The sequence below is a fragment of the Haliotis rubra genome, unplaced genomic scaffold, assembly GCF_003918875.1.
Source record: "Haliotis rubra isolate DU_JTF1 unplaced genomic scaffold, ASM391887v1 Scf131, whole genome shotgun sequence".
NCBI classification, from domain to species: domain Eukaryota; kingdom Metazoa; phylum Mollusca; class Gastropoda; order Lepetellida; family Haliotidae; genus Haliotis; species Haliotis rubra.
Window position 1 is genome coordinate 1263596 of NW_025765237.1, and position 142314 is coordinate 1405909.

The 142314-nt window shown below is 42.2% G+C and overlaps 5 protein-coding genes across 6 annotated transcripts; 4 read left to right on the forward strand and 1 right to left on the reverse strand.

The window, feature by feature from the left end:
* Window positions 1-1522: 1522 nt before the first annotated feature.
* Window positions 1523-38697, reverse strand: LOC124267424 (receptor-type tyrosine-protein phosphatase kappa-like). The gene is made up of 15 exons (XM_046702341.1): window positions 38241-38697; window positions 37618-37846; window positions 20381-20464; window positions 20048-20143; window positions 17527-17667; window positions 16964-17101; window positions 16548-16668; window positions 14983-15194; window positions 11776-11823; window positions 10756-11076; window positions 9552-9836; window positions 6851-7068; window positions 6462-6638; window positions 3732-6224; window positions 1523-3435 (listed from the first exon to the last, which is right to left on the reverse strand). The coding sequence occupies exons 2-15, from the start codon at window positions 37682-37684 to the stop codon at window positions 3277-3279; spliced, it is 4560 nt and encodes a 1519-aa protein (XP_046558297.1). The 5' UTR covers window positions 37685-37846; window positions 38241-38697; the 3' UTR covers window positions 1523-3276.
* Window positions 38698-38717: 20 nt separating this feature from the next.
* On the forward strand, window positions 38718-64554 carry LOC124267425 (deleted in malignant brain tumors 1 protein-like). The gene is made up of 9 exons (XM_046702342.1): window positions 38718-39009; window positions 52617-52776; window positions 53033-53289; window positions 53708-53858; window positions 54322-54521; window positions 58925-59109; window positions 59447-59838; window positions 60148-60449; window positions 60977-64554. Exons 1-9 carry the CDS (start codon window positions 38955-38957, stop codon window positions 61600-61602), a joined length of 2328 nt encoding a protein of 775 aa, XP_046558298.1. The 5' UTR covers window positions 38718-38954; the 3' UTR covers window positions 61603-64554.
* Window positions 64555-67578: 3024 nt separating this feature from the next.
* Window positions 67579-76794, forward strand: LOC124267426 (echinoidin-like). Its single transcript, XM_046702343.1, has 5 exons — window positions 67579-67732; window positions 69377-69465; window positions 71784-71874; window positions 75015-75234; window positions 76723-76794. The coding sequence occupies exons 1-5, from the start codon at window positions 67675-67677 to the stop codon at window positions 76748-76750; spliced, it is 486 nt and encodes a 161-aa protein (XP_046558299.1). The 5' UTR covers window positions 67579-67674; the 3' UTR covers window positions 76751-76794.
* Window positions 76795-90126: 13332 nt separating this feature from the next.
* Window positions 90127-94042, forward strand: LOC124267452 (neuronal acetylcholine receptor subunit alpha-5-like). Its single transcript, XM_046702374.1, has 3 exons — window positions 90127-90209; window positions 91748-92304; window positions 93792-94042. Exons 1-3 carry the CDS (start codon window positions 90127-90129, stop codon window positions 94040-94042), a joined length of 891 nt encoding a protein of 296 aa, XP_046558330.1.
* An 18525-nt stretch (window positions 94043-112567) lies between these two features.
* On the forward strand, window positions 112568-138469 carry LOC124267428 (multiple epidermal growth factor-like domains protein 10). 2 transcript variants are annotated; one of them, XM_046702344.1, is made up of 19 exons: window positions 112568-112680; window positions 118401-118489; window positions 118723-118779; window positions 119496-119625; window positions 120212-120315; window positions 122436-122495; window positions 124717-125056; window positions 125357-125413; window positions 126597-126688; window positions 128190-128246; window positions 129897-130026; window positions 130344-130447; window positions 130965-131024; window positions 131363-131636; window positions 132593-132742; window positions 134176-134229; window positions 137002-137105; window positions 137877-137933; window positions 138336-138469. In XM_046702344.1, the coding sequence occupies exons 1-19, from the start codon at window positions 112638-112640 to the stop codon at window positions 138405-138407; spliced, it is 2034 nt and encodes a 677-aa protein (XP_046558300.1). In that variant the 5' UTR covers window positions 112568-112637; the 3' UTR covers window positions 138408-138469. The 2 variants fall into 2 exon arrangements, with proteins under 2 accessions (XP_046558300.1, XP_046558301.1); XM_046702345.1 differs by having other exon boundaries at window positions 125360-125413.
* The last annotated feature ends 3845 nt before the right edge of the window (window positions 138470-142314 follow it).

The window sequence follows — 142314 nt, forward strand, 5'->3', positions numbered from 1 at the left end:
TGAATATAGAAGATGTCGTTTACTGCAAAATTAATGGATCAATTTAGAACTGTGTAGATACTTATACAAAATTGTTGATTGATTTAGAAATGTACAGAGACGTATTTATAAATGTATAGAATGTAAAGTAATAGCAGTGTATACATAGAAATTATGCTTTATACATGGGAACATTGACGAGGGTAGGGTATTTTCTAAGATGCCTAGCGGTTAGAACAATCGAAAAAAAAAATACATTATCAGACAATAAAGGTATAGTTTTTTGATGACGTAACAATTAAATGACGTTATCCCGTCACTGCGCTATTCTAGTGTGCCCCCTCGTAATCGAACCATTTTACATTACGTCACAATGTAAGCGACGTCACGATGCATGTCAGTTGTCATCGCCTCGTACGGCCTCCTACAGTAAACTACACCGTTGCATCCAGTTTCTTGGTTTGCTGTTGCTTCATGCAGCTAACATCACTGGTGGAAACATTACGTTTATGTTTTACGACGGTTAAAATGTGTCATTTCGACTCACAAGTTTTCAGCGACACGTTAACGTTCGTAAAGTTTACATTCCCACAATGCAATTGTGGAATGTCGCTTGACTACTCAACTTCCTCTGGATGTACTGATCTAAACTTACGCTGGTAGTAGAAATGCAACGTTCATATTGCCCCATATGGTTTACGTTAATGACAGATGTAATTAAAATAATTCAGAGAAGATATTTAATCCGAACGTAAACCGTCATCAAACTGTTATCATTTGTTTTTTTCTGGTAACGTTCGTCTTAACGTAGGGGGCAGACACATCAATAGAACAGCGCGCCAGTTAGCCCTGTGCGAGGATTCTTAATTTAGGTCACCGACACCGTCGTTTGTTTTCTGCCTTAAATTAATCGTAATTATCTTTAGAAAGTATTAAATTTGGCATCTTAGAAAAGAAATACACTTCGCCCTACCACCATGTATAGTGTAATAAAACACACTTTTGCCCTGAGCGTCCTCGTGCTTTAACTATAATAGTTCAGGGCAAAAGTGTGTTTTATTACACTATACATGATGGTAGAGCGAAGTGTATTTCTTCAGTCTTATTGTTTTATGTACCATGCATTTGGGAGTCTGCATATATATGGGAGCATGGTATCGATTGACCACATGCATTGCGTCATCATAGCATTGTGACGTCATAAGCATTGTGACGTCACGGCCAGAGTTAACAGTTACTGTTCAGGTTTACCTGATGATGGGGCCAGAACAAGCCCTGAAACGTTGTACTCGAGAATAAAAAGAAGATGTAACCCAGAAAAAATCTCTATGTTCATCAAATATCATCTTCTAAAATGCCAATCAAGCATATGTATGGGTGTTTTTATGATCTTATGTACATGTATCTTTTACTGTATTGTATGTTTTCAATGATAACCGTGTACAACAAATGTCCTTTGAGATAATAAAGCATCATGTTATCTTATCCTAAAAGGTGAAAAGAATCTTATCTTATCCTAAAAGGTGAAAAGAAAGACCAGAAACAGAAGAGATATATTTATTTCAACAAAACGAGCTGAGAAAAATATAACGCATGTACGTATAAGATTTCGTGACGTCAGCTGAACAGGACGGAGATAAACAGTATATATCACACATGGAAGGTAAATATGACCAATATACATCACGATGGAGCACCTACGTCTGTAAGACATCATCAATCAAGCAGAATAAAAACTACCATATTAACTCTAGTTCATGAATACTGAGAGGGTTTGGCAATAACGTATGTTGGTACAAATATCCGGAATATCACTACTACTACTCAGTCTGTGTGTATCACAGAACAAAATATACGACTTGTAGTTTCTGTTCTGGGTGGAATCGTTGAAGGATATTTACAGAATGAGGTAACAAGAAGCGGCCAGTTATAACATGATCGAGGCAAGCCATGATAACGACCTGATTTATCCCATGTGAGGGATGTTTAAAGTTCAATGTAGAGATGCATTTACAAGATGTAGCCTTAACCCTGTGATACAATGGAATGTTTATTCATGTAGAATCAATACTATAAGCTATATATGTAAACAAATGCAAGCTACGTATACTGTATATATACATAACCACATGCATACAAGATATGTATATTAAATCACATGAGATTTAGATGTTTGTTAACAAATCTCCACATTTGAAATATCTGACTGGCAAGTCATGCAGTCAGACTACAACACCCTTCAAATGGCTTCAGTGCAACACGCCTGAGTACTATCAGTTCATACATACATGCATCAGATTGTTGGTAATTATGTTAGCATATTTGGAATGATATTTCGTAGTGATTTTACCCCCAACATATGGTTACCGCTGGTTTCCATGGCAATGTATGGCAGATACAGATGGGACATGGGACCATTGGACAGACTCATCCATCAGAGGACAGACTCGTCCATCAGAGGACAGACTCGGTCAGACTCGTCCATCAGAGGACATACTCGGACAGACTCGTCCATTAGAGGACTGACTCGGACAGACTCGTCCATCAGAGGACATACTCCATCAGAGGACAGACTCGTCCATTAGAGGACAGTGTATGAGACACACGACCATTCTGTGTACCTTCCATCCGAGGACGCTACATAGCCTTTATATTTTACATATTCTAATGGATAAGATTGTACGGAGACACTATTCAGGTGGAGTGGACGTCTCAAGGTGTCTCGTTCCCCCACCATATCACCTCTCTACCTCTATCACCTTGTATTTACAGACTGTGGTCACAATTATAACCATCTGATTATAAAACTAGCTCACAGGTTCAAATCAACAACCAATCACATTGCCCAACACTTTCAAGCGATCTCTCGAATACAGAATTGGAAGACTGTTAATATACACGTTCAGTTGGTTCTGAAAGCGAAACGGTGAATGGTTCCCGAGTAGCTGTTGTTGGGTGTGAAATACACTTGGCCCTGCTCCCAAAAGCGCTTGTAGCAGCACGAACATTGTAAGTCTACGTGAAGCTATGAAAGAAGCTTTCCCCGCCAGGAAACTCCAGTTAAGAAAAACATGTGGGATGAATACATAACATATGTCATATACGTTCTCACATTTCCTATCAAGAATATATTTGTGACATCAACATCGCGTGCAATATGTACCATCATCCCACAAATGGAAAAAAGAAATCACTCGTGGTGCTGCTCTGTTTGAGAAGAAACTCCCAAAAGCCACACTTGTCTTCAAGAACCGCTTTTTCTGAACTCAGATAACAGATGTCGAGTTGTGTGGTAACTCAGTTGGAATACAGAGTATCGTAAAATGACGTGAGACTAAGACTGGGAACGCCGTTGTACTGGTCTAGACTGGTTCCAAATGTCTCTGTGAATCCGCTGTCCGGGAGCCTCAAGTTGATGTAGTCCCACAGCGTCTTGTAGCAGAATCTCAGTTGTTCCTGAAGTAAACAAAAGTAAGAATTACGGCTTAAATTGAGGGGCGACTGTTGGTTTAAGCCACATACAGCAACGTGTAAGTCGTATCACGGACGCCGGTAAATAGTCGAAACCAGAAGTTTCAGGACAGCCATCAATAAGCGCATCGCTCGAGCTAAGGGAGGCAACTCAGACACGTCACATAACACTAATATTGCTGTGTGTCATTAAATAACAAACCGACATATTCATTTGACTTTAGATCGCAGAATTTACTTAAACATTATCATGTTATCTCTTTCAACGTTTTACATCTTACCGGATACGCCAGAATTTGTGCCCGACGTCGCTTCATGTGTTTGACGGTGTGGAGGACGTCCACCTCCTCGTCTTCGGCAATCTTCTCACATATGACCTTGATTGCACAAAACAGTCCACTGTTGGTCGCTCCGTCTCTACAGTGCACTATCATCGGCTTAGTGTTCTCATTGGTCACGTGCTGCCAATCGGTCACGAGGTCAAGGAGGTCAAGGATAAGGGTCTTGGATGTGGGAATAACATTAGGTTCATCCCAGCCATTGAACTGGAACTGACGCACAAACTTGGGTGCTTCCTTCGGCTGTGTGGAATTGTGTATTTTGAAGTTCCTGATTGTGACGTTGTTTTCCTGATAAGTTGCCGTCGTCTCCACAAAAAAGGGTTCAAAAGGTTTCATTGAGACGTCAGGCCAATACTCTGCGCATGTGTCATCCTCGTGTTTGAATGTTTCCACCATGACAATGGTATTGACGTCATAATCATATACCAACTTCCAGAAGTCCACGATAGTCGACGGGAGCGGCGTCTGTGTCAGGATAAACTCGTTCTTCAACCTAAAGCCGTCTAGGAATGTAGCGTTTATGTAGTCCGTCCTTCCAATACCACCCGGTGTCATTAACACTGGCCGAAACATCTCCATCGGTAACACATCCGGGTATCTGTTCTTGTTATAGTTAATCGGAAGTACTGCTGTGTGGCACTGCTCGGGTCGAGGACTCCGGGTAAACTTCTCAAGCAAACGGAACTGGCCTTTGAGATAGGAATGACCCGTCTTCTTATTCCTCATAGTGAGTTTGCTGTACCATTCTTTAAGGTCAAAGCCAACAACAGTGCGCCCTGCGTGGAACTGTTCAAAAAGGGCTTCGTAAATAAACACATACTCCTTCAATGTCCGCACCATGAAGGGTCGGTCCTTTCGGATCTTATTAATGAATGCACGCGGACTTGTTCGACCTTCCTTGCTGTACTGTTCAACGAGAGCATCTATTGCGATGAAGGTACCTGTTCTCCCCATGCCCGTGCCACAGTGTACCAGGATGGGAGTTTTAACATTCATGTGCGCTCGACGTACTTTCTGCCGCATCTCCAGTATTGGGATTGGGTCGAAAGGCACGCCATGCTCTGGCCAAGCGGTGAATTCAAACATTTTCACCGAACCTTTGAGCCCATCTGAGGTCTGGTACGCTACTACTCGAACGATGTAACTCGCAAAATATTCAATATCAAGGAGTTCGAGTAGAAAAGAACCGTACGACGCACGGCCATTTTCCGGCCAGTACTGTGTACACTTAACAATATTGTCCTCCACAATGTTTGTGATCATGACAATGGTTCTGACCTTCGTCTGGGAGATGAGGCGCCAGAAATCTAGGACCGTATCCTCATCAAAGGGGCTTTGTGCCGCGATGTAAGCCATGGGTCTCTTGTAGCCGGACACATAACTGGCGTTGATATAGTCATTCGTGGAGTTCTCATCTTGAAACAGGGCAACCCTGCTCTTATCATATGGAAGAAGATGTGGAAAACGATTCTTATGTTTGTTTTGTCTGTCTTTGGCAACGTGGCATGGGTCTCCGAAGTCATGGTTAAGGCTTTTAAACTCGTTTTTAAACGTGATAGGTTCGCCTTCAGGTGGAACTGTCGCATCGCCGTTCATTGTCACCATGTCGTCAGGCAGGTACTCCCTACCGGCCACAATGTAACGACTTTCTCTGAGAGAGTATATGGTGTTCCAATACTTGAGCGGATCATAGTCGTCCTTCACCACTGTCAAGTCGTAACCTTTCTCTACGTAGGGTCTGTAAGCTGGAAGACGGTTTTTCCTACGCCACCACAGGAACAATAATATGGCAAGAATAAGGATGATCAGTAGGATTAGGGCGACGATAATCCCGACTATAAGTCCTGTATTGTCTGCGGCAACAATGGGAGGTGACTCTGTGGTCAGATACACAGGCGCGGTCAGTCTTGGGCCCTTCATCACTGAGTAGGACGTCTTGGTGTCGCTGTTCAATGTACTGACCACTACATAGTATATGTTATAGTACTTTTCTCTTTCCAAAGGTCTGTTCACCACACCACTGTAGTTCTTCCCGTCTCCGATCTCAAACTGCCTCCTTTGCGGAACCTCGCTGGGATCCAGTTCAGCTGTTACATAACCAGCTGCCTGCCGCCTTCTCCTGGACCCGACCTTCTCCACCATCAGCTGATACTTGGTGATTGGTCCGGAAACAGGGAGAACTGGTTCTATGTAGACTGACATTGTAGAGTAGGTGGCGTTGATGAACACAGGGGGCGGTGGTGTTCTTGGAACGCCATGCTTTGTCCAGAAGCTTCCTGAAACCTCCGTACTGTTGCCTACAGAATTCCTGGCAGCCAAGAAGTACAGGTACATCACCCCGGGCTGAAGACCGCAGGTTGTGTATGACGTCGTGCTGGCATCAACAACGTCAACCGTTGGGCTGCTGTCGTCGGAGCCTTTTTGGAATCGAACCTGGAAAATATGGTATACGGATGTTTCAGTGAGTGCATGGGAGTATGTCGGAGCTGGGAGCTAAGTTTCATTTCGGAATTGCGAAGACCGACAATTTTCACAGATCATTTTTCAGGACTTCCAGCATGTTCATTGTGTATTGTCCCTATCGCCATTTTCCCTTCAGCCCAACACGTACCCAACCCTTACACAGACTTGAACCTTCCCCACACCAGAATATAACCTTCGTCGCCTCACCTGGTAGCTCTGTAATACCCCATTCTTTAATGTGGGAGGCTGCCATGCAACTGTCAAACAAGTCTCATTTTGGTAAGTGCGAACAAGACTCTGAGGGGCATCTGGAATGCGGGCTGCGGTGGTGACTGTTCTGTCAGCTGTATAGGGGCCCCAACCAGCCTCAGTGCGAGCTCTCATCTGCAACATCAACAGGTGGATTTGATCAGGGCTAACATCCGGCATATATAGTCCGATGAGAAGTGTACAAAGACACAAACTAACCGGCAATCTCAGGGGTAAACATTTGCCATGCACACACTATTTGTTTGTGGGAATGAGCTTCGATCATCATCATCATCATCATCATCATCATCAAGATCAGCATCACCACCATTTATAAGATCACATACCCTGAAGTAGTAGGTTGTGAAAGCGCTAAGGGAGTCGATGGTGACCTCGGTTTGAAGTGCCGGGAAGGTCAAGGTCTTTTGTGTGCTGAAGGTGTCGTTGTCGCTGTACGTCAGACCGTACTCCGTCAGGACGCCATTTGTAATGGATGGCGGGATGAAGGTCACACGAACCGTGGAGTCAGTAACACTGCTTCCCGTGACGAGCATCGGTCCCGGGGCTGAAAACAACACACTGGTTACAAATCTTATAGTATATGCAGGTCACTCCTACATGATCTATTGTTCACTCCCTACATGATCATTGATCTATTGTCCCTACTTCTACTTGTTACTCCTACATGATCTATTGTTCACTCCTACATGATCTATTGTTCACTCCTACATGATCTATTGTTCACTCCTACATGGTCTATTGTTCATTCCTACATGATCTATTGTTCACTCCTACATGATCTATTGTTCACTCCTACATGATCTATTGTTCATTCCTACATGATCTATTGTTCAATTCCTACATACATGATCTATTGTTCATTCCTACATGATCTATTGTTCACTCCTACATGATCTATTGTTCTATTATTCCTACATGATCTATTGTTCACTCCTACATGATCTATTGTTCATTCCTACATGATCTATTGTTCATTCCTACATGATCTATTGTTCATCCCTACAGGATCTATTGTTCACTCCTACATGATCTATTGTTCATTCTCTACATGATCTATTGTTCATTCCTATATAATCTATTGTTCATCCCTACATGATCTATTGTTCACTCCTACATGATCTATTGTTCATTCCTACATGATCTATTGTTCACTTCCTACATGATCTATTGTTCACTTCCTACATGATCTATTGTTCACTCCTACATGATCTATTGTTCATTCCTACATGATCTATTGTTCATTCCTACATGATCTATTGTTCATTCCCTACATGATCTATTGTTCACTCCTACTCCTACATGATCTATTGTTCACTCCTACATGATCATGTTCATCTATTGTTCATTCCTATTCACTGATCTATTGTTCATTCCTACATGATCTATTGTTCCCCCTTCCTACATGATCTATTGTTCACTCCTATTGTGATCTATTGTTCTATTGTTCATTCCTACATGATCTATTGTTCACTCCTACATGATCTATTGTTCATTCCTACAGGATCTATTGTTCACTTCTACATGATCTATTGTTCACTCCTACATGATCTATTGTTCATTCCTACATGATCTATTGTTCATTCCTACAGGATCTATTGTTCCCCTTGACATGATCTATTGTTCATTCCTACTATGATCTATTGTTCATTCCTACATGATCTATTGTTCACCCTTCTATGATCTATTGTTCACTCCTACATGATCTATTGTTCACTCCTACATGATCTATTGTTCACTCCTACATGATCTATTGTTCACTCCTACATGATCTATTGTTCATTCCTACATGATCTATTGTTCACTCCTACATGATCTATTGTTCACTTCCTACATGATCTATTGTTCACTCCTATATGATCTATTGTTCACTGTTTCCTACATGATCTATTGTTCACTCCTACATGATCTATTGTTCACTCCTACATGATCTATTGTTCATTCCTACATGATCTATTGTTCACTCCTACATGATCTATGATCTATTGTTCATTCCTACATGATCTATCACTCCTACATGTTCATTCCTCCTACATGATCTATTGTTCATTCCTACATGATCTATTGTTCACTCCTACATGATCTATTGTTCATGATCTATTGTTCCTTCTACATGATCTATTGTTCATTCCTACATGATCTATTGTTCATTCCTACATGATCTATTGTTCATTCCTACAGGATCTTATTGTTCCTCCTACATGATCTATTGTTCATTCCTACATGATCTATTGATTGTTTCACTTCCTACATGATCTATTGTTCCTCCTACATGATCTATTGTTCATTCCTACATGATCTATTGTTCATTCCTACATGATCTATTGTTCCCCTTACATGATATCTATTGTTCATTCCTATATGATCTATTGTTCACATGAATTACATGATCTATTGTTCCCCTTCTGTGATACATATCTATTGTTCATTCCTATATGATCTATTGTTCATTCCTACATGATACATGATCTATTGTTCCCCCTTCTATTGTTCACCCTTCCTATTATATATTGTTCATGATCATTGTTCATTCCTTGATCTATTGTTCATTCCTATATGATCTATTGTTCCTTCTTATGATCTATCTATTTCATTCCTATATAATCTATTGTTCATTCCTACATGATCTATTGTTCATTCCTCCTACAGGATCTATTGTTCATTCCTACATGATCTATTGTTCACTCCTACATGATCTATTGTTCACTCCTACATGATCTATTGTTCATTCCTACATGATCTATTGTTCATTCCTACATGATCTATTGTTCATCCCTACATGATCTATTGTTCATTCCTACATGATCTATTGTTCATTCCTAGCATGATCTATTGTTCATTACTATATGACCTATTGTTCATTCTTACATGGAATGCGGTTAATATATTCTTGCATAATGCATCGTTCATTCTTTCATGATAAATCTCTATCGATGCTAATGTTGTTAATCACTGGAGTGTCTGGTCCATATTTGTATAGCATTCCACATAAATACCTCCATCACACATGGTGTTGGTATACGCTCTTACCCTCCTCTTCCGTGGTGAAGGTGAAGGCTGAAGACACCGGCCCTATCCCCACGGCGTTCTGGTACGTCACCGTGACGATGTATTGCGTGAACGGCAATAGGAAGCCGTAGTTGATGGATGTGACGTTGCTGACGTCGCTGCGCAAGCCGCTGCTGCTGTTGAGCATGACGTTGTACTGCACGAACCGACCGCCTCGCTCCAAACAAGGGACACTTGTCCACGTGATCATCACGGTTCGTGACGTCCGATCACGTGTCGCAAAGTTAGACACAGTACCATTGGGAGCTGCACAGAGAAACCACGAACAGATTTAGGAGGACAGATAAAGACAGTGAACTGTTGCACCAAAAATGAGCTTCACATATTGTACCTATGTGGGAAATCGAACCTCTAGGCTACTCCACCGCCCCCGACTGCATTTAACGCCAACGAAGCAGAGCATTCACGTATGTCTCCACAGAAATGGTTACATTTGACAATGATATTAATTATTGATATTATCTATCAGCATATATTTATGTTTTTTCTAATGATTGTTTTAACATTGCTTCAGGGTTTAAATCATCCATCATTATTAGTCCATAGGTGGGGCGTGGCGCAACTCCTCGGTCTTATACAAAGGGTTGATCTGATTGATTAGTGGGGTGCACTCAATTAAAATTAAGTGAGTGAGTGAGTTAAGTTTTACGCCGCACTCAGCAATATTCCAGTTATATGGCGGCGGTCTCTAAATAATCGAGTCTGGACCAGACAATCCAGTGATCAACAGCATGAGCATCGATGTGCGCAACTGGGAACCGATAACATGTGTCATCCAAGTCAGTGAGCCTGACCACCCGATGCCGTTAGTCGCCTCTTACGACAAGCATGGGTTACTGAAGGTTCTAGTAACCTGGACCTTCAAGGGTCCAATTAATTAAGTGTGAGCCAGTTTGACTTGTCAGTCCTATCACGGTGTGTCTGCTTGATGTGGGAGTAACGCCCGAAGTAACGTAGGTCTTGGATGTTTATCTTTGTTGAAACCCAAGAGCATACATATGGCATGATGGGATTCGACCATACCATCATAGATTTCTGACATGACTAAGGGACGCAACTCTGTAGAGCTAAACGCAGCGTCTTATACAGCTGGGTTAGCACTGTCCTTTGTTATCTCTAAGCTCGTTTCATGACATAGGGTTAAGACTATTCCCTTCTCTCTTACCTATTTCTCTAGTCGATATCCTTCTGTCCAAAACGTCACTGATGTTCAGAGCCTCCCCGAAGGCTTCGAGGGTAAATGAGTACACACGCCAGGGGTCAAGGTCACTGATGTTCACGCTACCGGAACCGGAAGTGTGCGTAACCGGAACCACGGTGATAGCACCGTCGACCACAGCGCAGTCCCCGATCCCGACTTCCTGGTAGTACAGCGTTATGTTGTAGACGATGCCCAGACTCGTGGCGTTTCTCGTCAACGTCCACGACATCCTGACGGTACCGCCAGGCAGCAACAAGGGTTCTACGACGTCAAACACCTTCAGACCTGTCCCAACACACATGTCACACCTTTGTGATACAATGCATCATACATTCTAGCTTACATATGTCGAAGGAACACTCAGATAAAATACATATAACGGAAATGAGATTGTAATGATGGCATAAACGCCACTTTTGGCAGCATTCGTTCAGAGGACACAACAAATGGGCATTGAACTTTGTACAAGGTTAAGAAATGAAACATATGAGTGAGTGAGTGAGTTGGGTTTTACGCCGCTTTTAGCAATATTCCAGCAATATCACGGCGGGGGGACACCAGAAATGTGCTTCACACAATGTGCCCATGTGGGTAATCGAACCCGGGCCTTCAGCGTAACGAGCGAACGCTTTAACCACTGGGCTACCCCACCGCCCCGAATTAAACATATGACTTCGCGACACGAGCAAACGCTTAACCTGTTGGCTACGCCACGACCCCGCCACGTTAAAATGACTGCTAAAAACACATCTGAAACACATACATTTGACATGAACATTTTCAGCACAGTCAGGAATATATCAGCTATATAATTGTGGCGTATGAATCAGAGGCATATCCGAATAAAGGCACGAGTGATGCCGACCACCGTCCCTGCATTTCCCTCACACCGCAACAGTTGTCTACGACAGATATCTATTCCGGAAGCTTCAAAGGTTATTCCTGTCACAACTTCGAACGTTGTACGAAACGTTGAGCACATACCTATGATAGACCTCGTTGTTGTTGTCGTCGGGGGAGGTTCTGTGGACGCTGTGGACGAGATGAACAGACTGTCAAAATCGTTTTCACATTTTGAGTAAGAAGGACAATACAGGTTTCAGAGACATCGGATTATTGAGTATAAATCTGGTTTCAGACGCAGATCTTCTTCACAGCCTCCTGGGAAGGCAGGGTTTCCAGACTTGTGGTGCACAGTCTAAACGTGATACCTGTACGGTCTACCTGTGTTACCTGTACGGTCTACCTGTGTTACCTGTACGGTGTTCTTGTGTTACCTGTACGGTCTACCTGTGTTACCTGTAGGGTGCACCTTTTTGTCCCTCATGGTTTAACTGCCTGATGTAACTGTTATATAGTTATAAGGTGTACAATGTTCCTCCAGGGTGCACATGTGTAACGTGAAGGATGTCCCTGCGTTACCTGTACCTTTTACGTGTTACCTGTACGGTCTACCTGTGTTACCTGTACGGTGTTCTTGTGTTACCTGTACGGTCTACCTGTGTTACCTGTAGGGTGCACCTTTTTGTCCCTCATGGTTTAACTGCCTGATGTAACTGTTATATAGTTATAAGGTGTACAATGTTCCTCCAGGGTGCACATGTGTAACGTGAAGGATGTCCCTGCGTTACCTGTACCTTTTACGTGTTACCTGTACGGTCTACCTGTGTTACCTGTACCTTGTGCTTGTGTTACCTGCAGGATGTACCTGTGTTACCTGTAGGGTGCACCTTTTGTCCCTCATGGTTTCCCTTTGCCTGATGTAACTGTACTTGTGTTAGTACAAATGTTCCTGTACGGTGCACATTGTGTAACTTGTGCGTTACCCTGTTACGATGTACTTGTGTTACCTGTACCTTGCGCTGTGTGTACTTGTGTTACCTGTACGGTGTACTTTGTGTTACCTGCAGGATGTCCCTTGTTGCGACCTTCTACCTGTGTAACCTTTTACGGTGTTCTTGTGTTACCTGCAGGATGTCCCTTTGTTACCTCGACCTTCTACTTGTGTTACCTGTACCGGTGTTCTTGTGTTACCTGCAGGATGTCCCTTTGTTACCTGTACGGTGTACTTGTTTACCTGTATGGTGTACTTGTGTTACCCGCAGGATGTCCTTTGTTACCTGCACGGTGTTATATAGTTATACGGTGTACTTGTGTTACCTGCAGGGTGCACCTGTGTTACCTGTACGGACTTGTGTTACCCTGCGGTGTACTTGTGTTGTACCTTGTGTTACCTGTACGATGTACTTGTGTTACCTGTACGGTGTACCTGTGTTACCTGTACGGTGTTCGCAGGATGTCCCTTTGTTACCTCGACCTTCTACTTGTGTTACCTGTACGGTGTACCTGTGTTACCTGCAGGATGTCCCTTTGTTTTGTCTTCGACTTGTCTGGTTTACGGTGCCTGTTATGTAACTGTTATATGTGTTACCTGGTACGGTGTACAATGTTACCTGTACGGTGTTACTTGTGTTACGGTACCTTTTGTGTTACCTGTACGGTGTTCTTGTGTTACCTGCATGATGTCCCTTTGTTACCCTCGACCTTCTACTTGTGTTACCTGTACGGTGTTCTTGTGTTACCTGCAGGATATCCCTTTGTTACCTCGACCTTCTACTTGTGTTACCTGTACCTTGTACTTGTGTTACCTGCAGGATGTCCCTTTGTTACCTGCACGGTGTTGTTGTGTTACCTGTATGGTGTACTTGTGTTACCTGCAGGATGTCCCTTTGTTACCTGTACGTTGTACTTGTGTTACCTGTACGGTGTACTTGTGTTACCTGTACGGTGCACTTGTGTTACCTGTACGATGTACTTGTGTTACCTGTACGGTGTACTTGTGTTACCTGTACGGTGTTCTTGTGTTACCTGCAGGATACGGTGTTCTTGTGTTACCTGCAGGATGTCCCTTTGTTACCTCGACCTTCTACTTGTGTTACCTGTACGGTGTTCTTGTGTTACCTGCAGGATGTCCCTTTGTTACCTCGACCTTCTACTTGTGTTACCTGTACCTTGTACTTGTGTTACCTGCAGGATGTCCCTTTGTTACCTGCACGGTGTACTTGTGTTACCTGTATGGTGTACTTGTGTTACCTGCAGGATGTCCCTTTGTTACCTGTACGATGTACTTGTGTTACCTGTACGGTGTACTTGTGTTACCTGTATGGTGTACTTGTGTTACCTGTACGATGTCCTTGTGTTACCTGTACGGTGTACTTGTGTTACCTGTACTTGTGTTACCTGTGTGTACTTGTGTTACCTGTACGATGTACTTGTGTTACCTGTACGGTGTACTTGTGTTACCTGTACGGTGTTCTTGTGTTACCTGCAGGATGTCCCTTTGTTACCTCGACCTTCTACTTGTGTTACCTGTACGGTGTACTTGTGTTACCTGCAGGATGTCCCTTTGTTACCTCGACCTTCTACTTGTGTTACCTGTACGGTGTAATTTGTGTTACCCTGTACTTGATGTTACCTGTACGGTGTACTTGTGTTACCTGTACGGTGCACTTGTGTTACCTGTTACCACGGTACTTGTGTTACCCTGTACTTGTGTTATCGCATGTACTTTGTGTTACTTGTGTTACGGTGTACTTGTGTTACCTGTACGGTGTTCTTGTGTTACCTGCAGGATGTCCCTTTGTTTCCTCGACCTTCTACTTGTGTTACCTGCACGGTGTACTTGTGTTACCTGCAGGATGTCCCTTTGTTACCTCGACCTTCTACTTGTGTTACCTCTGCGGTGTTCTTGTGTTACCTGCAGGATGTCCCTTTGTTACCTCGACCTTCTACTTGTGTTACCTGTACCTTGTACTTGTGTTACCTGCAGGATGTCCCTTTGTTACCTGCACGGTGTACTTGTGATACCTGTATGGTGTACTTTCGTTACCTGCAGGATGTCCCTTTGTTACCTGTACGGTGTACTTGTGTTACCTGTTCCTTGTACTTGTGTTACCTGTACGGTGTACTTGTGTTACCTGTATGGTGCACTTGTGTTACCTGTACGATGTACTTGTGTTACCTGTACGGTGTACTTGTGTTACCTGTACGGTGTTCTTGTGTTACCTGCAGGATGTCCCTTTGTTACCTCGACCTTCTACTTGTGTTACCTGTACGGTGTACTTGTGTTACCTGCAGGATGTCCCTTTGTTACCTGCAGAGTTCCCCCTGTTAACTGTACAATACACTCACATGTGCAAGGTATGTAGACGAGGTCGGAGGGGAAACCAGAAGATGCAGTCATGGGCTTGCCGCCGTCGTCCCTCTGTATGTCCACTCTGAACCTGTACTGCCCATCACGTTGCAGGTCAAGCATATAGTGGTAGTATCCTGTCCGTCCCGCCTGGCTCACCCTCGTCGTCACGAACTCCCACGTAAGGCTGCTGTTCAACTTCCGGTAAAGTCTGTCATGAGAACGACACGTGACACATCTCTAATTTCTATAACATAGCTCTGGACATAAGTCTGAACGCCATAGAAGGTCACGCCTCAAAACAATTTCACGGCACAATCTACATGAGGGACAAGCGGGTTCTTTAGTCAATATTGTATAAGTTATATAAAAAACGACTGCGGATAATTTTATAGCATTGCTGCGGATTGGCTGATTAGAAAATGCAACTGACGCCACAAAGTGACCGAGTTTAGTTTTACGCCGCATCCAGCCATATTCCAGCTATATGGCGGCGGTCTGTAAATAACTGATTCTGGACCAGACAACTCAGTGATGAACATCATGAGCATCGATCTTCGCATTTAGGAACCGATGACATGTGTCAACCAAGTCCACTCGATCCCGTTAGTAGCCTCTTACGACAGGCATGGGTTACTGAAGATCAGTTCTAACTCGGATCTTCACGGGTCACTTTTACACAGATGTTTATGAGCATAACATCTGATATTACTGTACTGTGGACTAACTGCACTGAATGGAATCAAAATCGATCTGGATTGTAAAAGTCTAACTCAATGTATTCAGTATGATATCAAATGATTTATTAATTTGAAATTTCTTATGTATTAAAAAAAGTCCTTAGACTATTTGCTAAACACAACTTCACTATAAGACATTGTGCATTCATCATCATACGTCTGGGTGGGATCAGCAGCCTCAGCTACCTTGTCCACGCCATCCTACCGTTTTGAAAGTTACTTCTTTTCAGCTGGATTTTCTACCGAATATGTTATCTGTATAGGGATATTGTGCGGAAAGCCCGTATTGATCGTGAATACGTCGTCAGAAATATATTTTGCATTTGAACACATAACACTCGCCAGGGACTGAAGGGATGGTATCCAATTAACACATTGTTTGTTTGTTGTTTAACGCCACAATCAGCAATATTCTAGTGGGTGAGGGAGTGGGGACACAGAAATGGGCTTCTAGCTATATGGCGGTAGTCTGTAAGTAACATAAAATAACATGTTACATTTGGCCACTTCCAAAACGGCATTGTATGTTCGTGATGCTTATATCTCTTTTTCAAGAGAAACTACAGACATATTACGTGCGTTTCATTAGCTTAGTAAATACTCTGTTTGAAACATGTAATCGTGATGTGTACGAATTTTCGTTCGCTTAATAAAACACTTTGAATGTTATACTCGGGCTTTCGTTCCTGTCCTTTATGTTTACATCTTTATCAAAACACAGGACTTATCCCTTACATCGAGCAGTTCGTTCCCATGGAGACATGTACACTAGATTGCTTGCATGGCTGGAGTACCGGTCATTGTGGCATAACGTGCACCATTACCTGTAGTTTGCTATAGGTCCTTCTCCGATATCTATTTCCTCGTTCCAAGCCGGCCACGTGATGTTTGCCCTCTGACATCCCACGGACACTGCTGATGGGGGATTGACCAGCTTTGGCAGGCCTTCAAACAGAGTGAGTGAGGTCGGGTGAAGGAGACTTCAAACATTATTTCCGTTGTACGAAGGCGTGCAAATTTGATTTGTGTGTAAATATCCAAGTGATGCTTGTCTGCTGAAACATACCCCTCCCTTCACACACACATACACGCACCTGTCCAAAACGCAGCCACACCCTCTCTCACAGTCACATTCATTCATTCACTCACTCACGCACAAACTATGATAATTTGATTTCGTAACAGTACCGCGATACGATGAATTGAATAAGCGAGAGTACGTTAAGGGTACGGCACGTACGTATTTGGCAGCTCGGTCCTCCGTAGTCGGGGTGACACACTCCTCCAGGACACAGACCGTTGACAGGGTCACATGAAGCTTGTCCCACGCAGTTGCACTTCAGTGAACAGTCAAGGCCAAACGTGCTGTTGTCACATGCTGAAAGTAAACATAAATAAACGGTATTGTTTGTTTTCTGTTTGTTGTGGAAAGCTGTCTGGAGTAGGCAAAGCAGTGGTTGACGTAATGAGCATGATAGTCACGGTAGGGACACGATGACATACCATCAGCCAGTGACTGATATAATGAGCAACGGTCGTCACGGTCGGGGTATGTTGACATACCATCACCCAAGTTGTTTTTTTATTTTCTGTTCCCGAAAATACTTGAACATTTTTTGTTCGCGGTGGTAGGCCTAAAAATGACAGCTTGGATTCTCCTTCCCGAGAACAACGAAAGCCTTGTTGCAATGACCGAACCAATCTCCAACAAATGTTCCAGGCCCCTATATACTGTCTACCGTCGACCCCCACCAAACCATCCCCACCTCCCACCCCACCCCAGAAAACGTTTGACTCCCTCACCGTCTTTACAGAAGGGCGGTTCCTTCCACCCCCTGGCACACTTCCACCCCTCACAGAAGCCGTCCGTTGTACGACACAGTTCCTGGTTCAGACAATGGCAGGTGCCCGTGCAGTTCACCCCGTACAAGTTACTGCCGCATCCTGCATGGAGAGAAAGATCATTTGGAAACGTGGATTGAGTTTAACTGCGCTTCGAAAACTATTTGAACATACGCGCGGATCTCACACGTTCCACGATTGTGAAAGCGTTGTGCACAGATCGGGACCAGTGTGGAGTCGGATTCAACCCTTCGCGTCCAAGGGACATAACCCGTTCAAGGCTATAAACGCTGGGGCACACATGCATCCAAGTGAAATGAGAGGACAGCTACATATTTCTTTCATTTAATTTTAAACAGGAAATATTCATATATATGATGACACAACGAGAAACAGTGAACTCCATCAACTTTGGAATTTCTGTAATTGTTCGCCGTCAGGAGTTTCTAGATCCATGTGTGTGCTACATTAGCCTGCTAAATCTCACTGACGGATTCGCGCGAATTTACTTGTTGCCAGTGTTGCCGCCTCTCGTTCTCAGTCAGCAACCAGCCGCCTCCGTGGTGTAGCGGTTAGAGCGTCCGCCCGGAGAGCGGAAAATCGCGGGTTCGATCCCCGGGCGCGGTACTTGTTCATGTGTACAACAAGGGAGGTATTCATGCTTAACTGGCATGGTATCTCAGTGAGCTTGCACTATAAAACCAGCTAAAGTCTGGGCTGGTACGAGCACGCATGCACGTCGTCATATGAGCGAAATATTCTCAAGTACGACGTTAGACCCCATTTCACCGCACCTCACCAATTGTCAGTAGCCAGGTGGGGGAATAAAATGTAGACTTCATGCATACTGATACACACGTATGTCACTGGACTGTAGGTCTGACAGTGGCCATTCTGTCTTATACGTGTGACGCAATCGCGGAAAGGAGCGTAAAATCCAGCATAATACAGTTTAGCTGGAAGTATGGTTTTACGCCGCTTTTAGCAATATTCAAGCCACATCACGGCGGGGGACACCAGAAATGGGCTTCACACATTGTTTGCATGTGGGGAATCGAATTCCGCGTGACGAGCGAACGCTTTAACCCCACCGCCCCTCCATTGGTGGAGCGTATCTGGATGGAGCTTCTTCTGGGACAGCAGGATGAAGGTGGTTCGAGTCCCTCCTCTACTGAAGTGTAACAAGGACCAGTTGGCACGGAGTCGGGGTAATGTCAGTGGGGTCTCCGCATAGTATCGGAGCGGTGTTGCTTTACATATCATACATTACGCACGCACGAACGCACGCACACATACACATGCATGCACGTCACTATGTAAGTGCAATAAACTCGCAGTTAGTGAAATAACCTCAGATAAAAACTTTGTACTCCACCAGTGTCTTACTTCAAATAATTTAGTTTCAATATTCTTATGGTCAAATGTTGGTCAGGTGTTATGTCTAATGGTAGTCAGGTGTCATTATTGTTAAGCTCAAGTTATTATTCCATATGACAAAGTATTATTTTTTCCTATTGTCAAGTGTCATTGTTTCTAGCATTCACATTTTACAGACCTTTTATGTGAACTTCATCCGGCAGAATAGGATGACATAAAATAAATAGTATAGATCGTCTATGTCCCGTTCAGCTGTTCTTATAGGCCCAAACCCCGGACAGAACACGGCCCACGTGAACGAAATGAGCAGACTTTGTTTACATTTCGAGCATATGAATTCACGCAACAGTGAAAAATATATACAAAAAGTCCGTTTGAGTCAGAAACGGACCGATGAATTGCAAATTTTATCATTGTACAAAATTGCCAGGTGTGCGAGAAAGGATGGAGACGGCACAGCACAGGCTAATGAATCAATAACTTGGTGGGCACTTGTGCACGTGCTTCTCTAACACCTGGCTGTCCCTTTCTCTGCACTCCTCCCTCGTAACAAATGGTGAACTGTGTCAAAATATTAATGATAGTTTCTTAAAGAACATTTTTGGTGGAGTCTGGAAAATTTTCAAATATAAGAAAGCTGTTGGGTATTAGTAAATGATAAACATGTGTACTATTTATATTTATGTGGCAATTTTGTACAATGATAAAATTTGCAATTCATCGGTCCGTTTCTGACTCAAACGGACTGTAATTCTATCGTATTTGTTTGCGCAAAATCTTGAAAGTCACCATGCTGAAATATTTGAAACCACTGAGTCCCCAAAACATCTAATATGTTCATCGTTTTTCACATATTTTAAACTGGCATCGTCTACTAATCACCCTGAAAACATCTACTAGAGATCTTCTAATTATAGCGCCAATCATACCCCGCGTTTTATCAACAGGTTATAGATAATACCTGAAACAAATTTTATCACGGAAATATGTTACACAGTCCAGCCTTAAAGCCTTATCGGACACAATATCAACATGATTATATATAATAAGTAGATTCAATGTGTGAAATAGTGAGTATCATGCTGTATAAAGCAACATGTCTTACGTCGGCAGAGCGTGCCCATCCGGATGTATCCACGGGCGCATGCGCGGCAGTTATCTCCGTTCGGACCCGTGCATCCATCACAAGCCGCATCACATGCTGCAGAGAGGAAGGGAAGTGATGTCATAATATGCTTGTCATTCAGGGAGAATCACAATATTTTCAACTGTAAATGTTGTATACAAAAGATATGGACACATAGCCCCACACACAATAATGTGTGAAGCCCATTTCTGTTGTCAAACGCAGTGATATTGCTGGAATAGTGTTAAAAGCGGCGTAAAACTAAACTCACTCACGCACTCACTCACATACATGGACGTGCAATTCACTTACCCACACACAGGACGCCGGTGCCGTCGTTCTTGTCGAGGCAGTACTGGGTGTTGGGGCAGGGGCCTGGGTTGTCAGCACATCGCCCTGGAATCAAGGACCATGTTATAGTCGAAGAAACATTCAGCTATTAATGAAATGGAAAACATCAATCATAGAAGCTATTGTCCCTCTTCGAACAAATGTATGTCAATCACCCTAATGGGTAGATGTGTGAAGCCTAATGCTGAGTGCCCCGCGTGATGTTGCTGGTGAGCGAGCGAGCGAGCAGTCAGGTCAAGTCTTCGAACAAATGTATTCAAACCTAAGGATGTTTCCATCTGAGGCGTGAGCGAAGCGTCAGCGAGGCAAGTTAAATATTAACCTCCCATCGGGGTAATGTCAGCTATACAGCGACGAGAGACCATAGTTACGCATAAATGGCACATGCTGAAGAAAACACGAGCGATCGTCTTGAAATAGAACGGCATGCGCTTAGGTGCTTGTGTTTGTGTGTTTGTTGGTAGTATCTTGTACTCTTCCTGCCAGACTCATTTCAGTCATCTCAGGGGTTCAAAAAATATACCATTATTTGATTGCCCCGAAATGAAAACTGACTTGTCCCGGGCGTCGGGCAATGGGATTTTTTAACCCCTGCATCTCTATCGGACTTGGTACATTCGCATTTTCTACGTAAAACCACCTGACTATCAAATCACCTGCCCATATCTAATCAGCTTTAAGGAAGCATATCGGCATTTTCCCCATATCTATATCCACGGCCATGCCAGACGTAACCCAGCCGACGATAGTCACGCTGAGTGGTGTACCCCAGTTGATACCTAGCGGGTTGAAGCAGTATACTTCTCTTGAATTGCCGTTGAATTATACCTGATACTGATACAGAGGTGCATTATGTTTACTTAAATGAAACTTCTAAAGATACAGTGTATTCCCACATGTGCAGAAAATTCTGTTCCCCGAGAACTATGTCATACAGGGGGAGGTAACTCTACCCACCCAAAGTTGCCACTCAGTCGCTATCTTCCGATCAATCGCTGATCACATAACATAATATAGTGAGCGTGTATCGACCCCACACCTCTCGCTTACACTTCAAACAGGCTGCATCACGCAATATGAATAAGTAATACCCTGCCGTTATGTGGTTCTGTGAAGGACGCATCAACCAAGATATGAACTATCGTTAAGCCTGACGGGCGTGGGCTTAATGGCGAATTGCGTTAAATATGGAAACATTCTTTGTAGGGTTCTGAATTAAACTTCTACTTTGTAACACAGAAATGGATAAATAATTCTAACGATAACGTCCTTTCTGAATGACGTTCTGTTTGTGTCTGAAATTCCATTGAGTGTAGAGGAGTGAGGGTGTGACAATAACAGGGGACTTAGCATATCCCCCTGACGACTACTGTATGTGTACGTGACTAACGTCTTTATTAATAGTGATTATTCATGCATACGACAATGTCATGTTTGCGTGAATAGAAACATTTATTACGACGCCATTCGAACATGGATAGGTTACCAACGGTCAGAAATGGCTGGTTGTGTTTGCATTGAATACCAATGTGTTTCAATTGCAACAGACAGCAGCTGTGGAATATATGCACCTTGCTGGGTGACACTGTATGTTTCAAAGAACGTTTGCCGGAACTGTGAGATCGACACAGAGGGGCATTCCACACATTAGAGTTCGAGACAGCGGGGTTGCAGTTGATGAAGTTACAAGAAGGACTTAATTTCCATGACGAAGCCTTGTGAATCATTGATTACTTTAGTTTATAAACTATAAAATACATATAGGTAATGTTCGTGATGTAGGTAGAATACTGCATGCGTTGTACAACATTCACTCACTTAAACAGCGACACTTCTCAACACTATAACTTTGGAAGGGCTTTGTCGGCCTGTGATTGGTCAGTGTAAAGACCAATTTGAAGTCAATGTCGCCCCGAACCTACAAACACAGGGCATGTTAAGGTATCCCAAACCACACGGCCACGAACTCACTATCAGATGATACAACCTACTCATTAAGTCGGCACGTTAAGGTATTTCGAACCACACGGCCACGAACTCACTATCAGATGATACAACCTACTCATTAAGTCTCGCACGTGCATCCGTTAGTAGACGATCATGTCAGGTATGCCCATTTCCCCGTTATAAAAACACACCATGGTATGTGCGAGTGCATGCAATTAATAAAGCGAACAAACGTGTTTAATACTCGCTAACCTCATCAAATTTACTTTCAATGCGGGGCGAATTAAAAACCTATAAAATAGTACTGATATGTTCATTCGTTAACACAAAACCCTTTCCTTCAGATGAAATCTTTAGAAATTCCGTTATACCTACAGTTCATACAAAGGAGCCATTTTTATGGAGCCGTTTCAGTGTAGCTGCTGAATAAAAAACAATATGCCATCAGAGGAATTATTTTTGTCTCTTGCTTAAACATATATCAAATATATAATCTATGATACAATCAAGAAATAATTCTTCAAAATACTTTAAATGTCAGCAAGGAGCAAGACAAGGCGAAAAGCTGTCTCCTGCTCTGTTTTTCATCTTAGATAAAGACCTTCCTGACTATTTACAATAGCAGATTGTTATATGTACTTACAGATATTGTATTGTGAAAAGAAGCGACAAAATCCTTTCCACATCTAGAATAAATCTCTGCTAATTGCAGACTCGATTGTACAGCAATCAAATGGATTAAGCATACTTGAAAGGCCTTTTCCTAAACACATTAAATCAATTTTGTGATTTTGAAGTTTAAATGAAAGGCGCGAACCATAGGCTATTACTGAAACAGTACTATCTAAATGGGATGTGTTGTACATTTGTTTGAATCAGGTTTGGGATGACATTGATATCGCTTGTGCAAATGAGAATGACGAACCAGTCATTGCAGTAACTAGTGTCATTACATGCTGAAAACTTGTAACAAATTGAAACTGACTGAAAATATAAATAGCATTATCCTGTCATTGTGAGGTCGTGCACGTAAAACATGGTTTTTGTTTTCCTAAGGAGATTAAGATCTTGATGTATTAGACAGTTATGTATACTTAAGAATGAAACTGTTAAGAAACGAAAGAATGGGGTCCTGTAAATGCCAAAGTCAGGAAATGCTAAGGAAGCAATGGACTGACTGAATGACTGAGTTTAGTTTTACGCCGCTTTTAGCAATTTTCCAGCAATATCACGGCGGGGGAAACCACAAATGGGCTTCACACATTGTACCCATGTGGGGAATCGAACCCGGGTCTTCGGCGTGACGGCGAACGCTTTAACCACTAGGCTACCCCACCGCCACAGGAAGCAATGGACTGGACAGTCACAAAGTGTTGATATAATATCTTAGACTGTATAACATTTGCCTTGGATGTTTTGATAGCACCTCGGGTAGTGTATACAAATGTTTTGGTTTTGAAAATTTGAAAATAATTGAAAATGCACATCTAACGTTCCCAAAACTGATGGACCAAGAATGTCAAATGAATCCATCAAAGCTACATCTTCTCTGGGCAAAATGGCACTGTATCATCTACACGGAAGATCGTCACGGGACAGTTAGAGTGTATGAAATGTTGTATACTTATGTTATAATTACCTACATTTAGACATGTTTAAATAAGATTTTGTCAATTTTATAGAACATTTACTCAATTACCTTTAATTGTCTGAAATATTTGCCAACCCCTTTGAATGTGTAATTCTGCGGTTAGATTCTTCATTAGAACACGATCAGTGCCATACACAATGGAGAGATTAAAGGAAAACTAATTGCTGGGAACACTGTAAACACTAAATTTTGAAAATGCTTGTATATTTCAAAATCTATTTATCTACCAATTATACAACTGAAACCGCCTCCGTGGTGTAGTGGTTAGAGCGTCCGCCCGGAGAGCGGAAGGTCGCGGGTTCGATCCCCGACCGCATCATACCAAAAGACGTTAAAATATGGTACTTGTTGGTCCCTGCCTCGCGCTCGGCATTAATGGGTACAACAAGGACTGGTTGGTTCGGAGTCAGTATAATGTGTCTGAGTGGGGTATTCATGCTTCACTGCGGCATGGTATCTCCGTGGGCTAGCACTATAAAACCAGCTTCAGTCTGGGCTAGTACAAGCAGCCGCACATACACATACACACGCATGCACGTCGTCATATGAGCGAAATATTCTCAAGCACGACGATAAACCCAATTTCACCTCACCCCACACAACTGATAACATCAAATCATAACTTACAGACAAAAACTGCGAAGCGGCAAAAAATGTCAAGTACAATAGATTGTGATTATCACAACAGCACTGTACATACCCATCATTTACCTACACATTCTTTCCATGTATGGTTTGTAATGTCCTGCTCTTGGTATGTTAAGAAATACATAAATTTGAATTTGAAAGTGCGTGTGCAGAGACGAGAGTGTGAATACAGTTAATACTACTCCCCCGAACTGTATTGGACTGCACTGCATGTTCGCACGCACGCACACGCACACACGCGCACACACACGTAACCATCTGAATCTCTCCAATCAAATCTTAGCACAGTATTTCTCTTCTTTGATTTGATTTCATTGGATGGCTGTTTGTGCGGCAGGTATTAATCTCTATCAACAATGGCAATATTTAACTATTTAGAACTGAGCTATAATACACTTGATAATCGTGCATGATGTTTGTGCAGCCTCGTGGTTGGCATGTGCAGCCTCGTGGTTGGCATGTGCTACGACTAGTTATCTCCTCTTATCTCCAGTAAGAGTCAAGAAGAAAACAAACATATTACGTATCTAAACGGTAGCTTCTTGTGTCACTCGAGACTAGAACTGTACAAACATGAGAATGATATCCCGTTACCATGCGCTGCCACATCTCACCGACACACAAATACACATGGAATAAATCACTAGAACTCCCTACCCGTCAGCGACCCAAACAAATAGCGTCCACAATGCTGCCGAGTTCATGCTATGTATTGTGTGCACGTCACAGGGCAAGGTGTAAGTATCATGTTTACACAACACATAATATGAAGTAAACACAGAAACACGCACTTCCCACATGGGGACACAAGCCACCTGTTTGAGAACAATACGTTTGTGTTTGAAAGAAGGCCTCGGGAACCCAGTCAGCGGAATGTACAGCAATTCCTAATATAGAGAGTTGTGTCCCTTATAAGTGTCAGGATCGTGGGTTCGAATCAAAGTCTGGACCTCTTTGATCGAATTCGTGCGTTGGAAAAAATGCCAGACATCAACTTCGACGTAATCAATACCTATTTCATTAATAATATATACAGAAAAGTGTAAAATTGAATTCAAATATCATCTGTACAAGAATCTTCTTGCAGTAGGATCTACAGCATTTCTTGCAAGTATTGACACTTCACACATGCACTCGTTAACCCACAGAAATCAATACTGACCAACAGCAAATAGATTATGACACACCCGAGAGACGATAACTCACTATCCGCGGCACCGCCTATGACAAATACCACGGTCTCCTACTTGGCAGTTGTTGAAGATCGATTCAGTTGTCAGGTAAACATTTCTGTAACTGTATCTAATGGCATTGTTGTCAACTGTCGATAATGAAGGTCATCGTGACCTGGCTAAGACAACATACCTCAACCACGACTTTTGCCGTGTCGTGTTATTGCCGTGTTGTGATGTCTTGTGTTGAGAACCGTTATGAAAACACTTCCATGGGTGGGGTTATGGGGCGTGGGTGAGCATCGGGATGGAGATGGGCTAGAGGCAGGGATGTCGGTGGTCAATAATTGCTAAAAAAAAGTCAGAAATGAGTCACCGATGCAGTGGAAACATCAACAGGCACAACCATTCCAACCATTTATCCCGATCGCAAGACGACAAAGATAAGTCTAGAGATTCTTGTGAGTGAGTGAGTGAGTTTAGTTTTACACCGCACTAAGCACTATTCAAGCTATATGGCGGTGGTCTGTAAATAATCGAGTATGGACCAGACAATCCAGTGATCAACAGCATGAGCATCGATCTACGCAATTGGGAATACGATGACGTGCGTCAAACAAGATAGTGAGCCTGACCACCCGATCCCGTTATTCGTATTTTACGACAAGCATGGGTTACTGAAGATCAATTCTAACCCGGACCTTCACAAGTCGATATTCTTGTGTATTTCCCCCGTATATCATATTATTCAACAACCAGCCCGGGCCCAGTGACGCAGGACACTTGTTGAAACCACGTGACTGCTCTGGCGTAGTCAGTCGGAGTAAACCATAATGGGAGTGAATATATGGTTTCCAACACAAGCCAGCACAACTTGACACAACTGTGGGAATCACAGCATGTTAAGTCCCCTTGGTCTCCTGAACAACCAGTATCCAGATGTGTTATACCAGCTTCACAACAACAAAACGCAATCATGATCCGCCTTGCCCTCGTACAGATTCAAAGGGTATACAACTGACTGACTGAGTTTAGTTTAACGCCGCTTTTAGCAATATTTCAGCAACATCACGGCGGGGGACACCTGAAATGGGCTTCACACATTGTACTCATGTGGGGATTCGAACCCGGCTCTTCGGCGTGACGAGCCAACGCTTTAACCACTAGGCTACCCCACCGCCCCAAAGGGTATACAACCGGTCGATACCAAGAGGTATACAAATCTGATGGTCAATGCTTAATTACGTTACAAGTTTGCGAAGGAGTAAATGCTGTTCTTTTTCATAGCAAGCAACGTAACAGCTTCAAGAATATCAGCAGGGTAAACCATAGGTCGATGGCATGAGCACACATCCTCCGGTCAGGAAACGAGGTCATGCAAACAAACAAGTCGCAAGATGTCGTTTCACACTTTGGAGAACAGAGCGGAACAATCTCTGTAGCGTCGTGCCATTCTTCTCTCCTGTCTCAGCAGAAACATGTTTGTTGCGGCCAACTTAACGCTTCATTTCTTTCATGGCAATTACTGACTTAAGTCATGCGTATATTCAGGTGATAAAATTACCTAAGCCCGACTACACAAAAGCATTACCTCGTCACATACCTGTAACTGTATTCTGTGTAGTAATACTGATCTGTAAAACACAAGACTAGGGGCAGACCTTGGACGAGAAACACACTCAGTTCCGGACATAACTCAAATAAGATGAACACGTTATTCACAATGATGTTTCCCTTCCTTTCGTAATCATCTTAACATGCCCAAGTAAATTAAGTCGCCAAGTTTAGTAATTATCGAAATGATAAATCTTGGCAGAGCTTCTCTCGTCCTACAATTCGAGTTTTTCCTATGTTCTGTATTGTATATCAGCATTTCTGTCTTGTTTTAAGCCGGATAAACACTTCTCCATTGTGGTGTCGGTAGACATGTTATGACTCGATACTTTCTGCTCAGAAACCTAAACGTTTTCTCATGGGCACCCACTGTGTCTTTGATGATCTGTTTCTTTACGCCCATGATGGGCATCCATTCTACACGGAATTCCAACTGAAGGCGACAGAGCGAGAACACGTCATACAGGACCGTATCCCTCCAGAGAGATTAGTCTTCTAACAGGCATTATGTTGATTAATGACTTTAAGGGCTCTGTTCAACAACTGTGAGAAGGTGATTATTAAACATTTAGTGAAAAACATCCTCAAGGAAGACAATTTCACAGAGAAGACAGGGCATAAATAGTGACAAAGGAATATTGGGCTCATGGTCAGAGGTGGTGCTGATCTGTGAGCTATCCTGGGAAATAAGGAGTATGGTAGAACGGGCAACTACACTTGCCAGCAGCAGCAACGGGCAACGATGTTGCCAGCAGTAAAAACTTAAGCGATCTCAATTAAGGTTTGTACAGCCCACAGATTTCTGTCCGTGGTGAAACAGAAGGGTAAGACAGATCCGTCCTGCCATAATGTTGAATACAGAATAAGTACATTGTGTTAATGATTGCAGCCCACAAGAACCAGGCCATCCCTAACATTTATTGGCAGTGGCACATTCATGGACATTCATGGACAATAGTGTGCACATTGGAATTAGAAAGAAGAGAGAGATAGTTGGCAAGAAATACAGTATTGCTGGACATAAAGAGGATAGACGTAATATGACGTCAACGTGTAATAAGATAACCGGAAGTCTCATAAGTAGACGTAATATGACGTCAGCGTGTAATAAGATAACCGGAAGTCTCATAAGTAAAGATATAAGGGAGGTAAGGAGGAACTGAAAGTGCGAATGGTTTCAGCAAACGCATTCAGCACTAATATTATTCTTATCCGCTCCGTTAGTCGGTGTCTGAAAAATGTCAGATCCACATTACAGATCCACACATATCATTCAAACTGCCTGTCAGCGTTCATATTTATAAAAAGCGACAATAAAGTTATTTGGAGCCGACGCCTTGAAAGCTGTAACCCTCATCAAAACATTTTTGAGGAAGAGTCGCGTGACCGTCAATGAAATCTCAGTCATTGTAGTAGAAATAGTAAAGCCAAATTCAAACTCCTCATGTCATCATCACATTGTAAACTTATAAATAACTTAGCTTGCTTTATCTATCATGGGGCGGTGGGGTAGTCTAGTGGTTTAAGCGTTGGCTCGTCACGCCGAAGACCCGGGTTCGATTCCCCACATGGGCACAATGTGTTAAGCCCATTTCCGGTGTCCCCCGCCGTGATATTGCTGGAATATTGCTAAAAGCGGCGTAAAACTAAACTCAGTCAGTTATCTATCATGCAATGTATCTAAGATGTTAAAAATTATCAATCTATATTGTACACACCATGTTTTGCCATGTAAATGTAACCTATGTAGTTATGGGCCGATGGCCTACACTTCTGTAATAAAGAATTGATTGATAGTAGAAATAGCATGCACAATGTACATCAGTAGTTTAATGTAGACATCAAAGGCTGGAGCTGTCGGGGTATTGCTGGACGAAAAAAAGGAAGCGAAAGTCGGCCCTCTTGTCATATACTCGACTTACGTAAACATAGCTTTCGTCACCCTAAGCTTTCGTGTATATGGTTCAGGTATTTGTCACTGGTGCTTGAATTTTGGAAACGGCCTTCGACCGTCGACCGTTCTGTGAGTGAGCGAGTGAGTAAGTTGGTTTTACGCCACTTTTAGCAATATTCCAGCAATATCACGGCCGGGGAGACCAGAAATGGGCTTCACACATTGCGCCCATGTGGGCAATGGAACCGGTCCTTCGGCGTGACGAGCGAACGTTTTAACCACTAGGCTACCCCACTACCCACCGTTCTTTGAAATCTTTATGGAAAGAACGAGCTCCATTGTACCTCAGACGTTGAGAAAATTAATGTCGACACGCGATGAACTGCTTCAACATTAGTCGACATCAAAGGGAAAACTGGCACGGCAAGACAAAGGTCACACGTGTAATAGTTTCACCTGATCAGATTCAAACCCCCTACAGCTCTGTTCACTTCCACTAAGTATATAAAAACGCTATACTTTCTTTTGCCTCGAGTGTATATCATGTCGTCAGTTTATCATCCCAAGTGAACTTCCTGTTCGTAATTTAGTTGTCTTGTATTCCCCATCTAGTTAAACCATTACCATTTCGCCCACTTCAAATCGCGCATGCCCAGCTATAGTTTGGCATGAAATGCATGTGGACCCGGTTTTTTGTAAATATCTCTTCATCCAATGACCCGATCAATCTCAAACTGTGCAAGTGGATGTTTTGTCAGACAACCTAATCACATTGTAAATCACCGATTTTATGCATTTGTATTAAAGAATCTGTCTATGTAACTGTCAACAAAATCAACAGCAGAACGCAGAATGCTTGCAGAGGGAGGGAGCCAATGACCTGTAACAGCGGCAGTGTTGGGTCATAAAGGTCAACGTTCGTCAATGTAGGTCAGCTATGCACGTGACAGGTATGAAGAGGTGTTCATTTCTAGCAAATAGCCGGCGAATGACATCTCTGTTGACCCTGATGTCAAAAGAATCTAACTTTGGATGCCTGCCTTTTTGTACAAGGTTTTGTTTATTGGTTGTTGGTTTATTTTTCACAATTTTTAGCACGATGTTCTTTTTCATGCCAAGAGCAAAAGTTGTACGTTTCATGTAATCCGACATCTTATAAATCGGTTTGCTACATTTGCTCTCTTTTTAACAAAATTCAACACATTTCTAATTAAACGTTTAGCATCATCTGAATAAGCTTTCATGATGACAGCTAGAAGTAGTCAATGTGAATGATCCAAACGGTCTATCACTGCGCAGTGCACAGGTAACTATCATGAACTGCACGTGCATTGACCTTTATGACCCAACACTGCCGCTGTTATAGGTCATTGGCTCCCTCCCTCTGCAAGCATTCTGCGTTCTGCTGTTGATTTTGTTGACAGTTACATAGACAGATTCTTTAATACAAATGCATAAAATCGGTGATTTACAATGTGATTAGGTTGTCTGACAAAACATCCACTTGCACAGTTTGAGATTGATTGGGTCATTGGATGAAGAGATATTTACAAAAAACCGGGTCCACATGCATTTCATGCCAAACTATACATGTGTTGAACTACACTGTGTAGTATACGTGTCCACTTACTCCGTTTGTCTCCTGCTAACGTGTGTACTTGGTAAGTTGTCACTGGCACCATGCAAAACACATCGCTACAAGGTATTTTTGTTAAAAATTAAATGATTTCAAAAAGCCCTCCAGGCAACGAGTACATCTATCAACCGTTATGTCATGGTTTTAACTGTTGCTGCCACAAGGTATTCCAATGGTGGATGATGTAGATATCCTAGAGACGTATATCCAACTTCAACCCGATGAATATTGACAAACTATATGGGTAACAACTTCATTTCGATATTGATTCTTATACCGTTGTCAAGCAGGAATTCCTGATGCGCAATAACAGAGATGTCGGTGAAACCTGTTCTTTCACAGGACATGATTCTACAAACTGTGCAAATATTTCACTAATATTTCACACACAAAAATATAATAACTATGATATGAAATTTATATGAATTCACAAAAGTTCCTATGTTGTGATTTTCCGTACACAAACGAGAGTAACTCACTCAGGTTGTAAAATACATGCCGCCAGACATAGACATACTGTAGATAATAGATAACGGTTTGCACTGCAGTTACCGGCTGCATGTCACTTCCTGATTGACACGCTGACCACGAAATGATAATCCCACAACCAACAGATATTCTTCTGCCGGTGAAAGGTGTATCCAAATATGAGTTTGAATTCAATTATACTCCCAAGAGGTTACAAGTTCTGGTTACAAGAGGTTACAGACTGCGTGTGAGTTGTAACACATGTTATATTTGGGATGACACTTTCTCAGTTAAGTACAGATTCTAGTAAGTTTTATTGGGTTGAGTCCCATCCGGGATTCGAACCACACCCTCAAGAGTCAGGAACCTAATTCCATCACACAACAGTCTAACCCACTCAGCCACCGAGCGTTACATTTGACCACTTTCTAAATAACATCGTGTATTCATGCGTGTGATTTGTTTCTCTGACCGCAATGTACGTGATGACATGTGTGCCTCTATACGCCCTTCAGTAAGGCGGGGAATCGTGATGACCGACTACTTTGTATGGAGGTGAGAGCGCGGATGTGTTCACTGAGTATCCGCGGACATTCGGGGAAGGTGAACACTGAGCATGTATGGTTGAGATGTCATGGCAATTTGTGAAGGAATTAGTTCCTGGGGTCATGACCCCTGAAAACACATCGAACCTGGCATGACCAAAGAGAGAGAGCAGTGGTCTGATGTTCTCTCACACACGTGTCCGCTGCCTCCTCTACCTGCTACAAGGCGGAGCTACACAATACCAGTAACTTACCTAATTCTGATGCTCCCTATAACAATACGAGGCGGAGCTACACTATACCAGTAATATAGAACTTACCTAATTCTGATGCTCCCTGTAACACTACACACCAATACCATGTAAAGCCCAGCAGAAACACCAAAGGCTGTGATAACGGCTGGTGTTCATGAACAGGGATGTAAGTGTATTTTTTTAAGCCGGCCACAGAGAACATAGGTCTTTCGGGACGCCCTATGGAATTTCAGCTTCAAACAGGACTTCTTTTGATCAAACTTTGATCTTCTGTCTCTGTGGATGTCATTTTACCATATGCTAGATACTTAGTGGTGTTATTCAAGTTTGCCTCTACCATGTACAATGAGATGTAACATCCCATACAATGCATGAATCCCCAGGTATATTTCAGTTGCGCATTACGTATGCACATTTCACCTGGTTGTCCAGGTAACTTTAACAAAGGGACAATCGTCACTGGCTAATCCAAAATACATCAGTACGGTGTATATGTTTATATATTCCCGACAGCGTTGTCACATAAGTTCTCTTTAACTTGCTATTCTTTTATTTTACTTTCAAAATGAAATATACAAACACGCATTGCTAATATTCGAATCGCAGCAAACGGGCGTTGATAGAAAATAAATAGATATTTTTGTGAAACTGGAGTGAATGGTCCAAACGTATATTTCAAACTATTCGACACACACTTATCACCGTTATTGCCATATGGTTCACAATATATGAGTGAGTGAGAGAGTGAGTTTAGTTTTACGCCGCACTCAGCAATATTCCAGCTATATGGCGGCGGTCTGTAAATAATCGAGTCTGGACCAGACAATCCAGTGATCAACAGCATCGATCTGAGCAACTGGGAACCGATGACATGTGTCAACCAAGACAGCGAGCCTGACCACCCGATCCCGTTAGTCGCCTCTTACGACAAGCATGGGTTACTGAAGATCAATATTCTAACCCGGACCTTCATGGGTTACCGGCAGTATGAACAATTATGAGGAGTCCGTACTTAGACATGTACAATTGTGTGGAAACAAACTCCAACTGCCATTGTCTACGGTAAATATATTCGCTGTCAGCTGCATGTAATACTCAAATCTACGCTGTAAAGAACTGTCTAAAAAGAATTCACGAACGCGCATTTGTGCAAAAGGTACACAGTATATTGATGCATTTTGACAACATCGGTCATTATATTTGGGTTTTACGATTTCGTAACATGTTAATTCGAATGGTTTGGGATCTATAAGATAAAATGACACTGTTTAGGGCAATGTAACTTGTATTGCGGTGTTCTAAACTTCTCTTATAATTTCGTACGATATTTGGACGTCAACATTCATCTATAGAACGGTTTGTGTGAAGAATGTAAAACAGTGATTAAATATAAAGGAAATATGAGTTCTAAAAAATGGCAAACGTGCACACAGTGTTTTTCATCAAACAAAGATCAAAAAACATTTTAACTTCCTGATAGAACGAAGTAGAGGACAGTCTACCGAAGCATGTTTACATAGTTACATTAGCCATATTATTAGGGCTGCGCAATATAACCGGTTTACCGGTATTTACCGGTTCAGATATGAAAACGATACGTATTGCGATACGCTGATCGAAAACCGGTATTTTGACATGCATTCGGAAAACTTCGTAACACTCGGAAATCTTCGGATATTTCCGTTTTTTGAATTGTTCTTTTCCCTGTTTCATTAGTGCCAAATGTTACTTACATTTTTATTTTGTCATGATTAAAAGTTTTTATAAAAGGTTAATCAATCATAGTGATTTTGTTGTGTTTTTTGCTTTATAATCAAGCATTAACTCGATTATAAGTACTTTTTTGTTAAAAAAATAATCCTTGCAACATATTGCAATACATATCGCAATATATGCTTCCGCATCGCAATATATCGCAATATGAAAATTCTCTGCAATACCCACCCCTACATATTATATCCCAAAAATGAATTAATTAAGAGCCAAGTTAACAATTGTGCATCAAAATCTGACCGTTAATGGCGTTAAGTTAGATATACATGTATTATATAGACTGATATTACCTGAAAGAATATTACTGTATCATGATACTTGATTGACTAAATTTGATTTGCAATTCTCAGAAACTGATATTCCCCCGTGTCATTCACAATTAGTGATGATCAATAAATCGTTGTTTTTGGCACACATTTACAACATTTTAACCATAATATGGGTCACGTGGCGGCAAATTAATTTCTTTCCCTAATCATCTTTGAACCATTTAACGCATGACATTACTCGGACACATAGTATTTACAAACTGTTGACAGAATGAGTGGTGACTGTGGTCCGATAAACAACGATACAAGTCTTTCTATATATATATTTTTTCAACTGCATACAAAACATGTCACCATACTTTCACAGTGTGCCTGTTGAAGATACCTGGCAAGTGTATTAACCAGAATTGTACTGAAAATTTCCATCTATCTCTAAATGCAAAATATGTTCTGCACAACTCAGTGTGATTAATTAAAGTATATTCCGTCTATTCTGTACACAAAGTGGTTGTCATGAAATCGATATATTGCCGTTGTACTTCTTCGATACGGGACAGGCACTTTCACACAACTCTAACTGACTGACTGAGTTTAGTTTTACGCCGCTTTTAGCAATATTCCAGCAATATCACGGCGACGGACACCAGAAATGGGCTTCACACATTGTGCCCATGTGGGGATTCGAACCCGGGTCTTCGGCGTGACGAGCCAACGCTTTAACCACTAGGCTACCCCATCGCCCACTTTCACACAAAGACACTACTTAAACTGAACTTTGACACCATCGTTGCATAACAACAGTGAGACTCACATATAACCGACCTGACTGATAACACATGTGATTGATACACAACAGCAAACTGTGACTAATATACAACTGACACATATATACCACTTACACTGATATACAACTGACACACATATACCACTTACACTGATATACACCTTACACACATATACCACTTATACTGATATACACCTTACACACATATACCACTTATACTGATATACAACTGACACATATATACCACTTACACTGATATACAACTGACACACATACCACTTACACTGATATACACCTTACACACATATACCACTTATACTGATATACAACTGACACATATATACCACTTATACTGATATACAACTGACACATATATACCACTTACACTGATATACAACTGACACATATATACCACTTACACTGATATACAACTGACACATAAATACCACTTACACTGATATACAACTGACACATACATAACACCTATAACTCATATACAACTGACACATACATAACACCTATAACTCATATACAACTGACACATACATAACACCTATAACTCATATACAACTGACACATACCTAACACCTATAACTCATATACAACTGACACATACATAACACCTATAACTCATATACAACTGACACATACATAACACCTATAACTCATATACAACTGACACATACTTGACACCTATAAGTCATATACAACTGACACATACCTAACACTTATAACTCATATACAACTGACACATACCTAACACCTATAACTCATATACAACTGACACATACCTAACACCTATAACTCATACCTAACACCTATAACTCATATACAACTGGACACATACTCATATACAACTGACACATACCTAACACCTATAACTCATATACAACTGACACATATATACAGCTGACACATACCTATATAACACATACAACTAACACCTATAACTCATATACAACTGACACATACCTAACACCTATAACTCATATACAACTGACACATACATAACACCTATAACTCATATACAACTGACACATACATAACACCTATAACTCATATACAACTGACACATACATAACACCTATAACTCATATACAACTGACACATACATAACACCTATAACTCATATACAACTGACACATACATAACACCTATAACTCATATACAACTGACACATACCTAACACTTATAACTCATATACAACTGACACATAACACCTATAACCATATACTACACTAACACATATAACTGACACATACACACTATAACTCATATACAACTGACACATACATAACACCTATAACTCATATACAACTGACACATACATAACACCTATAACTCATATACAACTGACACATACTATTATACAACACCTATAACTCATATACAACTGACACATACATAACACCTATAACTCATATACAACTGACACATACCTAACACCTATAACTCATATACAACTCATATACAACTGACACATACAACTAACACCTATAACTCATATACAACTGACACATACCTAACACCTATAACTCATATACAACTGACACATACCTAACACTTATAACTCATATACAACTGACACATACCTAACACTGACTATAACTCATATACAACTATACAACTGACACATACACCTAACACCTATAACTCATATACAACTGACACATACATAACACCTATAACTCATATACAACTGACACATACTTAACACCTATAACTCATATACAACTGACACATACATAACACCTATAACTCATATACAACTGACACATACATAACACCTATAACTCATATACAACTGACACATACCTAACACCTCATATAACTCATATACAACTGACACATCTATAACACTCATATACACCTAACACCTATAACTCATATACAACTGACACATACATAACACCTATAACTCATATACAACTGACACATACCTAACACCTATAACTCATATACAACTGACACATACCTAACACCTATAACTCATATACAACTGACACATACCTAACACCTATAACTCATATACAACTGACACATACCTAACACCTATAACTCATATACAACTGACACATAACACCTAACACTGACTATAACTCATATACAACTGACACATACCTAACACCTATAACTCATATACAACTGACACATACCTAACACCTATAACTCATATACAACTGACACATACATAACACCTATAACTCATATACAACTGACACATACCTAACACCTATAACTCATATACAACTGACACATACCTAACACCTATAACTCATATACAATTGACACATACATAACACCTATAACTCATATACAACTGACACATACTTAACACCTATAAGTCATATAGAATTGACACATATTTAACACCCATGACTGATATGACCTACACCATACCATGGTGTTCTACAGTATTACATACCGACACAGTGTTTTACTGGAACATATCTTGAGTTACGTAGTTAGGAAATTTGTTTTGGTCGGAAATTACATTTGGGTAATTTTTGAATGGTAATTGTAGAAGTTACTAATGAACTTACTTATTTGAGCTAGTGCTGACGACAGTCCGACGGCAACAACGATGACAATACACAACACATTCGACATCGTCGACTATCTGTCATTATCCTCCTTCCAACTTTAGTAGGGTACCAAAACAGTTGCCACGCCCGACACAATTCCCGTGTGTTCTTACAGGGGAGGTAATCCATACACGGCCGACTTTGTTGTGTGTTGGCCGAGCTAATCCGATCAACGTGCTTGCTTGGCCTGGAATAATCGATACAACAATGTCTGATTAACGATACACTTGCAACACAGCCGGATTATTTCCTCGTATCTAGGAGTGTTGGGCTAGCTGGAAATAAATCAGATTATGTCCAGTTTTCGTACATACGCGGAATCCGAGGCATATATTGAGCAGGACGTGTTGCACAAGCTGTTCAATAACGATACCCCAGATATGAACACTGGTGCTGCATAGAAAACACATTAACTTGATTTATAGCGGGGCATTCACCGTGATCTTATTGACTAAGTTTAGGTGCTTCAAGCCCGCCCGCCCGCCGAAAGCTGGCCGGGTTGTAACATGTCTCTGTCAATCCCTTGGTATTTAATCAACAAACATACAAGCAGTATCGAGATATTTACAGTAGATACTTACAAACAGAGGAGCAGCGAAACTCACAATCCGAAACAACAGCAGCGTTAGGTTGGAATATGTAGTTTTCACGTGTTTTCTGCCAGTCGCGTGCGACCCCCGCCCGTGACCTCTCGTTTCGTCACGATGACCTCCGCATATTGTCAAGAAAATCGACAACAGCTGACTGGGATAGCGTGCACTCCGTGAATATGAATGGGGAAAGGTTTGAGCGGGGAAATCTCGTCTGAGCTTGATCGAACATGATCGAAAAGCTACGCTCTGTTAGCGCCGAGACTTGGCGTCAATTTCAATTATCACTTGGCACAGGTGAATCCCTATAACAGCTAATAGCGAAGAGTTGTTTACGACAGTTGCTAGGGTAACGGGTACAGTTAGCTGTTGTTCATAGACCAGGTGGTTGCCATCCTTTTTCTTTTGCATAGCAACGACCTTAAACGTGGGACGATAGACTGGGGCGCGCCCCTGTACATGTGTAGCTCTCGACTCTCGTATTTAGAAAGAAAATAACGGTGGAAAAGCGGGATAGGAAAAGTTTGCTTCCGCTTTGTAGGCGATCTGCGCATGTCTGGTAGACAGCGACGCTCTTCGAGTTGAGGAGTGTTATTCGTTCGTTCTGGAGTGGGCTACAAACCGATTTCCTGGATAATATTACCAGCTACTACAGATACAAGGATCTGATGGACTTAGAGTATTCAGGTGTCTGACTTTCTCACCATGGAAGGCTTGTGGGTGTTGTGTTTGGTGGCGACATGGCTTAACACTGTTACAGGTGAGAGAGACGGAGATATTATATATACAGCGGTATGTGAGGTTGGGTGATTACCTCGGAATGCTTGTTAACCGCTATGGAGATATATATCAGTGTTGATACACCTGTCAGGGTAAGGGAGAGGGGGAGGCGACATAGATTTTTTTTGGGGGGGATTGATCTTAGTTTGTCTTAAACGAAAACCGATGTCTAAACAAGATGAGGCACTAGAAATGATACGGTAGTTTGGGGGGTTTAAACATTAGTAGCTCGTTTGCCGAAAGCGCATGTTCAATTCCCCGCATGGGTATTATGTTTCAGCTGTGAAATTTCGCTGAAAAGGCGTAAAGTTTAAATACACGTTCGCTATTTCGTTAAGATAGGTTCGTTTTAAAAGTTCAGTCAATGTTTCAACGTTATGAAGAACTGTGGGCATAATGATTCTTGATAAGTTGGGAAAATGTAGTTCAGCATAATAATAGGCTGACCATACAGTTTACGAATACTGTTTTATTTCTTTTATCATATCATTTTATTCGTTGATATTTTTCTTACTGAAGATTTACTATGAGTTAAATTACTGTATACCTCATAGACAGGTTACATTGTAGCATGACGTTTATCTTCTGTACATCACCACAGGAGCAGGGCTGTACTCCCTCCACAGCTCAGCAGAACGCCGGCTGATACGGTTGTACTTGTGTTACTTCTCATTATTTACGAGTTGTACTGAAGTACACTCTGCCTATATTACAAACTGTAATTGGAACAGTGATGATGGTGGAGCCAATTGGTTTAAGTGTTACTTGTTATTATTACGACTTGCAGTACTCGCTACCTATACTACAAACTGAAAGTGGATCGGAAATAGTGGTGGAGCCACGTGGTTTAAGTGTTACTTGTTATTATTACGACTTTTAATACTCGCTACCTATACTACAAATTGAAAGTGGATCGGAAATAGTGGTGGAGCCATGTGGTTTAAGTGTTACTTGTCACTATTACGACTTTTAGTACTCGCTACCTATACTACAAACTGTGATGGTGGTGGAGCCACGTGGTTTAAGTGTTACTTGTTATTATTACGACTTATAATACTCGCTACCTATACTACAAACTGTGAAACTGTGATGGTGGTGGAGCCACGTGATTTAAGTGTTACTTGTTATTATTACGACTTGTAATACTGGCTACCTATACAACAAACTGTAAGTGGATCGGAAATAGTAGTGGAGCCACGTGGTTTAAGTGTTACTTGTTATTATTACGACTTTTAATACTCGCTACATATACTACAAACTGTGAAACTGTGATGGTGGTGGAGCCACGTGGTTTAAGTGTTACTTGTTATTATTACAACTTGTAATACTCGCTACCCATACTACAAACTGTAAGTGGAACAGTGATGGTGGTGGAGCCACGTGGTGTAAGTGTTACTTGTTATTATTACGACTTGTAATACTCGCTACCTATACTACAAACTGTAAGTGGAACAGTGATGGTGGTGGAGGTGGTTTAAGTTACTTGTTATTATTACGACTTATAATACTGTTACCTATCATGTGATTACGTGGTGTAAGTGTTACTTGTTATTATTTGTAATACTCGCTACCTATACTACAAACCATAAGTGGAACAGTGATGGTGGTGGAGCCACGTGGATTTAAGTGTTACTTGTTATTATTACGACTTATAATACTCGCTACCCGTGATTTAAGTGTTACTACGACTTGTAAACTCGCAAAGTGGAACAGTGATGGGTGATGGTGGAACCACGTGGTGTAAGTGTTACTTGTTATTATTACGACTTGTAATACTCGCTACCTATACTACAAACCATAAGTGGAACAGTGATGGTGGTGGAGCCACGTGGTTTAAGTGTTACTTGAAATTATTACGACTTGTAATACTCGCTACCTATACTACAAACCATAAGTGGAACAGTGATGGTGGTGGAGCCACGTGGTTTAAGTGTTACTTGTCACTATTACGACTTGTAATACTCGCTACCTATACTACAAACTGTAAGTGGAACAGTGATGGTGGTGGAGCCACGTGGTTTAAGTGTTACTTGTCACTATTACGACTTGTAATACTCGCTACCTATACTACAAACTGTAAGTGGAACAGTGATGGTGGTGGAGCCACGTGGTTTAAGTGTTACTTGTTATTATTACGACTTATAATACTCGCTACCTATACTTCAAACTGTGATGGTGGTGGAGCCACGTGGTGTAAGTGTTACTTGTTATTATTACGACTTGTAATACTCGCTACATATACTACAAACCATAAGTGGAACAGTGATGGTGGTGGAGCCACGTGATTTAAGTGTTACTTGTTATTATTACGACTTGTAATACTCGCTGCCTATACCACAAACTGTGAAACTGTGATGGTGGTGGAACCACGTGATTTAAGTGTTACTTGTTATTATTACGACTTGTAATACTCGCAACCTATACTACAAACTGTAAGTGGAACAGTGATGGTGGTGGAGCCACGTGGTATAAGTGTTACTTGTTATTGTTACGACTTGTAATACTCGCGGGGCGGTGGGGTAGCCTAGTGGTTAAAGCGTTGGCTCGTCACGCCGAAGACCCGGGTTCGAATCCCCACATGGGTAAAATGTGTGAAGCCCATTTCTGGTGTCCCCTGCCGTGATGTTGCTGGAATATTGCTTAAAGCGGCGTAAAACCAAACTCAGTGAGTGTAATACTCGCTACCTATACTACAAACTGTAAGTGGAACAGTGATGGTGGTGAAGCCACGTAGTGTAAGTGTTACTTGTTATTGTTACGATTTGTAATACTCGCTACCTATACAACAAACTGTAAGTGGAACAGTGATGGTGGTGAAGCCACGTAGTGTAAGTGTTACTTGTTATTGTTACGATTTGTAATACTCGCTACCTTTACTACAAACCATAAGTGGAACAGTGATGGTGGTGGAGCCACGTGGTTTAAGTGTTACTTGTCACTATTACGACTTGTAATACTCGCTACCTATACTACAAACTGTAAGTGGAACAGTGATGGTGGTGGAGCCACGTGGTTTAAGTGTTACTTGTTATTATTACGACTTATAATACTCGCTACCTATACTACAAACTGTGATGGTGGTGGAGCCACGTGGTGTAAGTGTTACTTGTTATTATTACGACTTGTAATACTCGCTACATATACTACAAACCATAAGTGGAACAGTGATGGTGGTGGAGCCACGTGATTTAAGTGTTTCTTGTTATTATTACGACTTGTAATACTCGCTACCTATACTACAAACTGTGAAACTGTGATGGTGGTGGAACCACGTGATTTAAGTGTTACTTGTTATTATTACGACTTGTAATACTCGCAACCTATACTACAAACCATAAGTGGAACAGTGATGGTGGTGGAACCACGTGGTGTAAGTGTTACTTGTTATTATTACGACTTGTAATACTCGCTACCTATACTACAAACCATAAGTGGAACAGTGATGGTGGTGGAGCCACGTGGTTTAAGTGTTACTTGTCACTATTACGACTTGTAATACTCGCTACCTATACTACAAACTGTAAGTGGAACAGTGATGGTGGTGGAGCCACGTGGTTTAAGTGTTACTTGTCACTATTACGACTTGTAATACTCGCTACCTATACTACAAACTGTGATGGTGGTGGAGCCACGTGGTGTAAGTGTTACTTGTTATTATTACGACTTGTAATACTCGCTACATATACTACAAACCATACGTGGAACAGTGATGGTGGTGGAGCCACGTGATTTAAGTGTTACTTGTTATTATTACGACTTGTAATACTCGCTACCTATACTACAAACTGTGTAACTGTGATGGTGGTGGAACCACGTGATTTAAGTGTTACTTGTTATTATTACGACTTGTAATACTCGCAACCTATACTACAAACCATAAGTGGAACAGTGATGGTGGTGGAGCCACGTGGTATAAGTGTTACTTGTTATTGTTACGACTTGTAATACTCGCGGGGCGGTGGGGTAGCCTAGTGGTTAAAGCGTTGGCTCGTCACGCCGAAGACCCGGGTTCGAATCCCCACATGGGTAAAATGTGTGAAGCCCATTTCTGGTGTCCCCTGCCGTGATGTTGCTGGAATATTGCTTAAAGCGGCGTAAAACCAAACTCAGTGAGTGTAATACTCGCTACCTATACTACAAACTGTAAGTGGAACAGTGATGGTGGTGGAGCCACGTAGTGTAAGTGTTACTTGTTATTGTTACGACTTGTAATACTCGCTACCTATACAACAAACTGTAAGTGGAACAGTGATGGTGGTGAAGCCACGTAGTGTAAGTGTTACTTGTTATTGTTACGATTTGTAATACTCGCTACCTTTACTACAAACCATAAGTGGAACAGTGATGGTGGTGGAGCCACGTGGTTTAAGTGTTACTTGTCACTATTACGACTTGTAATACTCGCTACCTATACTACAAACTGTAAGTGGAACAGTGATGGTGGTGGAGCCACGTGGTTTAAGTGTTACTTGTCAGTATTACGACTTGTAATACTCGCTACCTATACTACAAACTGTAAGTGGAACAGTGATGGTGGTGGAGCCACGTGGTCTAAGTGTTAGTTTCACACACCCACCATGTTCGACACCCATGTGGATGAACCGTCCTCACATTGCCAGAATAGCAGGTAAACAATAGAAACATGAACTCACTTCTATATTTGAAACCCTTCCAGTCTGGTTTCTATTTACAGCACGCCACTGTGTATTATTTACCAATTAATGTCACGATATTGACATTTGTTTGTTTATATCTGTAACCTGATTCATATTAGTCAAATACAGAAATAACTGTATGCTGACGAAGGGGCGTGGTACTTGACATGTAGGGGCGTGACCAGTAGGGGCGTGACCGATGGGGGCGTGTGTGAGTCATTCACAACCAAACCGCAGTGCTGCTCTTGGTCGTCCCCGCTGATATCGCCAGCGGTTTCTTATTAAAAGAAACCGTCTTCAATTTCAGTTTTATTCGCGGGAAACTGTACTCCGTTCACGGGGCGCATTAATCACGTGTAAAATAACCTTCTTTAGATATTTTTTTCATTTATGAAAGGGTATATTATAACACTTTTAAGCGGAATTTTGTTTATGTAGGCAGAAATATATACTGACTACATTCAAACCCTTTTTAAACCCATTTGCTGAATGTGATAAACTGTGTAGCTAAACAACTGTGTGCAACGTAACGCACTAAATACTCCCCACCGTGATTTAGCTAAATACTCCCCCACCGTGATATAGCTAAATACTCCCCCACTGTGATATAGCTAAATACTCCCCCACTGTGATATAGCTAAATACTCCCCCACCGTGATTTAGCTAAATACTCCCCCACTGCGATATAGCTAAATACTCTCCCACCGTGATATAGCTAAATACTCCCCCACTGCGATATAGCTAAATACTCCCCCACCGTGATTTAACTAAATTCTCCCCCACCGTGATATAGCTAAATACTCCCCACTGCGATATAGCTTTATAGTGCTACAAGCAGGGTAAATCCATACTCTTTCTACCTATTTCTTGAAATAAATTATGTATGTTATTCTAAGTTGCTAACTAAAATGTTTTACATATACCAACGGCTTATAACAAAGAACCAGTGAATCATGAAGTCTCAACCCATGTCCATCAATTAATGTTATATACTGAACAGCTAGGATGATAACACTATTGACTAGTTATGGCATCCTGAAAATGAACTCGATACGGCAAATACTCCAGAAATGATTCACGCCTTTGCTGGGTAGGCATTATAGGCTTGGTGCAGTTACGCTTGTTTCTGTAGGGAGTGATTTAGCCGCGATAGGAATCCACGCTTGTTTTCCGCTGCATATTTTCCCCCACAACTAGATGATTGGTTTCACAGACCTTGATGCCCTTCCAACTAAAATGTACCAAAATACGTCATTAGTCTAAGCATCTAACAGAGCTAACACGTATCTTAATGCAGATAACAGGGATAGGGTCGCACAGGCGATACCTCACCGATAACAGATTGTTGTATTTGGTGATGCCCGTGATGACTTTAATAGGTGTGGGCGATGTTGCATTAAGGAGCGCCCACGTTGACGTAAGAGGTATGCGGTAGAACCTCTTAAGTCCAAACCGTACGTATTCCGGACCTCCTTATTCCGTGAGCCGAACAATCTGGACGGTCACGGCTTGATGTGTGTATGTACAACTCACTGGGGTTTTTGGACACCTGATGACGTTTTTTAGATGACTATGACTCGTTAGGTTAACGCTCAGTCTCTGAAAAATAAAATGGTGTAAAAAATAAATAATTTCTTTTAAATTGTAAAATAGCCTGAGTGAGATGGGTGATTGAGAACCAGAGGAAATCTAAAGTTGCTTTATTAAGGGCTGCTGGGTTGCAGAAAGGGGTTTACTGAAAGGATAATGTTGTGGTTCAGGGACCGTATGACAGACTAATGTTTCGTCTGTCATGGAGGAAAATGTGGTTAACTGGACGACTTCTTCAGGACTAGTAACCCAAAGTTGTGTCCCTTGGGCACGCCAGAACCCTGTGGACGTGTGTTCGACTCCCAGATCTACCTCCTGGTTATGTCTGTCAGGTTGTCAGCACCATAACGGTTGGTCGCACCATAGTTGTAGTTACATACGTCTTGTATAACCTCCTGCCGGACTACCCAGCAGATTCTCCGTCATGGAACCCAAGTATTGGTCGATGTCGCACAGGGTTACAGGGATTTTCTGTAATCGCGAAACAGCTTCACATTGTTTTAAAACCACGGTCGCATTATTACAGCAAGTTCAGTTAGGGTGGCCAAGTGGTAAATGTGTTTTCCCGTCAAGCCCGGGTTCGAATCCCGACGAGTCAAATGTGTCCTCCACAGAGATTAGTAACTTTTTGCTAAGGCATTAATAATTCATTTGCTCCTACGCTCTGGTATTCACTGTGCAATAGGCGTGCCAAACACCTGTGGTCCTGGGTTCGAATCCCTCTCATGATGATTTTAGGTTTTGTGAGCATTTCATCCTTACTCACTGACTTCACCAAATTGGAAAACGTCCTCCCCCTTCACTCACTTCTCTCTCATAGGCTGTCATTGTTTCTGTGTTTGACATCGGTAAACTAAGGAACATTAATTATGTCAGGTGACACCTATTTGGTTGACCCTTAACCCATCTGCACCCGTGATGATCGGGGTTAGAATATTGATCATCAGTAACCCATGCTTGTCGTAAGAGGCGACTAACGGGATCGGGTGGTCAGGTTTGCTGACTTGGTTGACACATGTCATCAGTTCCCAATTACGCAGATCGATGCTCATGCTGTTGATCACTGGGTTGTCTGGTCCAAACTCAATTATTTAGAGACCGCCGCCATACAGCTGGAATATTGCTGAGTGTGGCGTAAAACTAAACTCACTCACTCACTTAACCTATCTGAACCATGGACTGAACCGGTCCCCCGTCATGACGTTTCTCGAATATTGTGAAAACTATACCCCTCTGACGCCGTTAGCATGAGCCAGCTGACACCTGTTTTACCGCCAAATATCACTTTGTACAACCACTTTGTACAACCACTTTGTAGCAACCGGCTTTGTGACAGTGTTGCCAAGACGTGCACATCGTGCACGAAGACGTGTTTATTAACTTCGTCTGTCGCAGCGTACAGAAATCCATGTGGGATCTGTCAGCTGTAAACATGATTTGTTTCCAAAAAGTCTCTGGCAATGTGCATATGGTTTACATGTGTCTGAGACTTGTGTATGTTAGGTAATTACTAAGGATGGTGGATCTCATGCCGAGCTGTGGTGTGCACATTTCAATTGATAAAGTGTTACCATGGCCACGGTCACATGATGCACAAGAATAGCGATTTTGTTATATCAGGAATGAAACTGTGTATAGACAGGCTCTCAACAATGTCAGCTAACATACTGGGTGAACTTGCATAGCTTGGAGCGTTCCAGACACCAGGAAGTTGAGGGGGGTGCGTGGTAGTGTCATAGCGACGGTTCTTGACAACGCTGGACTTGTAGACATTTAATTCCAAAGGCTAATGATTAAGGTCCCTCTGGCGTACATGTGACTACAATCACATAATTGCCATTATTTAGTACGCGCTTGTCCCAGTTGATAATCTCCATTGAACGAGCTGTGTAATTATGTTTAATTAATTACTGTTGTTGATACCTATGCCTCAGGTGAAGTGACTGTCAGTACAACGGGGCGGTGGGGTAGCCTAGTGGTTAAAGCTTTGGCTCGTCACGCCGAAGACCCGGGTTCGAATCCCCACATGGGCAGAATGTGTGAAGCCCATTTCTGGTGTCCCCCGCCGTGATGTTGCTGGAATATTGCTAAAAGCGGCGTAAAACTAAACTCAGTCAGTCAGTCAGTCAGTCAGTACAACGACAGGTCCAGACTTGAAGGATGTAGAAGTGTCACCTTCACATAGGTTATAGGTGACACCAACACCACAACCACCATAATGCTGGACTGACACGCAGTTAATCTTGTATATAGCTTATTCTGTATTTATCAAACTGTGGTAGCTAAGCCACTGACGTGATGTTGTCACTTGTCACCGCGAGCCGTACACGAACCAAATATGCAACTACAGTGCTGCATGTGTATATTGTGTTGTTCGCGGGGCCTCTTATCTTGGGAGCTGAAACCCTCTTTGCAGAGTTGCGGCCCTTGTGCGTGTCATGATCCTGTGAATGTAAATCGAAGATAGAAATTCGCCTTGATTAATATTCTTGGTTCTTTCACGAAATCGGTAAAAGTTTATGCCACACGCCACAAACGGCCGACACGAATACACCATAGAATCCAGCTGACTTTCCGACTAGCATATGTTATACTCTTGGAAGGATGATCTGTGTACCGGGAGCACCGGTGTTGTTCTCGCTGAATTAACGTATATTATTGGTGCCGAATATACCACTCTTATTACATGCACATTTACCCGTGAAGATCCGTCTTAGAATTGGTCTTCACCAATCCATGATTGTCGTAAGAAGCTCGGATCGGATATGTCATCGTATCCGAAAAGCGTAGGTTGATGCCCATGATGTTGATCACTGGATTGTCTGGTCCAGACAGTCCACCGCCACATAGCTGGAATATTGCAACAAACAAACAAACAAACAAACAAACAAAACAAACATGTAGATTAACATAACGATGTTACCTGAGACATCCATATTAACAGGGGTTCACTTTGTAAGGCTAACACATGTAATAATCTCCATGTCACATTTATATGGGGACCGCCTCCGTGGTGTAGTGGTTAGAGCGTCCGCCCGGAGAGCGGAACGTCGCGGGTTCGATCCCCGATCGCGTCATACCAAAAGACGTTAAAATATGGTACTTGTTGGTCCCTGCCTGGCGCTCGGCATTAATGGGTACAACAAGGACTGGTCGGCTCGGAGTCAGTATAATGTGTCTGTGTGGGGTATTCATGCTTCACTGCGGCATGGTATCTCAATGGGCTAGCACTATAAAACCAGCTTAAGTCTAGGCTAATACAAGCAGCCGCACATACACATACACACGCATGCACGTCGTTATATGAGCGAAATATTCTCAAGCACGACGTAAAACCCAATTTCACCTCACCTCACATTTATATGGCATGACAGATACACATGGAACCCGGCGCGGTATACAAGAGGTACCGTCTTTTAGTCTGACGCGCCCAGGACCGGAACCACTGACTTGTATCCATGTTGATCTGTATTTGAATTACATTGTGCACACGATCTATTCACTGTATACTCCATTTATTCTTATGTCTCCAGAGTTCAACTAATAATCCGATTGCAATTATTAACAGATGTGTAGATTTGTATAAAATCAAGTTTGATAGCTATCATATACATACAGAGACAAAGGGGTAAATTTGTACTTGTTAGGGCGTTTGGGGACTCTAAAATGAGTTCGACACAACCAGGAATTCGACACATCTACTTCGAGACATCAGGGTAAAAATAATGATAAATATAAGGAAATCGACAGGGACCGAGAGATGAGTTCGACACAACCGGGAATTCGTCTCAACATTGGGGTTCGACTGTGCTCTCTTTTTTTGCCTCACTCACTACAACCAATACCCTGAAGTTTGAGACGAGAAGACAAAGTCATAAGGGACGTCTTGTTTTACGGTACAGAGGTGTGTTCCACAATCTACTGAGCGTTGGTTCCAATATAAGTTTCCCTCCGAAAACACCGTTTTTGTCTTTCAGACTACTGGCAAGGGTAATCGTCCATGACATATGTTCCCCAAACCCACTCGCTAACCGGCACACACCGTGTATCGACGCACCCTCTAACCACGGACTCGTAAAGAGATAGGCGATTTGAACTTATTGCTCTCTGTGGTATCTTCAACTTTAAACAGCCGTGCACAGATACGGTTGGTATGTTCGTGTTAAACCTGGGGATAGGGAACAGACAGGTCCTGACTTTTACTTCACCCCAGGACTGAGCATGCTGACAAGATTGTGCACGTTCTGCCGCATCAGTGCCAACATCAACTACTTTGCTTTCAGCGATGTAATACCGTCAGTGCATGCTCGATTACATCCTACCTGGCTAGATGCTGCATGTATTTACAAACAGTTATAGAAGATCAGGGGCGTACGTTTAGAAAATATATATATGTATATTGTTCTGAGGAGAACACTCCTATTATAACCTATTTTGGAGTGAACAACTTGAAATATTCCCCGAACACTACACGACCGCGTTGAAACTGTCAGCTGCACAGCATTCTGCTCTTTCCAAAACACTTATGCTTCACAATTGGCGTCTCAGATGATAGACATGCACGTTGCCTGGCGCTGCATTAGCTATAAATAGATACAGGGAAATACCGAGTTGGCATCTCGACTGCGACCTGTTTCCTGGCGGCTGAATAGTCGGTGAAGGGCGTTACAGCGTGTTTGGTTTCTGAGACAAGATGCACTTATCCCCAGTTGGTTGCAGTCGGCACATTTAGGAAGGGATGCTACTGTAAGCCTAAATGACAAGTGTATTCAGTAATAACATGAAGCGCTGATATCATCTGTTTCTGTTTCATGTCAAATGGTTTGTTTGTTGTTTTACGCCGCACTCAGCAATATCCCAGCTATATGGCGGCGGTCTGTAAATAATGGAGTCTGGACCAGACAATCCAGTGATCAACAAAATGAGCATCGATCTACACAAATGGGAACCGATGTCATGTGTCAACCAAGTCAGCGAGGATGACCACCCGGTCCCATTAGTCGCCTCTTATGATAAGCAAGGGTTACTGAAGACCAAATCTAACCCGGATTCTTCCATGTCAAAAGAAACATCCAATGTAAATGTGATGTAGAATTCATGATCAGGCCACTGTTTGGTGACATGACTGTGACTGGAACCTCAGATGGTGTCTGGTTTGTCTTGTGACATGGTCAATATGTTGCTGTGTCTCACTCTGCGAGCGTTTTGTAAAAAAACGTGTAAACACGATTTCATTTTTGTAATTCCAGCATCCTCGATTACAGGATGTTTTTCTGCATTCTGTTGTGAGATATATCCTGGACCCATTTCCCCACAGCTTCTTTGGGGGTCCAGTTGGATCAGCCCCCTCAATGGTTTCAAGGGACACTCCCAGAGCGAGCTGAGTCACTTGTTGCGTTAGTGTCAGAGATAGCGATAATGACGTCACTTCCGGCACAAAGGTCCCAGAGATTTATCGTGGAATGGAGATAAAATACTCTGGATGCTCGAGGATGCGATTCTCGGTTATATGTCGTAAACAGAAGTTCGTCCTTCACCGCGCCCACCACCAGCACCCCTAAAGCTGTTCTTTCGCTACATAACCCGTGGACACAGTCCTGTCGAGGACAAGGAGGGCAATTATTATGATAATTTTACCTCCTTTTTTTGTACCTACTCTTATATACACAACGAGTTCATATTGCCTCTATGTAAATTATTTGTGACGTGTTTTGGTCGCTGTTGTGCAGAGTTAGATCCGGACGATGTTATGTCAGACTGTGGGTGTGTCTGTGTTGTTGAACAACATTTAGAAGTGGTACACACATATAGCGAGAATGTATGGATGTCACGACGGATCACACTCTCCTACCCAGAGTTCCATGCGGCAAGCCAGCATAGTACCTCTGCCACAGGCTAGACAAATGTGACGATTCGTCACATCTTGCAATGTCCATTCAATATAATGTACAGATTTCTTTTACTCTTTTATTTTTGACGAGTCTACACATCTAACTAAACATCTTTAATAGAATGGTTTAGTTTCACTGAGAAAATATCCAAAAACATGTAACACTATTTCGATTTGCGTAGCGATCCTTTGTTTACATAGGTTGTACGGCTCCACGTGCTGTCATCGTAGCTGATGGAGAGCAAACGATGCAGCCAGTTTGATATCTAAATATGTACTGTCATAGACCTTACTGTCGCAGTTGTGGAAGAATATATATGTAACAATGTAAAACATTATGAAGAGAGCGCCGAAAAGCTTTCGTGAGTCCAGTCTCTTCTTATTATGAATATGCGCGTTTGATTACAAAGAAGAGAAAAGTCCGGTCACGTGATATGCAAATAAGCCTGTGGCAGTGATGTTATGTTAAGTCATCGCTGTGCCGGAGTTTGGACGGATCGGAGTGTATTCTCACTCGTTCATCAGGTGAAATGACGAATGAGTAAGAATATACTCCGGAACGTCGTGTTTTCTCTCGATGTCCATGTTAATCTACATTAAGCGACACCGCTTCGCTGTGAGGAATTGGAAACGGTGGGATACATGTTTCCCCGTTGTGTACAAATGATAACACTCCACTGACCAATAAGATGCAAGTGTTTCGTGTGTAAGTTAAAATATACTTGTATATCTATACACACATTCCATTATCGAGCACCGTGTGACGATACGGCAATAGTGGTGCGATACAAAGTCCACCATACAATTCATCGGCTTTCAACTGTTGTATAGCAATACATACGATTCAATACATTCCACGGTACCTTGAAGTAAAACTCTTCGATAATAACAGAAACCTTTCAAGAACCAATTTGTCCAGATTCCCAAGTATTTTTTAACTCTTTACTATATTTTCTATGCAAATAGCAGAATCTGCACAGTGCCCCAAGCTTATATGTTTCTCCTCTACAACATTCCAATATTGGTGTCTCTAGTTTAAAATTGCATGAATTAGGGTACAGATTTTCGGAGCTCTCTTAGCGCTAAGATAGTTGTAAGGTTATGCTAAGGTATGGCTATCTTAGCGCTAAGAATGTTTCGAAAATCTAGGCCCAGGGTTGTAATTCACCCGCAAAGAGTGAGTGAGTGAGTTACGTTTTACGCCGCTTTTAGCAATATTTGCAATATCACGCCGGGGGACACCAGAAATGGGCTTCACACACTGTACCCTTTTGGGGAATCGAACCAGGGTCTTCTGCGTGACGGGCGAACGCCTTAACCAGCAGGCAACGCCACCACCCCTCCTGCAAATAGGCAGAAGCCATCGAACTTATGAAATAAACGTACTGTACCAGAACACAAATCGTTATACCCCCACATATCTACAGGTGTGCGTTATCTGTATGACTTCAGGACAGCAAGTGATCACGGTGCAGAACATCAGATTGGCTGGAGGGCCCAATGCCAACTCCGGCAGGGTGGAGGTCCTGATCGATGGGACCTGGGGGACCGTCTGTGATGATCAGTGGGATGACCTGGATGCGGCTGTTGTGTGCAAGATGCTTAATTACAGGTACTGAAACACTTTACAGGTGAATCGGCACTCCCTGGTCGCTGAGAGAGAGCGAGAGATTCTCTTAATTTACGAGCACATAATAGACATGGTGTGCCTTTTTTGTCAAAAAGGTTCGTTTTTAGCTCATGATCATGACAACGTCTGTGTCAAATCGTGGATTTGCACATCATTCGTGAATTGTATGTATTTAAATTACTATTTCACTCGCCATATTCTATATTATTGGTGTAAACTATAGATTATGTTACAACAGGAACGGTGGTCAGGCGTTCCCACTGGCCAGGTATGGACAGGGCGTTGGCCCCATCCATCTTGACGACGTCCAATGTGACGGTGACGAGGAGCGGATAGACCGGTGCAGGATGACCACCATCAGCAACTGCCTCCACAGTGAGGACGCCAGTGTCATATGTGACCCCAGTGGACCCGTCGTCGCCTCACCAACACCAGCAACGACGGATCAACCACGGACAGTGGGCCCAGTGCCTGACAACTGTGTACCTGGAAGTGGTGAGTTTCTGCAAATTAGATTCTTTCCATAACTTCAAGTACTGACTCTCTCAAAAACTAAAACACATTTTGACATTTAACATTGCAAGTCGCCTACAAGTACAATAACTATGCAGTTTTCGTGCATGATTTTGAAATCTACTATCTCAAAGAATGTAACATAAATGAGGTTTTAATCAAAATCTGTAAATTGTAAATAGATAGTCTCCTGACTAGCACGAAATATATATTTTTATGCAAAAGGTGCTGATGTAATTCAGACACAAGGGCAAGACTCTACATATCGACCTAAATCATATATGTCTATTTTCAAATATCCCCTAAAGATGATAAGAGGAAGATTCTTTAAAACTTCCATGCGTGTGTGCGTGTGTGTATTTGTGTATGCGTGTATATACCCTATTGCTGCTGTTTCCAGCTACAACCCGGCGGGTAAGACTCGTTGCCGCCGACAATTTGCCGGGACGCGGTATGGTCGAGGTGTTCAACGGTACATACTGGGGCTCCGTCTGTGACGATTTCTTCGACGAGAACGCAGCCAAAATTGTCTGTGGGACCCTATGCTTCAAGTGAGTATAAAAACCGACTGATTATCTGAAACCAGTGGGACAATATCGGCCAAGCATGTTCCTCGACAGCCACTTTTCATCACCGAGAGCCCATTCCCACGGATTGTCAGTCCCAAACGTGATTTAATAAAGTCCTAACTCACATGTGCTGTCCTTAAGCCACAGGAATTCATCGTGCAGAGTTGCGTCCCTTGCACGTAACTTAAAGCTATGATCCATGTTCGAAATTATCTTTGATTATCATTCAAGGTTTTCATACCAGACCCAAAGGCGCACGTTGGTTCACCTGAGTGGAAACCTTAAGGTCAAGGGTCACCACAAATCAAGCTGACACAATGATATGAGTGACATATAAACCCGACTCACTCACTCACTGACAGAAATCATTGATGATTCATGGTATACAAGTAGGGGATCCTGAAATATACATCCCATCATTCATTCACGTATATTTTAATTCCAGCACCACATATGCCCGTGCTGGAGCACCACCGGAAGCAATAGGCCCGCCTCGTTCTGAAATAGTACTGGATGATGTCCGATGTGTCGGAAACGAGGCTCAGATTCAAAACTGCGCAAACAATGGTTGGGGAAATCACAATTGTGCACCCACGGAAATCGCATCGGTCACTTGCGTGAATCTCCGCTTCAGACCTCCCGCTGGTGAGACTCAGAGTAGTGTCCTTATTAAAGAAGTTGTTTAAACTGTGCATCCTCGTACGTTAGCAACCCGTGAAGGTCCGGGATAGAATGAACCTTCAGTAACCCATGCTTGTCGTAAGAGGCGACTAACGGGATCGGGTGGTCAGGCTCGCTGGCTTGGTTGACACATGTCATCGGTCCCCTATTGCGCAGATCGATGCTCATGCTGTTGATCACTGGATTGTCTGGTCCAGACTCGATTATTTACAGACCGCCGCCATATAGCTGGAATATTGCTGAGTGCGGCGTAAAACTAAACGCACCCACTCACTAGTAGGTTAGCGCATGAGAGACTGGTACTGTTATGGATTGGGTAGGTGTTGGGTGGGGTGTGTTTAGGTTGTATAATACCCGTGAAGATTCGGGTTAGAATATTGATATTCAGTAAGCCATGCTTGTCGTACGAGGCGACTGACGGGATCGGGTGGTCAGGTTCGCTGACTTGGTTGACACATGTGTTTAGTTCCCAATTTGCGCAGATCGATGCTCATGCTGCTGATCACTGGATTGTATGGTCCAGACTCGATTTCCAGACCGCCGCCTTATACCTGGAATATTGCTGAGTGCGGCGTAAGACTAAACTCACTCACTCACTCACTTAGGTTGTATAAGATAGCAATGGGTAGCCTAGAGGTTTAAGTGTTGGCTTGTCACGCCAAATACCCGGGTTCTACTTCCAGCAAGAATACTCTAAGTGTGAACCCAGTGTCGTCTCTCATGTCTGGAGTATATTGGAGTGGACGGTGAAGTCAGACTGTTAGTTGTAATGGTATCAGTCTGTTGGTTGTAATGGTATCAGTCTGTTGGTTGTAATGGTATCAGACTGTTGGTTGTAATCGTATCAGATTGTTGGTTGAGCATACTGTTGGTTGTAATGGTATCAGCCTGTTGGTTGTAATGGTATCAGCCTGTTGGTTGTAATGGTATGAGCCTGTTTGTTGAAGTGGTATCGGACTGTTGGTTGTAATAGTATCAGACTGTTGGTTCTAGTGGTATCAGACTGTTGGTTGTAGTGGTATCAGACTGTTGGTTGTAGTTGTATAAGACTGTTGGTTGTAATGGTATCGGCCTGTTGGTTGAAATGGTATCAGACTGTTGGTTGTAGTGGTATCAGACTGTTGGTTGTAGTTGTATCAGACTGTTGGTTGTAATGGTATCAGACTGTTGGTTGTAGTGGTATCAGACTGTTGGTTGTAATAGTATCAAACTGTTGGTTGTAGTGGTATCAGACTGTTGGTTGTAGTGGTATCAGACTGTTGGTTGTAGTTGTATAAGACTGTTGGTTGTAATGGCATCGGCCTGTTGGTTGAAGTGGTATCAGACTGTTGGTTGTAGTTGTATAAGACTGTTGGTTGTAATAGTATCAGACTGTTGGTTGTAGTGGTATCAGACTGTTGGCTGTAGTGGTATCAGACTGTTGGTTGTAATGGTATCAGACTGTTGGTTGTAGTGGTATCAGACTGTTGGTTGTAATAGTATCAAACTGTTGGTTGTAGTGGTATCAGACTGTTGGTTGTAGTGGTATCAGACTGTTGGTTGTAGTGGTATCAGACTGTTGGTTGTAATGGTATCAGACTGTTGGTTGAAGTGGTATCAGACTGTTGGTTGTAGTGGTATCAGACTGTTGGTTGTAGTTGTATAAGACTGTTGGTTGTAATGGTATCAGACTGTTGGTTGTAGTGGTATCAGACTGTTGGCTGTAGTGGTATCAGACTGTTGGTTGTAATGGTATAAGACTGTTGGTTGTAGTGGTATCAGACTGTTGGTTGTAATGGTATCAGACTGTTGGTTGTAGTGGTATCAGACTGTTGGTTGTAGTGGTATCAGACTGTTGGTTGTAGTGGTATCAGACTGTTGGTTGTAGTGGTATCAGACTGTTGGTTGTAATGGTATCAGACTGTTTTGTAGTGGTATCAGACTGTTGGTTGTAATGGTATCAGACTGTTGGTTGTACTGGTATCAGACTGTTGGTTGTAATGGTATCAGACTGTTTGCATCAGACTGTTGGTTGTAATGGTATCAGACTGTTGGTTGTAATGGTATCAGACTGTTGGTTGTGTTGGTTGACTGTTGGTTGTAATATCAGACTGTTGGTTGTTGGTATCAGACCGTTGGTTGTAGTGGTATCAGACCGTTGGCTGTAGTGGTATCAGACTGTTGGTTGTAGTGGTATCAGACTGTTGGTTGTAATGGTATCAGACTGTTGGTTGTAATGGTATCAGACCTGTTGGTTGTACTGGTATCAGACTGTTGGTTGTAGTGTATCAGACTGTTGGTTGTAAGTGGTATCAGACTGTTGGTTGTAGATGGTATCAGACTGTTGGTTGTAATGGTATCAGACTGTTGGTTGAAGTGGTATCAGACTGTTGGTTGCGGTATCAGACTGTTGGTTGTAATGGTATCAGACTGTTGGTTGTAATGGTATCAGACTGGTTGTTGGTTGTGGTTGTAGTGGTATCAGACTGTTGGTTGTAATGGTATCAGACTGTTGGTTGTAGTGGTATCAGACTGTTTTGGTGGTATCAGATGGTAGTGGTATCAGACTGTTGGTTGTAATGGTATCAGACTGTTGGTTGTAATGGTATCAGACTGTTGGTTGTAATGGTATCAGACTGTTGGTTGTAGTGGTATCAGACTGTTGGTTGTAGTGGTATCAGACTGTTGGTTGTAATAGTATCAGACTGTTGGTTGTAGTGGTATCAGACTGTTGGTTGTAGTGGTATCAGACTGTTGGTTGTAGTGGTATCAGACTGTTGGTTGTAGTTGTATCAGACTGTTGGTTGTAATGGTATCAGACTGTTGGTTGAAGTGGTATCAGACTTTTGGTTGTAATGGTATCAGACTGTTGGTTGTACTGGAATCAGACTGTTGGTTGAAGTGATATCAGACTGTTGGTTGTAGATGCATCAGACTGTTGGGTTGTACTGGTGTAGTGGTATCAGACTGTTGGTTGTAGTGGTATCAGACTGTTGGTTGTAGTGGTATCAGACTGTTGGTTGAAGTGATATCAGACTGTTGGTTGTAGATGCATCAGACTGTTGGTTGTACTGGTATCAGAGTGTTGGTTGAAGTGGTATCAGACTGTTGGTTGTAATGGTATCAGACTGTTGTAATGGTATCAGACTGTTGGTTGTAGTGGTATCAGACTGTTGGTTGTAATGGTATCAGACTGTTGGTTGTAATGGTATCAGACTGTTGGTTGTAATGGTATCAGAGCCTGTTGGTTGTAATGGTATCAGACTGTTGGTTGTAATGGTATCAGACTGTTGGTTGTACTGGTATCAGACTGTTGGTTGTAGTGGTATCAGACTGTTGGTTGTAATGGTATCAGACTGTTGGTTGTAGTGGTATCAGACTGTTGGTTGTAGTGGTATCAGACTGTTGGTTGTAGTGGTATCAGACTGTTGGTTGTACTGGTATCAGACTGTTGGTTGTAATGGTATCAGACTGTTGGTTGTAATGGTATCAGAATATTGGTTGTAGTGATATCAGACTATTGGTTATAAGAGACCGGGAGTTTCACTGCTGTCACCAACTCCGCAGTTATACCGCGGCATTACACATGCCCCATGTGGCTCACTGCTGTTGTTCTTCAACACATGGTCCCTGTTTCCCAGTTAACGCAAGGCCATGGCTAAAGTGGAGGCTTTTACGCTGGCACCATTTGACATGATGCAGAATACAAGCATTGTTCTTTCCGGGATAAGTACATGGTTTATTTAAAGGACAGACGATGGAAGGCTGACTGTGTGTGTGTGTGTGTGTGTGTGTGTGTGTGTGTGTGTGTGTGTGTGTGTGTGTGTGTGTGTGTGTGTGTGTGTGTGTGTGTGTGTGTGTGTGTGTGTGTGTGTGTGTGTGTGTGTGTGTGTGTGTGTGTGTGTGTGTGTGTGTGTGTGTGTGTTGTTTTTTAACGTCTCACCCCACACTCAAGACATAAATCATGGGTTTACCTGATCCAGATTGATTATTTACTGATACTATGGTTGCGTGTGTCATTAAACTAGCAAAGCGATATTGTGATAATAATTCGTAAACTTCACCAAGCTTATATAGACCGCCATCACCGGGCATTGCTGACGTTGGTTAAACTTGCGTTTACACAAACTTACTGTTTCTGACAATATCGAGAAAATGTTGATCCGTTATATCAGTCGCTTTTCAGCAATCTGAGAAGGGATAAATATTGGATGGTGTAAGTTTGGGTGTTTACTACAAATAATTGATGTTATAAAACGTATGAAATGTCCGATTTGCCAGCAATCAAAGCAGGGTTTTGCGAGCCAGTCAGAGTGAAGGAGAAGACACATCCAGCTCGCAGAGCTGCGTTAAGTAGTGTTGTAAGAGTCGTGTCCCTTTGTGTTCAGATCCGGTGCCGGTGCTGGATTGTCGGGATGGGTACCTGATTGCCGCCTTCAGCAGTATCCTGGACCCCAACCTGGAGGAGAAACATCTGACCATCCTTAACAGCACCTGTGTCCCTCTCAGGTCACATGACAACAGCACCGTCGTCATCAGAATCCCCTTCGCTGGCTGTGGGACCAATGTCACGGTGAGTGTACGAAATATACGTGACAGTCTGTGACACCGACGTCACGGTGAGAGTACGGAATATACGTCACAGGCAGTGAGACCGACGTCACGGTGAGAGTACGGAATATACGTCACAGGCAGTGAGATCGACGTCACGGTGAGAGTACGGAATATACGTCACAGGCAGTGAGACCGACGTCACGGTGAGAGTACGGAATATACGTCACAGTCTCGGAGACCGATATCACGAAGAGTGTACGAAATATAAGTAACAGTAAGTCCACATACAGGTATTCCTTTAGTTCCATCAGTTTCTGTTATTACTCCTCTGACTTGCTTAACGTCGTCTGTTACAGTACAACGCCACCCACATTTTCTACAACAACGTCATCAAGTACGACTACACCGTTCTTGAAGGCCAAATCAGCAGGGTCAACACCTTCCTTGTCAGGGTTACATGCCAGATGCCACGTGAGGCTGCGGTCACGCGACCTCTTGACCCTCAGACGCAGGTGGTCACTCAGAAATCAACTGGACAGTTCATTGTGACCATGTCGTTCTACAGGAACAACACCTTTTCCAACCCCGATCCCCAAGTTCCCCTACGACTGCCGCTGGGGGAGTGGATCAACGTGGGCCTGCAGCTGGAGAACGTGCACGACCGGCTCAAGTTGATTGTACCCGACTGTGTGGCCACCCCGAATAATGATATCAACAACCCTATTAGATACCCGCTGTTCAGAAACAGGTGCGCCCCGATCGTCAGTTGAAGATCGATCATCAAAACACTGGGTTTAAAATATTTTGATATTCATGTCGGGATGAACTGGAATTGTTAAAAAATGTAATCAATTCTTCAAAGTTATAAAATATGTTGGTGTTTTTCAAGCTATATACATTGATTGAAGGCGATGATGGATTTTCTCAAATTTGTAATGTTTTTTCAATATCGCTCAAATTGTCTGGTGTTTATTCAATTGTTTACAGGCCGCTGTCATGCAGCTGGACTACTGTGTTAAACAAACAAACAAACATTAAAAAACGTGTTTAATTTCAGCTGTCGAGACGAACCAACACTGGCTTTCTTTAACCTGAATCAGACGCGTTTTGGCTACCGGTACCAGCCGTTCGCGTTTGTTGGATACGAGGAGGTGTTTCTGCACTGTGGTGCGTTCGTGTGCGTCCTTGATGACCTGTCGGCCGAATGCGACCGCAGCTGCAACAACGCCAAGGGTAACACCACGACTGGCCGCAGGAAGCGTGATGCAATGCCCAGGGAGAAAATCTACATTCACAGTGGCCCAATGATCGTGTACAAGTTAGAAAACTCCATGACTGTACTGGAGAGGATTGGAGAACGTGAGTATTTCGCAGTCAGGACGGACTGACTGAGTTTGGTTTTACGCCGCTTTTAGCAATATTCCAGCAACATCACGGCGGGGAACACCAGAAATGGGCTTCACACATTGTAGCCTTGTGGGGATTCGAACCCGGGTCTTCGGCGTGACGAGCCAACGCTTTAACCACTAGGCTACCCAACCGCCCCTCGCAGTCAGGAGCGAAACTAGGATATATTTAATTGTAAGCAACACAATATTATTGTTCAGAAATTATAAAAAGATTACATACTCTTGAACGCTATTTCCTGCATTTTTTTACGGTCATGTTAGATTTTTTCTGTAACAAATATTTGCAATTTATTCCTCATAATATTTTTATTAGCATAGTATATAAATTTTGTATTTTAAATGGACGTGTGTCACAAACACATGTGCAACTTTAATATTTGGAATATTGCGAAAAGCGACGTTAAACTATACCCACTCACTACATTGTTGACATGCTATATATTCCTGAATTCACTCAATGTACAACTGGTGTTTCAGCTCAAACAGTGTCCAGAACGTTCACATTCCCTATGTCGACATCACCTCCACCACCATCGCCTACGTCGACACCTTCCCCGCACGTTCAGGGCCGCGTTGGGACGTCGGTCAAGGTCATCCACCACGAAACAACGACGATGAAAATTGACGACTTTGGCGGTAGTGGTGACGTTCCTGATCAAGCATCAAAGTCAACAAAAGTCCTGGAAGACGTCACAACTACAACAAAAGCTACAACTACAGCTGATGCTACGACAACGCCTGCTGCTGAGACCACAAGACGTAATATCGATACTACAACAAAGGAATATGTTACAACAAAAGACTACGAAACAACATCGCGTCTTAATGACGCAACAACACTGCGTCAAGATGGCGCTGAAACAAAGACCGAACGACAAACGAGCACGGAGACGACACCTTCAATGGTGGATGCTTCCAATGGTGTCGGGTTCCTCGTGGAAAGGGGAGTTAACTCTGACAACCCTCAAACGGCACAACAACAAGCCAACGCACTACAGGGCTACGTTCCATCCTTTATATCAGCCAGTGTAAGAAGTGACGTCAGTTTAATTTCAATATTCCTTTGTTTATCTGCATCTATAGCTCTCAGAGTCTGTTCATGAAGTCCATACATTAAACACATACACACCACTCGTTTCCATGACCACAAATTTGCTCATGTATTTTCTTATATGATTTTTTAAAAGTTGTAATAACAGATACATGTCAGTGACAGTGCTTGTTGTGCTCAAAATTGAATTTGTGTTGCCTTCGTGTAGGCCCGCGAGTAAACGAACTTCCCAAGTGTGTGATATGTTGAAGCGGCCGTACAAGTATAGTGTCCCTGTTTTACCGATGTTCTTCAGATATAAGCCGGACGTATGCACAATTTATTTAATGTATTGCTGTGCAGAGTTCATTATGGGTGTCAAATACCTATGTTCGTTGGAAGCGATCCCTAATTCGCCTTTTATGACCTTCCTACCAAATGAAGCTGACACACCGTGATATAATTAAAATAGTGTTAAAGTGGCCTTAAACCAAACCCATTTACACACTCACGGACAATAACGTACCTCTGCGCAGACTGGGCCCCACTTTGGGGTTTTACGGTAGTTTGATTTTGTGACCCGTCCATTAACGTATGACATGTTGCACAGAGGGATTATCAATCGACTTTCTGTACGGATTTAATACCTACGTGAAATACAGATGATAGTTTTGTGTTGGCCAGAAACAAACACGTCCACTGCAGCCTGGCTCACAAACAACGGGGCTGTCATAATGAATTCTGAAACATACTAGTATATATGTTTGATTCACGTCAAGTGTCTTAATGCTCTGACTATTTATGGAGACTATGTTGATTTTGTAACTACTGTATATATATATACACAACATCCTCACGCATACCCCCAGATTTGCCTTGTTCTCATAACATCCCGTAGCCATATAACTGGAGTAGAAGTATCAAAGCCATGTTGCTGTCTTGCTCCTGGAACCCCGTTTATCCAGACAGCCTCTGTTGAACTCAACCAGGAGCAGCAGTATCAAAGCCCTGTTGCTGTCCTGGAGCCCCGTTTATCCAGACAGCCTCTGTTGAACACAACCAGGAGCAGCAGTATCAAAGACCGTTGCTGTCCTGGAGCCCAGTTTATCCAGACAGCCTCTGTTGAACTCAACCAGGAGCAGCAGTATCAAAGCCATGTTGCTGTACTGCTCTGGAACCCCGTTTATCCGGACAGTCTCTGTTGAACTCAACCAGGTCATGTTTCGAATCAGTGGTTTTTGTTCACCTACGTAATAAGGTTTTCGAATAAAATTGCCCTGAATTATGTGTTTCCGGATTCACGGGGTTTCACTGTATAGATATTCTATATGTGAAAGGGTTCGTCATTCCGTCCAAATTGTCAACTGACGGCCAGTATCAAAATACTTGACAAGATTAACTTATATTTATTCCATATTTTTCAATTATATCATTTACAGCTGTCTGTACCTGTTAGTACACCAGCACTACTATATCAGATGTCTCTGTGCTGCTGTTGTCGACTTTACCAATATCATTATTAATCATACTTGATATAGGCAAAATGCCGGAATTATTTTTTCAAGGATTGATTTTCAAGTCAAAGTTTATATAACTACGGTGAATTACGTCATGTGTGTAGCAGGACGTAGTCCTGAGGTCTGTTAAACATAGAGATGTAGTCGGGATGTCGCGAATGACCTCCGTAAGCCGTCTTCGTTGCTGTGATTGATTTGTACAATTTGATTAGCGTGCCAGGAAATGTGTTTTTAAGTACTCGGTTTACGGAAATCATATTTTAAGTGGTTTTCTTCACGAAAATTCAGCTAACGTACTAAAGCAACTGTTTTCATTTTTTTAAGATTTCACATCCTGATTTTTAATTGTTTCTTTTATTGTTTTAGAATAGAATTCCGTAAACCCAGTAATGTAATAAAGTAGTCCCTGATCGTGGCATTATAGTTGTATTCCCTGTAACAAGCCTCAACAAGTCAATGCTTGGTTCGTTTTGTCTAACTAGTAGTTTGTTTGTCGTTAATTTAACGACCCGTTGAATTTGCTACACTTCTCGAACCTTTTCCCCTTTGGTCATCTACGAACAAATGGCGTGTTATTATCACCGTGATATGTTTATGATGGTCACCACATCTACATGAGCAGCGAATTATGTGACGTAGGAATTTGCGTAGTACTACGCATTTCAGGAAGTACTGCAACATAGAATTGTGGGATGTGGCAACTATCGTGCTAGCCTCTAACCCAGTGGTTATCCAGCGGTCCTGCTACTGATATTTAACAACGGTAAACTAACGAGTCGTTAAGGGTCTAACGGGTGTTTAAACTTGTCAATAGACTTGGTTCTTAGGGTGTAGTAAGGATGAGATTTTTATGCAGTTATATTGGCGTTTGTCATAGGAAATACGACTTGTTGCCATGACAGCATTGCGCTTTGTATATTTAAGCATACTGTGATACGTTTTTGGGTGTTTTTTTATATGTGCCTTTGGTCAAGTGATTATTTTTATTGTATTTTTATCTTGATTTGGTAGTACGATAAACATGTAGTTTTGGTTTGGAAGTAGTCGTTAGCTAACAATACAATGATTCTTCATGTTAAGCAGTAATTCAGTAAGTATTATATACCTATTGTATAAGTGTTCTGTAACTATTGTATAAGTTTGACTTTATCCAGGGACTGACCATTAAATGTAATATTTGGTGCGTGCATTATTCTTTCACAGATTTTTGCCTCAGAAAATACAGGTAAACAAAACGATTGTCAAATGTTTTACAGAAACTTGTTTAGCTCTCCTTTTAAGAATGACAGAAGCGTCGGTCACCCAGCTCTCAGAATATAACATGGTCGATCCCTGGTGTGTTTCAGTAGTAAACATACATCTCAGGTTTTAATGGTCATTTTGTAGCATATTGACTTACAAATTTTAAACTAAAGATTATTGTTTGTAAATATCTGTAATTGAATCTGTCAGTATAATGTTATTTAAATGTATACTTACAAATGTTGAATAAACCGTTTACACATAGATTCATGATTTTCTGTTTGTGTAATATTCTCACGAACCGACATGCATATGTTCTTGGGCCTACCATCGTGTATGTACATAAGATGCCAGGCCTGTCATCAGTACATGTACATATCAGCAGCCTGGTTGTGGAGACTGTTACTGGGTTAACCATACCTGGTTGTGGAGTCACTGTTACTGGGGTAACCAAGCCTGGTTGTGGAGACACTGTTACTGGTGATAACCAAGCCTGGTTGTGGAGACACTGTTACTGTGATAACCAAGCCTGGTTGTGGAGACACTGTTACTGGGGTAACCAAGCCTGGTTGGAACCACCAAGCCTGGTTGTGGAGACACTGTTACTGGGGTAACCAAGCCTGGTTGTGGAGACACTGTTACTGGGGTAACCAAGCCTGGTTGTGGAGACACTGTTACTGGGGTAACCAAGCCTGGTTGTGGAGACACTGTTACTGGGGTAACCAAGCCTGGTTGTGGAGACACTGTTACTGGTGTAAGCCTGGTTGTGGAGAACTGCCTGGTTGTGTGGAGACACTGTTACTGGGGTAACCAAGCCTGGTTTGTGGAGACACTGTTACTGGTAACCAAGCCTGGTTGTGCCTGGAGAGTCACTGTTACTGGGGTAACCAAGCCTGGTTGTGGAGACACTGTTACTGGGGTAACCAAGCCTGGTTGTGGAGACACTGTTACTGGGGTAACCAAGCCTGGTTGTGGAGACACTGTTACTGGGGTAACCAAGCCTGGTTGTGGAGACACTGTTACTGTGATAACCAAGCCTGGTTGTGGAGACACTGTTACTGGTGTAACCAAGCCTGGTTGTGGAGACACTGTTACTGGTGTAACCAAGCCTGGTTGTGGAGACACTGTTACTGGGGTAACCAAGCCTGGTTGTGGAGACACTGTTACTGGGGTAACCAAGCCTGGTTGTGGAGCCTGGTTGTGGAGACACTGTTACTGGGGTAACCAAGCCTGGTTGTGGAGACACTGTTACTGGGGTAACCAAGCCTGGTTGTGGAGACACTGTTACTGGGGTAACCAAGCCTGGTTGTGGAGACACTGTTACTGGGGTAACCAAGCCTGGTTGTGGAGACACTGTTACTGGGGTAACCAAGCCTGGTTGTGGAGACACTGTTACTGAGGTAACCACGCCTGGTTGTGGAGGTAACCACGCCTGTTGTGGAGACACTGTTACTGGGGCAACCACGCCTGGGCCTGGAGACACTGTTGTGGAGTAACCACGCCTGGTTGTGGAGACACTGTTACTGGGTAACCACGCCTGGTTGTGGAGACACTGTTACTGGGGTAACCACGCCTGGTTGTGGAGACACTGTTACAGGAGTAACCACGCCTGGTTGTGGAGACACTGTTACTGGGGTAACCACGCCTGGTTGTGGAGACACTGTTACTGGGGTAACCACGCCTGGTTGTGGAGACACTGTTACTGGGGTAACCACGCCTGGTTGTGGAGACACTGTTACTGGGGTAACCACGCCTGGTTGTGGAGACACTGTTACACTGCCTGGTTGTGGAGACACACTGTTACTGGGGTAACCAAGCCTGGTTGTGGAGACACTGTTACTGGGGTAACCAAGCCTGGTTGTGGAGACACTGTTACTGGGGTAACCAAGCCTGGTTGTGGAGACACTGTTACTGGGAGTAACTGGTTGTGGAGACACCTACTGGAGACACTGTTAACCAAGCCTGGTTGTGGAGACACTGTTACTGGGGTAACCAAGCCTGGTGTGGAGACACTGGAACATTGTAACCACGCCTGGTTGTGGAGACACTGTTACTGGGGTAACCACGCCTGGTTGTGGAGACACACTGTTGTTACTGGTTGTGTGGAGGTGTTACAGGATTGTAACCACGCCTGGTTGTGGAGACACTGTTACTGGGATAACCACGCCTGGTTGTGGAGACACTGTTACTGGGGTAACCACGCCTGGTTGTGGAGACACTGTTACTGGGGTAACCACGCCTGGTTGTGGAGACACTGTTACTGGGGTAACCACGCCTGGTTGTGGAGACACTGTTACTGGGGTAACCACGCCTGTTTGTGGAGACACTGTTACTTGGGTAACCAAGCCTGGTTGTGGAGACACTGTTACTGGGGTAACCACGCCTGGTTGTGGAGACACTGTTACTAAGATAACCACGCCTGGTTGTGGAGACACTGTTACTTTGGTAACCACTACTGGTTGTGGAGACACTGTTACTGGGGTAACCAAGCCTGTTTGTTGAGACACTGTTACTGGGGTAACCACGCCTGGTTGTGGAGACACTGTTACTGAGATAACCACGCCTAGTTGTGGAGACACTGTTACTTGGGTAACCACGCCTTGTTGTGGAGACACTGTTACTGGGGTAACCACGCCTGGTTGTGGAGACACTGTTACTGGGGTAACCACACCTGGTTGTGGAGACACTGTTACTGGGGCAACCACGCCTGTTAACCCCCCAAAACACGTCAACCTTAGACCAAAAGAATTATTTGGTTACCGTGGAATCTTTGAAGATGTGCCGAAGAAGCAAGTTTATAGATCTACTATAACATAGTTTTAAATAACAATTCCAAGATACCCATCAGCAGTTTTAATGTTGCCATATTTTTAAAAGTTTTAAATCAAGTTAAAGTTTAAATAAATGAAACCATGTTGAAGTTTTCTTTGGCAATTGACTAACGTCCATGCAGGCCATGTTATGTTTTGGATATAATATCCCCAACTTAAGATGCTTTCTATTTGAAATTATACCTGTGATAAAAATCAGCTGGGATCTTTTATTCGTTCTGCTTCTGGGGCGGTCGGGGTAGCCTAATGGTTAAAGCGTTCGCTGTGACGCCGAAGGCCTGGGTTCGATTTCCAACTTGGGCACAATATGTGAAGCCCATTTCTGGTGTCCCCCACCGTGATATTGCTTGAATATTGCTAAAAGCGGCGTAAAACTAAACTCACTCACTCGATTTGCTTCTCATTTCAGTTCAAGACAATATTATCTTTCACCTGAACTCAGTACATGCCCAGCACTCGTGCACTATTTGCAGAGATCAAGAAGATATACATGCAGTGTTGCCCATATCTTCTTAAACATACGACATTTCCCATTCAGTGCCTTTCCACGCAGCCATGATATATAATCCGGGTACACTTCGTGTGTTGGCAGCTGTGATTGTGCTTATTATTGGTAAGTTCTTTCGAACGTGAATGAACATCACTCTACATTCAGTTTCATTTAGTAACGAATTGTACAATGTGCACATTAATGAACCAAGAAAATACATAGTGAAATATTTCGATATGTTGACAAAGGTGCTTTTTGTCCCCCGCCGCAACGCGGAACGGGGACTATGTATGCAGCAGCGTCCGTCCGTACGTCCGTACGTCCCGATTCCTGTTAACGTGATATCTCATGAACTGTTGTACACAATGTCATCAAGTTTGGCGACAGCCTACGATGGGGGATTACGCAGACACCAGTTTATTTGGGTGACCTTGCCCTTATCTTCAAGGTCACCACGACACTTGACCACTTTTCTAACTCTTGTTAACGCGATATCTCATGAACTGTTGTACCCAATGTCTTCACATTTGGTGACAGCCTACATTGGGGGATTACACAGACACCAGTGGATTTGGGTGACATTGACCTTATTTTCAAGGTCACCATAACACTCTGAACACTTTTCAAACTCTTGTTACGCGACATCACATGGACTGTTGTACCCAATGTCTTGAAATTTGGTGACAGCCTACTTTGGGGATTACGCATACACCAGTTTATTTGGGTGACCTTGACCTTATCTTCACGGTCACCACGACACTTTGAACACTTTTCACACTCTTCTTAACGCGACATCTCATGGACTGTCATACCCAATGTCTTGGAATTTGGTGACAGCCTACATTTTGGTATTACGCATACACCAGTTTACTTTGGTGACCTTGACCTTGTCTTTAAGGTCACATGACACTTGACACGCTTTAAACTCTTCTTAACGCGATATCTCACGGACTGTCATACCCAATGTCTTGAAATTTGGTGACAATTTACATTGAGGTATTACGCATACACCAGTTTATCTTATCTTCAAGGTCACCACGAGACTTGACCGCTTTTCAAACTTATTTAAACGCGATATCTCATAAAACATTGCACCCAATGTTTTCAAGTATGTTGACAGCCTACATTGGGTGATTATGCAGACACCAGTCATTTCAGGCATCTTGTATGTGACCAAAAAAAAAAAAGTAGTAAATATAGATATTCCATTCTTTAGCAGCGGGGGACATTGCCATATCAGTGGCAAACACTTGTTATTATTGTTTTGACAAGATAGAGTAAACAGCACTTACGTCCTTTGCATCCACATCAGGTGTAACTGAGCTTAGAGTGATAGACAGAACATAGACTGCAATAATGTTCAGAAAAGCTGAATGTCATAAATATTTTATAAACTGGAAAGTTTGATCGATAAGAGGAACCTATGTCATACACGTTGTGAAATGGTCTGAGGCAGGGGAACTACTTCCTGGATGTTCATCCTTGATGTTCCGAATGTTCCAAGATAAATACAGGCTGGTAAAGATTTGTCTGTCCGCATGTACGAATGTATAGTTACTTGGCTCCAAATCATGTGACTCAGGCCTATCTGGGCTTGCTTTCCAATTTAAAAAAACAATGTTAAACATCATAAATATCATATACTAGTATTATGAAAATCGCAGCAGTCTAAGATCGTTAAAGGCTTGCATTATACATTCCTATCAGATATATGATATTCATTATATGAAAACTCAAACACCTTGTAAACAAGTTTTCTCCTTACAGTGGACGGTTCTTGTCCAAACTATTGGACGGCGTATGGATCAAGCTGTTACGTTCTCATCAAGAACCCGTCAACATGGGCAGGAGCGGATGTGAGACAGACAAAACTTTAATCTTCTCTGCTTCACTTAATATATACTGTTCCAAAAAAGAAACGCATAACCCAGAAATCTGTTGCGAAAATGTTGTATTTTCAAACATGTATAACTCGTCCACAAATAGACTTTAGTACATGAATTTTTACATCAGTTTAGAAGAAGGTAATGTCTATACAACCAAGTGGATAATTTTAGATAACGGAGACATTGAGGTCGATGGTGACGACGTAGCATGGTCCCGACGTCGGGTCTCCTGGTTCTCAGTCTAATCTCTCTCAACCTGTTCCGTACAGTTTGAGCGGATATCCTCCGAAGTCCAGGCACCCTGGCTGCTGTGCTCTCACCCGTGACAGTACGATCACGCAAATGTAGTACCCGGATGTACCGATCTTGGGCTGCAGTGGTGACTGGAGGTCTACCGTGTACGGGGAGGGTAATTTGTTATACCTGTTTGGTTGTAACGAGCTGCAAACAGTGATATCGAGCTCAGACCAACATTCAGACACCTGGCAACAGAAAATTGGTATTCTTTCAATGACGATGTTCCAAGTCGCAGCGTCAAGACGTGGCGTAGTGATTTTATCTTGAAACTCCTTCAAAACGAATGCCGATTTCAGAAAATAATTTGGATTTTTATAGCCAGACAGTGCATGTTCTTTGCTGCACAATTTCATCTGGAAGGCTATTTCTGTTACGTTGTGACGATGCCTTTTTAATTCTTGTAAAAAATCTCATCAAAATCAACATTTTCAGGAAAAGTCGATGTTTCACTTGTGCAATAGTGTAAAATCATGTTATCAACACTTTTGTTACATATTTTCAAAATTGTTTGAACCCAATAGGTAATTAATAGATTTACAAAAATACAAAACGTCTATGCGTTTCTTTTTTTTGGAATAGTATATATGATAAAATATTAAACGTATTAAATAAATATGCTGTACAATATACTTTGTTGTAGCCTAGGCAGAGACAACGTACACCATGATCCTGTATGTACTGAAACTGAAACTGATTTTAAGTAAATATGTCCACTGAAAGCATTTAAATCTTGGGTCAGAACTGATTGTCCGAGATGTTAGAATAGACAGACGTGACACACCTTTCGTCAAGGAATTGTGCATGTTTAGATGTTCTCTCTAGGTTGGTAAGTTGGCGCCCATTCACATGCATTAGTTGACCCAGATGCTTCACTTTGTTCAGATAGCTTTTTACTTTACATCTTTAATGAGGTAATAAGCTTAGCGGTGTAAAAGGGACATCTGACTGAAATTTGCATTAGTCGTTGAACTTCAGATGATCATAGATTCTGTTAGATGATTGGCCGAAACGCCACGTCATTTACCATGGGGACTCGCTTCTATTCTCAAGACAATCCTGGATACGACGAAGCATACTTCAAATCAAAAGTCCAATGTCAGCCTGGTTCATTCCATCCCATTCTTCATGCAGAGCAGCGCCGAGTTCGTTTAGCGTGATCGGTGTATGTTGACGGTGACGTATGCGTCAAAAAAGACAAAAATAAACCTTTATTCATCCAAAAACACAACAATTTATCTTTACACCAACGACGTCTTGCAGTTATGTGTGACATTCTGTCAATCGTGGGGATAACACTCTGACGGCGTGTATGCTAGTTCCATCTGTGTAGTTGATTACGAATCGTCAGTCCACACAAACATTGCAGCCCTGAAAGCTTATCTCCAAGTGAAGAGTCACTTTGACCAAGGTTCCTTAACACAGGTCGTTCTTATAAAACGGCCTTTTGCGCCAGTTGTCGCGTTTAGTGGGCCAGATTGGCGTCTTTCATCAACCTATTTGTCTTTGGATATCGTGACTACTGACTTATGCCACAGTGCCCTGTCTCGTTCGAGCACGCCAGCACGTACCCATTCCCGCCGTGATAGACGCTGCATGTGAAAAAGACGTTAAACTGAGTTTAGAACAAAATCTGAACAATTTTCTCTGAAATGTATAGCAAAACACTGACACGTTTCACTGTAATTATAAATTTCGAGTTTTACACAATGTTCTCGTGCACAACATGAAAAACGCTTGCACGAAATTCACAACACGTTGTAAACGAAATAATAATTGTCTAAATCCATATACAATCATACGACTTGGTTACCCAAGAATATGACCCCAATATGGAATATCACCTACTTTTTGTGAATAGCATATAGTAGGCAGAACACAGTCTTTATCATACATAATCCTCGATATTAAGGTCTTGCACTAACCTGGCATTTTCTTTCCTTGACATCAGACTTTCCTCACTCACTCACTCACTCACTCACTTTTACTTCCAGGACATTTGCAAAGATTTTGATGCCTTTCTCGTGGAAGTCGACACTAAAGATGAAAACGAATTCCTGAAAAGTTTTCTGAAAAACAAAAGTTGTGAGTACTTTATAGTGACCTACGAGTCATCAGGAACTGACATATGGTAGGGTGTGGTCTTGTGTATAGAGCCCAGGCCACAAGTCAGGTGAAGTTAAGCAACGGTGGCCACAGGCAGTCCTTGGATGGCTGACCGTCTTCAGTAGCTTCACCCATGAGCCTTTCTAGGACTTAACTGAGGGTTAGAGCGTCCGCTCGTCACGCTGAAGACCTGGGTTCGATTCCCCACTTGAGTACAACGTGTGAAGCCCATTTCTGGGGTCCCCCGCCGTGATATTGCTGGAATATTGCAAAAACAAACCGAAACATGAGTCTCATTAACCTATTCAGACAATGACCTACTTTTCAGCCGATCCGAATTTTCTCGTGTGAAAGTGAAAAGAGACACCACAAACAACTATGGTTACACTGAATTCTAATTCCTTGTTTCATAAGAAAATGGTATTTACATTTTAATTTTAATTTTAAACTTTAATAACATCGTATTTCTATATTTTATGGCGAGGTGTAGGCAGCATGACCTTAACTAAGACGTCACAGACTGCCCCTGTTTGATGAGGTCGTAGAAAGATTCACAATTCATCTGGCTCACTGGTTACACCTGTTACACCTGCGCTTATTCAGTTTAGTTTTGTAACGCACAATGTGATTGATATAATATCAAGTCTATACCAGACCGCCAAACCTTTCTAGCGGCAGAGCCTCGTTTTGAGATTTCCACGATCTCCGTCTATCAGAACATGCTGTACGACAGAGCACGCTGCAAGGATTAGAAGGAGCGTAGTGTTGCAATATACAAGTGATTAGATGTATCAAATAATACTGATTAATATTTATGTATCCAGTTGAATGAATTGGTCTCAAAATTCTGGACTGGTTATTGTACTATGTTGCGCAATAGGACGGAACTCAGTCAACAGGAAACGAGACTTGTGTAATCAATGTTTTGACTTGCGGTGTAAAACCATACCCACTTACTCTCTCTAGGACTTCAGTCCTGCCCCACAACGAAACACACTAGACCTTTGGTCTCACCGTTGGCAAGTGAGTTAATAAATGCCTCTGTCCACCCAGCAGTGAATGGGTACCCGGTCATATGACTGGTAACCTTTTAGCGCCTCACAGGCAGCTTGGGTTAACCGGGTTTATAATGGCGCTTTGAGCATGCACACGTGCGTGGGTACAGACGCTTTTTAAATGTACATTATTATTATATACCCAGGTAAAGTAATGTATAATTATTGAAGTCGGTGATTGATAAAGTAATGTATAATGATTGAAGTCGGTGATTGATAAAGTAATGTATAATTATTGAAGTCGGTGATTGATAAAGTAATGTATAATTCTTGAAGTCGGTGATTGATCAAGTAATGTATAATTATTGAAGTCGGTGATTGATAAAGTAATATATAATATTGAAGTCGGTGATTGATAAAGTAATGTATAATTATTGAAGTCGGTGATTAATGGTCTGAGCAACAATCCCCACCGTCGGGATTCACTCACAGTGAACCAAGTCACCCAGTCCTGCCAGCTGATCCATTTAGTCGCTTCTTATGAGCAACACAGGTCGAACCCAACTGACCTTGTATGCCTTCAGGGGAGATGGGGTAGCCTGATGGTTAAAGCGGACGATCGTCACGCTGAAGACTCGGGTTCGATTCCCCACATAGGTATAATGTGTGATGCCCATTTCTGGTGTCCCCTGCCTTGATATTGGTGGAATATTGTTAAAAGCTTTCAGGATTTCAAACATTGGGTTATCTGGTCAAGATTATACTTCTACATGCTTCTTTGATACAGTTGGAATACTGGCATCTAGGAGGTAAGGTAGCAGTCACACACTCCTTGCTATTCCTCTGACAAATTGTATTGTCACCATATTGATTTTTTGCCCGTGAAGGTCCGGGTAAGAATTGGCCTTCAGTAACCCTTACTTGTCGTAAGAGGCGACTAACGAGATCGGGTAGTCAGGCTCGCTGACTTGGTTGACACATGTCATCGTATCCTAATTGTGTAGATCGATGCTCGTGATGTTGATCACTGGATTGTCTGGTCCAGACTCGATTATTTACAGACCACCACCATATAGCTGGAATATTGCTGAGTGCGGCGTTAAACAACAAAACCAACCAACTAGCCAACCAATCATATTGATTTTAGAAATATACTACAAACAAAAAGTATGGAAGCACCCTAAAATTTGATAGTCATATATAAACTTAAACGTGGCAAGGTCATTTATACTCTAAGGTAAATGCAACTTTTGTGTGCTTAATGGGCAATATAAACGACATGTTGGAACAAGCAGTAAAGCAACTGATTCAATATTCGTTGAGTTTGTGTGAAATGAAACATTGTCAAAAACAGCGAAAAGCAAGGGTTCTGAAACACACCAGCACCATGTCTGATTGAAACGCCCAAACACGACAGCCTAGTGCATGTGGAAGACAGACTTCCCATGCAGCTTGTGGCAACTGGGCATTGGCAGTTGTGAACCCGTTCTAAGGGGCTTGGAGCACAACATATCGGTCATCTGCCCTTGATGTTTTTCTGGGTCTTCCAGAGCGAGGTCTGTCCTGTACTCTACCAGTGGCCTGGAACCTGTCCTTCAGTCTGTGAATGACAGGGAGACACTTGAAGACGGCGAGCAACACCATCTGGATTCACCATCCTGTAACCATGCAGTGGTTCTGGTTCTGTCGTGGGCGCTTAACGGTCTGCGCTATGGCATGGTTAAGAAGATGTGAGGCTACAATGCTGTCTCTAGCTTCTTTAAAGGAAACGTTGCCACGAGCTGAATGGGAAGTCTGTCTTCCACATGCACTAGGCTGTTGTGTGTGGGCGTTTGAATCAAACATGGCGTTGGTGTGTTTCAGCACCCTTGCTTTTCGCTGTTTTTGACAATGTTTCGAATTCATTTCACTCAAACTCAACGAATATTGAATCAGTTGCTTCACTGCATTATACATGTTCCAACATGTCGTTTAAAGTGCCCATTAAGCACACAATAAGTTGCATTTACCTCAGAGTATAAATGACCTCGCCACGTTTAAGTTTATATATAACGATCACATTTTAGGGTGTTCCCAACCTTTTTGCTTGTAGTATTTAGATCAAAGACTCTGTCGTCTTGACAGTGACCGTGAAGGCGGTATGGCTTGGAGGGAACGACCTTCTCAGCGAGGACCACTGGATGTGGGTTCATAGCAAGGAGCCGGTGACGTTCACTGCCTGGGGTCCCTCACAGCCAGATAATGCTGCCAACGAAGAGAACTGTCTGGAATTGTATATAGAAAATAGTTACAAGTGGAACGACAACTCTTGTTCGGTGCGCCAGTATTTCATCTGTGAGCAACCGTGAGTGAATTGATTTTTTTTCAAATCACGTATTTGAGATTTATGCAGCCCCATGTGGAAGACTTTAACTTAATATATAGTCGGAATCATACACTGACTGTTTTTTTTGCAGAAAATATTTATGATTATTCAAAAGTCTTTTGCGCTTACTCTGCTGTGATCTCAACATAGTGTCCACCATCTATCTGAAAGACCTGATACCATTGTGTGAACCTATATAGCCCATTATCTGATGGCACGGATATGTTCCTCGTCATCCTCGCCATCCTTTCCCGTACAGTGTTACAGGGCGTACTGGAATTACACTATCTGTATTTATCTGTATCACATCTCACTCTACCCAGACTTACTGTATCCGATCTATCTGTATCACATCTCACTGTAACCAGACTCACTGAATCACATCTCACTGTAACCAGTCTCACTGTATCCGACCTATCTGTATCACATTTCACTGTAACCAGTCTCACTGTATCCGATCTATCTGTATCACATCTCACTCTAACCAGTCTCACTGTATCCGATCTATCTGTATCACATCTCTCTGTAACCAGTCTCACTGTATCCGATCTCTCTGTAACCAGTCTCACTGTATCCGATCTATCTGTATCACATCTCACTGTAACCAGTCTCACTGTATCCGATCTCTCTGTATCACATCTCACTGTAACCAGTCTCACTGTATCCGATCTATCTGTATCACATCTCACTGTAACCAGTCTCACTGTATCCGATCTATCTGTATCACATCTCACTGTATCCGATCTATCTGTATCACATCTCACTGTAACCAGTCTCACTGTATCCGATCTATCTGTATCACATCTCACTGTAACCAGTCCCACTGTATCCGATCTATCTGTATCCGATCTCTCTGTATCACATCTCACTGTAACCAGTCTCCCTGTATCCGATCTATCTGTATCACATCTCACTGTATCATATCTCACTGTAACCAGACTCACTATATCACATCTCACTGTAGCCAGTCTCACTGTATCCGATCTATCTGTATCCGATCTCTCTGTATCACATCTCACTCTAACCAGTATCACTGTATCCGATCTATCTGTATCACATCTCACTGTAACCAGTCTCACTGTATCCGATCTCTCTGTGTCACATCTCACTGTATCCGATCTATCTGTATCTGATCTCCCTATATCCCACCTCACAGTAACCAATCTCACTTTATCCAATCTCACTGTATCCGATCCGAGATAAACGCCGTGAACTCCCACGTTAACATCCTGAGATGCAACACACATATTGTTCAGTGCGGTGTTGAACATCGACTTGCGCTGGTTACTGGTAATGATGCTCAAGCAGGGCCAATACCAGAGTCGTGTCTCACTTTGGACGCAACTCTTTACAACAACTTTACCCTTTTGACCACATGACCTCCATGCCTCTGTTGTGTCCTGATTGTGAAAATACCCCAAAGTTGTTTTTTCATGGACTTCATTTGTTTGTTTTTCTCCATTTCAGTGAGCCAAGTGATGTTATCATTGGCTAGACTGGTGACAACGTTTTAATGAATAAACTAATCAAACTATTTAATGCAGCTTGTTTTCAATTCGAGCGGGCCCTGATGGCTTACAAGATCACACTCCAACTGTCACGTACCGATTTTACAGTTTTATCACATGTCCTGCATGTATAGTCTGTAAACATGAAGGGCGTATTATACAAAATAACATATAGTTTCAGTGTAATTGTGTATTAAGATAACTCGGTCAATAATGGTCAGGATCATTCCTTCAAACATTCGTTGATACGGCTTCTCTACTGACCGTCGATTCCCAGCATGGGTACAATGTGTGAAGCCTATTTCTGGTGTCTCCCGCCATGATATAACGGGAATATTGCTAAAAGCGGCGTAAAACTAAACTCACTCACTGCCTGTCCTGACTAGGCAATGACAGTTTCGTCTTCAGTCACCCTCTTCACAGTAAATAATAGATTTAACTGGAGGAAAGTCCTCGCAGGTCGTTAGTCTCCAACCTCTTGTTTATGGTAGAGAACGTTAAACTCTCTTTCCTCATTGGGGCGATGTTGTAGCCTAGTGGTTAAAGCGTTGGCTCGTCACGCCGAAGACCCGGCTTCGAATCCCCACATGGGTACAATGTGTGAAGCCCATTTCTGGTGTCCCCCGCCGTGATGTTGCTTGAATATTGCTAAAAGTGGCGTAAAACCAAACTCAGTCAGTCAGTCAGTCTTTCCTCATTTGATCAGTCTGAATGGTAGCTTCCTCCTCTTGGGTTCTCTCGTCTCCATTGTATGAAATGACAGTTTGACGATACAGCCTTGAAACACACCATCGAGAGATTGATTATAAAATTAATGGATTTACAACATTCTGAATGATGAAAGTGTAAACTACAGATATGAATAATCACTTATTACGATAAAAGATAAAAAATCATTTTGGTGACGTTTCTTTCGCCCGTGAGTTTATATGTCTCATAATGAGAAGATTTACGCACCCAACACCCAGGTGATTAGGTTTCCGTTAATGAGCTTCGGTGGTACATGGACAACACGTGCATTGCAACAGGAGAAACTCCATCATCATGGAGCGGCCCAGACAGGCTGGCTTGTACCGTGCATGCAACGTTATATCGCCAAGTCAAGGGAAATAGCGTTTGATTAATCACACCGGTACGTATATGTTCCCCTAAAATCACATCTAAAAATGAGACACCGTCATTTACATATAGTCATGTGCTTTTATCCAGACATAAAAACATTACTCTCCTATGGAATCCTAGAAGGGACATTGTCGCTATGTCGCATTGTCGCGTTGTCAAAAACAAGTAAAGTGAGGCAAAATAAACCAAAACGCGACACGCGACATCGCGACAACGCGACAATGTCCCTTCCAGGATTCCATACTCTCCCTGTTATTGCCCTCCTCAAGTCAATTGTCTGTTCCCTCCCAAGTACGCTGGTTGCACGAGCGTGGGGGACGTGTCAACATGGGTTACCAACATGATGACCTAGGGTTGTGTCACGTGTTGCTCATGCATGTGAGTGAGTGAGTTAAGTTTTACGCCTCACTCAGCAATATTCCAGCTATATGGCAGCTGTCTGTAAATAATCGAGTCTGGACCTGACAATCCAGTGATCAACAGCATGAGCATCGATCTACGTAATTGGGAACCGATGACATGTGTCAACCAAGTCAGCGAGCCTGACCACCTGATCCCGTTAGTCGACAAGCATGGGTTACTGAAGATCAATATTCAAACCCGGATCTTCACGGGTCTCATGCATGTGAAGGGACGGAATCTTGAGTAGTGCTTGGTAAAGAATGGTCAATATTTGGATCTTCCCACAAAACAAACTACTGGGCAGATGCGACTAAGTGACTTCCAGGGAAGGGTACATTTTGTAATCAGATTCAGCGACAAATATACGTATTAGGTTCAAAGTTAACTTCCGATCAGAATTGAACAAAGAGAAGAATGTTTTTATTAGCTTTATAATTGTGTTACGAGAGTGCGTTTTGCCATTTGTGAAAACTCCCAGTTGTGAGACTCCCAGTTGTGAGACAGTGGAGTAGGTACTTAGCAAAGAAAACACACCTTACTCCCCTATCTGATAGAATGGATTAACCCCAGCTAATTATGGATTAGCTATTTTACTGAATCTTGTGGAGGTAACTTAATGAAACCTTAAAAGATAAAGTAATTAACCTACTCAGATGAATGGCTTTAAAAAATAAACATTTTGTGTAGGTAATTTGAAAGAGAAATTAATTTACCTACTCAGATTTACGTGTTTGAAATATCTAGCAATAACTGTTGTAACCATAATTAATCCAAATGTATTTATTAACCTTTGACTGCTCTTTCCGATCACCATTATGGCAGGCTTTCAACAAGTAGAATATATCATCAGTTCACGATAATCTTTTTCAGTATTTCAGTATCTATTGAAAACAATAAATGCTCTTCAACGAACAATGTCTTCTGTGTTAATTAACTCATTAATGAACTATCCTGCGGGTACTCTTCAGCAACAGGGCTGTTCCCACTTTCATCGTAGGGATGGGGAAGCACCACCTGTGTGCACTGAACCATTAATTAATGTGTCTCACAACTGGGGGTTCTCACAAATGGGAGGACACCGTCAGGATCATTCCTTCAAACATTGGTCAAGCATTCGTTGGTACGGCTTCTCTGCTGACCGTCGATTCCCAACATGGGTCCAATGTGTAAAGCCCATTTCTGGTGTCCCCCGCCATGATATTACGGGAATATTGCTAAAAGCGGCGTTAAACTAAACTCACTCACTGCCTGTCCTGACTAGGCAGTGACAGTTCCGTCTCCAGTCACCCTCTTCACAGTAAATAATAGATTTAACTGGAGGAAAGTCCTCGCAGGTCGTCAGTCTCCAACCTCTTGTTTATGGTAGAGAACGTTAAACTCTCTTTCCTCATTGGGGCGATGGGGTAGCCTAGTGGTTAAAGCGTTGGCTCGTCACGCCGAAGACCCGGGTTCGAATCCCCACATGGGTACAATGTGTGAAGCCCATTTCTGGTGTCCCCCGCCGTGATGTTGCTGGAATATTGCTAAAAGCGGTGTAAAACCAAACTCAGTCAGTCAGTCAGTCTTTCCTCATTTGACCAGTCTGAATGGTAGCTGCCTCCTCTTGGGTTCTCTCGTCTCCATTGTATGAAATGACATATTGACGATACAGCCTTGAAACACACCATCGAGAGAGATTGATTATAAAAATTAATGGATTTACAACATTCTGAATGATGAAAGTGTAAATTACAGATATGAATAATCACTTAGTGTACGATAAAAGATAAAAAAAATAATTTTGATGACGTTTCTTTCGCCCGTGAGTTTATATGTCTCATAATGAGAAGATTTACGCACCCAACACCCAGATGATTAGGTTTCCATTAATGAGCTGCTGTGGTACATATGGACAACACGTGCACAGCAACAGGAGAAACTCAATGACCATGGAGCGGCCCAGACAGGCTGGCTTGTACCGTGCAAGCAACGGTATATCGCCAAGTCAAGAGAAATAGTGTTTGATTAATCACACCAGTACGTATATGTTCCCCTAAAATCACATCTAAAACTGAGACACCATCATTTACATATAATCATGTGCTTTTATCCAGTCATAAAAACACTACTCTCCCTGTTATTGCCCTCCTCAAGTCAATTGTCTGTTCCCTCCCAAGTACGCTGGTTGCACGAGCGTGGGGGACGGGTCAACATGGGGTACCAACATGATGCCCACGGGTTGTGTCACGTGTTGCTCATGCATGTGAGTGAGTGAGTTTAGTTTTACGCAGCACTCAGCAATATTCCAGCTATATGGCAGCGGTCTGTAAATAATCGAGTCTGGACCTGACAATCCAGTGATTAACAGCATGAGCATCGATCTACGTAATTGAGAACCGATGACATGTGTCAACCAAGCCAGCGAGCCTGACCACCCGATCCCGTTAGTCGACAAGCATGGGTTACTGAAGATCAATATTCTAATCCGCATCTTTACGGGTCTCATGCATGTGAAGGGACGGAATCTTGAGTAGTGCTGGGTAAAGAATGGTCAATATTTGGATCTTCCCACAAAACAAACTACTGGGGCAGATGCGACTAAGTGATAGCCAGGTAAGGGTACATTTTGTAATCAGATTCAGCGACAAATATACCTATTAGCTTAAAAGTTTACTTCCGATCAGAATTGAACAAAGAGAAGAATGTTTTTATTAACTTTATAATTGTGTTACGAGAGTGTGTTTTTTGCCATTTGATATATCACATTGATTAAGTGATAGTTATTATGGGTCACAATGTTTAAAGTTTTGAGTGGGCGTTGTGGCTCACATCTCGCATCATATATGTTCAATGACCATGGTATTTGTAGCAGCACGCCTCCCTTGGCAATCATTTTGTATTTGTTGACTTCCGGATCTCGCCGTGGAGCTTTCGATAACGTTCTGAGTGGATAATGATGCATCCTAGCTTTGCTAGAATGCCCGAGAACTGCGCGAGAGCTATATAAAGGCTATTTGTTGAGTTGTACGACGGGTCTTATCACATGACTTGATTTCTATACATCTGTCTGCCATCATCAAACTGATCAACGTTTCAAGACTGACTGTGCTCGTCTATTCAACTGCTGTCATTGTAAATAACTTTCAATCGGTATATCCGCTCTCACTGTAAATATCAAGACTTGAAATGTCATTCAATAAGACGTTGTCATCCATAAGCTATCTTGTTTTTACTGTTAATCACCAACTTCTGAACTGCCAATCAAACAGATAATTCCGTCAGTCAGATATGATGATGATGATGCACAAGGGGAAATAGTAGCAGATGTTTGTGAGGCCTTAGTTACACATGCATGTGTTGTGAGGCAGTCATTGCTGTTTGTTTTACACGTGGGATCGTTGTGATTTTTCTCTTCTCGGTCCACACAAACTGCAATCTCCAAACATACATACCCGTGAAGATCCGTGTTACAATTGATCTTCAGTAACCCAGGCTTGTCGCAAGAGGCGACTAACGAGCTCGGGTGGTCAGGCTCGCTGACTTGGTTGACACGTGTCACCGTATCCCTGTTATGTAGATCGATGATCATGATGTTGAACACTGGATTGTGTGGTCCAGACTCGATTATTTACATACAGCTGGAATATTCTTGAGTGCGGCTTAATCAACAAATAAATGAAACACTAATTCATGTCTTTATGAAGCTGGTTAGAGAATCAACCAACCAAGCTAAGTTCTGGCTGTAGGAAGTGAGGTGAGGTGAAATTGGGTTTAACGTCGTGCTTGAGAATATTTCGCTCATATGACGACGTTCATGCGTGTGTATGTGTATGTGCGGCTGCTTGTACTAGCCCAGACTGAAGCTGGTTTTATAGTGCTAGCCCACTGAGATACCATGCCGCAGTGAAGCATGAATACCCATCTCAGACACATTATACTGACTCAGAGCCGACCAATCTTTGTTGTACCCATTAATGCCGAGCACCAGGCAGGGACCAACAAGTACCATATTTTAACGTCTTTTGGTATGACGCGGTCGGGGCTCGAACCCGCGACTTCCGCTCTCCGGGCGGACGCTCTCACCACTACACCACAGAGGCGGTCGGTGCGTGTGTGGGGGTACGGCTGCTTAGTATTCAGTATTCAAGTTTATTTCGTAACAAGGCCTTAGGCCCACGTACAATACAAATAAACATGTGTAATTATAAGATAGTGGCATTTGACAATCAGATTCATATGTATAAAGAACGCAATGACAATGCTTCCTTAATGTAAGAAGAACAATATGTTAGTGTTGAAAACTTGGTACAAGATAATGCGTTCAGAAAGTATTGTTGATCTATGTAATTTGGTAATGCTTTAAAATATTAACAGCGCCAATCATGATAAACTTTACATTCAAATAGGAAGTGAAATTCATTTTCTACAAAATTATCATTACAAATATTACAAAGTCTTTGGTGCCTCGGAACTCCATCAAATCTACCAGTATTTTTATATATTGGAAGTGCACCGATTCGTAACATTGTTATTCGACGCCTCGCATCTTTAGATTTCAATAATGTTAAATATGGCTCAATGCAAAATACACTTTTGATACTGGAATAGACATCAAGCGATGAACATTTGTGCATTTCTGAAAATATGAATTGCTTCTGACAATCACCAACTCTTGCATGAAAATCTTTCAAAAATTGTTCCTCGTTGCCAACTCCTTGAGCTTCCCACACAAAACCAAAACCATAATTGAACAAAGTATTTCGGACAAAATATACCCACGTTTTCCTACCAACTTTGTCTAAATTGTGCAACATAATATAGCACTGCTTTGGATTTCTATCCTTTGGTAAGCGCAAAAGTTTGAACCAATACTTCATAACACGTAATAAACTATCAACATAAATATAATTTGCTATAATTTGCTGCTTATATCAGTACCGACTCATGCCGGCTGTGTTGCGGAGACACTGTTTCTCACATGACAAGCCCCAGCCCGGGTGACATAGAAACACCTGAACGCTTCCTTGATTTTGAGGTATGTTAATTTAGGTTTGATATTTCTTATTGACCAATGATCCAGTTTAACTCGCACGTCATGAACGACAGTGATGGTCGGTCCATGAAACATTTGACCGTATACCTATAGAAACTGTGACTTAATGACATATTGATTCAACATAAACAAACGAAAGTCGATATGAAGTAATTACATTTAGGCACATTAATCTTGCATACTGAGATGCAAGAATGAAAACTAATAAACGTTTCAGTTTGTGCTGATCATTATTTCTATGACTACGTAAGAGATTGCAATATCACCAGAAGGTGCAAAGTCATATAGTCATGTCGCGCTTATACAATCTTAACCACATCCTGCCTTACCATAATACACATTGAACCACTTCATTGATAATCAATATCTCCCAGATCGTGACTGATCACAAACTCTTAACAATGCCGATGTCATGTCTTACGAGTATAGCAAGCGCCATCTGGCGACGGAAACCCTCACACCGGTAAAACTGCCGACTCCTAAAACTGGACGTTAAACATATCGATCATTGAGAGGTCTTACAACGTGCAGCATCGTGCAGTCAGTTACAGGAGTCTATATCGTCTTAAACCAATAGAATGTGACTTGATATGATTTTATTGACAGAGGTGAGTAAATATCTTACGTCACGCCACTAACGCTCAACCTCCACAAAGTGTCCGCCGCATGTGAGTTGGAGGACGGACGTACTTGCTGCAATGTATACAGGGAGAATATACTGTTATTCTGCGTTCATGTTGATAACATCAGGCAAGTAGCGTCTGTATTTCCACTCTGAATGGATGTACATGTATTTAAGGATGTTTGATTTGTTGTATTTTAACGATATATAGAACTCGTATCCTGAGAGGTTTTCCTACACGATACAAACACAGGACACTTTGTTGGGGGAGGTGAAATGGGATTCACGTCGCGTTCCCATTAACGCACATATGCAGCAACGTTAATTCACACGTGCGTGTGCGTGTGCGTGTGCGTGTGCGTGTGTGTTCTGTGTGTCGTCTTGTACGCGTTCTGCCGGTTTCACTGTGCTAACCGGGTGAGATACCGTGGGACACTGGGCCAACCTGTGCTTGGTTTATCCACTTCATATGATCGCCATTAAGAGTGGCAACAAGTGCATACTGACTCTATTGTTGTCCAGATGAGTTAATCAACAAGTTGCACGTGACCAGGAATTCAGTTAGCAGTCTTTTCTGCCAGTGTGTGAAACAGTTACTAACTTTGATCGTAAGGTACATTACTACATATCCGAGTGTTATATAAGCTCTGAGGTCAAGGTCAAAGGGAGTAATTATTATGTATCGCCTTTAAAATATTGTGTGTAACGCCATCGGGGGACGGAAAAAACACACGGTAATGGTATCCTGATTATATCTGGTCATTGTATTACATTTGCAGTATATTCGGAGGAGAGTAATGAGATACGAATTTTAATTTGGTCATTGTATTATATTTGCAGTATAATCGGAGGAGAGTAATGGGATCTGGGGAGTTAATTCGTCCATTGTGTTATACTTGCAGTATACTCAGGGGAGAGTAATGGGATCCGGGGTGTCAATTCGTCCACTGTGTTATGTTTGCAGTATACTCGGGGGGGAGTAATGAGATCGGGGTGTTAATTCGTCCATTGTGTTATGTTTGCAGTATACTCAGGGGAGAGTAATGGGATCGAGGTGTTAATTCGTCCATTGTGTTATGTTTGCAGTATACTGAGGGGAGAGTAATGAGATTGGGGTGTTAATTCGTCCATTGTGTTATGTTTGCAGTATACTCAGGGGAGAGTAATGGGATCGGGGTGTTAATTCGTCCATTGTGTTATGTTTGCAGTATACTCAGGGGAGAGTAATGGGATCGGGGTGTTAATTCGTCCATTGTGTTATACTTGCAGTATACTCAGAGGAGAGTAATCGGATCGGGGTGTTAATCGTCTATTGTGTTATACTTGCTGTATACTCAGGGGATAGTAATGGGATCCGGGGTGTCAATTCGTCCATTGTGTTATGTTTGCAGTATACCCAGGGGAGAGTAATGGGATCGGGGTGTTAATTCGTCCATTGTGTTATGTTTGCAGTATACTTGGGGAGAGTAATCGGATCGGGGTGTTAATTCGTCCATTGTGTTATGTTTGCTGTATACTCAGGGGAGAGTAATGGGATCGGGGTGTTAATTCGTCATTGTGTTATGTTTGCTGTATACTCAAGGGGAAGTAATCGGATCGGGGTGTTATTTCGTCCATTGTGTTATGTTTGCAGTATACTCAGGGGAGAGTAATGGGATCGGGGTGTTAATTCGTCCATTGTGTTATGTTTGCAGTATACTTGGGGAGAGTAATCGGATCGGGGTGTAAATTCGTCCATTGTGTTATGTTTGCTGTATACTCAGGGGAGAGTAATGGGATCGGGGTGTTAATTCGTCCATTGTGTTATGTTTGCAGTATACTCAGGGGAGAGTAATGGGATCGGGGTGTTAATTCGTTCATTGTGTTATGTTTGCAGTATACTCGGGGGAGAGTAATGATATCGGGGTGTTAATTCGTCCATTGTGTTATGTTTGCTGTATACTCAGGGGAGAGTAATGGGATCGGGGTGTTAATTCGTCTATTGTGTTATGTTTGCAGTATACTCGGGGGAGAGTAATCGGATCGGGGTGTTAATTCGTCCATTGTGTTATGTTTGCAGTATACTCGGGGGAGAATAATGGGATCGGGGTGTTAATTCGTCCATTGTGTTATGTTTGCAGTATACTCGGGGGAGAGTAATGGGATCGGGTTGTTAATTCGTCCATTGCCTTATACTCGCTGTATACTTGGGGATAGTAATGGGATCGGGGTGTTAATTCGTTCATTGTGTTATACTTGCTGTATACTCGGGGGAGAGTAATCGGATCGGGGTGTTATTCGTCTATTGTGTTATACTTACAGTATACTCGGGCCGGCTTCAAATGGGTACGAGAAAGAAGAGAGGCCCAAAGAAACCACCCCGACCCCGATCAACGTCACCATGGTGTTCACGTCACTGAACTTCTTCGTACGTATGTGGAGCCACGCACACTGCAGACCCTGACATTATATGAAGCAGGATACGCTGATACTGGGTTCGAATCCCCGATTGTTTCTGACACGATGGAAGTTCTCTCAGATTGTATACGCTTGTGAAGAGTGTGTCGTAACTGACGGTGTGGTGATTCTGTGTTTGAATCCCGATTCTCTCTGAGTGTATATTCTCTTTGCACTTAAGCGTTATGTAGAGCGTGCAATATTCGAGGACGTGCATTTCTGATTATGGCACTAAGCCTCTTGTTGTGTTGTGTGCGCGAAAAGGCGAAGCAGACAAACTTAGGCTCAGTATTAATCGTTACACTGCTGTACCGAGTCTAACAAAACCTAGTAGAAGGTAGCGTCAGCTAACCTTTTGGATTGACCAATCAGAACACAGCTTACCAAATCGCGAAAGTTAACATTCACACATACTGTTTGAACCTTTACCTCAAAAACTCGAACGATTCCGAATGCTATTTTACGCAAGATCGCTTCCGATGGATACACGCAATGAATAAACAGTCGCTGAAAATAGTGTTTTTGTCAATATTCAAGGATGTCTTCTTGCGAAAATATAAGCAAATAGTAACCATGTCATTAGAAACCCATAAGCGTATATACTGCAGGTCAAATATCTGTGTTTTATGCGGATTTTCATTGTTGATAGATCAGTGTCAACGACCAGGGAAGAGAAAATCCAAAAACCGTTTTGTAAGTCCCGCCGAAACCTTACAAGTAGTCGTTGTCGGATTGGTTAAATCTGTTCTGCCGTCTCGCGTTTGATTGGACGGTCATAGGTCGCTCAATTAGCTGACGCGACCTTCTACAAGGTTTTGTTAGACTCAGTACAGCAGTGTAACGAATAATACTGAGCCTAAGTTTACGTAGACTAAGGAGGGTGGGGTTAAAATAACCTTTATGCAACAAACATTAGATATATATATAGAGAGAGATTATTAACCTCGTGTGTTTCCGTATCATTAATATCATACATTAGGAATAAAAATTGTATTATGCGAGCCTTTGGCGAGCATAATGCATAATTTTTATTCCTAATATATGATATTAATGATACGGAAACACACGAGGTTAATAATCTCTTTATCATATAATGTCATTCTTAACATTACTCTTTAAAAAGAAGCAAATCGTACGTGAATTTATATGAAGAGAATCGATCATCGCGTAAGAATACTTAGCGGTACACCAAGGTGAAGGTCGTTCATGACGGCGGCATATGGTTGTGACTAGTCGCTAATACAGTGCAAACATAGCTCATACTTAAAATAAGATCTTTTGTCTAAAAAAGAACAACAAAATCGGGAAGAGTTTTCCTGGCAGTGTTTCTATTTTCATTGCGGGTAATCACCTCATCAATATCAGTTTCTGATGCCTGACGGAATCGATTCGTCGTCTGTATTTTGATCGATAGATCGAAATCCTTGGTTGGTATCTTTCTTAGACGATTGTCTTTCAGTCGTACCTTCAATTTGAACGAAGTACTCCGTTTCATGTTTTCCAAAGTCAATTACTGCAGTAACGACTCCAGAACCTCTATCATCAATTCTTACTGACTCACCAATTTTGAGAATGGGGGCAGCCATGTTTGTTTACAAACAATGTAAACTTGCGGCGACGTCATCAATTAAATGTTAAAACGTTTTAGGATTCGCATGGCGTGTATGGAGTTTTGTGAAAGTAGTTCATGGATTGACGTAATTCGCATCGTTATCAGATTTGGAAACCAAGTTTATCAGATTGCTTTATTGCACCGATAACACCCCCCATTAGATGATAAACGGATTACACGGATGCATTTCGTTTTTTTCCAGGATGTTTCCAAAGCGACCCTGTCCACCACGTTTCTTCTACACATGGTGAGTTAATGGTTTGGATTTTAATGGCTGAAAGTCCTCTAAGGTTTCGGTGATTGTGGTGAAAAATTGCAAAAGATGCCAGATTTAAATAGCCAACCAGTATGTGTATATAACGTGTATCATTATCCTTATGAATAGTGGGAATTTGCCAGAACTATACCTAAACGTCAGATACATAGTACCACGACTACAGATACTTTGGCGGGGCGTGCTCGTGGGTTCGAATCCTGGTCCACCCGAGTTGTTTTAGGTTTGTCAGCATGTACCCATACTCGTGGGTTTCACGGAAGTGGTCAGTCATGTTTTCCTATAACACTATCTAAGAGACAGTGATGTGACGATATACTGTTAACAGCGATCCAAATGGGGCCTATAGTCTGTTTGCAGTGAAAACGTACCAATGAATTTCACTTCAAACAAAAAAGTAAATCAAATCAAGTGAAATAAAGATTGCGAATCCTTATAATTTTACCTTGCCAAATGAACATATAAATCTCAGAATTTTATTCAACTTAGGATAAAAGTTGTTAAACAAACAATCATAAATTAGTTTCAAATCGCTATTATTGGTTTGTATTACAAGGGGGTAAGCGCAGTAGATGAAACACCGAGAACTAGTAGTATTGGTTTAAGTTAACGCTCATTACGTACAGCACGTTCTTTGTTTCACTGTTCCATCTACTGCGCTTACCTCCTTGTAATACAAACCAATAATAGCGATTTGAATCTATGATCGTTTATTAAACAACTTTTATCCTAAGTTAAATAAAATTCTGAGATTTAAATGTTCATTTGGCAAGGTAAAATTATGAGGATTCGCAATCTTCATTTCACCTGATTTGATTTACTTTTTTGTTTGAAGTGAAATTCATCGGTACGTTTTCACTGCAAACAGACTATAGTTTTGTTGTAATCACTATCATGTGAGAAACTGATGGATAAATATCATCATGACATGCATTATCATTCTGTAACATATTGTGTTAGAACTTGCTCGAATCGAAATAGCAAAGATTACCTACTGGAATGAAGCTCGGCCATTGTGTGTGTGTGTGTGTGTGTATTGACGACAGTCTGTCAATGGTCTAGGCTGGACCAAACAATCCAGTGATTGGTATTGTGAAGGCGGGTTTGCGCCACAACCAAGTCCTCGCTTGAGCACGCTATAAATCTGGTCTCCTCGGACTCGCTGACTTGGTTGGCGCATGTCTTTGTATACTATACTGTGTAACCCATTGCTCAGTCACTGTTTGGTTTGGTCCAGAGTGGGGTATTTGCAGACTGCTGTCTTATGACTGGAATATTGGAGTGTGGCATTAAAACACATGCGAACAAACAAACCTTCACGGTGACTGTTCTGAATGCGACTTGTCATCAAACTGTGGCTAATGTATGAGTGAGTGAGTTTAGTTTTATGCTGCGTTTAGCAATATTCCAGCAATATCACAGCAGGGGACGCTAACATGGGTTTCACACATTATACCCATGTGGAGAATCGAACCCGGGACTTCGACGAGCGAACGCTTTAACCACAAGGCCCAGCTAATGTATGAGTGAGTTGACTGACGTAATAGCTAGTGGTCAAGCTCTGACTTATTGATTGTGAAACCTGTCAGTAATGCCTTCTATACTCTAGCTACCATGTCTAGCTGTTTTAGCACAATATACCCGGTATTAACCCTCACTAGTACACACTATATATATTCTTATTATATAAATAAATGAATGTGATACGTACACTATTCACCGGATCAGTTCAGTTGCCAGTCACACCGAGTACTGCCTGCTGGAGACTGACAAGTTATCCCCATGATACCCCCGGCAGTTCACGTGCAATACATTGTAACGAGTTACTCCGATGTTTGTTTCCAGAGTTGGTCTGACAAACGCATGAAGCGAGTTAACGGTACCGAGGATCACATGGTGTTTTACGCACACGAAGTCTGGACTCCGCCACTTGTCATCAACAATGCGTAAGTCGTTATTGTGGGAAGCGTCCATAAAAGATAACTATTTGGTATTTAATTAAACCATACAATACGCAGTTGGAATTTTCTTAAACATGGACTATGATCTCCTTGTGCTTTGTTTATTGTTTTGTATTATACGCTTGTGGCTTCGTACACTGAACAAACAACTATGTCGTGTGTACATTTGTTATAAGTAATATGCGCGCTGAATGGCCATGTCACTTTTGTAAATGCATGATGTTCATACTTCCATGGTGGACCCGTGAAGATCCGGGGTAGAATAAGTCTTCAGCAACCCATGCTTGCCATAAAAGGCGACTTTGCTTGTCGTAAGAGGCGACTAACGGGATCGGGTGGTCAGGCTCGCTGACTTGGTTGACACATTTCATCGGTTCCCAATTGCGCAGATCGATGCTCATGCTGTTGATCACTGGATTGTCTGGTCCAGACTCGATTATTTACAGACCGCCGCCATATAGCTGGAATATTGCTGAGTGCGGCGTAAAACTAAACTCACTCACTCACTCACTCACTTCCATGGTGTGTAGATAATACATACAAATTTACAAAATAGCTAATCATATATTAACAATCCCAGAAAAACATCCTGACCAAAGTAGTGTTGTTTCCTTGGTTACGCAGCACTCGGCTGTTTGACAGCGTTAATCCTATGATTATAATAATGAGCAACGATTCCCGCCGCACGCCGGCATCCGCACCGTACGATAACATGCCATCAGCTGGCTTGCCGAGCCGTTACATGGCTTCCTCTCAAACGGTATATACACTGAACTCGAACTAGTTTTAATTGATTTAAGATAATCTAGTCGTTATACTGTCCTTCGCTGGCAGGTTATAAAATAGTATATTAAATAAATTTATTCTTAGCACATAACTTTTGTCGTCACGATATGGCTGAAAGATTGCCTATGTGACTTAAACCTTCAACTCACTCAGACGGTCTAAATTGTAACCTGGGACACTTTACCGTACAAATACTATTGACTCCCCAAACAAACATTCTGTTGTAGATCCTAGCCTTGCATATGCATACTGTTGTATTTCTTTCATCACGGGTGCGATGGGGTAGCCTAGTGGTTAAAGCGTTCGCTCGTCACGCTGAAGGCCCGGGTTCGATTCCCCACATGGGTACAATGTGTGAAGCCCATTTCTGAAGTCCCCCGCCGTGATATTGCTGGAATATTGCTAAAAGCGGCGTCAAACCATACTCACTCACTCACTCTTTCATCACGTCAGGTATATACTCAACACCGTCTTATACAAAACCACTGGTCCATCTAGATAGCACCTGTAAGCCCTCAAAACAAATGTCTAAGTGTGTAAAAAACATATGACTGTCTACTTTTTGTGTAGTCTTAGTGCTCAGGAGATCCCCAGTACTTTAACTGAACTTTGTCGTGTGTCGTATTGTAGAACTGGCCCCTGCTCTCCTTTACTAAACTAAGACCTGCCTCCTTATAATATCAAACGGAATATGTTAAATCATGAATATAAGATAACATTCTTCTCCCCACACATAGGATCGGCAGGTCAGCAAGTGTTCTTCAGGGAGACAGTGTGCCCCTCAAAGTGTTAAAGGACGGAACAGTAATATGGATACCACGAGTGGCCCCTAGTACAGCATGTGGGTTCGACATTCGATATTTCCCATACGATATTCAGATCTGCTATGTGGAACTCGGGAGCTGGGTCCACCCAACTTCGGATGTCACGTTGAGAAGTGTCAAGTCACGTGACAAGGATGTTTCCCTGGCTCTGTACTCTGGAGACCGACAGTGGCACATCATGGAGGACTACCTGTCGGTCAAGTCTCACAGTGTGGAAGGGGGTTTTGGCTTCAACTACTCCAGCCTGACTTACACCTTCGTGTTTCAGCGTCAGAGACCGTTCTATACCTTACTGATGCTGGTGCCGTTCTGTTTCCTCTCGTTCCTGTTGAGTGGGGTGTTTCTTATACCATTCACAAGAGCAGACAAGTTGTTGTATTCCTTGGCAATGCTGGTGTCCCTCAGTGTGTTTCTGTTCCTTCTGTTCAGCATACTGCCTCCAGTTTCAAGTTCGGATGACTTCCACTTGGGTAAGGTCCCTTATAATACTATGTCGACCCGTGAAGATCCGGGATAGAATAGGTCTTCAGCAACCCATGTGCTTGCCATAAAAGGCGACTATGCTTGTCGTAAGAGGCGACTAACGGGATCGGGTGGTCAGTTTCGCTGACTTGGTTGACACATGTCATCGGTTCCCAATTGCGCAGATCGATGCTCATGCTGTTGATCACTGGATTGTCTTGTCCAGACTCGATTATTTACAGACCGCCGCCATATAGCTGGGATATTGCGGAGTGCGGCGTAAAACTTAACTCACTCACTCTCTATAATACTATATCGTATCTAAAACTTAGATTTATCATTTATAGACAATGCATACGGATAAAGGGCAGGTACTGCTAGTACAACGCGCTATTTTCTGTGAGGAGTTGTCTCCTTCACGGTAACAGGATCTGCTGAACGTGGTTTACTTTTGATCGTGACCATGGGTATCCCTGGGGATTCCGGGAGCTTGAACAGGTTTGCTGACATGGTTCGTGACATGTCATGGTACTCGGGGGCACGGAATAGTGCTCACAACATCGATCACTGGAGTGCCTGGCCCACACTTGATTGATTACAAGCCTTCATCTGTGTCGTTAAACCGAACGGGGTAGACTGAAAAACTATTCAATTCGGCGTTAAACCCAACGAAGGCACTCGTACATGCTTCTCTATCTTAACCTACGGTGGAACAAACGATGAATATCACCAGTATGAAATGACATATAGTCATCTTGCGAACCTGCTTTGGTAGCATTTGGTTACTTGAGTATCATTATACTACTCAAACGAAGATAAGGACATCCCGATCGTTTCATATTATTATGGTTAACCTGCCATTTCATGATTATCTCAAGTACTGACAGAGTGGTTCAGAATTATTTTGAGTGTAATATATTAGTGATAAGGTACCATTTGTTACCGTCACACCTGGACATGCAAACACGCGGACATGTGTCCCTGAGAAATACCCCGTATTTAATGTCTAGAATAGGAAACCATTACGAGGAAATGTAGGGGAATGGAACCCGGGTTTGAGTCTTGTCGAGCGAGCGCTTTAACCCACCTCGACCACACATCTCTATAAAATGAATGACCCGAGAAGATCCGGGTTAGAATTGATCTTCAGTAACCCATGTTTGTAGTAAGAGGCGACTAACGGGATCGGGTGGTCAGGCTCGCTGACGTGGGTGACACATGTCATCGGTTCCCAAATGCGTAGATCGACGCTCATGTTGTTGATCACTGGATCGTCTGGTCCAGGCTCGATCATTTACAGACCGCCGCCATATAGTTGGTATATTGCTGAGTGCGGCGTAAAACTAAACTCAATCACTCACTATAAAATGAATATTTATGTAAACATCAATGATGGGTCTGAAGTCTCTTTTTTGTAATGTTTCTGAATACCGACCAAAACCAATAGTTATTCCCATCGTTGATAGAGAATACTGCTGATATTGACTTGTTTCAGGGAACTACATGGTGTCCGTGGTAACCCACGGGCTGAGCGTGATTGTGGTGAGCGTGATCCTGCTTAGCGTCCACAAGTACAAGGAGGCTACGGAAGACAAGGGCAAGCCCAGCAGCTGTACCTCCCTGCCTGCCATTGACTTGGTTCTGTCTACCGTGTCGGCTCTCGTCAACATTGTTCTAGTGGCATTATACTCTACAAGACTTGGGGACGCGGATTCGGTGGTGTCACAACTTCCACGAGTCTCCTAGAGTGAGTGAGTGAGTTGGGTTTCACGCCGCTTTTAGCAATATTCCAGCAATATCTCGGCGGGGGACATCAGGAATAGGCTTCACACATTGTACCCATGTGGGGAATCGAACTCGGAACTTCTGCGTGACGAGCAAACGCTTAAACCACTAGGCTGTCCCACCGACCCGGAACTCCAAGAGCAAAAGTTACATGACCATTCCAATGGAATATGTACATTGCCGATCTCATACAGTCTGTGGCAAATAGTGAAGTGCTGTGACCGACATGACGTTAGAGGCTAGAAGGCCGTACGTATCACGAATCAGAGGAATTAGATAAATTGTTCCGATTGTTTGTTTCAAAGAAAGAACAATCATAATTCGCCTGAAGAAAAAAACAGCATACACCCCGTAACGTTGTTTTCCCCATCAGACATAAGGTGACATAAAGACAATCTCTCCTTTATCTGTATAACTTACATTCAAGGTGTTTCTGTACATAAGAATCCGTTGTGTTTGTGCCACGCTCTCCAGTATTTTATACATATTGTATACACTGCGTTCGTGTCACCATGGAGATGGTTCGTGAATCGGAAGAGGTCGTGATTGACATATACATGTATGGCCAAGGTCACAGTGTAGGTTTCAGGGGAATCCCCTATGTTACAGGAAACATGCAGTTGTTGGAATGATATGACCAAGACTGTACCCGGGGCTGATGGCCCACTTATGTGCAAAGCGAGAATGAATGAATGATGTGAATACATATGTCCGTCAATTATTTTCTGTTGTATTCTCTTTAATGTTTAACGCCACTATAACGCTTATATGGCGGTGATCTGTAAAGAATCGAGTCCGGGCCAGACAACCCAATGACTGACATCATGAGCATCGATCTACAAAAAGACATCTCTCAAACAAGCATGACTGTTTTAACGGACGACCGTAGCAGTAATATCGAGATCATCTGTCATATCAAGACATGAGAAGGAAAGTCAACCTGTCCACTACAATAACACGGAAACATGGGACCTGCACCAGACATTGCTCTCCCTCACATTTACTGTAACCTTGGTAACACGATGAGCTAAGGTTGGCAGTCATGGCTGTCATGTACAACGTGTGACTGGATAAGCGATGGGCTAAGGTCATGGCAGTCGTGTACAACGTGTGAGACGTTGTTAGACATTTACTGTAACCTTGGTAACACGATGAGCTAAGGTTGCATGGCAGTCATGTACAACGTGTGACTGGAGGAGACGTTGTTAGACATTTACTGTAACCTTGGTAACACGATGAGCTAAGGTTGCATGGCTGTCATGTACAACGTGTGACTGGAGGAGACGTTGTTAGACATTTACTGTAACCTTGGTAACACGATGAGCTAAGGTCGTATGGCAGTCGTGTACAACGACAGGCAAAGTATGGACGGTGCAATAAGTAGAAAGCATCAAAACATTCTGAAAAGTAGTTGACAGGAGAACTCAGACCCATCCTTAACGAAGCGAATGTGTTATTAACAGGGCTAATTTTACATGAACAGATTCTCCTTATGATGAAAGAAAATATCAGATAAAAATCTGAAAAGTGCTTCCCTAGTAGGGTGACCCAAATATTTCTGTGAAATATACTCTATCCTTATTTTATCATATGCATCACATACAAATAACAGACGATATTCGTCTTCGAAATCCGCCGTACAGAAATGGCAAAATCTTAAATGCTTGGCCAGTGACTGTTTAGGACCAGTATTAATAATTATATCTGTCAAGCCAAGTCTAAATCCTATTACTGTATTTCTCCGTTTCTTGATTGTAATGTTTGATAAATAACTCTCAGGACCAATAACTGTTTTAAAAGATCTACATACATCAAATCTGGAACCTAAACTAAGGCCATTCATCCAATTCTGACGACACATCTCAACAGCTCTTAAACGAAATTCGTTCATTAAAAACCCTTATTACCAACACCTTGGAAACCCCAGACCCATAGCCATCATCATCTATGGACAAAATATTGGCATGTGCAATATGACTCCGAATATTTGGAACGTGTGGTCATAAAATAAAGTATTTCGATTGATTGTTTTCTTTCCCAGAGCATCCATGATTCATCCATGTCGTATTGTAACAACTTGTATTCTTGTATTTCATAAGAACATCCGACTGTGCCCTTGTACCATCCCGCGCAAGGCGGTTCATTATTGCATGGTTTCTCATACTAAATATCTGACCGTCCTCAAGATGTCCAAGATTGTCCAATTTTGTCCTAATGTTACTACATACTGCCGCCAATATACCTTTAGGTGACCTGGCGTTGTTGGCTTAAACAAACATTATTGCTTGCAAAATGTGTTTCATGGATGTTATATATAAAGTGCATTGAGACATGCTGATCTACGGTCAGATAATGCAGATGCTAAGTTATATTCACGTATCATGAGATGAGATAGTGTGCTCAGTCTTACAGTTGATATCTTGAAGTTGCTTTTGCTCTGTAGTCTGTACAGTTGATATCTTGAGTTACGTTGCTGAGTATGTGAGGTACATCTGTACGGGATCACAATCAGCAGTGTGTACAAAATTATGTCACCTTGACGGGCTAACGAACTAATGTGGCCGTTACGAGTTACGATCACCTTAGTTAAGATCACCCTCTTGCAGGGCTCTCATTGTATTAGATATTGCTAATGGCGGCTGTACACAAAATATGAAGAATAAAAGCGACGAAACCTTGACCATGATTAAAGTATGTTACCTGTCTTGTCCTCCAAGGGGCTTGATGGATCAGGTAGTCACGTGACTTGGTTAACACTGTTGGATCGTTGTCCCCTGATCGTCCGGCGGTATGTTGTTGCTCACTGTGTTACCTGTAATTGATTAGGGTCTGTAGCTAACAAAACACAACATGTATAAACATACCCGTCAGGGTTAATATATGCATAAGTGAATTTGAATTTCAAAGGTAAATTGTTAGAATTCCAAAAGATTATAACAGATGGGTTACCAGATTAATAACCCCTTTGGGGACAATTACAATAATAAAGTCATTACTTGTATCAAAATTGAATTATCTTTTTCTCGCATTGCCCAATCCTCCTGTGGATTTCTTAATGGAACTCAATGAACTGTTTTTCAACTTTGTTGGGGATAATCCCCACATGGGTACAATGTGTGAAGTCCATTTCTGGTGTCCCCCGCCGTGATGTTGCTGGAATATTGCTAAAAGCGGCGTAAAACCAAACTCAGTCAGTCAGTTGTTGGGGATAATAAAAGAAGGCAAGGTTTGGTATGGCAAGGTATTTATTCTTATGTAAAATCTCTAAAATTGTCTTGGATAAGAAAATTATTTACAAATGAGAACAATACATGGGAACCTTTGTTTTGTTACAACACCATGATTGTCATAACCCATTTATTGATGGAGATGTCCTCCCAAGGACCCTTGCAAAAACAATAAAGAACCATTTTGGGTAAGATTATCTTAATGCATATGGAGATTTTTCAAAGCAAATAAGGCCAAAAACATTTGAAAATTTTCTTGCAGAGAGCATTTATTACTCTAATATTGTTATTGGTAAACATAGTTTCTTTAATAAAAGTATGAGCGATAAAGGCTTAACTCAAATAGTTGCAAAAGATATTACTTTATATTCCTTTCTTCCAAAAATTTACAGCTTAAATGGCAAGATGACACAGTCTTATTGCAAACTTTCGATTGGCCAAAACGTTTATCTAAAACCTTTCAAGGATACACAAGACACAAAATTACGATGGTTTCAATATAGACTGCTGCACAGAATAATTGCAACAAATGTATATTTATTTAAAATTGGTAAGGCCGAGAATCCTTTGTGCAGCCTCTGTAATTCTGATCAAGAAAGTATTTTGCTTCGTTTTGGGGAGTGTCATGAAGTGAAGGCTTTTTGGAATGAGTTAATTCTTTGGACAACTAATAGCTGAAATCATATTCACAACATGAATTTAAGGTGAGAACTCATTTTATTTTATATAAAGGAAAATGTAATAACTGATAGGATTTTTCTTTCAAAGTTTTTTATGTTTATAAATGCAACTTAAAAAAGATGAACCTAACTCTCAAGTATTTTCAATATGAATTAAAACATAGATATACAATAAAAAATCTTTACTGATAAATGTAAACAAAATAAATTTGATTCACAGTGGATGTCCTACCACTATTTGTTTCAAGGCTCCAGTTAACTGATTTCAGATTACTGAATCTTCATATCTTTTCACTACAAAAGTCCAGCCATGACCATGTTTTATAATGTTATGTTATAATGCTTGGTATATCGGCCATATTTCTTGGTCAAGAATGTACGAATGAAAGAAAATTCTATCAGCTTCACTTGATATGCATGTATGTATTCACACCAGCAGCTTATTATCACTATTAATTTTTAAATATATAAGACATCTACGAGGGATTACAGAACAGGAAGGGTTAATTACAGATGGCATGTGACAGTTGGCAGAAACAAAGCTACACCCCTCTGTATACCGCCGACCAGGTGAGCTATATGTGTTATACCCATATAATGTATCACCTGGTTACTTATATTAATGTCATGACGTTCATCAAGTTCTTTTTTCTGTACTCCGGTTTCTGTGGTATGAACTTTCATAAATTATACATTTGATTGAGTTGCTATATTGGATGTAATTGTATATGCATTGGCGAATCAATAAATAAAGGAATCAGGAAATACATAATTAATAACACGTATCTTCCTATATATTTACCACTCATACGTCTGATCACGTGGCAATATCACTCTTTATATATCCATCTGCAAATTGGTGAGTAAATAGCACCTATCAACTTCCCTCTGTCTTTATACAGTATATATCACCCTATATCAACTTCCCACTGTCTTCATACAGTATATATCACCCTATATCAACTTCCCACTGTCTTCATACAGTATATATCACCCTATATCAACTTCCCTCTGTCTCTTTATACGGTATATATCACCCTATATCCTCTCTGTCTTTTATACAATATATATCACCCTATATCAACTTCCCACTGTCTTCATACAGTATATATCACCCTATATCAACTTCCCTCTGTCTTTATACAGTATATATCACCCTATATCAACTTCCCACTGTCTTCATACAGTATATATCACCCTATATCAACTTCCCTCTGTCTTTATACAGTATATATCACCCTATATCAACTTCCCACTGTCTTCATACAGTATATATCACCCTATATCAACTTTTCACCCTGGCATCTATCACCAGATATACACTGACCACGCGGTATATCGGGGTGGTGGGTCAGCCTATACTAGCTGTTCAGGAGGTCGCTCGTCATGCCGAAAGCCCGGGTTCGGGTGCGATATGTGAAGTCCCACGCCATTTGTGGTGTCCCACGCTGTGAAAATGCTGGAATGTTGTTAAAAGAGTTGTGAAACAGACGCAATCAATCATCTTTGGTTCCGTTGTTGAGGTTACATATTCTAGGCGCTGTATGCATGGCATGGTCACTCACTATTCTAGGCGCTGTATGCATGGCATTGTCACTCACTATTCTGCGCTGTATGCATGGTCACTCACTATTCTAGGCGCTGTATGCATGGCATGGTCACTCACTATTCTAGGCGCTGTATGCATGGCATGGTCACTCACTATTCTAGGCGCTGTATGCATGGCATGGTCACTCACTATTCTAGGCGCTGTATGCATGGCATGGTCACTCACTATTCTAGGCGCTGTATGCATGGTATGGTCATGGTCACTCACTATTCTAGGCGCTGCTGGTATGCATTCTAGGCGCTGTATGCATGGCATGGTCACTCACTATTCTAGGCGCTGTATGCATGGATGGCATGGTCACTCACTATTCTAGGCGCTGTATGCATGGTATGGTCACTCACTATTCTAGGCGCTGTATGCATGGTATGGTCACTCACCATTCTAGGCGCTGTATGCATGGTATGGTCACTCACTCATTCTAGGCGCTGTATGCATGGCATGGTCACTCACTTTATTCATTCTAGGCGCTGTATGCATGGCATGGTCACTCACCATTCTAGGCGCTGTATGCATGGTATGGTCACCACTATTCTAGGCGCGCATGGGTATGGTCACTCACTATTGGCTCATGCATGGTATCACTATTCTAGGCGCTGTATGCATGGCATGGTCACTCACTATTCTAGGCGCTGTATGCATGGCATGGTCACTCATTCTATTGCTGGCATGGCATTCTAGCGCTGTATGCATGGTATGGTCACTCACTATTCTAGGCGCTGTATGCATGGTATGGTCACTCACCATTCTAGGCGCTGTATGCATGGCATGGTCACTCACTATTCTAGGCGCTGTATGCATGGTCATGGTCACTCACTATTCTAGGCGCTGTATGCATGGCATGGTCACCACTATTCTAGGCGCTGTATGCATGGTATGGTCACTCACTCATTCTAGGCGCTGTATGCATGGTATGGTCACTCACTATTCTAGGCGCTGTATGCATGGCATGGTCACTCACTATTCTAGGCGCTGTATGCATGGTATGGTCACTCACTATTCTAGGCGCTGTATGCATGGTATGGTCACTCACTATTCTAGGCGCTGTATGCATGGCATGGTCACTCACTATTCTAGGCGCTGTATGCATGGCATGGTCACTCACTCACTAAACCTCATACAGCATGTAAAATGTAGAAATGTTCTCCAAATGACTCCCATAAGACTCTTTGAAAGTTTTACTGAGGCTTTGAAGGTTATAGCCCTGATCAAACTGCTGGAATATAGTTCAACACAGAGACCGCCTCCGTGGTGTAGTGGTTAGAGCGTCCGCTTAGAGAGCGGAAGGTCGCGGGTTCGATCCCCGACCGCGTCATACCAAAAGACGTTAAAACATGGTACTTGTTGGTCCCTGCCTGGCGCTCGGCATTAATGGGTACAACAAGGACTGGTCGGCTCGGAGTCAGTATAATGTGTCTGAGTGGGGTATTCATGCTTCATTGCTGCATGGTATCTCAGTGGGCTAGCACTATAAAACCAGCTTCAGTCTGGGCTAGTACAAGCAGCCGCACATACACATACACACGCATGCACGTCGTCATATGAGCGAAATATTCTCAAGCACGACGTTAAACCCAATTTCACCTCACCTCACCTCACCCAGTTCAACATAGAGGGAAAGTTGACTATTGGAAAGTCGCCTCATTGTCATCAATACAGACAAGAATAATTGACGTTGTTGCCATTGTACCTGCTGCATTCTGATTTGCTGAATCGGTCACGTGTTACTATAACCATTTCCAAATGACTATAATAGGCCAAGCATAAATTCCTACAGTTAACTTCCATCTATGTCGTCACACGGGATCATAAAACACCAGTCACAACACCGTGTACGTTGATGTCAAAATGAAGAGTTGTTCAACATATAAGAAATGTCTATGACAAAAAAGATGGAGAAAACACGTCTGACCATACCAGGTATTGTCCCTTGTCTGGATTAATCAAAGGAGATTCCATCAAGTCTAGATCTCATCTTTACCCCCAGCTGTCGTCCAGCGTCAACCGTTCAGTGGGACTGTGCAGCACTTGAGACAGAAACATCCCCGTAGTGGCCGCAATAATTGCAGGATATAGCAAGTGAGTTTTACAGTTGTCAGATACGTTATCAGCGACAAGCTATGAACTTGGACAATGTTAAGTCCGGGTCCAACTGTTGTCTTGTCCTGCTCCAACTGTTGTCTTGTCCTGCTCCAACTGTCTTGTCCTACTCCAACTGTTGTCTTGTCCTACTCCAACTGTTGTCTTGTCCTACTCCAACTGTTGTCTTGTCCTACTCCAACTGTTGTCTTGTCCTGCTCCAACTGTTGTCTTGTCCTACTCCAACTGTTGTCTTGTCCTACTCCAACTGTTGTCACTTCCTACTTGTCTTCTTGTCCTGCTTGTCTTGTCCTGCTCCAACTGTTGTCTTGTCCTGCTCCAACTGTTGTCTTGTCCTACTCCAACTGTTGTCTTGTCCTGCTCCAACTGTTGTCTTGTCCTACTCCAACTGTTGTCTTGTCCTACTCCAACTGTTGTCTTGTCCTGCTCCAACTGTTGTCTTGTCCTGCTCCAACTGTTGTCTTGTCCTGCTCCAACTGTTGTCTTGTCCTGCTCCAACTGTTGTCTTGTCCTGCTCCAACTGTTGTCTTGTCTTCCTACTCCAACTGTTGTCTTGTCCTGCTCCAACTGTTGTCTTGTCCCTCCTGCTCCAACTGTTGTCTTGTCCTACTCCAACTGTTGTCTTGTCCTACTCCAACTGTTGTCTTGTCCTGCTCCAACTGTCCTACTCCAACTGTTGTCTTGTCCTGCTCCAACTGTTGTCTTGTCCTGCTCCAACTGTTGTGTCTTGCCTGCTCCAACTGTTGTCTTGTCCTGCTCCAACTGTTGTCTTGTCCTGCTCTCCAACTGTTGTCTTGTCCTGCTCCAACTGTTGTCTTGTCCTGCTCCAACTGTTGTCTTGTCCTGCTCCAACTGTTGTCTTGTCCTGCTCCAACCGTTGTCTTGTCCTGCTCCAACTGTTGTCTTGTCCTACTCCAACTGTTGTCTTGTCCTGCTCCAACTGTTGTCTTGTCCTGCTCCAACTGTTGTCTTGTCCTGCTCCAACTGTTGTCTTGTCCTGCTCCAACTGTTGTCTTGTCCTGCTCCAACTGTTGTCTTGTCCTGCTCCAACTGTTGTCTTGTCCTGCTCCAACTGTTGTCTTGTCCTCCTCCAACTGTTGTCTTGTCCTGCTCCAACTGTTGTCTTGTCCTGCTCCAACTGTTGTCTTGTCCTGCTCCAACTGTTGTTGTCCTACTCCTTGTTGTCCTGTCTTGTCCTCCAACTGTTGTCTTGTCCTGCTCCAACTGTTGTCTTGTCCTGCTCCAACTGTTGTCTTGTCCTGCTCCAACTGTTGTCTTGTCCTACTCCAACTGTTGTCTTGTCCTGCTCCAACTGTTGTCTTGTCCTGCTCCAACTGTTGTCTTGTTGTCCAACTGTTGTCCTGTCCTGCCAACTGTTGTCTTGTCCTGCTCCAACTGTTGTCTTGTCCTACTCCAACTGTTGTCTTGTCCTACTCCAACTGTTGTCTTGTCCTGCTCCAACTGTTGTCTTGTCCTGCTCCAACTGTTGTCTTGTCCTGCTCCAACTGTTGTCTTGTCCTGCTCCAACTGTTGTCTTGTCCTGCTCCAACTGTTGTCTTGTCCTGCTCCAACTGTTGTCTTGTCCTGCTCCAACTGTTGTCTTGTCCTACTCCAACTGTTGTCTTGTCCTGCTCCAACTGTTGTCTTGTCCTGCTCCAACTGTTGTCTTGTCCTGCTCCAACTGTTGTCTTGTCCTGCTCCAACTGTTGTCTTGTCCTGCTCCAACTGTTGTCTTGTCCTACTCCAACTGTTGTCTTGTCCTGCTCCAACTGTTGTCTTGTCCTACTCCAACTGTTGTCTTGTCCTACTCCAACTGTTGTCTTGTCCTGCTCCAACTGTTGTCTTGTCCTGCTCCAACTGTTGTCTTGTCCTGCTCCAACTGTTGTCTTGTCCTGCTCCAACTGTTGTCTTGTCCTACTCCAACTGTTGTCTTGTCCTACTCCAACTGTTGTCTTGTCCTGCTCCAACTGTTGTCTTGTCCTACTCCAACTGTTGTCTTGTCCTACTCCAACTGTTGTCTTGTCCTGCTCCAACTGTTGTCTTGTCCTACTCCAACTGTTGTCTTGTCCTGCTCCAACTGTTCCCTGCTCTTGTCCTACTCCAACTGTTGTCTTGTCCTGCTCCAACTGTTGTCTTGTCCTACTCAACTGTTGTCTTTGTCCTGCTCCAACTGTCTTGTCCTGTCCTACTCCAACTGTTGTCTTGCTCCTACTCCAACTGTTGTCTTGTCCTACTCAACAGTTGTCTTGTCCTACTCCAACTGTTGTCTTGTCCTACTCCAACTGTTGTCTTGTCCTGCTCCAACTGTTGTCTTGTCCTGCTCCAACTGTTGTCTTGTCCTACTCCAACTGTTGTCTTGTCCTGTACTCCAACCGTTGTCTTGTCCTACTCCAACTGATGTCTTGTCCTACTCCAACTGATGTCTTGTCCTGCTCCAACTGTTGTCTTGTCATTTTCCAACTGATGTCTTGTCATGTTCCAAATGATGTCTTGTCGTGTTCCAACTGTTCTTCATAGACATTTGTTTTTAATTCAGAATGATTCTGAACCATGTTGTCATATTTACAAACATCATCTGTGGGAATATGACTGCGACCAACTTGACTTCATTATCAACCCTGCTGCCTCTTGTACAAACTTCTGGAAAGAAGACACAATATCAACTTGCATTTCATCGTCAGAAACATATGTGCGCCTCTAAAGGGAAGGAACACAGTTCCCATGCGGTGGAGAAAGGCGTGACTGCTTCGCATTCGTGGACTCAAGGTACATACAGTTCAGTTTGTCAACATCATGTATAAACACTTTTAAGAAACGAGGTATTGGGGAAAAATAAATCTATTATTTACTCTTCGTATTTGTTTGAATGATTAAGCAATACATTTTCCCGTAAACATACCAAACCTAGGTCATCCCCACTAAACTTTTGGGATTATTTCTATGGTATGCATCGTCATGACTTCGCGTAAAACTGACAGCCTACCAAACCACGAGGACGATACAAACATTTGCAAACACATGGAATTATCACTATTTGGTTATGATTCATAACCACATACTAGTAATCATTATAAAGTCAAAAGCATACACCTAACTCCACTTACAGGCAAATTTTCTCCAGATTAAGGGTTTGGGGCGCTGAGTTCTGGTTGTCTACATCTTTAGTGTTAATGAATATATATACTGTTTATAAACTCTGTTACTTTTATAGGTTTGGGACCTCCTTAAGGGAATAATATTAAATATAATCTTCCCTCTTCAAGACAAAAGGGTTTAAAAGTGCCTTCTTTCCTTACTTCATTCAGATCGTTTACTAAATGATAACGTATGGACCAGATACGACTAAAGCCGTTGGACATGTTGTAACCATGACAGTATCTATCAAATATTTCACATACATAACCCCAAAAATGTTTGCCTTCTTAAACGGTATTCTCCATCATGATTTGAAGTTGCCATCCATAAACTTGTCTCATATATTCACCAACTTCTAAATGCCTCTCAAGAATCTTCATCATGATTTCTTCTAAAATGGGTCAACAATTTGGAACAAGCTTGAAATTTACTTTGTTTATAAACGGCCTGTTACAAATGACTTTTAATCATATCTCAGTTTATGCTTATGTACTTAATCGTATAGAGGACCCCCTTGACATGAACACTATTCTTAGGTACTGGGGAAATCTGGAATCATTTGTTTCATACAATACCACATATTGTTTCAGGTTAACACGCATAATTTATAAATTCGTAATGTCCTAAAGATGTGTTTCGATCAGAATTGTGTGTCTTCAAACAGTGATAAAAGGAATAGTTTAACTATGGTCCTCTATAGAGTTAAATATGCAGGCTGGTAAGTCAGGTGAGCTACAGAACACACATGCTGTTTGCATTTGTTTTTACCGTAGTCGGTGATCAGTCACGTGTTGGTTATAGGATATGGCTGAGTTATCTTTGTTCAGTCGTCTGTTATAACCTATTGACCTATGTCCCATAATCAGCTCAAGTTTGATGTAACTGAATAAGAGGAGTGTCTGCAGAATTCGTTGATTTCATATTTCGTTCCTTGGCGGCTTGGGACTTGGCAAAATACCAATCGCTGGATTGTATGGCTTATACAGATTCCAAGCCGTCAGACGAGCTGGATCCCGAGCCACAAAGAGTTCCTAGCGCTACGACATTCGTAGGTCTATGGTAACTGTAGAGTTGCGAGAGGTCGTAACGTTACGAATGCGTTGTGGATCCCTGGAGTACAAGTTCAAAGCAAGGTAAAATTTCGATTGCCCGTTAGTTTGATATATGTTGCTGGAGTAAGTTTTACGCCGCTTTCAGCAATATTACGGAGTGGGAGGATCCCCATAGAAGTGCGGGCAATGCAGTATCTCAGACAAATACACGTCCTCCATGATTTTGGGTCCCGCGGGGATTCGACTTATACTGCAAGGGTAAACTTTCCATTTCTCTTGTTTTACCCCATACACATACATTTATGAACATTTGGCTGTGAATAGAAGTACAGTAACCAAGATTGATGCTTCCTTTGTATATTGTGCAGTGACAGGTCCGAAACAAAAACACAATGAAAAAGAAGCACATGAAACAGTGGATCAAGACGTGAAACATAGTTACAAACGTAAGTGGCAAGTACCTATATTATGCAGGTCTTAGCACCTATATTACGCAGGTCTTAGCACCTTTACTATGCAAGTCTCAGCACCTATACTATGCAGGTGGTAGCACCTATACAATACAGGTCTTAGTCTAAGCACCTGTACTATGTAGGTCTTAGGGACCGTTCATAATTTATGGCGGGGGTGGGGGTGGGGTGCAGAGGGGGTGATGATGGTTTTATGGACAAGCATGTGCAATGTGAATGACCCAAACTGAATACAAAATAGCTCTCTATGTACAAAATCTCTCTCTCTCTCTCTCTCTCTCTCTCTCTCTCTCTCTCTCTCTCTCTCTCTCTCTCTCTCTCTCTCTCTCTCTCTCTCTCTCTCTCTCTCTCTCTCTCTCTCTCTCTCTCTCTCCCTCTCTCTCTCTCTCTCTCTCTCTCTCTCTCTCTCTCTCTCTCTCTCTGCGTGGAAAAACACCACGTGGGACTTTACAAAGGATAAAAAACACATTATTGCACGGACCAGCTGATATTAACAGCTACAAAACATCACTACTTTTGACTGTAAATATTACGAAAAATGTATTTGCCGTTTACTCGGCAGATACCTTAAATTTCATGTGAAACAAGCACATCAGTGCCTTGTTCTTCGTCATGACCACAGATTATCAAATGGTGCTGGGTTTTTAATTTGAATTTTGTTTAATGCATTTCAATATTTGAACAATATCCTCGGAATGAATTCGTGAAGAAGTATATGATGAAGTCGTTATAAAGCTACCATTAAATGAATAAAACCACTTGAAATGGTATTTAAGTTATTTCAGTGTCACCAATTCTGTTTCAGGAGCGGATCTATCCTTTGATTACAACAGCGTCAGTCCCGGAATCACCGCATACGATGGGGTTGTAAAGCAATCGTGGAGACGTCGTGGGTTACGGACAAACCCACTTCCCTACCACTTGTGTGCCATGGCCAACAAGGAGCTGACTGGGCCGACAGCGCTGTACTTTGTCCTTGCCGTCGCAATGCCAACACGAACAAGCGGCAATGCAGAAAAGCTTTTCAATGTCGTCTTCTCTCACAAAAGTTTTATTACAGAGAATAGTAACATACGAGGTTTAATGCAATATGACAAAGGTAGTTGTTCTGTATCTCTAACATTGGATAGATTCGGCAAAATATCGATGGCTGCTAAGAGATGGAAAACCAAAAGGACGTTTGCAGAAGGCAAAGATTACAAATTCATTCACGACCCTGTGTCTCCTGTGAAGGTACACGTTACACAATGGACATTCTATATTGGGTTTTTGGTAGACTTTATTGGGAAACAGATAACAGCAATTGATGTGGAGGAGGCCAAGGCTTATATTTCTTTTAAAGGTTTCAAGACAAGTAAGCCATTGTCTATTCTTCTCCAGATGCACTCTGCAAAAACAGTACAGATTCAGCCTCATTCACGTCTAAACATAAGCAGCAAACTGAATATTTTCCTGAACGACTTGTTGGCCTCTAATTAACGCAGGCATGGGTCTGGAGGTTGGCATCAGTGGTCTGGCTGATGATGGAGCATTGTATTGCATGGTATTAGCAGCTCATTGTGTCAATCAGCAGTACAGACTCTACAATATACAGTCCGCCGTCAAACAGCTGTAACAATGCATGGTTAAAAATCACTGGATTGTCTGGTCCAGACTTGACTATTTACAGACCGCCGACATACAGCTTGAACAGTACATGGTTAAATATCACTGGATTGTCTGGTCCAGACTCGACTATTTACAGACCGCCGACATACAGCTGGAACAGTACATGGTTAAATATCACTGGATTGTCTGGTCCACACGCGACTATTTACAGACCGCCGACATACAGCTGGAACAGTACATGGTTAAATATCACTGGATTGTCTGGTCCACACGCGACTATTTACAGACCGCCGACATACAGCTGGAACAGTACATGGTTAAATATCACTTGATTGTCTGGTCCACACGCGACTATTTACAGACCGCCGACATACAGCTGGAACAGTACATGTTTAAATATCACTGGATTGTCTGGTCCACACGCGACTATTTACAGACCGCCGACATACAGCTGGAACAGTACATGGTTAAATATCACTGGATTGTCTGGTCCAGAGTCGACTATTTACAGACTGCCGACATACAGCTGGAACAATACATGGTTAAATATCACTGGATTGTCTGGTGGTTAATGTACAACTGTAACTCAGTCACGAGCAGAAGAATATCAAACAGTGTTGGCGCCAGGAGCTCAAGGTGATCGTATCCTGCCTCACCGGTAACGCCGTCACACACACACTGAAAGCCAGGGCTTAGGAACAGGGGGTGCTTGGGGGTGCTTAGCCCCCCTACGTTTTTCAAGACGAAACCATATCTACCTTACCATAACTACAATTTCATTTTGATTTTCAATACTTTTCATAAATTAGCCCTCCCGCTCTGAAAACCGTTTCTTCGCCCCTGTCAGGAAAAGTGATTTACTGCAGAAGACGGCAACTCATGCCACTCTACCAGTACAGATCAGTATAGAGTGGTCTGACATCACCATTCTCTCTAACAAACACACGGACTTCACTAAACGCAAGCTCACCGAAGCCATCCACATCAAACGCCAAAAGCCCACCATCAACCGAGACCAAGGATACTTCATTCCATCCGCTTATGATGCACTCATCCACCAAGCCCAATCTACTGTATAAACTCTGCTGTTTAAACATCTCATTATTATTTGTACATCATTGGCTTCCACGCCTGTCCTTTGTCTACTCTCTGGCTTCATCAGCTTTCTGCCTAGCCTATTATGTTAATTATGTTGTTTTCTTTGTTACATTGTTACAACCAGTATATGTATACTCCCCCCTCTTCATGTTCCATTATGCTTGACAACGGTACAAGAATCCGTATCAAAACGTCGCACTCACGAATAAAGTTTGTTCTATATTGTTCCTACCCGGATTGACAAAATCAGAATGAAACAGTTTTGTTAAGGTTTTTAACTTTAGCTTCAGTGATATCAATGCTCTCACCCAAACAGTGAATGTAGAAATAAAAGCACAGATGGAACAATGATTGAGTTTCCCAAGTATAGGCCTAAGCGTAGTATCCAAGAGCAATTTAAGAGTGATTGCTTCATTTCTTGTACTGACTGACTGAGTTTGGTTTTACGCCGCTTTTAGCAATATTCCAGCAACATCACGGCGGGGGACACCAGAAATGGGCTTCACACATTGTACCCATGTGGGGATTCGAACCCGGGTCTTCGGCGTGACGAGCCAACGCTTTAACCACTAGGCTACCCCACCGCCCCTCATTTCTTGTAGCTTGAGTTGGATGGTGAGAGTTACTTCCAAATATGTACCTAAGAAGAGAAGACGCGAGAAGATGCACCAGCCCATTGGGTAAAAATATCGTGGAAATGCCTATTGAGTTGTAGTACCATGTATATTCCAGGTCTTCCAGTATCCAACTGCCCCGCCCTTTCCTACTGTACAATGTTAAACATTAGGAACATTGTTTCACAATGAATAACTCCGCCGAAAACACATTTTCCGTCCACAAATGTACCTACCTGAATTAACCAGTGCACCTGCCTCATCTAGTTTATGTTTAGATCTATGCACTCAGAATGACAGTATAGTATCGTCCAGAGCCTGCGCCAATAGTGAGGACCTCCAAAGTCAACGTTCCGTTTCCAGCAAGCAATAGTTGGACAGTTCCAGCCTTTGGCATCATCATATAACTTGCGCCTACAGCGTCCAAGAGCGCCAGATGAGTTGTTTGATCACGGTTTCAACAATCAAGGCGACTTAAACAGTTTGATGGAAGATGTGTGACGGACATCAGTGGCCCAAAATTGCTGGATGTAATTTTCTTTGTTTACATGAACCATATGTTCCAGCAAGTTGTTTTGTTTCATTTGACCTTGCCTGGCCTGTCCATGTGTTTGTGACGGTTGCCATAGTGACAGGATAGGCAGGACACCTGGTATCATCACTATTAGTGATTCATAAAAATATGCTTACGATAATGTCGTTATTGTACAATAGACTATTCCGTATGTTACAGGAGTGTTGTTGTCGCTTATGTTGTTAGCAGACGGGAAACCCTTGAAGATCCAGGTTAGAATTGTTTTCAGGTACCCATGCTTGTCGTAAGAGGCGCCTAATGGGATCGGGTGGTCAGGCTCACTGACTTGGTTGGCACATGTCATCGTATCCAAATTGCGCAGATCGATGCTCATGCTGTTGATCACTGGATTGTCTGGTCCAGACTCGATTATTCTGAGTGCGGCGCTAAACAACACACCCACCTATGTTAACAGACGCAAGTTTATACATCTAGCCCCGTCGAACTGGTAGCTGTGTGTCGTATTGGCTGTAGATAATACCTACATATTTTAACCAAGAAAGCTAGATCATAGTGACTGTGACGACTCCCTCCTCTGAAACTGATGGACCGATAAAACTTTGCACAGTTATACCCCTCAGTGACATTCTCGTTCAAGTTGTTCCAATCGAAATGTTAATATTTCTTATGTAATAAATACAGTTTTAACAGCTTTTCCGCAAAGTCAGCTTGGTGAGTGTAATTTGCTTTGAACACTTGATTACATCCCCTTGGGTTCGATTCTCAAATCCAACAGTTCCAAAACAGAATTCATGACTATTAGCACTCCAAAATTCCCAGTCCAAAATCCCAGATGTAACTCTTGAGATTAGTGGCAGTCATATCAAGCCAAGCAATGACGTGCGAAATCTGGGGTTCAAGTTTGACAGAAACCTGACGATGCAAAACCATGTCAAGTCAACATGCAGATCTGCCTTCTTCCAGCTAGTTAAGATCAGCAAGATCAAGAAATAGCTTGACAATGACAGTCTGAGGACAGTTATCCAAGCCTGTGTCACATCACGTCTTGACTATGGAAATGCCCTCCTCAATGGGACTACTGCCACTAACATCAAACTACTGCAACAAGTGCAGAACAGTGCTGCGAGGATGCTGACTGGTACCAAGAGAACTGACCATATCACCCCTGTCCTGAAATCACTCCACTGGCTACCCGTAGAGCGCCGCATCAAGACTCTTTCTATCACATATTCAGCACTAAATGATGAAAACTCCCCAACCTATATTTAGCACATGTCATATCACTACCAACCCACAACAGCTTTAAGATCAGCCGATGATAAACTACTTCATGTTCCTAAAACTAAAACAAAGATGGGCGAAGTGGGTCTTTTTTTTGCAGCTCCAAAACTGTGGAATGCCCTACCACTGGAAATCTCACATGTTGTACACGAGGGTATATCACTACTTGATGCAACACACGAGGGTATATCACTGTATGATGCAACACACGAGGGTGTATTACCACATGATGCAACACACGAGGGTATATGATTGTATGATGCAACACACGAGGGTATATGATTGTATGATGCAACACACGAGGGGATACGATTTGATGATGCAACACACGAGGGTATATGGCTGTGTGATGCAACACGCGAGGGTATATCACTGTATGATGCAACACATGAGAGTATATCACTGTATGATGCAACACACGAGGGTATATCACTGTATGATGCAACACACGAGGGCATATCACTGTATGATGCAACACACGAGGGTATATCACTGTATGATGCAACACACGAGGGCATATGGTTGTTTGATGCAACACACGAGGGTATATGGTTGTTTGATGCAACACACGAGGGTATATCACAGTATGATGCAACACACGAGGGTATATCACTGTATGATGCAACACACGAGGGTATATCACTGTGTGATGCAACACACGAGGGTATATCACTGCATGATGCAACACACGAGTATATGACTTTTTGATGCAACACACGAGGGTATATCACTGTATTGTATATGGATATATGACAGCATTGTACAACACGTGAGAGCATGTCACTGTATTACAACATGTGAGAATATGTCACTGTATTGTACAACATGTGAGAGTATGTCACTGTTTTGTACAACGAGGGAGTGGTGGATACTCACTGTATTGTACAAGGGACAAGGGTGTATCACTGTTTTATAGAACGGGTGGTTGTATATCACTGTGTTGTGTTGTTGATATATCACTAAATTTGTGCAGGGGACGATACTATAATACTGTAATGCACGACGGGTGATGGTATATCACTGTTTTATACACTGTATGTCAGCTCCAAAATTCTCAATGCTATCTTTCAAAATATGGTCGTTCCCACGGCCATTTAACCTTTAAGACTATCGTCCACGTGCCGTATTTGCCTTTCTGATTCCGTTCACTATGGGATTCACTGTATTTTTTATATTTGTATTCATCGGTGTGGGTAAGTACCTGTTTGTCTAACTGTGGTGTTCAAGGGTCCATCTCACTGAAACAGGTACTGTGTGTCATTGGACACAGGTGGTAGCGCTGCCATTAGTGGGAACTGACAAATATTCTTTTGTTATGTTGTGTTGTTAGTTCAGATGTTGATAATCCAAACCCTGACGATCCACAACCCGTCAGTCCAGAGACCGTCAATCTAGATTCTTACAATCCAGATCAATCAATCCGTATTTCACACTGAAGAGGACACAAGCCCATGGTACATAGACATATATGCTGAGGAATTACATAAATAAATCTTTTACATCTACATGAAAGTAGTATTGAAGGATATGTTAAAAATTCGTGTAGATGAAAGCGGTATTGCAGCATACACTGACTATACATCTACATGAAAGTTGTGTTAAAGAATATATTCTAAATTAAGGTACATGCAAGTGGTGTTGTAGAATATGTTCACGGGTCGCGTGTGTCGAGTGACCGGAACTTTTCAAACATATGTGTCTGATATTTTTGTACCCTATTTAGACATAATGCTTAATTCAACTTTGAAAATGCAGCATATAACCTTTGGTACCGTGATGTTGTCATGTGACCATCTGAAGGACGACTATGACAACTGGTCAGTCATCACAGACAGATTCCCACTTCAATTGACAGTGACTTTAAGTAGCATTGATGACGAGTCTCTTCAGCACCTGATCGGACGACCCTGTGATGCAATATCTGACTCTAATTCCAGTGACCTATTCTATGACCTAAGTGCATCATTTGTAATGAAAATCATGGCCACCTACCAAAGAGAGCATTCCGTTCACAATTATGAACAGTGAGAGGCATTATGCAGATGCCATAAACATATGAACTCAAATTCATTCATGACATCACACATATTTTCCTATGTTTTGCAGTTCGTAATCAAACCCATTCTTTAATTACTAACATCTCTTTTTGAAAACGTGTAAATGTCCATATACTGTCCAAATTGGTAAATATCTTCACAATATTGTCCAAATGGAGGAAGTAAAGTTGATGATGATGATGATGATGATGATGATGATGAATTCAACTTTTAAAAATGCAACATATAACCGTTGGTCATCCCGTCACTTAATTGATCCTCATAATCATTGAACAATTACATTAGTTGATATATTTAGCAAGTCGACTTTCATATTGGTAATAAAAACACTGGTTCGTTTAATAAGATATCAGAATCGCATGTTGGCTTTGGGGAGGGATATAGTACCACTGATAATATGTTCATATTTTATTCATTAATTCGACGATGTCTATCTATGGAGGGAGGTAGGTTGTACTCAATGTTTGTTTATTTTAGTAAAGGGTTCGATACAGTACGACATGGTATGTTCATGTGGCTACGTGCACAAACGTTACGATCATCCATATATGAGTGAGTGAGTGAGTGAGCATGTTTTTACGCCACTTTTAGCAACATTACAGCAATATCACGGTGTGGACGCCAGAAAAGGGCTTCACACAATGTACCCATGTGGGGAATCGAACCCGGGTCTTCAGCATGACGAGCTCCCCCCCCTCTCTCTCCTCTCCCCCTCCCACCCAATCCATGTATGAACACGTGAACACTGAGACACATACAAAAGTTACAAAACAGACAAAACATTCCTGTTGCTATACACTGGTGACATTTTAATGATTTACAGTACTATATTTTTAAATGGTTTCCAGTGTAAAATTAATTAAGTTTCGTGAAAAACCTTGTTTAGATGTCAACATGGATAAAGGTTTATTGTCTTTTCAACAAATGGCGGTAAAATACCAAAACTCAAACCTGGAAACATAGTTTATAGAGATAACGTTCTAGACGAAGCCACAGAATACATGTAATTGGGTAATTATACCTCTAGTAAAATGCCTTGGACATTTTCATTTAACACAAATTAAACACACAAAAAATCTTTGGTATTCTAAAAACATCGAAACACAGTTGGTGATATGCATTTTATATTTAACGTTCCATAGAACAATTAACCCGAGTCTATGATATGATGCTGAGGTATGTGGTATGAGTAAGCTAAATACTACCGAGGCAGCACCAACAAAGGCATGACAGCGATTTCTAGGAGTTCAACTCAATGTTCCAAATGCAATGGGTCTTTATGGTGAAGGGTGATTCCGTCTGTGTTTTAATGCACAGTAAAATATTGGTTGCGATTATTACAATTACCCTTAGACATACTCATGACTGTGTCTGTAAAGTAAACTGGGTATCGTCTATAAAGAAAACAGTTAATGAAATGGTTTTGGGTATATATGGAGATGTGTTGAATGTCCTGATTAGTACGGGGCTATGTATTTTCAAACTGTACTATAGGCTATAGACATTTTATTGTTTATAATATAATATATCATATAGAATCTCCCTGAAGAGTAAAGAACGAAACATGTTGGAGAAAATTGCATTCTATATATATACATACACAATGACCTAAGAGCTATTTAACCATATTGAAGTGAACACTATTATCATAGTGACTGACTCCTACTGATTGAACACATCATGCCTAATAGCTCACTCTACCAATCTAAGTGGCATGACGTCTATTTATGTATTTAGGAACAATACCAGGTTAGAGTGGCAAGACCTGGGTGTGTATTATCATGTGAGGCATAGTACGGCATTTCTTCTAAAACAGACTGACATGGAGCTTCGTAGCTGATAATAGAATCACTGCCAATTAAAGCATGTTTACCAATATGGGGTAGGATTGAGGCAACCAGAGTTTACTTTTTGAGATTTACCGTGGTCTGTCAGTTACGCTATAACGCTACACAAGAGCAGTGATGACATTAGGAGGGAACGTTCGAGTGTATAAAGCATGTCACGAGGCGAATGACCTTTTTATGTACACATGTACTATCTAATTGTGCAGTGGTATTCTTGAGCCGTAGTATACTGAGTCTGAATGGTTTTGAGATATCGCCGTTTTAGACGTTTCTGTGGCAAGCCAGTCACCAGGAAGAACCAATCCACGCAATATAAAGTTGCCCCTGTGTAATACACGCCCTTCTGTTCGACAGAGGGTGTCTCTTTTTGGTAGTGTTATTTTGTTACTTCAGGGCGCAGCATGATGACGTGTGGCCGATGAAAGAGAGCGAGCAATCCAATCGCAGAAATGTGAGGACGATTTACTGTTGAAAGACAACCTGATGGACATGACCAGGCATTCGCGTTAGTTTTGCATATTCCCAAATTGGACATTCCGTCTTTCGTTTCAGAAGGAAAGTAGATTATAGCGTTGCTTCGACATTGGATTTTATGCTTTATTGGTATTGCCATGCCTTACTGGTATTGGCATGCCTTGTTGATATTTTCATGTGTTATTGATAATGTCATGTCTCTCTGTCATGAATTATTAAGATGTCATGATTGATGTCATGATTGATAGCATGATGATTTTCTGATGTCATGCCTTAATGATGATATCCTGGCCTGGGGATGGTGTCAGGACCGGCTGTCACGCCTTAATGATGATATCCTGGCCTGGGGATGGTGTCAGGACCGGCTGTCACGCCTTAATGATGATATCCTGGCCTGGGGATGGTGTCAGGACCGGCTGTCACGCCTTAATGATGATATCCTGGCCTGGGGATGGTGTCAGGACCGGCTGTCATGCCTTAATGATGATATCCTGGCCTGGGGATGGTGTCAGGACCGGCTGTCACGCCTTAATGATGATATCCTGGCCTGGGGATGGTGTCAGGACCGGCTGTCACGCCTTAATGATGATATCCTGGCCTGGGGATGGTGTCAGGACCGGCTGTCACGCCTTAATGTTGATATCCTGGCCTGGGGATGGTGTCAGGACCGGCTGTCACGCCTTAATGATGATATCCTGGCCTGGGGATGGTGTCAGGACCGGCTGTCACGCCTTAATCATGATATCCTGGCCTGGGGATGGTGTCAGGACCGGCTGTCATGCCTTAATGTTGATATCCTGGCCTGGGGATGGTGTCAGGACCGGCTGTCATGCCTTAATGTTGATATCCTGGCCTGGGGATGGTGTCAGGACCGGCTGTCACGCCTTAATGATGATATCCTGGCCTGGGGATGGTGTCAGGACCGGCTGTCACGCCTTAATGATGATATCCTGGCCTGGGGATGGTGTCAGGACCGGCTGTCACGCCTTAATGTTGATATCCTGGCCTGGGGATGGTGTCAGGACCGGCTGTCATGCCTTAATGATGATATCCTGGCGTGGGGATGGTGTCAGGACCGGCTGTCACGCCTTAATGATGATATCCTGGCCTGGGGATGGTGTCAGGACCGGCTGTCACGCCGAAATGATTATATTAAGCCTGCTGAGAGAGTCGTGTATTACTGACAAATTCATAATCATGGTTTAATGGCTTACTGGTGGTTTCGTGGCTTACTGGTGGTTTCGTGGCTTACTGGTGGTTCCGTGACTTACTGGTGGTGTCATGGCTTACTGGTGGTTTCATGACTTACTGGTGGTTTCATGGCTTACTGGTGGTTTCATGGCTTACTGGTGGTTTCATGGCTTACTGGTGGTTTCATGGCTTACTGGTAGTTTCATGGCTTACTGGTGGTTCATGGGTGGTTTCATGGCTTTCTGGTGGTGCCATGGCTTACTGGTGGTTTCATGGCTTACTGGTGGTTTCATGGCTTACTGGTGATTCCATGGCTTACTAGTGGTTCCGTGACTTGCTGGTGGTGTTATGTCTTACTGGTGGTTTCATGGCTTACTAGTGGTTCCATGACTTACTGGTGGCTCCATGGCTTACTGCTGGTTCCATGGCTTACTAGTGGTTCCATGGCTTACTGGTGGCTCCATGGCTTACTGCTGGTTTCTTGGCTTACTCATGGTTCCATGGCTTACTAGTGGTTTCATGGCTTACTAGTGTTTTCATGGCTTACTGATGGTTTCATGGCTTACTGGTGGTTTCATGGCTTACTGCTGGTTCCATGGCTTACTGGTGGTTCCATGGCTTACTGCTGGTTTCATGGCTTACTGCTGGTTCCATGGCTTACTTGTGGTGCCGTGTCTTACTGTGGTTCCATGGCTCATTGGTGGTTTCATGGCTTACTAGTGGTTTCATGGCTTACTGACTTAGAAAACGATTGGTAAAAGACCGCCTGTATGTGGAAGCATTGAGACTGGGAGTGACGAAAGGGAAACACATTGTGTGAGTGGCAAGTGCAGTCGGTCGTGTAGGACATGTTTACCAGTTTCCCTTCACCATGTGTGTTCAGATGTGCCCTGCTTTGTTCGGAAAATCGAAACTGATGACTATCTGGTGCGGATGGTTTGAAATACACACAGCTGTTAAATAAAGGTACCCTTTCCCCGTGCACTGAAACCTCGTTACTCTGGAACTGACCTTGTTATGTCTTGACATCAAACACATAATACGATTAATTTAAAGACATTTGTCAATAATAATGTTTTGTCTTTTTTTCGGATATTTGTCAGTCAGGAGGATGTAATTGTCCTGCGACTGCCAACCAAACCGCCCCTCTTACTTCATAGAAAGAATGGCAGCTTCTTTGGGTTTGTCATACTGAAAACACATGTTTAAATACGGTTTGAAATTTGCTAAAAGCGCCGTACACCCTGTTAGCTCACTCACTCACTCACTCGCTCACTCACATACACATTCTTACTCGACAGAATATGTAAAATGTAATTATTGTCTTGTCATTTCATTACACAGGCTATTGTTTGGAGTGTCCGAAATGTCGTTTTGCAAGCAACATCAATGAATGTGTGCGCCATAATGAAACCTGCAGTGACTTTGAAAACGTAAGTAGCCGATATTAACTAAAACCAGGAAGTCACAAGGCCAACGATATTAAATGTCTAGAGATGTCTACAAAGTCGTCTCTCACAACTGTCGCCATACTATACGGTGGTTCAGCGAAATGATTTTCTGGATTTGTCTTATTTTCTATCTATTACTCATCAAATGCTAATGCGGAAGTCAGTTCTGAGTTCTCAATGATGGCCCGTCCGGTTGTGTCCTTCTCTGCCTGCAGGAGTGTATCGGGATAGTGGACGAGTGGAAGATCACTATGGGGTGCGGGACTCAAAAGGTAGGTGGGCCAGTCTGAAAATAACATTAAATAGATTCCAAACATGGAAAATGCTGTACACACAATTCCAAATTATATATAAATTTATATACACTTAGTACCGTCTCTTAATACGCAAGCTAAAGCACCTTGTTTGTTCCACGTCGCACTCGGCGATATATCCGTTATGAGACGATGGCCTGAATACACACCGCGACCAGACAAACCAGTGATCAATATCATGAGGCACGCCCTAGGGTCATGATGATATCCTACGTACCAAGTAAACGAGTCTGACCAACCGACTTACCTTTGTTTTAAAATTTGAAAGAGCTTTGTAGCCTAGTAATATTTTGTTGGTCCAGAAATACAGAAAAAAAATGTTCTCGCATGGTCTCTAGGTTACGTATATACCAATATCTTAATATCATAACAGCTGAAGTCAAACTGAAATCATCACAATATACGTCGACCTGTTCCTACATGTACCTGAATGGGGTAGTATGTATCAATCCTGGCGTACCCTCAACGGTGATGGAAGAACAGGTCACTTGTTGGACTTAAGAGCCGATGAAACTGGCAGTTTGAGCAGAATGTGTGGCATGTGTCATTTGATAGTGTATGTCAGACTTCATTATTTGCAGGCCGTATTCAAATATATGTAATGTTGCTGACTTGTGTAGGCAACTCATTCACTGTCTCACGCAATCACACACTCACTCATGGCTGTGTTTCAGAGGTGCGCGTATGAAGCTCTCCAAGCCAACGTGGATTGTCGGGGCACCAAGCCATTCGGGGCAAACGACAAATGCGTTGTGTGCTGCACTGGGGACACGTGCAACCAGCGGCTGGAACACGTGCAGAAAGGTGAAAGGTCACTCTCAGTTTCTTTTAAAGACTTAAAAGAAAATAACTGTACATTCCATGTGACACGTGAACTAACGGCTCTCTGACCTGATTAATGCATGTTGTACCAACTGCAGAGATCAGTGCCAATGATGCCAGTCACCGTATTGCCTGGTCCAGGTTCGGTTATTTAAGACCGGACCCATATAGCTGGATTAGTACTGGATCATGAGTGCGGGAACAACAAACCCCCAATAGAAACAAAGCTTTGATGTTTAAGGTCCATTCTGTAAGATATGGTGTTTAAACTCTTAACACTGAAAGCTTAAAGAAAGCTTACTCATAACACAAAACTATTTATCAGCGCAGATGTGTGCTCTACATGTGAACACCTGAAATGTTGTCATAACTTATCCAACAGAGTATCATTCTCAATCAAAGTTAGGTTGTGTCCCCTTACTACCACCTACAGGTGAGAAACATAGGACACAATGGCCTTGAAACATGTTGACATGTTGAAGTAATGATTCACTGGAAAATTGTGTTTCATGGATTAAAGATTTTCCCTATCTTTGTACCAGCACTCACTCACTCACTCGTGTTTCAGGCCTGGATCTGGTGCCAAAGGTCCTACACTGCCCAGTTTGCAGTGACGAGACGGATCCCCAGAAATGTCTGGACAATATACAACCCTGCCAATCCAGTTCCCTGGTACTGTACAGATAATATACAACCCTGCCAATCCAGTTCCCTGGTACTGTACAGATAATATACAACCCTGCCAATCCAGTTCCCTGGTACTGTACAGATAATATACAACCCTGCCAATCCAGTTCCCTGGTACTGTACAGATAATATACAACCTGCCTGCCAACTGTCAGTTCCCTGGTCCCTGTACTGTACAGATAATATACAACCCTGCCAATCCAGTTCCCTGGTACTGTACAGATAATATACAACCCTGCCAATCCAGTTCCCTGGTACTGTACAGATAATATACAACCCTGCCAATCCAGTTCCCTGGTACTGTACAGATAATATACAACCCTGCCAATCCAGTTCCCTGGTACTGTACAGATAATATACAACCCTGCCAATCCAGTTCCCTGGTACTGTACAGATAATATACAACCCTGCCAATCCAGTTACAACCCCTGGTACTGTACAGATAATATACAACCCAGCCAATCCAGTTCCCTGGTACTGTACAGATAATATACACCACCTGTACAGATAATATACAACCTGGTACTGTGCCAATCCAGTTGTCAATCCAGTTCCTGGTACTGTACAGATAACAATCCAGTTCCCTGGTACTGTACAGATAATATACAACCCCAATCCAGTTCCCTGGTACTGTACAGATAATATATAACCGTGATAATATACAATACAATCCACCCTGTACAGATAATATATAACCGTGACAATCCAGGTTCCCTGGTACTGTACAGATAATATACAACCATGCCAATCCAGTTCCCTGGTACTGTACAGATAATATACAACCGTGCCAATCCAGTTCCCTGGTACTGTACAGATAATGCCAGATAATGTTCCTTCTGTACTGGACCATACAATCCGTAGATTCATTGGTTATAAATAGCGCCGCCAATGTGTGTATATACTCCTAGAAGTATTGGTTACAGATAGCGTGATCAAGTGAGATTTGTAAATCAAGGAAGAAAACTATCCATTGAGAATTTGAAACGAATCTGTCAACTCTGCAATATATAAATAGAAAATGAATGTCTCTTTTAGTGAATTTCGATAAAAATATATAAAGAAAACATTGTCTGATATCAATGCCTCTGATAAATGGATTTTTCATTTTAAGAACGAAATTAATACATTAAACCTTTCACATTGTATTAAACATTCGCCCAAAATATTTGAGCTATTTAAACTCTGTGTGTAACACTTCTGATTATATATTTAGCTATTTAACTGTCTCTTGTATATGGGCAGGAGGCCTCCTGTGACTTGTATGTAACACTTCTGATTATATGTTTAGCTATTTAACTGTCTCTTGTATATGGGCAGGAGGCCTCCTGTGACTTGTATGTAACACGTATGGTTATATATTTAGCTATTTAACTGTCTCTTGTATATGGGCAGGAGGCCTCCTGTGACTTGTATGTAACACTTCTGATTATATGTTTAGCTATTTAACTGTCTCTTGTATATGGGCAGGAGGCCTCCTGTGACTTGTATGTAACACTTCTGATTATATGTTTAGCTATTTAACTGTCTCTTGTATATGGGCAGGAGGCCTCCTGTGACTTGTATGTAACACTTATGATTATATGTTTAGCTATTTAACTGTCTCTTGTATATGGGCAGGAGGCCTCCTGTGACTTGTATGTAACACTTCTGATTATATGTTTAGCTATTTAACTGTCTCTTGTATATGGGCAGGAGGCCTCCTGTGACTTGTATGTAACACGTATGGTTATATATTTAGCTATTTAACTGTCTCTCTTGTATATGGGCAGGAGGCCTCCTGTGACTTGTATGTAACACTTATGGTTATATATTTAGCTATTTAACTGTCTCTTGTATATGGGCAGGAGGCCTCCTGTGACTTGTATGTAACACGTATGGTTATATATTTAGCTATTTAACTGTCTCTTGTATATGGGCAGGAGGCCTCCTGTGACTTGTATGTAACACTTATGGTTATATATTTAGCTATTTAACTGTCTCTTGTATATGGGCAGGAGGCCTCCTGTGACTTGTATGTAACACTTATGGTTATATATTTAGCTATTTAACTGTCTCTTGTATATGGGCAGGAGGCCTTCTGTGACTTGTTACGTTTCTTCTTACAGACATGTGAAATAATCAAGTTGAGGGGGAAGTACACTTCCAGTTGTGCAGTAACCAGCACGGTAAGGACAGCAAATAAGACAAACAAGACAGGATCAGTAAAGAACACCAGAAGAGCAATAAACAACACGATATGAGCAAGAAGCAGGGCGATTAGAGCAGTAAACAACGCGATACGAGCAGTAAACAACGCGATACGAGCAGTAAAGAACACCATAATAGCAATAAACAACACGATGTGAGCAAGAAGCAGGACGATTAGAGCAGTAAACAACACGATGAGAAGTAAACAAGTGGGACGATAGCAGTAAACAATACTCATTAAGAGCTGTAAACAACACGATAAGTGCAGTAAACAACACGATAAGAGCAGGAAGCAGGACGATAAGAACAGTAAACAAAGAGGATAACAGTAAACAACACGATAAGAGCAGTACGCAAGACTTCAGGAAAGTAAACAGCACGATAAGACTGACTAGCTGAGTATGGTTAAACGCCGCTTTAGCAGTATTCCAGCGATATCACGGCGGGGACACCAGAAATGGGCTTTACAAATTGCATGAAGCAAGACGATAAGAACAGTAAACCCGGGATCGGCGTGATGAGCACGGTAAGAGCAACCACTAAGCTTCCCCAAAGAAAACAGCACGATAAAAGCAGTAAGCAGGACCATAAGATCAAATGTTAGTGCAAGTAACAGACTTGAAAGAAATACTTTTCTAATCCAATTTATATCATTTCTATCATTGTATGAATATCTAACTTTATTCGCGGCAATAGGTGTTTCTTTCTCAATGTCTTGTTTATTTCACTATTACTAATCTCATCTTGTTTATTAATTACACTATTACACAAATCTCATGGGACGTTATGGTCTTATCGTTAGGTGATGGTCATGTCTGGTTATTCTATGTCAGGCGAGTATATATATGGAATGTTCTATGGTCTCGACCGACCTCTATTAGCATTCCGGTGACATGGTATGTTCTATGGAGGCGAGTCATAATGTGTGTATTGTGGTAAGACAGGTGTTCTATGGTCAGGCGAGTCTGTGACATGGAATGTTCTATGGTCAGGCGAGTCTGTGACATGGATTGTTCTATGGTCAGGCGAGTCTGTGACATGGAATGTTCTATGGTCAGGCGAGTCTGTGACATGGAATGTTCTATGGTCAGGCGAGTCTGTGACATGGAATGTTCTATGGTCAGGCGAGTCTGTGACATGGAATGTTCTATGGTCAGGGAACGAGTCGAGTGTGACATGGAATGTTCTATGGTCAGAGCGAGTCTGTCAGGCGAGTCGTGTGACATGGAATGTTCTATGGTCAGGCGAGTCGGTGACATGAAATGTTCTATGGTCAGGTGACATGGAATGAATGGTCAGGCGATATGGTCAGGCGAGTTGGTGACATGGAATGTTCTATATGACATGGAAATGGTCAGGCGAGTCTGTGACATGGAATGTTCTATGGTCAGGCGAGTCGGTGACATGGAATGTTATATGACATGGAATGTTCCAGGCTGTGACATCGTTCTATGGAGGCGAGTCTGTGACATGGATGTTCATGGTCAGGCGAGTCTGTGACATGGACTGTTCTATGGTCAGGCGAGTCTGTGACATGGAATGTTCTATGACGAGTCTGTGACTGGAATGTTCTAAGACTACATGGGTTTGGTCAGGCGAGTCTGTGACATGGAATGTTCTATGGTCAGGCGAGTCTTACTATGTTAAAGCGATATGGAAATACAGGCAACATGAAGTTGGTCAGGCGAGTCGGACATTGTTCTATGGTCAGGCGAGTTGGGATGGTCAGGCGAGTCTGTGAGATGGATTGTTCTATTCGGGCGAGTCGGTGATGGTCAGGCTGTGAGATGGAATGTTCTATTCGGGCGATTCATGGAATCTGTGGTCAGGCGATCTGAATGTTTATTCACATTCGGGATTCGAATGGTCCCCATGGCGAGTCTGTGACATGGAATGTTCTATGGTCGGGCGAATGACATGGAATGTTCTATGGTCAGGCGAGTCGGTGACATGGAATGTTCTATGGTCCGAATGTGAAAAAATATTGAGATGGATTGTTCTATGGTCGGGCGAGTCGTGATTGGAATGTTCTATGGTCAGGCGAGTCGGTGACATGTGTCAAAACCATTCAGATTCCACTGGTCTGAGTCTGGTTCGAGTCATCCCCAATCCCCAATCCCAAATCCGTTTCTAACTTCATGTTCCCATCTAATACTGTGTTCTGATTGGGGTCCTGTGTTGCCACGTGATCTGTTTCAGTGTGTGCACGACCACAAGCTGCATCCCGGCATCCCTGACTGCCTGCACGACCCCCGCCCATGCAGCGTGTGCTGCAACGACTTCTCCTGCATCGACTACGTTCTAGGGGTACCTCCGACCTCGCCCTTTATCACCCCGGGGATTGTGCCAGGGGGAGATAACTCTTCTACCAGCAGCACCACCACAGCAGCAGCGGCTTCCAACAATCCATTGACGGCTCCGCCGATGTCGACGTGTCGAGACGACACTTTGTTCCCGTGTCATACTGCAGTAGGTGCCGCGTGCACTGACCCCGACATCTCCATCAACTTCTGCCCCCTTTCTTGCGGCGTGTGCCAAGGTACAAGATCGTTCCGAAAGTGTACTTTTAGATGTTACCAATACTCACCCATTGTCGTTTTGTTAGTTTACAAATGGAATATCTTTGTGAGCATATATTTATTTGGTGATATCATATGATGATGTCACATGGTATGTCAGCACCCTAAACGGGCAGGTGGCTTCCATTAATGTAGGAACGCCTAAGACGTCTTTGGATTTTCCTCCCAGAAGATGCTGAATTTGAACTAAAAATCTGCTCAAATCCACCTTGAAACAGTTTCATTTGGCAGCGTGTGGTATTCCTGTGCGTGTGTTTCAGCAGTGTCTGCTACACCTGCTGCAACGATGGCTGCGACCACAACGACAGCAACTAGACGTAAGTTTAGCAACAAGCAGACAGACAAGTACTGTTTCGTAGTTCAAGTGTAATAGACCCTTGGTAAAATCAAAGTAAGGAGAGATGTCTAGTGTCAAGAGTTACAAAACGTTTACAATTCTTCCTGTATTGTACAGACATATACTGAGAGAAACAAATAAAGGAACACAGGAAGATTCAAACGTTCCTTTAATATTTTCCCTGTTTCCAGTTTTCATCGCCAGTTTTGAATAGCACTGTGGAGGGAATCTGAGATTAGATAAAGGAACACTGCCATGAAGTGGTGTTACCTTGTTTGGTTCCCTCGATATATATGAAATAATAAGCAAACATTATGAGAATGAATCAGATATTGAACTAATAGATATAATGTTGTTATACATCTTGCTGTACCTTTCTTTGATTAACGCGTCCCTTATAGCACTGTATAATACAGTTAAATGTGGTTTTCATCTTCGGGTACAATATTTCGACATAATGCATCATCATCTTGTAACTCACATGTTCTTTTCCAGACGGTAGAATAAGAATAAGTATTATTCGTTGGAATATTTCTTTTGAAGGCTTGTGAATTGGTAGCAGAATCTTATAGGCAAAGATTAGCTCTGCTAAACAAAGGGATGGTTCTACATTTGTTTGCAATGTAAGAAAACTGGTTTATTGAATGTCAGTAGTGGTTTTGATCGTTTGAGGCAGTATGCTCTGGTGAAGATTATATGCAGTGTGTGGTGGGGGAATTCGGATATCTTGTTTTGCAGAAAATGCATCTGTAACACCCTGATGATCGTTAGAAAAAACCTGACGGTAGTTTCAGATGTGGTACAGACATGAGGCTGGTGAACACTGATTCTGAAACTCACTCTCACCCATACCAAGAATGAATCGATGACAGAATCGGTCCGCCTAAGTACATTAGCAAGTTTGACCTATTGAAAGGATATTGGCAACCTCCACTCACTCACTCACTCACCATTACTAAGCGGCTCTCAGTTATCATGACTCCAGGTGGAATTTCTCAGTCAAAATTATGGTAGTATGGCTCAGTTTCGAACGTAAGTTTAGCATGACCTGACGGCCTCTTGTCCTATAGAAAAGATGTTTGTCGTTTAAACTTTAAATGACTAAATAGCACCAAGGCAGATATCTCCACTGATTCTCTGCCAACTTGGACACCTTTTTTCAGCACCACAGCTTATTCAATGTCCTTCCTGTCACGATGCCAGCAACATACACGATTGCCTCGCATCAACGAAAACCTGCCACCATAGCAACGAGGTAAATATGTTAAGAAAATGTTATATATCTGCATTCTTTACACTGACGTTTCATTTTTCTTAAAAACCTTGGTCAATATAGAAGTAAGCATAACATTAATAGTGACCGTGAGGATGTATTAATATTAGTTTCCTATGGAATGCATAATATTATATATTTGTTAGATATGAATGGACTACTAAACATTTTATAGTGGAATTAGTGAAGACTCTGGTTGGAGCAATTAAATAGGATCAAATTGGATTGGTCATCATACCATCCACGCATCACAAATTCTGAAAAAGCAGATTAATTACAATCAGACAAGAACTACCAGGATAATTTCAAATAACGGCATCTGATGGGCATCCACCGTTCTTATTACTCCATTGTCTAGGTTGAAGAAATTCTGCCCAGTCCCCGTGTCCCACCACCTGACGTGATTAGATTGTTGGCGCGAAACATTAATCGCTCTGGATCAGTGACCCTTTAATGAGTTTACGATTCCGCCGTTATGTCAGCTTTGTTCCGTTAAGTCTGTATTCTGCTTAGAGCCCTATCATTTTATTTTATTGGATGGTTTGGGTTTTTGTTGAAAGAAACAATTATTCCGGTAAAGAGCTTGGCCAAAATAAAAAAGACAGTTCTTCACGATATTACTGGGGAAAACATGTCGGCACATCTCCAACAACATTATGAACAGCTGTTTCGAAGTCCATTCCATGATGAGTGTTTTATATAACAATGTAATGTATATATGTGTTTTTTAAATTAAAACTCACTTTGTATTTAAAATGTTTATGAATGCAGATTTGATCTGGTCACTATATGGCTGGAATAATGCCGATGTGACGTATACTCAAACTCAAACTGTAGCGGGTTCAAATGTCAGATAGTGTTTGGCTGCCCGAGTCTTTAATAGGGTAAAAAACCAATAACTATTATCATCCCAAAGCGGTATTAGTGTTCAGGAATGTTACTTGTTCTGTACTTCTCTCATTTGATTGCATTCACATGATTACCCTTAATTGGTACAGCTAGTTATCCCAGTTTTGACAGTGGTCATTCTGTTAGTCCCAGTTTTGACAGCGAAACTTTACATCTTAACGGATCAGTGACCAAGACGCTGTCAAAATGGGACACTACCTTCTTGTGGACTCATCGTGAACTGAAAAGTGTGATCGCAGCTGGGCAATTTCATTATAGTGCAATATAATTGAGGAATTTAGCTCCGGCCCAATGTAATCACCACAGACATGTTTCGCACCGGTGACATTGAGAAATCACTCAAATATTTGGTATTTACTCCAAGTTTGAATATTTTTCAATTATTTGTTCAGTATTCATTATTCGGTGTCTATGCTAGATGGAACACTCTTCCTCAATGTCCTCCTGAACTGCGGGGAATCATTCCAACAGCAGCAATATGGCCGTGTTATGAAACTCATGAATATTTTACTCACCTTTAACTATCAGCCATAACTTTGAAGAACTTTCCCCAAAATAACCTTCTTTGTTTCAGGTTTGCGAGATATCCGTTTCTAAATGGCACATCAAAGCAGGGTGCAAAGATCAGTTGGTATGTATTAGCAATGAAACCTTCTTAACTTTATATGATGAATTCATCACGTGATACCTAGGGCTTTCAGACTTAGAGTAACAGGTGTCCTACAAACCGATATTTACGTCACAATGTGATTCGTTGTTCGTGTAACTAGGCCTGTGTTAAACAAGCAAGGTTTTTACCCATGTAACAACAGCGTGGCCCTTAACCTTGCAGGGTGATTTAAGCTTTCCATAGAGAGTCACGAAGTGGTGTGTTTGCACCTTCAGACAGCGTTCTGTAACTCATTTTGCAGTGTTATCTAACGCGTTTTGCAGTGTCATGTGATGCATTTTGCAGTGTTATGTAATGTGGTTTTGCCGTGTTATCTAACGCTTTGCAGTGTTATCTAATGCGTTTTGCAGTGTTATGTAATGTGGTTTTGCCGTGTTATCTAACGCTTTGCAGTGCTATCTAATGCGTTTTGCAGTGTTATGTAATGTGGTTTTGCCGTGTTATCTAACACACATTCCAGTGTTATGTAATGCGTTTTGCAGTGTTACGTATCGCGTTTTGCAGTGTTATGTAATGCGTTTCGCAGTGTTATCTAACGCGCTTTGTATTGTTATACAATGCGTTTTACAGTGTTATTTAACGCGCTTTGCAGTGTTACGTATCGCGTTTTCTAGTGCTACGTAACGCGTTTTGCAGTATTATGTAATGAGGTTTGCAGTGTTATGTAATGCGTTTTACAGTGTTATCAAACACGCTTTGTAGTGTTATGCAATGCGTTTTGCAGTGTTCTGTAATGCGTTTTGCAGTGTTACGTATCGCGTTTTGCAGTGTTACGTTTTGCGTTTTGCAGTGTTGCGTATCGCGTTTTGTAGTGATACGTATCGCGTTTTGTAGTCTTAAGTAACGCGCTTTCCAGTGTTATGTAATGTGTTTTGCAGTGTTATGTAGTGTGTTTTGCAGTGTTATGTAATGCGTTTTGCAGTGTTATCTAACGCGTTTTGCAGTGTTACGTATGGCTTTTTGTAGTCTTACGTAACGCGTTTTGCAGTGTTATGTGGTGCGTTTTGGAGTGCGATGTAACGCTATTGCGTTATGCATGTTTGTGGGCAGGTGCAGATTGATCATCATCTCCGACATGTAGGCAAAGATAAACTATTCGAGTGTCGGAAAATGAAAGAAATAGTGTACTAAACCCATTTTAAAATCATAGCATAACGTGCAGTTGTACACTGCTGGGATATGACCCTTGTTAACGGGTGTATTCTCTGCAAGGATATGACCCTTGTTAACCGATGTATTCTCTGCAAGGATATGACCCAAGTTCACGGGTGTATTCTCTGCAAGGATATGACCCTTGTTAACGGGTGTATTCTCTGCAAGGATATGACCCTTGTTAACCGGGGTATTCTCTGCAAGGATATGACCCTTGTTAACCGGTGTATTCTCTGCAAGGATATGACCCTTGTTAACGGATGTATTCTCTGCAAGGATACGACCCTTGTTAACCGGTGTATTCTCGGCAAGGATATGACCCTTGTTAACCGGTGTATTCTCTGCAAGGATACGACCCTTGTTAACCGGTGTATTCTCTGCAAGGATACGACCCTTGTTAACCGGTGTATTCTCTGCAAGGATATGACCCTTGTTAACTGGTGTTTTTCTCCGTCCCAGGAATGCAGTGCTGCCGGCAGCCGCTCCACCACCAACTGCACCGACGGGGGCGCGTTCGGCCCTTCAGACAGTTGTAGCGTCTGTTGCACCGGAGACGACTGTCGCACCTCACTGACGCAAATTCAAAAAGGTGATCCCTTCCTTTAACTGTTTTAGTCATTTAAAACTCACCTTTTAACGTTCTTAATTTGGGTTGAATACATCGTTCCAGAATCACTGGTAAAAAGTAAATAGTCTCGGATTTGGCGCAAAACAATCAGAAGCACTAATACAATGTGTTGTTAATAATGGTTTTATAAGAATACTATTCAGATCATGCTGTCGAGGTATACATGCTGTCGAGGTATACATGCTGTCGAGGTATACATGCGTGGTTTCCCACTATCCTAGCAATCCAGGAAATAGCTTTTGGTTTGAGGCGATTGTTGAGATGTGTTTCTTTTTCAGGTTTCGACGCTATTCCTCAAGTCCTCCATTGTCCCACCTGTCACAAGGAAGCAGATCCTCAGACATGTCTGGAAACATTTGGACCATGCGACAGTCATCATGGGGTGAGTTGATCACCTCATACATACGGTATCGGAGAAAGTGACTGTCTCTTATCAGGTGTGGAGTTTTTACCAAGGGCAAGCTAACCTCACAATGATCTAGTTGTGGAGCGGCTAAGCAGATAAAATGTGCATTTAATGATAAAAGCATGAAACTTTGCACATGTATAGACTGATGCATAGTGAACATTTTAGGAAATAGAGGCACTCAAAATATTTTCATTTTGCGCATGCGCGGTAGAAAATAAATAAATAATATTTCTCCTTTTCTGGCTACTGTAATACCCTACTAGGACGACTTTCATCGGTTGTTACACCCCGTCGTACAGACAAGCTTTTGATGCTTGGTGTAGTGTCGTCCATTAGGGAACATACTGTCCACACTCAATTGGAGATGGGAGTTTAGGGGCGAGCTGGCGAGCTGGCGAGCTGGCGAAAACAAACTGTTTTCCGAATAATGAGACAGCATGTTGTATTTAATTTGAACGGTGAAATAATTCCTTATTATTTACAATTTCAGACGTGCGAACTAGTCCTGGAACATGGATTGTTTTCTGCAAAATGTGAGAGCAGTCAACATGTAAGCAGTTAAATATTCTGTAGATTTCTGAAACCACCTTTTCTAGTTTCTTATGCTTCATGGTACTTCCCGGCCCTGGGTACCCGGGCGTAAGCTGGTCTGAGAGCGACAGCATTTATTGGATGGTTATGTTCAGGCCTTGACGAGTGTCTGTGATTACACTCCGACGGCGTACGTCGCTCACAATATAGATCACTGGTTTGTCTTGACATGGGTCGATTATTTACGGGGCATCGTATCTGAGGAACTACATATATTTAAAAGTCTGTATTCTCTTAATTCATTCAGCGTCTGTATTTTTCTATATTAACCTCAATGATGAGTTTCTGTGTGTTTAGTGCCTTCACGGCGTGACAGACTGCGACCACGACACGGGGAAATGTACAACCTGTTGCCATGACTACGCCTGTATCAATCGTACATTAAGCTTAGATGCCACGCCCCTTCCACAAGCACCATCGACACAAGCAATGCCATCGTTGTCGCCAACACCAGCCAAACCATGCAAAGACAAGGACCTGTTCCCGTGCCATATTTCCGCAACTGGAACTGCATGCACCGATGCCACATTTGCCAGTGAATTTTGCCCTCTAACCTGTGGGGTCTGCAAAGGTAAATTACTTTTGGTTTGTCTTCCACAGTTTCAGCCATTTCGCGATGTGTAAGACCAGCCCAAAACTACAGTGAGTGAGGGTTGGTTAACAGCTGTACATTCTGTCAGTTATAGCACGGTGTGTCCACATGTTGTGGAGGGACGCCCACAGTGATGCTTGCCCTCCACATTCACCCGTGTAGTGGCTGAGTGAGTGAGTATGGTTTTACGCCGCTCTTAGCAATAGTCTAGCACTATCACGGCGAGGAACACCAGGAATGGGCTTCACACGTTGTAACGAACCCAGGTCTTCGGCGTGACGAGCAAACGCTGTAACCACCAGGCTAAACACACACACACACACACACACACACACCCACACACCCCTTCCAGTTTAAAGAAACCAGTGAGTGTCGGTATGGTGTTGACGCATCTTGAAGACCGCCGCATCATGGCAAGCCTTGGAGACATCATTCGCCGCTAAAACCAAGCATTTGACAAATGATCCATCTCCTCTCCTTTACGTTACGCGTACCTTTGCCATACCCCGGCCACATCACGGCTGAGGTATTTCCGTCGGTGCCGTATGGAAGTACTGTGACAGTAATAGGGCCAAGAACGCTCTGTGAAATCCACTCCAGAAGTACTACTTGTATGAGTATTATATTCCATTTTGCAAGGACTAGTATGGGCCCAATCGCTGCCATTACTTCGTCTTTGAGCCCAATTAGAATTACAGGACATTTAAAACAGTCGTCGACTGATAACGGTCGCTTGATAACGGTGTAAGAATCTACGCAATAAACAAGAAGTTTCATTGTTGACGCGCCAACTTCTAGAATGCCGATCAAACAATTATTATATAGAATGTTGTAATTTTACACATAAACAAGGGTGAGACAGAACCCAGATGCATGCATGGCTATCCGAATTTCGCTCGTTTAACCGACTGGTTATTGGATGATTCTATTGACAGTTGCGACTACCACAGCCATCACCACACACATCCCGAAAGAAAAGTGTAAAGACTCTACCCTGTACCCCTGTGTGCTGAACGTAGCGAGCACTTGCCCTGATCCGGACCTGGCTCTGTTGTTCTGTCCCTTGACATGCGGCTTGTGTGAAGGTGAGCTTCCTAACATGCAGCTTGTATACAGGTGAGCTTCCTAACATGCAGTTTGTATACAGGTGAGCTTCCTAACATGCAGCTTGTATACAGGTGAGCTTCCTAACATGCAGTTTGTATACAGGTGAGCTTCCTAACATACAGCTTGTATACAGGTGAGCTTCCTAACATGCAGCTTGTATACAGGTGAGCTTCCTAACATGCAGTTTGTATACAGGTGAGCTTCCTAACATGCAGCTTGTATACAGGTGAGCTTCCTAACATGCAGCTTATATACAGGTGAGCTTCCTAACATGCAGTTTGTATACAGGTGAGCTTCCTAACATGGAGCTTGTATACAGGTGAGCTTCCTAACATGCAGCTTGTATACAGGTGAGCTTCCTTACATGCAGTTTGTATACAGGTGAGCTTCTTAGCATGCAGCTTGTATACAGGTGAGCTTCCTAACATGCAGTTTGTATACAGGTGAGCCTCCTAACATGCAGTTTGTATACAGGTGAGCTTCTTAACATGCAGCTTGTATACAGGTGAGCTTCCTAACATGCAGTTTGTATACAGGTGAGCTTCCTAACATGCAACAAGTATAAAGTGAGCTTCGTACTGTTTAGTAAGATGCATTTCGTGTGATGGTTAGGTTTCCCCTGTCATGTAACATGCACTATTAACCTGGCTTAAATTCCGACTACATGTTTGACCTACTTCCCCCACACGTGTATTCGCTATATTCCACTTTACGTCGGCGTCCATGTTGGTGACTGTGATCTCCACAAACTCCTTTATTCCAGATAAACTGCAGTTTAGACATTTACCCTCATACTTCTGGGATTTGAATGTGACTGTGTATGATCCCGTCAATGATTGCATCACCCTGACAAAATGATTGAATGCATATGTCTGGTAACCTTGGTTATATAAGATGATGCACAGTGGCGGATCCAGAGGGGAGGGTTCAGGGGTTCGACCCCCCCCCCCCCCCTTTTTGAAAATGACTTAAGATCACATTGAAAATTGTTTTTTGCGTTGGCGGAGCCAATGAGGGATTCAGGGGGTTCGAACCCCCTGAACCCCCTCCTTTTTAAAATTCCTGGATCCGCCCATGATGCATATTATAACTCCACACCATGTTAGTGTATCACCTTCTGGAAAAACAGAACACCCGGTGTTACGTTCGTCCTGTTAATGACTATCCCACAGCAGGCGACTGTTTGTAGCGGTATTAGGTTTGTAATTGTTGCAAATATATTCATTTTTGTCCGATAGTTTATCAGTTTATGTAGTAGGTGGGTGATCCACCACAACAACACACGACATTCTATTTGTTTTAGAGCGAAGGGATTATAAATTGTTCAGTGCATTTTAATAATGATGCAGATTACTAACGTGACAATCCTCAGATATTCATAATGTACACAGTGTTGACGCTTCTGTTGTAGCGGGGACTGACATGACGTCACCAGCCACCTCACCTGGGGTCACCGAATCAACAGGTGAGTGTAGGCGATGTATGTTTGCTTCTCACCGAGATTTGTTCTCTCTGAAACGGAACCTACCGTTCTGAAGATATGAAGGCACTTCCAGGTTGGAATCCTGAGCGAATATTGATCTCCAATGAGGTGTGGCTTCTTGAACCAATCAGATTTTAACTTTCTGAATCGATTCGACTTCATTTCTTTTTTTCAACTCGATTTTAGTAATGTTAATCTCAGCAAAACCGAAACAGTCAGAAAATAAATATATATATATCGATATATATTTGGAGTAGATCACTTGCCAGTAGGGATTCGAAACAGGTAGTATGACAGATTCTTAATCATGGGTTTATGTGTTTACAGTCGGGAGTCGAGTTGTTTTCGAGACAAGATATGCTTGCGTGAATGTTTAACTCGGTCGTATCGAGAATTTCAATTGTCTGATTAGGCGGTTCACCTGACACTGTCCTCATCTTCACGCAGAAAGTGTTGGCATCAGGGTTTACGGATGTCAGTCATAAAAAGATAATTGTTAAGAATACCATACCATGGACACGCCACTGTCATGTTGTTGAAAGTCTTTACTCAAATTCGATTATCACCTCAGAAGTGTTATTGACACTATCTAAACTATCGATGACTCAATGTGTATCAAGGAAATTAATAATAAGTGAGTAAGTAAGTAAGTGAGTGAGTGAGTGAGTGAGTGAGTGAGTAAGTGAGTGAGTGAGTGAGTAAGTGAGTGAGTGAGTAAGTAAGTGAGTGAGTGAGTGAGTAAGTGAGTGAATGAGTCGGTAAGTGAGTGAGTGAGTGAGTAAGTGAGTGAGTGAGTGAGTCAGTCAGTAAGTAAGTGAGTGAGTGAGGTGAGTGAGTGGAGGAGTGAGTGTGGGAGGAGTGAGTAAGTAAGGAGTAAGTAAGTGGTGGTGAGGAGGTGAGTGAGTGAGTCAGTAAGTAAAGTGAGTGAGTAAGGAGTGAGTGAGTGAGTGAGTGAGTAAGTGAGTGAGTGAGTGAGTGAGTGAGTCAGTAAGTAAGTGAGTGAGTAAGTGAGTGAGTGAATGAGTCGGTAAGTAAGTAAGTAAGTAAGTAAATGAGTGAGTGAGTAAGTGAGTGAGTGAGTCAGTGAGTCAGTAAGTAAGTGAGTGAGTAAGTGAGTGAGTGAGTAAGTGAGTGAGTGAGTGAGTGAGTGAGTGAGTAAGTAAGTGAGTGAGTAAGTGAGTGAGTGAGTCAGTAAGTAAGTAAGTAAGTAAGTAAATGGTGAGTAAGTGAGTGAGTGAGTAAGTGAGTGAATGAGTCAGTAAGTAAGTGAGTGAGTGAGTGAGTAAGTAAGTGAGTGAGTGAGTGAGTGAGTGAGTGAGTGAATGAGTCAGTCAGTAAGTGAGTGAGTGAGTAAGTGAGTGAGTGAGTAAGTGAGTGAATGAGTCAGTAAGTAAGTGAGTGAGTAAGTGAGTGAGTGAGTAAGTGAGTGAGTGAGTGAGTAAGTGAGTGAGTGAGTAAGTGAGTGAGTGAGTAAGTAAGTGAGTGAGTAAGTGAGTGAGTGAGTCAGTAAGTAAGTGAGTGAGTAAGTGAGTGAGTGAGTAAGTGAGTGAGTGAGTGAGTGAGTGAGTGAGTAAGTAAGTGAGTGAGTAAGTGAGTGAGTGAGTCAGTAAGTAAGTAAGTAAGTAAATGAGTGAGTAAGTGAGTGAGTGAGTAAGTGAGTGAATGAGTCAAGTAAGTAGTGAGTGAGTGAGTAAGTAAGTGAGTGAGTGAGTGAGTGAGTGAATGAGTCAGTCAGTAAGTGAGTGAGTAAGTGAGTGAGTGAGTAAGTCAGGAATACTGGTAAAAGCGAAGTACCCTAATTCTTTGCTCCTTCTCTTAAGATGATACAACTGTCACGAGATAATGTATGCTGTATTTTAGCCCACCGGCCCACATACACAAGTTACATCATGAGCACAATATACAACTTACGCAACTAGATGTCACATGCAGTATTGCATCAGTGTGGATGTACTATATGTTTCATGACGTTTTTCTTGATTATTGCATGCTTTAAATAAGTACAATATATCGGAAAATATCCGTATCCAGGGGTCGTAAGATATGTAAATGCAATTTTCTGGTTGTTTACTTGAATACGTATTGGGTACATGTTGACTTCTTAAAATTAGGACCGCCTCCGTGGTGTAGTGGTTAGAGCGTCCGCCCGGAGAGCGGAAGATCGCGGGTTCGATCCCCGACTGCGTCATACCAAAAGACTTTAAAATATGGTACTTGTTGGTCCCTGCCTGGCGCTCGGCATTAATGGGTACAACAAGGACTGGTCGGCTCGGAGTCAGTATAATATGTCTGTGTGGGGTATCCATGCTTCACTGCGGCATGGTATCTCAGTGGGCTAGCACTATAAAACCAGCTTCAGTCTGGGCTAGTACAAGCAGCCGCACATACACATACACACGCATGCACGTCGTCATGTGAGCGAAATATTCTCAAGCACGACGTTAAACCCAATTTCACCTCACCTCACCTTAAAATTAACGTGGATTTCATTCTCTATGCCTCATTTACATTGATACCTTTCACAATAAACTCTGACAAACCCAGTCTAAATCTGACATGGAATGTTCCAGACGTCGTTACGAAAGGTTATTTCTCAGCTTCAAGAAGTTTTTTAAACGATCTGCTTCATATCGTGTACTTTCATTCATATTTGAATGCATCTGGAAACTGTAGGATTCAAGGTGAGATATTTGTATATGTCTGTCGTACAAACCTGACGAATGGATTGCTGACATTTGTGTTTACCGTGGTCAGTTGAGCCCAGCGGTCAGCCAGGTGTGACGTGTCCAGTCTGCAAGGATGCAGCGAGCGCCAAAGAGTGCCTGGGTCGGAAAAGTGTCTGCAAAAGATCTTACGATGTAAATAGCAATTTAATTATATCATTGTTCTCATTTTGATATACTGTTGACACTGAGTTATCAATGTTCAACTAGTACCTAGGACGGTACTGATACATAGTAGGTATCCCAGGACGGTACTGGGACATGGCACCCCGAATGGTACTGACACATGGTACATACCCCATGATGGTACTGGGGCATGTTAGGTTTCCCCTGACTGTAGTGGGGTATGACAGGTACCCAGTGAGGGCACTGGGTCATAGTATTTACTCCGTGAGGGAACTGCGACATGGCAGGTACCCCTTGACGGTACTGGGTACCGATATGCAAGGTACCCGGCGATGGTACTGGCAAATGGTAGGTGAGACAGGAGTCACATACATGTCGAGGTGTGTATTCAGTTCATGTCGTTTTTACAACCAAACACAAATGAAATACGATATCGGTGTTAACATTAACAATTCGTCAGTGCCAGTTTTCTAACTTTCCAACTGGCGGTGGGGTAGCCTAATGGTTAAAGCGTTGGCTCGTCACACCGAAGACCCGGGTTCGAATCCCCACATGGGTACAATGTGTGAAGCCCATTTCTTGTGTCCCCCGCCCTGATGTTGCTGGAATATTGCTAAAAGAGACGTAAAACCAAACTCAGTCAGTCAGTCAGTCTAACTTTCCAATCAACTCAGATGTATATATTGTAATGCCAGTGTGCTCTTGCAGACTGAGAGCGCCATGACGATACAGATACACGCGTTTTGTTAAGTGTAAGAAGCCATTATTCCTCTGTTGTAGGTATGCAAGGTGACGATGAAGGATTGGCATGTTACTGCGGGGTGCTCCCACTCAAAGGCAAGTGCAGGTTTAGTTCAGTCCCATCCAAATAAGATATAAAAGACCCCAGCACAATTTATCTATATATTTTTTCAAGAAACAACGGGATTGGGTGGTCAGGCTCGCTGACTTGGTTGACACGTGTCATCGTATCCCAATTGCATCGTATCCAATCGATCCAAATCGATGCTCATGGTGTTGATCACTGGATTGTCTGGTCCAGACTCGAGTATTTACTGACCGCCGTCATACAGCTGAAATATTGCTGAGTGCGGCGTAAAACTCAACTCACCCACTCACTCACTCAAGGAACAAAGTGTTAATTTTTAATCCCAAATAATGAAAGATCTACACCCAATAATATTAGAGACAACTATCAATTTCTCGGTAGACTAGATACTATGAATTCCCTTCTTGCAGTACTGCACATTCCAACAAGATCACCGGAGCACCATCAACTGTACCGGTGGAGGTGCATACGGCCCCCCATGACAGCTGCAACGTCTGTTGCACAGGGGATCAGTGTAGGCAGGGCTTGAACATTATTCAGAAAAGTGAGTATTTTGATGGTGTATGTTGGCGGGTTGGGCGACTACGGGTATGAGTTTGGTTTGTTGCAGTCTTCCAATATTCCAGCCTCATCAGATCGGTTCAGCTTCGTGTAGGAGAGAAGCCCGGAGGAACTGATGCTGGTCTTATAGACGGATGGTTGGTTGGTTGTTGTTTAACGCCGCACTCAGCAATATTCCAGCTATATTGCGGCGGTCTGTAAATAATCGAGTCTGGACCAGACAATCCAGTGATCAACAAATAGAGCATCGATCTACGCAACTGGGATACGATGACATGTGCAACGTGTCAGCGAGCCTGACGACCCGATTACGCTAGCTGCAGCTTACGATAAGCATGGTTTACTGGAGATCAATTCAAACCCGGATCTTCACGAGTTGCTGGTCTTATGCGTGTATTACTTTGGTGAAACCCAGGAGAACAGGTGTTGTGCTGACAGACATAGAAACATGATCAGGGAGAACCGGGATTCGAACTCACCGCTATAGTTTCTGGTGTACCCAAGGGTAACAACTCTGGCCAGCATATTGCGTCTTCTTAGACGACTGAGTAGTTGTCCTCATGTCGAATCCAGGATAGGGTGTGTCGCCAGAAACACATGCTGGCCATAAGGGGCGATTCTATAGACGTGGTCAGCCTCGATCACCTGATTGGCTGTTGTGTAGTGTCCCTGGTTTGGAATGTGGTGGATATTATCGGTCTCTTGTTGGTCTTTCCGTGATTATGATGTACACAGCTGGAATACAAAACAAACAAACAATAATAATTCTTCTTTCAGAACTTGAGAGCATCCCTAACGTGTTGCACTGTCCATCCTGTACCGATGTAGCAGATCCCCAACAGTGCCTCCTCAACGCGGTACCTTGCACGCCGTCGGCCGTCGTAAGTTGTGTCCAGCATATACACGTGGGATAGGCTCCGCTCAAATATTACTGTATATAATATATCTGATTCTATTAGAATTAATTTCAATTTATAACGTTTCTTATTTTTTGTACTCGTACAGAAAACAAACAAGCTACTATTTGCTGTCCTATTTCACGGAGCACGGAAAGTGTGAAGCGTCGCAACTCGCGGCAGTGTCGCAGTTTTTGTCCCTGCAAGGAGTCGCCTGTTCAAACCCCATTCGTCACCACTCGCCCCTTTCCGTAACCTCCAAGATTCGGCATGGTCACGAATGTTCAAACCCATGGTTCTACTCGTTTATGATCCACGGCACCATAACCGTGACCTGCCTCATTCTGACGGTATCCTCCCATTAGTCAGACATCCCAATAGTCAGACAGGTTAAAACAACAAACCATATGGTTGAGTGCACAGCTAATCTCCTGTATGTTACCTCTTAATGAAATTGGAATAGCAAATGAGATAAATAACAGAACAGCACTTTATTACACTCAGGCCGATATCACCGGCATATGAGGTACAAATGATAATAAATGATAATATTGTGGTAGTAGTATAATAGTACAGTGGAAGCCCTCTAAACCGGTATTCGTTGGGACCGGCAAAAATGCCGGTATAGAGGACGTGCCGGTTTAGAGAACTTTTTCCCTTTTCAACCTAAGAATGATCTTCCGTGTGCCGTTAAAAACGAGTGAACAACGTGTTGATAGTCATCATATTCTTCATTCATCAATAAAGATAACACCTACTAAGGCCTAATTATTATCCATACTCCTTTTATCAGGCAACATCAATGAGCTTAATGCCGATGGTAATCCACTGTGTTGTTAATACACGTTCAGCCAATCAGGCAATCAACAGGAAAGCCGAGATACCGGATGCCGGTATAGAGAGCGTTAATTACTGTACAAACAGTCAATTGGGCGGTCTTTGTTGTGCCGAAATACGGAATAGAGTGACGCCGGATAAGAGGTCGTGTAAATGATCATAAATTAGAGACCATATTATTGTGCCGATATTAGTTAGTTAGCTAGCCGGACAATTTTACAATTTGCATGATATATTTACAGAACTTACTGAGATTATTAATAAAACATGCATGTAAGTTTCAATTTGTTTTAATTAACATGGACAAGGTATGATAAGGGTGGTTTTTGGCCCACAAACAGAATTGGCTGAACACATGTTATTTGTTTAGAGACAAGATGGCTTTGCATAAAAAAGCTATTTTTTAAATGATCTGAGGCCATAATTTCAAAGCAAAGGGGCCAAAAATGGGTTTTATCAGTTCCCATGAAAAAATAACAAGAAATCTGAAATATCAGTGTGCCATAATGACTTATATACAACTATCAGTTTATTTATATACAAACAGTATCAGTTTTGCAACAGGTATTCATGATGAAGAAACATGTCAACATCAATCATAAGGTTTTAACTTCAAGGGGCCCAATTAGGGTTGCAATCCATTGTGGACAGTAATTCAATTACTTGCCAATTGATTACAAAAAAGCTCATTATTCACAACTTTCTTTGCAAACATGAACTATAGGTCAATTTTACAACATGTACTTATGATAACCAATCATGTCCCACAAAATATAACAGGGGGCCCATTTTAGGTCTAATTACATTTTGGGCACAGCTTGATTTTAACAAGTAAGTGTTAAAAGTCAGTATTCACAACCGGTTTTAGCAAATATACAGTAAACATCTCATTCACAACATGTTATTACAATAACCAATCATGTTGCACTAAAAAGCACAGGTCTTGACCTCAAAGGGGCCTATTTCAGGTGAAATTACATTCTTGGCACAGCTTGATTTAACACCATGTAAGTGTTAAAAGTCAGTATTTACAACATTCTTGCAAATATATACAGTAAACATCTCATTCTCAACATGTTGTTATAATAACCAACCATGCTTCCCTAAATATCACAGGTCTTGACCTCAAAGGGGGCCATTTTGGGTGAAATTACATTCTTGGCACAGCTTGATTTTGACACCAAGTAAGTGTTAAAAGTCAGTATTAAAAAATCTTCAAAAAGTAATTATTCACAACTCATTCACTGCAAAGATATATAAAACATCCACTTTCACTCTTCATCCACATGGTCATCAATCTCTGAATCAGTTTCTGAATCACTGTCAAGAACTGCAGCATTCAACCGTGTATCACTAGAGTTGCTGGAAACTGGCATATTGTTTTGGTGTCTGCCATACCCAGATCTTCTCTCAACTGAAAAACAGATGACTTTATATCAAAAGAAAATTCTGTTTTAAAACTTTGATATTATAAATCTATTCAAGTGTAACATTACTTATTTATTTTCAAATGTCAGTAGTCTGGCCTTGAAGGCTTATGCAGATTTAATCACCACTGAGACATCAGTATTTCTGAAATTCTGTCACATTAAATTAGAAAATTGAGAAAAAAATATTGGTTATTTTTAGCACTCATATTATGCTTACCTTCCACCTCAAGTTTTAAGTTGTCATCTTCATGAAATGACACTCCTGAAATCAGTCCAAGCAAATTTCTCTTATCTGAAAACAAATATTTGAAATCATAAAAGAATTATCATTATGTTCAAGAAATTGGTGCTTTCTAATTTTTCTAATGCTAAACATGTCAATAGTATAGTTATATAGGGAAGGGAATTGACCTCCAAAAGCATAATCAATTGTTGAGGCCACTTTTTGATCAATTATAGATATAAGATAAAACCAACTGTTAGAGCACATGAAAACAAAGGTAATCAGTCCTCAGTTTTAATATGACAATTGAAACCAATAGTCATTGATTCTGTAAACATATTTTTAAGAAGAAATGGTGAACGCTTTAATTGATTATGTGATTTGGTTATCGGTAATTGACTGGCAGCCCACAAAATATCCATAAACTAATTATTTGTTTGAT

What these genes read in the sequence shown, in the direction of transcription:
- LOC124267428 (XM_046702344.1), top strand. Translation starts at nt 112,638, where the DNA reads ATGGGATTCACTGTATTTTTTATATTTGTATTCATCGGTGTGG. An exon ending in CCTGCCAATCCAGTTCCCTG is followed by an intron (nt 120,316 to 122,435) that starts GTACTGTACAGA and finishes TTCTTCTTACAG; the next exon opens with ACATGTGAAATAATCAAGTT. An exon ending in TCTGCAAAAGATCTTACGAT is followed by an intron (nt 137,106 to 137,876) that starts GTAAATAGCAAT and finishes CCTCTGTTGTAG; the next exon opens with GTATGCAAGGTGACGATGAA.
- LOC124267424 (XM_046702341.1), bottom strand. Translation starts at nt 37,684, where the DNA reads ATGTCGAATGTGTTGTGTATTGTCATCGTTGTTGCCGTCGGACTGTCG. An exon ending in ACCGCCCTTCTGTAAAGACG is followed by an intron (nt 17,102 to 17,526) that starts GTGAGGGAGTCA and finishes GTTTACTTTCAG; the next exon opens with CATGTGACAACAGCACGTTT. An exon ending in TCACAACCTACTACTTCAGG is followed by an intron (nt 6,639 to 6,850) that starts GTATGTGATCTT and finishes TTGATGTTGCAG; the next exon opens with ATGAGAGCTCGCACTGAGGC.
- LOC124267425 (XM_046702342.1), top strand. Translation starts at nt 38,955, where the DNA reads ATGGAAGGCTTGTGGGTGTTGTGTTTGGTGGCGACATGGCTTAACACT. An exon ending in TACCCGCTGTTCAGAAACAG is followed by an intron (nt 59,839 to 60,147) that starts GTGCGCCCCGAT and finishes GTTTAATTTCAG; the next exon opens with CTGTCGAGACGAACCAACAC. An exon ending in ACTGGAGAGGATTGGAGAAC is followed by an intron (nt 60,450 to 60,976) that starts GTGAGTATTTCG and finishes CTGGTGTTTCAG; the next exon opens with CTCAAACAGTGTCCAGAACG.
- LOC124267452 (XM_046702374.1), top strand. Translation starts at nt 90,127, where the DNA reads ATGAAGCGAGTTAACGGTACCGAGGATCACATGGTGTTTTACGCACAC. An exon ending in CCACTTGTCATCAACAATGC is followed by an intron (nt 90,210 to 91,747) that starts GTAAGTCGTTAT and finishes CCCCACACATAG; the next exon opens with GATCGGCAGGTCAGCAAGTG. An exon ending in TTCGGATGACTTCCACTTGG is followed by an intron (nt 92,305 to 93,791) that starts GTAAGGTCCCTT and finishes GACTTGTTTCAG; the next exon opens with GGAACTACATGGTGTCCGTG.
- LOC124267426 (XM_046702343.1), top strand. Translation starts at nt 67,675, where the DNA reads ATGATATATAATCCGGGTACACTTCGTGTGTTGGCAGCTGTGATTGTG. An exon ending in CAACATGGGCAGGAGCGGAT is followed by an intron (nt 69,466 to 71,783) that starts GTGAGACAGACA and finishes TTTTACTTCCAG; the next exon opens with GACATTTGCAAAGATTTTGA. An exon ending in TATTTCATCTGTGAGCAACC is followed by an intron (nt 75,235 to 76,722) that starts GTGAGTGAATTG and finishes TCTCCATTTCAG; the next exon opens with TGAGCCAAGTGATGTTATCA.